At 40.0% G+C, this 106,520-nt stretch overlaps 3 protein-coding genes across 4 annotated transcripts; 2 read left to right on the forward strand and 1 right to left on the reverse strand.

Annotated features, from left to right (window-relative positions):
- Positions 1–366: 366 nt before the first annotated feature.
- On the reverse strand, positions 367–79,763 carry wizb (WIZ zinc finger b). 2 transcript variants are annotated; one of them, XM_057861540.1, is made up of 17 exons: positions 79,507–79,763; positions 78,823–78,995; positions 76,327–76,528; positions 66,817–66,892; positions 62,261–62,403; positions 60,712–62,178; positions 60,196–60,636; positions 54,836–55,231; positions 40,878–41,012; positions 36,566–37,099; positions 36,055–36,480; positions 35,481–35,963; positions 30,619–31,167; positions 30,312–30,523; positions 18,992–19,301; positions 12,850–13,015; positions 367–5,002 (listed from the first exon to the last, which is right to left on the reverse strand). In XM_057861540.1, the coding sequence occupies exons 2-17, from the start codon at positions 78,919–78,921 to the stop codon at positions 4,663–4,665; spliced, it is 5,979 nt and encodes a 1,992-aa protein (XP_057717523.1). In that variant the 5' UTR covers positions 78,922–78,995; positions 79,507–79,763; the 3' UTR covers positions 367–4,662. The 2 variants fall into 2 exon arrangements, with proteins under 2 accessions (XP_057717523.1, XP_057717524.1); XM_057861541.1 differs by lacking the exons at positions 66,817–66,892; positions 78,823–78,995; positions 79,507–79,763 and having other exon boundaries at positions 76,327–76,449.
- A 4,043-nt stretch (positions 79,764–83,806) lies between these two features.
- trappc5 (trafficking protein particle complex subunit 5) lies at positions 83,807–86,763 on the forward strand. The gene is made up of 3 exons (XM_057817170.1): positions 83,807–83,930; positions 85,341–85,642; positions 85,733–86,763. The coding sequence occupies exons 2-3, from the start codon at positions 85,373–85,375 to the stop codon at positions 86,027–86,029; spliced, it is 567 nt and encodes a 188-aa protein (XP_057673153.1). The 5' UTR covers positions 83,807–83,930; positions 85,341–85,372; the 3' UTR covers positions 86,030–86,763.
- A 367-nt stretch (positions 86,764–87,130) lies between these two features.
- Positions 87,131–106,115, forward strand: LOC130904566 (mucolipin-1-like). Its single transcript, XM_057817424.1, has 13 exons — positions 87,131–87,367; positions 90,471–90,703; positions 92,706–92,867; positions 92,941–93,097; positions 96,025–96,106; positions 96,206–96,302; positions 96,398–96,497; positions 96,600–96,706; positions 98,574–98,723; positions 98,814–98,915; positions 99,010–99,132; positions 105,686–105,892; positions 105,981–106,115. The coding sequence occupies exons 1-13, from the start codon at positions 87,331–87,333 to the stop codon at positions 106,113–106,115; spliced, it is 1,692 nt and encodes a 563-aa protein (XP_057673407.1). The 5' UTR covers positions 87,131–87,330.
- The last annotated feature ends 405 nt before the right edge of the window (positions 106,116–106,520 follow it).

The following is a 106,520-nucleotide window of genomic DNA, read 5'->3' on the forward strand; positions in this document are numbered from 1 at the left end:
TACTTATTTACCCCACTGTATGTGTGTGTGTGTATATATATATACACACACACACACATATACAGGTAGTCCCCGGGTTAAGACGTACCCGACTTGCGGGATTTCGACTTCATGACGCCGGACTGTTGTCCGCCATTTTGTCTCCAGCCATTTTTTTTTCTTTTAATTGTGTTGACTTTTGCTTTACTGTTATTTTGATGCAGGAACCATAGAGCAGGTAGTATAGGGTGGGGCAGAGCAACTTGGTTATTTAAATTAGGCACCATGAAGGGATGGTTGCTCTTAGGATGGTAGGGATGGATTTATTTGAGAGGGTAGGGCTTAAAGTTTGGTTCTTAACGTGCGTTATTTATTTTGTGTTTATTTTTCAGCAACCCCAGTCAGCATCATGGATTGGACGAAGTTGGAAAGTGCTTTCGCTATTGAGTCATTTTTTTTTCAAGCGAGCAATAACATCGCATGGATTAAATTCCTGCACCATAGCTAATTTGTAGGGATGAAATTTCAATTCTTCATGGAGGATTGGTCTCACAGAACAACGGACAACCCAAAAGCAGATGCGTGTTTGTGGGCAGACCGTCGGGGAGATCTCAAAACTGATTCTTACTGCGTCAATGTTTTGGGTTGACCTTGCTGTTCATGGGAGGCAGGTTTCTTTTTCTTTACATCACCCGTTTCCCTGAAGTTGTTTACCCATGAAACAATCAACTGCCGGCCAGGAACACGACCACGGGGAGCAATATTGAAATGTCAATGGAATACACATTGCGACGATTGAGCGACCGATTGGGGGGAAAAAAATGCCTCAACGGCAAAAGCACGTTACGACTTCGTCCACTCAATGATGCTCACTCGGGTTTCTAAAAATAAACACAAAATAAATAACGCACGTTAAGAACCAAACTTTAAGCCCCACCCTCTCAAATAAGTCCATCCCTACCATCCTCAGAGCAACCATTGCTTCAGAGCGGCAAATTTAAATAAGCAAGTTGCTCTGCCCCACCGTGTACTTCCACATGCGAGTCAAAACGCATTACATATGAAGAACGTATTTGCGCACACACGAGGAAGAGTGCATTTGCTCCCACGAAGAAGTCGCGCAGCCGAGTGTGAGAGAGAGGGGATAGATTACAGCTGCAACCTCGTGCGCACATTTGTTGCTTTTGAAACATCCACACAGGCAACACCTGTGTCTATCACCTTGTGTACTGTTTATTGTGGATTTTTAATTGTGATCAAATACTTGGGGCGAGTTTATGTGATTTTATTTTGATGATGTGCGGATGCTGACTGATACATGCTAATCGTTTGTGTGGATTGTTATAGCTTTATTAGCAGCGAGTTATAAATGCAAATTTGAATTGCTGTTATACAAGATGAAACATTTAATTCCATTTTTATTTTAGATTTATTCTGCATGTGTTGATGTTATGAGCAGCTGAATAACGTCAGCAAATCACACGGACCTGACAGTCATTTCGGAGCTTAACTCGCTGTCTCGCTCGGACTTAGTTCCAACGTCTTGGCGAGGACAGTACAATGACGTATAATACATGTTTTTGGATAGTTATTTTGAGATTCAGGGGGTATTTAGGGGTACTTAAAGTAAAAGAAGTTCATTCCAATTTACGCCGAAATTCGGGTTACATTGCCTGCGTAGGAACGGAACCCGTTCGTATCCCGGGGACTATCTATATATACTACCTATAAATAAATAAATATGTACGTATGTATGTATGTATACACACACAGTATATATTAGTATCAAATATTTTGTGATTAACATACTGTTTGAACGATACGATATTTGCCGATATCACAAAGACCACCACGATTCGATTAGATTCAAGAGCCTAATGAAGTAATTTCTGTTTTTGACAATGTTGTTGCTGAAACATGTTAGAAGGAAATCCATGCTTTTTAACAAAACGGCATCTTAAAAAAAGACCATGTTGATCAGTTTTTTTTGTCCGTTTTGATCGATTTCAATTAGATTGTGCTTGACCAGGTGAAGGGTTAAGTTCTTTATGTTTACAATCAATTTTTTTTTAAGTTGACTACAGCAATTATTTTGAGGTGAAGAAATGGTTGTGTTCGAGATTATTCAACCACAATTGCTGTAGTTTTGTAGCAAATATGATTTAAAAAAAAAAAAAAAAAATCCCATTCAGAAGCTGATCAAATAAGGAATTAAGGGTAATCTAGAAAAATACAACTGACTATTTTAATCTTAATTTAATCGAATTTTGAATCAAATTTAAACAAATGTTACTACAGCACTATACAGCAGTGGGGGATGAATAATAAGAAAATAGAAAATATCCAATTTGATTGTCGATATAAGGGTGGTGGTCAACAATAATATTGCAGTTCTAGTTTGCATTTAGTAAAAGTACTGAATCGTACGGAGAGTACTTTTATTTAAGGGTATTATTATTGTAATTGTCAATGCAGAATTTTTGTCTTAGATCTCAGTAGATTGTGCAGGTGTACTGTACCTAATGCTGTGGCTGGCCAGTGTATGCACACTTATACATAACGCACTAGTGTAAAAGTGCACAGTTTACAAAACAATCCAAAATTCTACTGTAGCTTTTATAATAAGATCGCTTACCACATTCAGGCGCATAATAAATAAATAATTATTTGGATTATATTTAAAATTAAAAAAAAAAAAGGAAGAAGGTAACACTGTTTAAAAACATATAACCATGAATTTTTTTAGGACCCCTAAATCTAAAAGGGATAGTTAAAAAAATCTGCACAGCAGCAGCGGGAACATCAGTGGTATCACATGGGGCATTCTTTTGATTAATAAATGTGTGCATATAAAATAAAGGTATGAACAAGTGCTTAATGCTACATTCAAGCAAATTCTATATTTTGGGGTTTGTATTAAATTATTTTCCCTTTTTGGGTGTGCTTCCACTTCTTGCTCCTTTAAACAAAGGTATATTAGTCACAATTTCATCCGATCAAATTCTTTTCACAAGTGCTCAGTGTCAATGTCAAAAGTGCCATGTATGTTTTAACACTACGTGTTAAAGTGTGTTTAAAGTCTCAATCGCGAGACTGGCTGGATTAAGAAATCTCTTTCTAGTTTCAGTCAGGAACTTTGGGTGAGACCAGTGCTGCCAGCACGCTATTACACCATGAGAGTGCTGGTAGAAATGGTTCTGACCACCCAAGTGGCACAAAGTTTGTGAGATAAGAGGGGAATTAAACCCTTACACCACCCGATAAATGGGGGCTGGGGTACAGCAATGGTCCACGTCAACACCTGGACATTCAATAAAAACAAGGCATAACAATAGTTCATCTCTCCGTCTAACCTTGGATGGAATCACCCTTAAGCCAGGAGAGTTTCGTTCCCATGGTAACAAGACTTTGTAACAGTCTAAAAAGCTGCTTCAAAAGGTGCTTGGGGCTCAGAGGGCTCTTTGGCCTTCACCAAATGTTGGCGGGAGTAGGTCTGGGCGATAAGGCCTAAAAATAAAAATCTCCAAATTTTTCATCCAAAATTTGTTTTACTGTTTTTTAAAAAGAGAGTAAAAGCAAACGACAGAAAACACAAACAATTTTAACTCTTTATAGGGCACTAATTTAACTCAGTTGGCTCCTATTGATGTTACTAGATGTCCTGTCCATTCTGATTGAGAGGGGCTAATGATAAATCACCCCTCCCTGTCAAAATAGAATCGACGTCTCACGATGTCAGTGGCATTGAAACATGAGCATTTTCAAAGGCAGACAATGAGTTAAATACTATGACGTTAAAAAGTAATAATAAATAGACTTTAGAGTGTTATTAATAAAAATAATATTAAAATATATAAAAATAATGGTTATTAATTAAAATAAAAAACATGATTAAAATTAAGATCTGGTATCCACATATGAGCACATCACTTTTTGGATTATGTAAACCATACCAAATGTTAATATTGTGGCCTACATGACCCAAAATGCAGCAGGGCTGAAAACCAAAAGTGGCTTTTGCCATGTGGCTTTTTTTTTTTGTCATGTGGCAAAAAATTTTGCCTTCTGGCATCTTTTTTTTTGCCATGTGGCGTTTTTTTTGCCATGTGGCAAAAATTTGTTTTGCCATGTAGGATTTTTTTTTTTGCCATTTGGCTTTTTTTTTTTTTGCCATGTGGCAATTTTTTATTTATTTGGGGTGATGTCCACGTAACGTATGTGAATGCCAGATCTTTATCGGGTTGTTTTTTTTTTTAATGGTAACAAATAATAGTTACGCACTGGCCCTATAAATAGTTAAAAATGTTTAATGTTGAATTAACATAAAGTGCAAAACCTCCTGTCTTTAATATCTTTTTCTCTCCTCCTATTTGTGCCGTCACTCCCCAAATACAAAGTAATAACTTCTAACTAATTAAAAAAAAAAAAAAAAAAAAAAAACTTTCTTTTGTAATAAGATATCTAATAACTGGTTGCTAAATTTGCTTTTTGGCAAAAAACAACATAAAAAAACTCGGAATTAATCCGCAGTACAAAAAAACCCTCGAATTAATTCTTAATATCAATTTATCGCCCAGGCCTAGCAGGGAGTGTTCCCCCTCCAAAGGAAACAGACAGAGGGACTGAAGGAAAGCGATTTAAAAAAAAAAAAAAAGGAGAATAGCAAGGTAGAGAGAAGTGCGCTTACACCACCTGGGTTGGGAGGGCAATGGGAGCTGGAGTGAGGGATTCCTCTGACATTTTGACTATCTCTGTGACATTCGGAGTAAGATCTGCTGGAGGGTCAGGCAAGTGGCCATTGGCAGCGATGGAGCAGGTCATGGTGGGGGTGAGGGAGGTCGTTGAGGAGGTGCTGCCAATGGAGGCCAGGCGGACCGGGGCATGCTTGTCGACCGCAAATTCAGCAGAGTCCACTTTGGATTCCACAGGCTTGCTGTAGTTCATCTTGAGGATGTGTTGCTGGAGGTGCCTGATCCAGTCCTCCTGCACCGAGAGGGGACCGTGGAACTCCACCTCGCAGAATCTGAAAGAGCACAAGAACATTACCTTTCTTCCCGAAAAATTGCAGCAGAGTGACAATGCTCAAACTGTGGCTGTTAAAAATGTATGAAACCACAGTCACTACCTATATTATTATAATGTTGGCCAGGACAGTGGTAGTCGAAGTGCCAAATACTTCTTGAGGTGGTACTTGCTGTCAAATTTAAAGGCTCTAGTAAGCCACAATTGTTCTATTTTAGTAAAATATGTCACTAGAAACACATATATTATTGCCATTGATTTAAAAATCTAATATTCAGTACAGTGGTAACTCGACATACGATTGCTTTGACACACGATCTATTCGACAGCCGACGTAAAATTCAATTTGTTTATACATCTGACAACATCCTCACGGGGGATTTTATTGTGAGAGCAATCAACATGGGTTCCAAAAATGTTAGTGTAGGTCAGGGGTCGCGTTAACCGAATATTTTCCGTCATTGACCGGTTTTTTAAAACGGTGACGGAAAAAACTGAAGTCCATCTGTCGTTTTGACAGGTTGCAATTCACACCCCAGACCACGGGGTGGCGAGTGAGCGTATTAATTAGCTATTGTCTCTCTTGATGCATGACGTCGTTGGCCTTACTCGGAAAAATGTCAAGGCAACTGAGTGTTTGCCTGGCACGGCCAGACTGTTCTCCCTGTATTTTTCAAACACTGAGAGAAAAGTCTGGGACACAGCCTCTCGAGTAGGTACAAAATCAATCGACAAATCAGATTTGTTTATTTGCGTGACGTGTTCTTCACGATCAACGTCACTCTTGCGCGCCGAAAGTCGTCTCTACAACAACACGGATGGCGAACGGTAGAGCTGAAAATATGTTCCAATCCACGATAAATTCAGTTTTAAATGAGCTAAAACACATCGACACGAGTCATTGACAACAGTCTGTCTCGCGCTAGCCATGTTAAATAAACTCTGTTCTCCTCGTATGTTTACTTCCGCGCGCAAGTCCCTCGTCCTGCCCTCGTCGCTTTGCTAACGGCACGTCTGCCCGTCGCTGATTGATGCACTCCGCTGTCTGTTTGCCTCTTGTTAAGCTTGTTCGACAGAATATTAATTAAAAATGAATGAAAACTAAATACTATTGAATGTGTCATTATTATCATTTTAAAAATGTAAGTGACGGGTAAAAATAGATTATAACCGGATTTTTATGACACTGTCAGTCAAAATTACAGACAACGAAAACGTCTAGCGCAACCTCTGGTGTAGGTGGTGGAAAAACATGAGGGTTACCACTGAAATGAAGATAGAAATTATGGAAAAATATGAGCGTGGTGTGCCCGTCCGTGAACTGGCGCGTCAATACGGATCTTCGACAGTCCTCTTCCGACCTCCGTTCGTCAGTCTTTATAAGTTAAGGTGACAATCATTATGATTGTAAGATCGCCAAAAAAATCGCCAGCTTTGTCAGATTTTTAATCATTTATTTCAGAACTTGTGCAACACAACATGCCTACACCACAGCTGAACATTAAAAGTGAAAGTGTAAAGTCCGCTCACTCTGGCACATCAGCCACGTGGTGCGTTCAGGTACATCACGCAAAATATGACCATTTCTACTTACATACAAGATCCTGGAACGAATTAACTTTGTATGCAGAGGTACCACTGTACGTTTTGACCTACGGAGGGCGCCATGTTTTATGTGCGCAATGCACGCTGGAGGTGATGACACAAGTCTGGACTGGGAGAATAGCTGTGCTAGCTAGCAAGCAAAGCTGGTATGATGACTAGCATGATTTTGTCACATTCTGCTGCTGGTCATATTGTTTTGTTACAGAGCTGTGGGATGAGTTCCCAACGTCATACCTGCATCCAATTCCAGCTCAACAGCAGCGTCTTTCAACCGATCCGAGGCAGCTTGCCAAAATATTGACTTGCTACCATTTGACAGTTTGTATATCTCTTCGTTGCTAGTTGCATCATTCCCTTGTTGTTTTTTTCCCGTTTGTCTGCCTCTCACCGCGGTTTTTCCCCTCGTTTTTTTTTTTTTTTTTAAATTGATCCCGACCTGCTGTCACAGACCCTTTTTGTGTCTCCCTTTTTGCGATTGCGTGTTTTTTTTGTGTGTTCAATAGAGTGATCCCTCGCTACTTCGTGCTTCAAACTTCATGCCATCAGTCCATCGTGGAGTTTTTTTTTTCCTATTAAAAATAATAAATAATATAATAAATAAATTCTGATGAGCTGTCCCGATCTGATTGCGTAGTCTCCCTCTCCCTGCTTTTTGTTCGTCAGACAGTGCACTGGAGTTGCTTATTAAAGTTAACGATGATTGACAGACGTTTAATGTTTGATCTTGCCACAGATGACTGGAAGCTAAAGCTTCAAAGTACTGAATGTGTCAATCATTGTTTAACTTGTTAAACATTTGCTGTGGCAACTCTGTGTCAGTGAGCAGCTTGAGCCGATTTGAGTGGACTTACTCAATGAAGCATTTAATAAAGACAAGCATTTTTATACTTTATTCTTATTTAAAAATAATTCAGTGGGACAGTAACATGTTTAAAACCTCTATTACATTTGAAGTGCTTAAAAAACATTTATTAAAATATATATATATCTACCGTAATTTTCGCACTATAAGGCGCACCTGACTATGAGCCGCCACCCACCAAATTTGGCACGAAAACTGCATTTGTTCATAGATAAGCCGCACCAGACTATAAGCCGCAGCTGTCCTCACTGTATTATTGGATATTCACACCAAAAGATATTAACTGGTAACATAAGCGGCAATGAAAGAATGATACTATTTGACAGCGGCATCACATGACTGTCATAAGACCTAATAAACCACCATGAAGCTTTGAATCAATTGGCTGCAAAGCTTTACTGCTTCAAGAAGCTTCATTTGGCTATCACTGCTCCCTTGTGAGAGACAGTCAACCTCTGCTGCCACCTGCTGTCAACACTGTTATTGTCCAACATGCCTCCTAGCATGCATTGCAGCGCTGCAGATGTAAATAACAAAATTTATTCTTATTTATTCTCTGGTAATTATTTCTTCAGTTACTGTTCCGCTTGTTTCATCAATTTTTAGTTATGGTATTTGGTAACACTTTTTTTGACAGTGGAGTCATAAGACTATCATTAGACAGTCATAATTATGACATAACACTATCATGAGTAGGAGTGGGAACCTCCTAGTACATCACGATACGATACGATTTGCGATACAAAGCTCATGATAACGATGATCTGACGATATGACGATACAAAAATTATCGATACATTGGTCAGGAAATCATTCTAGGATATTCTACAAACAATTAACAGAAAAACAAGCTTCTAGTTTGAATTGGAATCAGTTTATCACTAGTAGACCTCCAATCCATTTGAAGTGGGAGGGTGGCAGCGAATGATTGAACGTCTATGGCTGTCAGTGGCAGTCAATGCCACGCAATTAGGTCATTTTGGGCCATTTAAGGTCTCACTGTAACAGCACCAAACAAAAGTTCCAGCATCATCACCCAGTCCAATGCAGATTCTTGACTCTTGACACCTTGTCCAATGTAGATTCTTGACTCTTGACAAGGTGATGATGCTGAAACTTTTGTTTGGTACCGTTCCAGGGAGATTTACAAAGATGACTGCCTGAAGAAAAATAATTCCCTCAGTCCTTGATGATATGGGCCTGCATGTCAGGCAAAGGTACTGGGGAGACGGCTGTGGTTAAATCTTCAATAGATGCACAAGTTTACATTGAAATTTTAGACAGCTTTCTTATTCCTTCAATTGAAAATATGTCATTTTCCAAGATGACAATGCATCATGACCCAGAGCTAAAACTGTTCAAGCATTCCTTGGAGAAAGACTCATCCAGTCAATGTCATGGCCTGAAAATAGCCCAGATCGCAACCCTTTTTAAAACGATATCTCGATTCTTGGCAGGAGCATATCGATAACCTTTTGGGATACATAGTATCACGATACATCACCATTTCGATATTTTGTCACACCCCTACTCATGATCATTAATGAATGCTTATAACAGATGTCATTTAGTGTTATCTGGCAAATTATCTCACTTTTGAATGGATGTTAAAGATCCAAGCTGGAAATAATGGAGTTAGTGACAAAATTTGCCGGATGACACCTACTGACATAAGCATTCAGTAAAGCCCACGGCAGTGTCATGTCATATTTATGACGGTCTTATGACAGTCTTATGACAAATGAAGTGTTACTTATTAACCCAAATAAATCAACAAATAAGCCGCACTGGACTATAAGCCGCAGGATTCAAAGTGAAGGAAAAAAGTAGCGGCTTATAGTCCGAAAATTACGGTATGTATATACTGTACATTAATTTTTTTTTTTTAGAAATTATACTATGGGAAAAAAGCGAAAAAACATGGCTCACATGTATCTTTTTGCAATGCTAAATCTGAATAAATACAGTACATTGAACAAACAAAAAAGTTTTTGGGGCGGGGTCGCTAATTCGCGTTTTTTCACTTATTGCAGCGGGTTCTGGTCCCCATTTATTGTGACAAACGAGGGATAACTGTAAACAATTTTACGCAATGCCATTGTTATCTGCTTGCTGTCTAAAGTGAGCCTCACTTTCTTTTCAGTTGCGTTTCCATTTCAGGTTTTACCACACAGACAGACAACGCATGAGGGTTGCGATTGCTTTAAGAGGAAAATAATGACAAATGTCACACGGGAGTATAGTCCTGTGATCTACATGCTCGTCTGTCGCACGGGAAATTGTTTAAATCCCGCTGGAGACCTTCATTTAATTGCTTTTGCTGCTCGTTTTGTGAAATATTAACATTGCTGTCCTACTCATCCCTTTTCCGCTCAGGTTCAAATTGGAAGGGCAGAACCGACGTCATGTTTATGAAGCTACCGAGTGACACTGTGGAAGTATGGTAGCGCAGTCCAGTGATGTCACCGCATTGCGTCGTCAACAACAATGGCGACCTAATAGTTGAACTAATTTTTCAAATTTTATAAAAACAAAAACATTAAGGGGGGTTTAAATATAAAATTATTTTAACTCATGCTAACATTTGTCTTTTAACAACTACAAGTCTTTCTGTCCATGGTTCCCTTTAAGAACCACTGGCTTGTGAATATATTATAGTTCTAAAAATCAGCAAAAAAACCCCAACTTTTTTGCCTTTGCTGTTCTTGGTGATAAGCAAGGTGGGCATCGTTTGAAACTGAACGATTCCGATTCCACTTTCAATTCCCGTTCTGAACGATTCTCGATTCCGATTCTTTTAAGAGGCAGGGTAAAAAAAAATGCTTGATTTATATCAATGTCTTCTCGATTTATTAAATTATAGGAACTTCTCAGGAGTGCACTTTCACAATGATGTTTATTTTTTGAACGCTCACAGAGAAAATATTTACACATACTCTTTTGACATACATGTACCTTACCTGAGAGCTACGACGAAGCGTTTGTATAAATACTTCTATTGATTATAATTTGATGATCTTTTAATACTGTTGATTTTAACGGCGGCGGGAACGCACTACCCAAAGTACGTAGCTGCTTATATAGGCTATATATACTGAGAAGTCTACTGCTTTAAGATAGCGGCTGTTTACATACGCCGGCGAGTCTGTCATTTGCATCTAGTTGTATATACATGTGATATCTGCCGTAGCCCGACGTAATACAACCCCTAGCAAAAAGTATGGAATCACCTGTTTCGGGCGAGCACTCACTCAGACATTTTATTATGTAGAATAAACTCAGATAAAAAGCTTGGGGAAAAAAATGAATTAGTTCAAAAGTGCAACTCTTTAGCACTCAGAAACACTAAAGGAAATGAATTAAAAAAATAGTGGTTTTCAGTAATGGAATCATGAGAAACAAAGAAATAACAATCAAAACACATCTTTAGAATTTAGTTGCACCACCTCTGGCTTTTATGACAGCTTGCAGTCTCTAAGGCATGGACTTGATGAATGACAAACAGTATTCTTCATCAATTTGGTGCCAACTCTCTTTGATTGCAGTTGCCAGATCATCCTTGCAGGTCGGAGCCTTGCTGTGGACCATTTTTTTCCATTTCCACCACAGGTTTTCAATAGGGTTGAGATCTGGGCTATTTGCAGGCCATGACATTGACTGGATGAGTCTTTACCCAAAGAATCTTTAAAAGTTTTAGCTCTGTGGCATGATGCATTGTCATCTTGGAAAATGATTTCATTATCCCCAAACATATTTTTATTTGAAGGGATAAGAAAGCTGTCAAAATTTCAATGTAAACTTGTGCATTTATTTAAGATTTAACCAAAGCCATCTCCCCAGTGCCTTTGCCTGACATGCAGCCCTATATCATCAAGGACTGAGGGAATTTTGATGTTTTCTTCAGGCAGTCATCTTTGTAAATCTCACTGGCAGCCAGCATCATCACCTTGTCCAATGCAGATTCTTGACTCATCACTGAAAATAACCTTCATCCATTCATTCACAGTCCATGACTGCCTCTCCTTAGCCCATTGCAGTCTTGTTCTTTTCTGTTTAAGTGTCAATGATGGTTTCCTTTTCGTTTTCCTGTATGAAAATCCCATTTCCTTTTGCACAGTTCTATCACACACCTTGACTCTAGCTTCCTCCCAATTCTTCTTCATTTGTCTTGTTGTACATATTCTGTTTTCAAGACATATGGCCTTTAGTTGTTTGTCATGACGTTTGGATGTCTTCCTCGGTCTACCAGTATGCTTAGCTTTAACAACCTTGCCATGCTGTTTGTACTTGGTCCAGATTTTTGATGCAGCTGACTGTGAACAGCCCACATCTTCCGCAACCATAAGTGTAGCGTTACCTTCTTCAAGAAGTTTGATAATCCTCTCCTTGGTCTCAAGAGACATCTCTCTTGTTGGAGCCATGGTTCTTGTGAATCCACTTGGTCCAGCAGCCCTCCAAGGTTTGATAACTGCAATTTTTAACTGCTGCCTAGCGAGCAGATCTAATCTGAGGCAGGGGCCCAGTTAAGGAAAGGACATTGACAGGGTGTGTCTGTATTTTCTCCTCAAAATGGAGTGATTCCATATTTTTTTTTCTTCAGAATGGAGTGATTCTATATTTCTTTCCTTGCACTTGCTCTATAAAAGTAACATTTACTGACCACCACAATGTATTTCATTCATTTCTTTTAGTGTTTCTGAATGGCAAGGAGTTGCACTTTTGAACTAATTCATTATATTTTTTCAAGCTTTTTATCTGACTTTGTTCTACATAATAAAATGTCTGAGTGAGTGCTCGTCCAAGACTGGTGATTCCATAATTTTTGCTAGGGGGGTTGTAATACGATGTATTCTCCTACTATTCCATCCATCATCTACTGCTTAATCCGGGGTCGGGTCGCGGGGACAGCAGAAGACAGACGTAACTTATTGTTTTACTTACCTGGTTCTGACGGCGCAGCGTGTCAAATACGCGGCACTCAGCTATGCACTTGGCACTCAGCATTTGTATTCCATGAAGCCTGAGGTGTATAATCATATTGGTTGTGCAGCCATCTTTGCATGATATAGTTGTGTTGCAAATGTTGCGCTGAGCTGACTGGTCATTTTTTTTTGTAAAGTTGAGCTGAATTTTTGAGCACCGCTGCACAGTGTCCATGGTTGTAATCAAGTTGCAATGCACAAACACACGCTTCTTGTGGCTTCTTTTTTGTGGTTTTCGGCAGCAATTTTTTCCGCTTAGGTGTCAGAGCATCGAAACATGGAATCGAAATTTAAACATTTGAACGGTTCCGGGATCTTTGGAATGTTAGAACCGGATCCCATCGATGCTCGATGCCCAACCCTGGTGATAAGATTTTCCAACTTTAACAAGTCACTCACCGGCACTTGAGGGTGTAGAACTTGCCCACCAACTTGACCAAGGGGTAGGCAGGCGGCTTTGGCACTAAAGCAGGGACTGTGCTTGTACGTGGAGGCTTTGGGGGGCCGCTGTCCCTCTCAGTTCCCTCGACGCTAGATGGGTGCTTCAGTGGTCGGCGCTCAAAACCTTTAGGGGGAGGGGGCGCTTATGAATAACGTCTTTCAACATTTCTGTTATTATGACTAATTAAAGTTCATTTTAAGAGTTATTTCTTAACATGATCATACCTGCTTTAGTTCTATTGTAAAAACCCCAATGGAATATGACTAAAGGCTCACAAGATGGCAGCAAATCAGTGTGACTTAGTTAAGGTAGTAGGTAACAATGTAAGGTAACAATGGAGGTCCAACCTGCTTTTCAGCAGTTATCATTTCGGTTGCGGTTTTTCAAGAAGACAATATCTATTTTAGAAAAATAAAACATCGTATGTTCTCTTCCTATATTGACACAGATGTGTTGACCAATCAGTGGCCAGAAATCTAAGTCGATTCCCTTTTTCAAAAAACCCCCCAAAAAACAGTGTGTCACAGAAGTGAGTACACCCCTCGCATTTCTGCAGATATTTAAGTACGGTGTTTTTGACGGTGTTCTCAAGAAAACATTGAAAGTGAAAGTGAAACTTTCAAGCTCACCGCTCTCTGTCTCTGGCACGTCAGCCCCGCGGTGCGTTCAGGTACAGCAAAAAAAATGTCCGCCACATTAGAACCCGATCATTACATTAATACAGGAATTATTGTTACAGTGGTACTTCTACATACGAAGTTAATCCGTTCCAGGACCTTGTTTGTAAATCAACATGGTCGTATGTCGAGCAGGATTTTCCCATAGGAATACATTATAATTCCATTAATTCGTTCCACAGCCCAAAAACATACACTAAATCCTTAATAAATACTGCTGGTACTATTACAAATGGCAATTACACATAGCAAAACAAATAAATTATCAATAAAAATCGGAATCATATAATTAAGAAAATAATAATAATTCCTGTTTCACTTTCACTTTCAATGTTTTCTTGAGAACACCGTCAATTGTGGCAGACAGTAGGCGTTTTGTGTTGAATAAGTTGGGAAATAAATGATAAAAACGTGGCGAAGCTGGCAATTTCTTTAGAGATGTTACCACAATAAGAATTGTCATTTTAACTTATAAAGACTGGCGAACGATGGTCGGAGGAGGACCGTGTAGATGTATTGTTGAGCCATTCCACGGATACCCACCACACGCTCATATTTTTCTATAATTTGCATCTTCATTCAGGAGGTAAGCATCAACTTTTTTCTTTGTTTTACCACCTGTACCAACTTTTTCTGAAACCTGTGTTGATTTGTCACACAAGAAAATCCGCCGTGCATTCGTCTGCGGTGCTGCCATGTCGTCGTATTTTGAGCATGTCGTTGGATGTAGAAACAAATGGCGAGTCAAATTTTACATCGGATGTCGAAAAGATCGTGTGTCGAAGCGATAGTATGTTGAGATACCACTGTATTATTTTTATTATATTATTCCGATTTTTATTTATAATTTATTTGTTTTGCTATGTGTAATTGCCATTTGTAATAGTACCAGCAGTATTTATTAAGGCTTTAGTGTAGGTTTTTGGGCTGTGGAACAAATTAATAGAATTATAATGTATTCCTATGGGAAAATCCTGCTCGACATACGACCATTTTGACTTACAAACAAGGTCCTGGAACGGATTAACTTTGTATGTAGAGGTACCACTGTATATCTTTTCATGGGACAACACTGACAAAATGACACTTTGAAACAGTGTGTGCAGCTTATATAATAGTGTTAATTTATTTTCCCCTCAAAATAACTCAAAATATAGCCATTAATATCTAAACCCCTGGCAACAAAAGTGAGTAAACCCCTTAGAAACTACGTACATCCCAAATGCCCAAATTGAGTACTGCTTGTCATTTTCCTTCCAAAATGTCATGTGTCTTGTTACACGAGTGCTGTCAGCATTGCTGCAGAGATTGAAAAGGTGTGTGTGTGTGTGTGTGTGGGGGGGGGGGGGGTCAGCCTGTTAGTGCTCAGACCATACGCCACACTCGACATCAAATTGGTGTGCATGGCTGTCACCGCAGATGGAATCCTCTTCTGAAGACGGTACACATGAAAGCCCGCCCATCTCATCTCACCACAGGACATGGTTCCAGTAATCCATGTGCTTTGCTGACATGTCTTCAGCAAATTGTTTGTAGGCGTTCTTGTGTTTTCAGAAGAGGGCTCCTCCTGGAGTGACAGCCATGCACACCAATTTGATGTAGAGTGCGGCTTATGGTCTGAGCACCAACAGGCTGACCCCCCACCTCTTCAATCTCTGCAGCAATGCTGACAGCACTCCTGTAATGAGTCACATGACATTTTGGAGGGCAAATGACAAGCAGTACTCAATTTAGGGATGTACGTAGTTTCTAAGGGGTGTACTCACTTTTGTTGCCAGGGGTTTAGATATAAATGGTTATATTTTGAGTTATTTTGAAGGGAAAATAAATTAACTCAATTATATAAGCTGCGCACAGACTACTTTTCATTGTGTCAAAGTGTCATTTTCTCAGTGTTGTCCCATGAAAAGATATACTTAAATATCTGCAGAAATGCGAGGGGTGTACTCACTTTTGTGATACACTGCAGAATGGGGTTGAAAAAACACATTATTTTGCATTGAGTAGGCAATAGTAGGCCTGATTTCCAGTGAAGATTTAGTTTCAGAATTGTGAAGTATCAACTGGGCACTTGTGTGGGAATAAATAATGAATGGCATGATTTTATTTGGGGGGGGGGGGGGGGTATCATATAACATATAAATAATGACCATTGCAATTTAGCAACTATGCAAACTACATTTTCTTCAATGCCTTCAATTTATGTTTTAAAATCTCATCCCTTGCCAACAGCCACACAAAAGCCACAAAATCCCAGCAAACCGGCTGAATCACATTAACCACGCGCTAATGTTGAGTCAACATAGATAGCTGTTGGCAATGAGCTGTCATCCAAATATGGACAGCAGGTTCAACACGCTATGAAATAACATGACATCTAGTAATTTTACTCCCTGCAGCCTTAGTAAGCGTAAAAGGATAGCGTATATTTATATAGTGTGTAGGTGCATTCATATTCTTTTCCCCAACACTACAAATTGTTTACCATATAAAAACACCTTACCTCAAGGTACCTATTAATGAAAATATTGGTACTGCATTGTTGATCTTATCTACAATGTAACAATGTGCTTTGTCAATGAACAATGACTCATGACACTAATAAGATTCCAAACAACAATCTGTCATTCACGCCTCAATCAGAAGGAAACAAAAAGAGACATTGTCGAAGATTGTTTTATCATAATATAAATATGATTCTTGTGTGAGTCAAATTAATGATATCATTGTTTATTTTGTGGTGGTTTGTTTTCACAAACTTGAATGAGCTAAAATGTAGAAAACACCCGCAACTTCTTGAGATAAGAATATAGGTGTATGTAACAAACAAACACCTGAGAATCACTGTACTGTATGTGACCACTAGGGTTAGCAATACGGTGTGAATATTAGAACACAATTAGCATCACATTCTGTCTGAGCTTTGTTCTGTTTTTGATTGCCAGTTGGTGTTTCTGTGTGTTGTCTTGTTTCCTGTAGGTGGCGCTGTGATTAAGCCAGTCACATTTTGTATCTATAGACCCTACCCACCGACGTCACAAAATCACGTGATCGCTGTATTGTTCCGCCCCCTTGTCCGTCATTTTGTGTCTGTATTATCAATGGTCTCAATTGATCGAGCAATTTATAATGCATTTCACGGAAGACCCGGTGCTTTCGGATGCCGTAAACTCACTGTATGCGTTGCATAAAAGGCGTTATGTGGAAAAGCTTCAGTTTATCCATTCACCAGATCCATATTTGATGCCTAAATCGATGTTTTTCGACCCGCTGTCTTCGCCGTATGCGTTGCATAAAAGGCGTTATGTGGAAAAGCTTCAGTTTATCCATTCACCAGATCCATATTTGATGCCTAAATCGATGTTTTTCGACCCGCTGTCTTCGCCGTATTTGCCTGACATCTGCTAGCTACCCTGATATTTACAACTATCTTGTCCACACAAAATCAGACTATTCTCACGAAAGTTTGAAAAACTTTAAGAGCTTGGAGGCTTATAAATACTTCGTTGCTGGTTGGGTGAAACAGGTCCTCGTCCACGAAAATTCGGCAGGAATCTATCTTGTGCTTGGAAAGGTGAGTTACGAAATTTTCAATTCAAAATCTTTTGTTCTTGCTAACATCCACTGTGAAGTCTAATGTATTTCATGTCATTTGTCAAAGGAGCTAGGGCTTTTAATGTTTATATGGTTTAGCGATAGCACTCTCACTACATACATACGTGTATGTTGTCCGCGATTAGCCTAGCAATGATCTTAATTGTGGTTGTCAGCCCAAAACCCTCTAAATATATATTAAATGCATTTTACCAGATATAAAATGACTACTACATAATCTGTGGTAATCGTTTGGAGCCCAGTTTTCTCGTCGAATTGCAGCAGCCCATCTCGCTCTCTCCTCTCCGGGTCTCTCGGAATCCGGTAGAACTTCAAGTCTCTCCGTCTATCTTCTCTGTTATTGCAACCGACCGCCACACACGCCTTCACCATTTTGATTATTAATGTTAACGAGCAGAAAAACACGCCGTAAATAGGAGGAATGTACATAGCCGTAACAGGTAAACACGATGTGTTGACGGACAATTGGGCGGCACCAGTCAGGAGGCCGGAGTTGTGACGTCACGTGGGTAGGGTCTATAAGGGTATATAAAGCAGTTCAAAAAATGTTTGCAACACCAATAAATTACAGACAATAAGTATCAGTAATTAGTACGAACAAACAGAGGTGTAGAACATTTTACAGCGATTGCAGCTTACAACATTTATGAATGCAGTCAGTGGTCATTTGTAAGAATACTGTAATTTTTGGACTATAAGCCGTTACCTTTTTGCCTCATTTTGAATCCTGTGGCTTATTTGTTGATTTACTTGGGTTAATAGGCAACACTTTATTTGACAGCGACGTCATAAGGCTGTCATAAGACCATCATAATTATGACATGACACTATTATACTGAATGCTTATGACAGATGTCATTAAGTTTGATCCGGCATATTATGTCACTAACTCCATTTATGTCCAGCTCGGATCTTTTACATCTATTCAAAAGTGAGATGATCTCACGGATGACACTGAATGACATCTGTTATAAGCATTCATTATTGCTTATGACAGTGTCATGTCATAATTATGATTGTCTTATGACAGTCTTACGGCACTACTGTCAAATAAAGTGTTACCAAATACCATAACTAACACTTAATGAAACAAGTGGAACAGTAACTGAAGACATCATAAATAAAAAAACATAATTTTGATTGTTATTTACATCTGTAGCGCTGCCATGCAAGCTAGGAGGCATGTTGGACGACAACAGTGTTGACAGCAGGTGGCAGCAGTGGTTGGCTATCTCCCCCAAGGGAGCAGTGATGGCCAAATGAAGCTTCTTGAAGCAATGAAGCATTGCAGCCAATTGGTTCAAAGCTTCATCTTGGTTCATTTGGTCTTATGACAGTCTTATGATGCCGCTGTCAAATAAAGTGTTACCGGTTGATATCTTTTGGTGTAAATATTGCATAATACAGTGAGGACAGCTAAAGTTTATAATCCAATGTGGCTTATCAATGAACAAATGCCATTTTCAGGTCAAATTTGGTGGGTGGCGGCTTATGGTCAGGTGCGCCTTATAGTCCAAAAATTACCGTATTTAAGTCTTAAAGTTCAATCCAATTTACTGTGTAAAGATTGATAATCAACCATTACTGTATTTAATGTTGTTTTCTGACAAGTATTTTATCTAACAGCAAACTCTGGGTCTAATATAAATCACAGATCAAATTACTGAAAGTGAGTACAGAGTGCTGTGTTGCAGAACTGTAGCAATATATATACTATCTTCGAGGGAAGTTATAGAAAAGGTTATGGTGACTATTTTATAAGATTTGTGTAAAACACGCAATCGAAATGAAACAAAACTTGCTGTACCTCTGGGCAGACGAACATTTAGTTCACTGCGAGCCACTTGTGCTTGAAGTGGGAGGCTACTGACAAGCCGAGTGGGGCTGGGACTAGTGCTGGAGGGCCTGATGTGAGAGGCCCGAAGGTTGGGACCTGCTTCATCCTCTACGTTCTTGAGGGAGCCCTGATCTGTGTCACGGCTCAGTGGGCGCACCAGGTTCACCACCAAAGCAGACGACCATTGGGATGAGGACGAAGAAGATGAAGAGGAGGCTTTCTGTGAGAACGGGAAGCTATGATCTGATTCCGTCGATGCAGGGAGAGGTGAGCTGCTCTTCTGGTAAATAAAAGGGAGAAAGTCACCCAATCAGCTGTTAATGGAGACTATATGTGAATTCATTGGTATTGGTATTGAATGCAATAGAAGTCCAATCTATTGGAACTTCGAGGGCTGGCAGCGAATTAACCAGTGTTTCAGATTCAGAATATTTATTGTCATTGTTACAAAAAGCACAACGAAACTTTGTTTAGCTAAGTTGGTAAAGTGCGAAACCCATATAATAAATACCCTTAAGTACCAAGTGTAAACATTGACACAATATTAGACATAAGTACAAAAAAAGACTCAACAGCAGCATAAAGTCATGTCAGTGTAGGGCAAAAATATACCTGATAAGAATAGTTATAAATCAGTGCAAAACCAGATGAGTTATTCAAGTATAATCAAGTGTACTGGTTGTCAACCAACAGGCAAGAGTAAGGGCGGAGGAAGTAGTGGGTAGTGACATACAGTACTGCAACAATGCAAACCAGTTCAGAGTTATTGTTGTTGGTGGATGTGGAATATTGTCTGTAAGAGAGGGGAGAGGGGCAGAGTTCGGTAGCCTCACAGCCTGTGGATATAGACTGTTGGCCAGTCTTGATATTCTGGCCTGTATGGACCTGTACCTTCTCCCTGAGGGCAGCAGGTGGTAAAGGTGGTGAGCAGGATGGTGCTGGTCCCGCAGTATGTTGTCCACTCTTCTTAAACAGCAAGTGGAGTAGATGGTGCTGATCTCAGGGAGAGTCATTCCAATGATTCTCCCGGCAGCTTTCACCATGTGCTGGAGCGCCTGCTGGTAAGCCTTGGTGGAGCTTGAAAACCACACTAAATGTCCATATGGCAGAACACTGCTGATGGCACAGTTGTAAAAGTTCTCCATCAGATGTCTGGGGATGTGAGTGCTCCTCAGCTTCCTCAAGTAGTAGAGGCGTTGTTGGCCTTGCCCACCGCTGTGGAAATGTGATCCCCCCAGGACAGGTCCTCAGTCACTGTTACCCCCAAGAATTTAAAACTTCTCACCCTCTCCATCACATCTTTGCCGATAGAGAGAGGCTGATGGCTGATGTACTGTAACTCCCCTTACGGAAACCCACCACGATCTCCTTGGTCTTTTTGGTATTTAGAGCCAAGTTGTTGTAGGGACACCATGACTCCAGATGTTGTACCTCTCTTTTGTACAGTAATCTGTTTCATCGTCGTTGGAGATGAGTCCGAGCACTGTGGTGTCGTCTGCAAACTTGACGATGAGGTTGGATGCAAAGGAGGCGGAGCAGTCATGAGTGTACAGGGTGTAAAGTAGAGGGTTTAGAACACACCCTTGAGGGGCCCCAGTGTTGATGGTGAGAGTGGAGGAGGTGTTTTTGCCCACTCTGAAACTCTGTGTGCAATTGGTTAAAAAGTCTACAGTCCAATTGCACAGGGCGGTGTTGAGGCCCAGTTGGTGGAGTTTGGACTGGAGTTTGAACGGCTGGATGGTGTTAAATGCCAAACTGTAGTCCACAAAGAGGAGCCAGGCATAGGTGTTTTTATGCTCCAGGTGCACTAAAAGTGTGTGCAGCGCCATGGCGATGGCGTCCTCAGTTGAACGGTTCTCTTTGTATGCAAATTGGTGTGGGTCCAGTGAAGGCGGTAAGGCAGCTTTGATGTGTTTAATGACCAGTCTCTCCAGACATTTGGCGGGGATGGATGTGAGAGCCACAGGTCTGTAATAATTGAGACATGTGACGTTGGAGTTTTTGGGAGAGGGAAGATTGTGGCTGCTTTAAAGCAGGCAGGGACCAGTGAGCAGGACAGTGAGGTGTTGAAAATGTAGGTTTCAGTACCTTTGACGGTGATAGACATCCAATAGCGTACCCCACGAATGTTATTTTTAGACTGTACGTCGCAATCTTAACCCGGAAGTGGGTCAACATAGACACGCCTTCGCATACAACTCATGTTATTACTGCTTGTTTTCTTCCGGTAATCTTTCAAAAAAGAACATGCCAATTATACACTGCCACTATGGAACTTGTAGAAACGATTCTAGACAATACGACATATGAAGGATGTTTTCTTCAGACGTTTGCCGAAACCAAAAACTGGGAGGAAAAAATGTGAAGAATGGATCAACTTGTGCGGACGTCAAAAGACCGGTTTAACGCAAGTTAGGTGAAGCCATTCACCTTCATATGCAGTAAACATTTTGTTGGGGGCCATGGTCCTACAGAGGAGGAAGAGGTAAGCCATTTTGATATTTTTACTTATTTTTTAGCGTGGCGTTTTGCCATGCTGCTTCTGTCTTGACAATGAATGACCTGAAAAAAATTAAAATGTTATCCGACTGCCACTGTTACTTTTTCTGTTGTAAAAAAAAAAAAAAAAAAAACTTTAGTAAGGCGGAAGTGTAAATAAAAAATATAAAATTAAGATTTGTTATTAATGAAAAAAAGTTAAAAGTGTTTGTTGGCTGTCACTGAGTAGCATTTGTGATCGCTACACAAAAATAGCAATGTTTAAATTACCCCCAAGAACGGTCAGAGACGTAAGACAACCAGATGATATAATATATAAGAAAGACAGGGCATATGGTGGTAAAGAATAAATTGTTGAAACATGACAATGTCATTGTCAGTGGCGTAAGGCAATGCACACAAGAAAAAGGTGTCCATAAAAAAGCTAACTCTGGATGAGGTCGGCCTTTTTTTCGCTCAAGCCATCCCTTTAACTGAACATTTGTATGTTCATCCACATCTTTACCAGTGAATTTGGCACCAGGGACATCATTTTCGGACAGAATTGGTAGGTTTAGCTCAGTAAACAGCTCGTTTGTACACAATTTCCATGCATTTACTATTAGGGACAAACGGGAGTTTGACCCACCTAGCCACAATTGCTAACGTCATGAATATTAATAAGCAAAAGTGACATGTTGCTTGCGGTACACCATTCATTTTGACTGAGAGGGGCGAATGAACATTTATTCCACCCATAGCAAAGCAAAATTGAAGATGAGATCTTGTTCATGTCTCATTTACATCTCTGAGAAATGAATCAGCAATAATCGAGATCAGAGTGGTTTTCTCAGTTTTCTCAAATTTGTCTCATGAGAAGTAAGTCTCATAGTGAGCATTACATGAGAAGGTCTTGAGAATAGTTCTACTGGCACGATTTTTCAATAAAGTCTCACAGTTGTCTCCTTTCAAGATCTCACCAAGAGACAACTATGAGTACTTGTGTCGATCTCAAATGCATCTAATTTTTTTTCCTTACTTGGAGTCACGATGTCAGTAATGTCTCAGTAAAAGATATGGATGAGTAAAGTATTTCATTTCTTCAACTTGCCTCAAAGCTGCCTTACTGATCTCGCGGAGCAACCTAATATTGTGCCAGTCACAAATATTTCTCAATTTCATATCCTTCCAGTCTGCAATTGCTCATTTTGGGTTTTCAAGATTCTTTCATTGTAAGACTGAGTAGTGTCTGCTCTGACATGTCCAATCACATCTTAATTCATCTCATACCAAAATCCGAGAAAATATTATAACTGTTCAAATAATTAAATAACATCTGGTTCATCTTGTTCAATGTAAAAATTAGCGATGTGACCGAAAATTCGGCGTCGAAAACTATCGGCCGCTACAAATGCATTATCGGTTTTTGGTTTCGAAGAGTAAAAGTTTACCACAAAATAGTGTGAAGAACCATAGTCCTCTTGTTTGATGACGTGATCAAAACAGACAACACGCTGGCTGACGATGTCTCGCTAAAACTACTGGCTCACAGGCAACATGTCTGCGATTTGGAAGTTTTTTATATATATATATATATATATATATATATATAAAAGAAATATATAAATATAGAAATAATATAGAAATATAGAAATTATTAAATTACCAAAATATACATTTTCTTCAACGCTGCTACACGCTTTCTGAAGTTGCTTTCCATTGATGTGCCGCGTCACATTGAGCACAGTGTATCTGAACCTCCAAGTTGGTCCCCAACCTGGAGGTTGTGAGTTCAACTCCCTGTCCTGATGAATTCATCTATGTATCCTTGAGCAAGACACTGAGCCCCATGTTGTTGCGTCGCCAGCAGGTAGATGAGGATATAGTGTCAAAGTGCTTTGAGTGCCTTAAAGGTGCTGTACAAGTATAACTCCATTTTTAATTAAGAGAATTTCTCTTCTCAAATCAATCTCCTTTGTCTCCTTGATGTCTTTGCTCATTTTGACTCATCACTTGCTCCGAAGGGTACCCTTAGGAGTAGAGATGTCCCGATCAATCTGATCGGGTCCGATCCCGTCATTTTCAAAGTATCGGAATCGGCAAAAAAATATCCGCCATGCCTTTTTTTTAATATATATATATTTTAATTAAATCGTTTTCTTATTGAATTTAATGTTAGACATAATATTTTACACTCCTCCAGTGTCATTAGTTTGGGCTTAACGTAGAGTAATCAAATATATCCCAATTACAGCAGCAGTTAATTTATTATATAATGCGTCACGTTATAGTATTTAACGTTATAGATATATACGCTGCACGTTCCTCTCACTCATTGTCGCGCTCAATATGTAATGACACCGATTTGTCTTTACAGAGAGATAAATCGCTGTGCAAACTAGAGATGTCCCGATCCGATATTTGGATCGGATCGGACGCCGATATGGGCAAAAAAATGCGCATCGGTATCGGATCGGCCGACACGGAAAAATTCCGATCCTGACTTCCGATCCAGTTTTTTTTTTATCCGGTCCGGGTTTTCCAGCGCACTGATATACATAATCCATTCCAGTTTTTGCTTCGGTTTCCCTAAAATCCGGTCCGCATTTTACGGCACATCTTCAACACACTACATTTACATTACCGTCTCCCAATTTACCGAGAGACTTTATCGGTAAAAATGTCAGCTGTGTGGGATCATTTCACCTTAAAGGACGACAAAGACGAAGAGGCAGAGTGCAACATATGCCACAATAAAGTCAAGCGTGGTGGTAAAGCTGTAAGAAGTTTTAATACAACCAACCTAATCAAGCATTTAGCGAAATACCACCACAAACAATATGAGGAGTATGTTAAGAAAACCAAAGACAAAAAGAAAGGTCCTACGCAACTAACACTGGCAGAAACTTTTGCTATGCATGACAAACTGGCACTCGACAGTCCCAAAGCCCAGGGAATAACAAGAGTCATTGCCGAAGAATTCATTCTGGATGACGAGCCATTATCTCTCGTGAGTAAAGACGCACCATCTAACACTTTTATGCTGCATTCCAGAGAAGTGGGAAGTCGGATTTATCCCACTCGGAGGTCGGATACCAGTTCCGACCTCAAAGCGTTCCAAGCAAATGTAAACAACAAAGATGGCTGATCGCGACGAGGTGTTTTTTATTTTGGCCATCCAAAGACATTTTGACCTCCAGCGAACCTGCCTTCCTCTAAGCGATCAAATAGTAGAGGAAAAACGACGGCTGCGTTATTGCCCACACTGTAAACTGCCTTTTTTTTAGTTACATCCTTTGATGATCGTCAATATAAAAACATAGCACAACAAAGATAATTCACTGTATGAGAAAAAAATACATGGCGTCTCAAATAAACTTGATTTACTTCATTATTGTGCTATCATTCAATACGTTTTCTTGAACGCCATTTTGTCCAGTGACGTTAGATTGAAACAACTTGGAAGTCGGGGTAGTTATTTTTTTCTCCGACTTCGCGACTTGGACCTCCCAGTTCGAGTGGCGTTCCAATGATATTTTCCAAGTTGGAGGCCGGAAAAGTCCGACATCATCTTTGTTGTGCTATGATTTTATATTGACGATCAGCAAAGGGTGTAACTAAAAAAAGGCAGTTTACAGTGTGGGCTATAACGCAGCCGTCGTTTTTCCTCTACTATTTGATCGCTTATAGGAAGGCAGATTCGCTGGAGGTCAAAATGTCTTTGGATGGCCAAAATAAAAAAACACCTCGTCGCGATCAGCCATCATTGTTGTTTACATTTGCTTGGAACGCTTTGAGGTCGGAACTGGTACCATCCGAGTGGGATAATTCCGACTTCCCACTTCTCTGGAATGCAGCATAAACGTCATGCTTGTCTAATAGATATGATATGTATATAGAACTAGATGCAAAATGACAGACTTGACGCCGTTGGCAACACTTGCATTGAAAACTACGTGCGTTAGTAAACAGCCGCCATCTTGAAGCAGAAAACTTCCCTTGTAGGCTGTTGTATTGAACTTTCCAAGCGAACCTAATTAACTTTTTATCTAAAATACTCCTGAATCGGCAAAATCTTGACTTGAATCTATCTTCAAAACAGTTTTAAAACTTTCACATGTCAAAAGTAGACAGAAGGGAAATTATGGAATAACGGGAGAAATTTTAACAACTTTAACAGTCGGGTCGGGTCGGGTCGGGTTCGGGTTCGGGCACAAAATCTAACCTCTACAACAAATACACTAGATGGCAATATTTAGTTACAATACACAAAGTCACAAGTCTTTCTATCTGTGGATCCCTCTCACAGAAAGAATGTTGATAATGTAAATGCCATCTTGAGGATTTATTGTCCTAATAAACAAATACAGTACTTATGTACTGTATGTTGAATGTATATATTCGTCCGAGTTTTATTCATTTTTTTCTTAATGCATTGCCAAAATGTATATGATCGGGAAAAATTATCGGGAATGATTGGAATTGAATCAGGAGCAAAAAAAAAAGCAATCGGTTCGGGAAATATCGGGATCGGCAGATACTCAAACTAAAACAATCGGGATCGGATCGGGAGAAAAAAAACATGATCGGAACAACCCTACCTAGTGCTACTCTTGATTACAGGGTCCTATGTTTTTTTCAAATCTTGAAATCTTTGTCATAAGTGACATTCCCAGAAAGAAATGATTCAAGTACTCAACTACTTTGAGATTTAAAGGTACATCAACAGTAGGATACCTGTGAGAAGTCGAATCCAACAAACATGCAAACAGAAGTCCAAACCATTCTTAGAAAGATTAAATAAGCCCAATTCTTTACTGTCAATGAATACAGTCGCAACAGTCTGACTTATCTGAAATAGTGTGAGATTCTGGCTCAGTCTATTTGAAATACAATGACATCTTAACAGCAATCTATTCTGTATGTGTGTCACATCACAGCTCTGGCAAAAGGTGTGGCGGTGACGCAAATGCAGCAGAAACTAATTCAGGGGGGAAGAAAAACATTTTCTTCAATCAGCAGCACACAGTAATTTATGTGAAGATGAAACATAAGCTCTAAAGCACCTAGGTTACTATGGCAACTATCAAGTCGATTGAGCTGGCATTTGTCTCCACAGTGATGTTTGTGGGATATAAAGACAAAGACACTGATTCTACATTCACACTCCAAGATGTTGGATACACACAAGACATACAATTCCTGTCAAACCACCAGCTGAAGCATGCTAGATCTTCAAGTATGTGACACCTATTTAGAGATACAGCGAGCCAATTCAGTGCGTCAGATGAGCTCTTCAGTGGGTTATGATCTGAGCGGCTCAGTTTTGTAGTTTGTCGATTTTATTTATTTTTTTACTTTTTCTCTCAGAACCTGAAATAGACTGACGTGGTAAAGGTAAAAGATACATCAATATAGCCTACACATAAAAAAATACAATTTCCCCAGAAGTTGTGCTAAATTAAGATTTTAAATGAGCACAACTGAAACTTTCAAGTTTTTAATTTTGTGTAATTGTAAGTCATCAAGTTAAAACAGTTAACTTCATTTACCAGGTTTTGGTGCAAAATCCTCATTTCTGAATAAGCAGAGCTTAAAATGTTAAATTGAGCTGACGTGAAATGCGAAGTGCTGCTTAATTGAAGTCTTAAATGATGTTCACTTTAAATTTCAAATTGTATTAATTTAGGTGAACCTCACTCCTGATGCTTTTAAAAGAGTTCAAAACAACAACAATGCAAATGCAAATGAAATAAGTACAGTACTATTCAGAAAATTGGAATTCTCTGAAAATGTTGTCTTAATAAACTGAAAATCTTAATCAGCAAAGTAACAACAAGCAACTGCCTGAGATATGTCAATTTGTAAGATTTGGGTGGCAGGAGTGGACCCAAAAGAAGGGTAACAACAAAAGGAGGCTACACAGGGCAGCGGTGAACTCAAAAACGATTTAATGTCAGTTGACAAAAACTAAAGTACAAAAAAAAAAAGCAGTGGAGATCTAACAAAAGACCAGGAATTGTAACTTAATTGGGAAATCGGAAATATCAACACAAGGGCTTTGACAGAATATCGAAAACACTGGGATAGACAATGACCGAACAAGAACAGACAGCACATGGAGAACTTAAATACAGACATGGGGTAATGAGTCAAGAAGGTACACGTGGGTGACACAAGAGCGGATTGGTCCACACACAAGGAGCAGGCCACAACAGGTGAAATCAATGGATAATCACATGACAAGACACACTAGGGCTACATCTACACTAGGACGGATAATGGCCTTAAAAATGTAATTAGTTGGACTGTACGGCATGTCGTCTAAACTAGTATGCCTATTATTCGGATTAGTTGTTAGATGGATAATGAAGACGGAAATATTACCCGTCGCTTAATATGGACTGTTGTCTCCGTACAACAATCGGATACTAAGGAAGTGACATCATGCCGTCGCCATTTTTAGTGCGGCATGACGGCATCGTAAACAATGGAGGCTGACGATCACGACGTAGCATTCCTGCTCCTCTTTTCTTTTCCACACATTTTTCTTGAACGTTCAAACAACGTCGCAATAATATGCTTCACTTCAGTGCTCATTTGTGGTCCTCCCATAGGGGATGACGCGGAGATGAGCATTTTTTACAGAGCTCATCTCCCACGTTGTCTCCGATCAGCCAGCTGCGGAGCTGGCCCCTCCCAACTCAGTACCGACCAAACATGAGTGTATAAAAATGCGTAGAGGAAAATTCAACCCCGAAAAGTGACCTGCGTGGTAACCCCAGTCAAAGAGGCACGTGATCAGTTTTTTCCAATGACATTTCTGCCTGTCAAAACTGTTGCCACTTCCGGGATCGCTCACTGTCATGCACAAGCACTCCTGGTTGCGGCTTCCAGGAAATATACGCAACACCACACCATATGCTTCTATTTGTTATTTTCTAAGTGGTGAGAGCGCAACTGAGCATCAATTGTACGATCCCAACTAACGATGTCAGGGTTTCGTTGTTTTCTAAAGATTTATTTCAATCAAACTCGTAATAGCCGAGAGTGCTCTCCCTTCACTCTCGCTCCTGCGTGATGCGTTCAATCGCGATCACGAAAAAAAATATATATATATATATGTTTTATTTAAATCGTTTTCTAATTGTATTTAACGTTACAGACAAAATATCTTACACTCATCCAGAGTAGTTTTGGCTTAAAGTAGGGCTATCAAATTTATTGCGTTAAATAATTAACGAATACGCTGCACGACCCACTCACGCATTGTCGCATTCAATCTTTAAATACGCCATTTTACCTATAGATAGCGCTAAAAGGCAGCGTATAATGATTAGAGAGAATTTTGACAGCCTTTGGAGCCATTTTTTTATGTGGCTAAAGCCTTACTATACCTCTGTCAACAATTAAAAATAACGTGAGAGGCAATGTGGGGTAGTAGTCGATCATTTTCTTAACACCCTGTGTTCTTTCCCAACGCAGAGAAGATATATCAATTGGTGGCCCTACGCACAGTCATGGTTGCACTTCCCATCATGCATTTGGGCAGAAGTTAAATGGCTGCAGTATCATTTACTGAAAGCTCGACAAATACACTAGATGGCAATATTTAGTCACAATATACAAAGTCACATTTATCCTTTAAGAATTACAAGTCTTTCTATCCGTGGAACCCTCTCACAGAAAGAATGTAAATAATGTAAATGCCTTCTTGAGGATTTATTGTCTTAATAAACAAATACAGTACTTATGTACTGTATGTTGAATGTACATATTCGTCCGAGTTTTATTCATGTTTTTCTTAATGCATTGCCAAAATGTATATGATCGGGAAAAATTAGCGGGAATGATTGGAATTGAATCGGGAGCAAAAAAAAAAGCAATCGGATCGGGAAATATCGGGATCGGCATATACTCAAACTAAAACGATCGGGATCGGATCGGGAGCAAAAAAACATGATCGGAACAACCCTAGTTCCCACTCCTAGTGGACAGGTATAAAAATAGAAAAATACCCTGGAGAAAATTATCTGTCCTAGTGTAGACTTGCCTGGCTCTGCCAGACTATTCTCCACTGAGAGAAATAGTCTGGGAACCATCCCATTAACGGCCTTTTCGAGCAGATACAAAATCAATCGACAAATCAGATTCGTTTATTTGCGTGACGTGTTCTTCACGAGCAACGTCACTCTTGCGCGTCGAAAGTCGTCTCTTCAACAACACAGATGGTGAACGGCAGAGCCGAGAAGATGTACCAGTCCACGGTAAAATCAGTTTTAAATGACCAAAAACACATCGACACGAGTCATTGACAACAGTCTGTCTCGTGCTAGCCATGTTGAATAAACTCAGCTCTCTTCGTATGTTTACTTCCGCGCGCAAGTCCCTCGTCCTGCCGTCGCCATTTTACTAACGTCACGTCTGCCCGTCGCTGATTGGTCCACTCCACTGTCTGTTTGCTGTGGCTTGCTCCGCCCTGGAAATTGTATCCGAGTGAATGGTGGCCAGACTCAACTGCTGGAACAGCGGTGAGTCTGGTGTACCAGGCAAAGTGTAGGCGCTAGGGCACAAACCTAACTTAACACAGGCATGACACAATTTGCGTGTAATGGCTCAGTAAAATGTGTAGGTTTCATCTTTTATGTTAAATTGCCAAAATAAAGCAACTTTTAATCGACATTTTAATTTTTCGTGTAGTACGTAGGTTGACTTGAAAGTTCTGCTAACTCATTTTTTCGCTTGTTGGATAGACTGAGCTATTTGACTGACAAAAAAGATTGAAAGAAAAGAAAAGATTGCTTCGACTCACCCTCTTGGAGGTGGGGCGGTTACTCTGCATGTAGCTACGGTGCATTTCCAACACCTTCTGTGGCCTGCTGTGAATCCAAGCGCTTAATGTCTCAATGGGGGACCCATTTACACACCATTCAGTCACCCCAAACTGCCTGAGGTGGGCACGTGCATGGCTTGCGAGGGCCTTGCGATTCTCAAAGCAGAAACCACACAGCTCACAACTTGGATCTGAAAATACAGGAAATGTGACGGGAAGTAATTCGAGAACAAGGACCATCGAAACATTTCGGCTTTAAAAAGTAGAAGAGAATTTGATCACTTACCCTTACGGATGTGCTTGTCAGGGGTAGGGTTTTTTTTCAAAGGGAAGTCATGTGGCAGTGGGGAAAAAGTCTTACGTTGATGCAATAATGTGTTGGAGGTCTCAACTGACCCGGCTTCTTCTGATTGTTTTCCTAGTGGGGAAATCCTGACAATCTTCGGTGAGGTTGGAATAGCTAAAGGGCCCGCGGTGCTTAGGCCCAGTTTAGAGAGCTTGGACCCCGATGACAGCATAAGAGGGGACTTATAGAGCTTGGACGATGGGTAATCAGAGGTACACAAAGCACCCGAACTTTTGGTTGTATTTGCCCATGAGTGACTTTTGCCACCCTCCTTTTTCACCTCCTCACACTTAGAGGACACATTCAAGCCTTTCTTGTGGATAATCACCCTCAGGGTGTCAATAGGTGAACCATTGACAGTCCACTCCGTGATGCCCATTTGGCGCAGGTGGGATCGAGCGTGGCTGGAGAGGCCTTTGCGGTTCTCAAAATACTCCCCACAGAACTCACAGCGAATATCTCTTGTAGGCTCCGCCTCCCGAGACATTGCTGTGGTGAAACCAGAGAGAGATAGTTAGAAAAGGTTGTCTTATAGCTGGAACACGATGAAGTAGGGCTTAGTGATATGGCCTAAAAATAACATCTCTGACATTTTCACCCAAACTTTGATTGATGATTTTTTTTCTATTTTTCCTCCTTTCCCTTACTTATGGAGTTGATAAGAAGAAAAGACAGATAAAGCACAAAACAAGTTTTCAACAACTTTTATGGGGCACTCGTTGGTTGTGATTGACAGCGCTAGACGTCCAACTAGGCATGTGCCGGTATGATAATCTGACGGTGCAATAACCTTAAGCCAAAATATCACGGTTTCACAATATTGCAATTACAGCTCAAATGACTTAAAAAACAAATCTTTTTCCCATTTAACAGGATCTTTATTTTTCAAAACATACTAGCAAACTGGAACATCATTACAATGTTAAGTTAAAATGAATTTGAAAAAAATAACAAAGTATTCAAAATACAGGGCGTTCCAAAATGTTTGACCCCATTTCATAGGCCAATAATTTTGACAATTTTCGTTCGAATTACCTCAAATTTTCACAGCTTGTGTAGAAACATTTCAAGCTTTTGTGTGTAACGTTTGGCATTTCTATCTTTTCAGGTTAAGAAATGCCGTTCACTTCAAAAGAAAAGGCATTTTGCGTGTTAGAGTATGCTCGGACTCAGTCACCGAAGACAGTGCAGCGTGCCTTCTTCACAAATTTTGCAAAGAAGGCACCAACTACAAAACAAATTAGGACTTGGCACCAAAAATTTCAAGAAATTTCAGCAAGTTTGGCACGAGCTCGAATACCGACTCGACGTGTGCAGTCACAGGCGGCGCTCATATTGAACATTTATGAAAATCTGTCATAGAACCAACAAATATTTGTACTTTTCTTTGTCAATTTAACCAATAAAACTTATGACCTTCAACATAAAGTTTATTTAGTTTCATTAAGATCCATCAAGTAGGTTCCGAGATATGGGCATTTAGAATGGGGTCAACAATTTTGGAACACCCTGTAATATTAAAATAAATGCAGTCCCTTATGTGAGACTAAACCCACAACCACAGCTTAACATTATTACCATCAGAACAAATATAATTGAATTATTTTCCATAAAAAGCACATGTGTATGACTAGTATTATGTTTACATTATACAAACACTCTCTTTCCAAACACAGACAGTTGCCAGAGAGAAAAAAACATGTTTTACCACCGCTAGACACACTAAACACACTGGAGTTAACTCTCGTAGCTGGTGGGAAATGTTCATGACAGTGTTTACCGACCTTTAATTTTGTATAAATACGAAATCATATTGGAGGTATTGCCTCCTCGGCAGCCACCCTCTGCAAACATGTTTTACATGGCCCTTCTCTAAACTGCGGCCGTCTGTAACTTTTCTGTAGCTGTAGTATTCCCATACCAGCAATTTGGTTTTCTTCGATGGGGGGAAAAGTTTAGGAGTTTCACCTCCTCCAGTCATTGTGTAGCACAGCTGACTCACTGACACTGAGCAACAACCGGTGGGGGAGGGGTTGAGCCTTATAGCTGCAAGCGAAGGATTTCTCCATGCACTTTTGCGACATAAGAAATAGCTAATACCGTAGGGACGGTATGACGGAAAATTTTTGCGGTTTTTTAAACCTTGACGTTTTCATACCACGTTACACCTTGAAACCGGTAATCGCCACATATCTACGTCCAACCCATTTTGACCGGGAAGAGAGAATGAATTTATTCATTCACTCCTCCCATTCAAAATGGATTGGACCTCCATCGCCCTCAATGACACTAAAACATGAGCCAGTCCTCCCAGTTTAAATGAATTGGATGTTTATTCTTGTCAATGGCAGTCAATGAGTTAAATGCTATAATATTAAAAATAATCATAATTATAAAAAGAAAAAAAACAACTTCTGAGTGTTATAGGGGCCACAACCAGAAAATATTTCTGCTTTTATTCATTTTTAGTCTTATTATTTATATTTTTTATTTTTAATGATATTAACTATGATTGCATTTTGCCAAAAAATATATCAAATAAAGACCTGGCGTCCACATATGTGGAAATCATATTTTGGGTCATTTAGGCCATACTTGTGTAACAAATATTGTGATGGTGATCCCTGTTTTTTATAGGGATTTTTTTTTTAATAGGGATTTTTTTTTCTTCGAATTAACGAAAATAGTCACTTGTCTTATAAAGGCTTAAAAATATTAACTGTTGAACGCAAGTAACATAAATAAATGCAAGACCCCTGTTTTAAATACCTTTTATCTCCCTCTATTTGTGCTGTCAGCCCCCAAATACAGAGTAATAACTTCACAAAGAAAGAATCTCTTTTTCATAGAATAATCTATTTAACTATTGGTTAAGAGAATTCCTTTTGTTTGTTTTTTTACAAAAAACAAAATAAATATACTCTAAATATGGCGGAAAACACAGACAAGGCTGAAAAAGCAGTTTCTGCTCTTGCACCCCTCTTTAATATAACGTGCTGTATTTCAAGCTAAAAGAACTGATGTGTTTGATAGAAAAAATATGTCTATATGCTGCCATAGCAGATTCATGGCGCATTAAACCCCCAAACAATTCTTATTTTGTCCGTTTTACCGTGGAGACCTCCGTTAACAGACATCGCGCAACCACTTTTTAAATTATATTTATTTATTTATTTATTTATTTATTTATTTATTTATTTATTTATTTATTTGCCCTTCAGGCATGGATTGTTCATTTTCCCAACCCGAAAAGAAAAGGGCTGACGGGAGAAGCCGAAGCTTATTGAAACCCGTCCCCAGTATACCATAAAGGACACAGAATGCATCCTTCGCCTTCGAGTATCTGTGAGATTTTGTTTCAACCCAGCCATTAAAAGAAGGTTAGTGATTATATTAATTATTCAAAATGTCTGTCATTTTTTGCTTAGAATCATTAATTGATGTCTAATATTTAGTTAAAAAAAAAAAAAAAAGACTTTAAAAAATTATTCACTCCCATATTTTAAACTTTTAAACCTTACGTCACAATGAAAAAAATTGTGTCTGTAAATAAGTCACGGATATCTACCTCATAACTATTGCTGCAATGATTAAACGATAAACTCGAGTATTCGATTAGAAAAAAAATATTCAAATTGAATTTTGCTGCTTCGAGTATTCGTTTAATTAAGGTGGCGTTGGTTTTGAAAGTGTTTGCCTTTAGTTTTATTGATTTGTGTGGATACACTGCCCTGTAGTCTGCCTCATTCACATGGCTGAATCCATTTGCTCCCTGTTAAGACCAACATAAGCTGAGTTTTTGTTTGAGGTAATGTTTTTGTTCATACTATCGTAATTTATTTTAAAGGTATATTGAGCCAATTTTTGTAGGAATATGTGTCTAAACCATTTCTTTAGAGCATTGTATGAATAAAAAAGTAACGTTAGTATTTTATAGCATTCAAGCTAGCGGACTTTTACTATGCAAGTTAGCCAATTGTTATTTTGTTGTACCTAGATTCTTATTTGTTTATTTACTACACTGTATGGGGCTCAGCTAAGGTATTTTAATTTTTTATGTTCCTTATCCGATTACTCGAACTAACTAGTTCATTGATTAATCGACTACTAAAATAATCCATAGTTGCAGGCCTATTCATAACCATCACTTAATTGTACTGTTTTTTTTTTTTTTGTTACAGTGTCGCCATTTCCCCAATATTTTAAATGATAAATATTCGATCCAAAAAAAAAACAAAAACAAAAACAAAAAAAACGTTTAAAAGGGCAAATATATGAAAAAGAAAATCTCGACCATTCCCTGATGTCTGCGATTTCTGCATCGTTACCCTTGTTATATTACCATGTTTCACCCATAAAATTCCAAAATAAATCCGACTGTGGCCATTCACAGCTGTGTCTTGTCACTTGGTAATACATGCTACATGGAATTTTTGGATCGAAAAGAGGTAAGTACGCGATAATATCTCGTTAAATCATGGCGTCTTTAATTATGCTCTCTCATGTTCTCACCTCCTGTTAGGGTTTTGCTGTTTATTTTTTTTTTTTTTACATGCCTTCCTGTTCAAAATGTTCCTTCCCCCCAGAAAGTTGAGATTTTAAGCTTTCCAATGATGTATCGCACATGCATATAGGTTAGTTTTGAAATTTGGCCAAATTGGGGGTCTCATAGCGGAACTTCAAGTCACCTGAGTGTTTTCCGCCATACTGGAAATATTTTTTTGAACATCCACAATAAAAAAAACTAAAATGAATTCATAAAATGGATTTATCCTCACTATGAAGCATTCATACAAGCTTACCCAAGTTGAGAGGGAAAGCATTGTCAGAAACACGCCAGCTGGATCTGAGAGGATCAGTTGAGAAACAGCCAGAGCTGCCCACCGTTTCAGGAGTCGTGACCTCCAGCTGCACTGGTTCAGGCTTCAGTTTAAGAATTAGTGGTGGAGTCGAATTCGACTTAGAACCTGGGGCCTGAAGAGGACTGGAGGAGCAGGCGAATGGTATGCGGCTCACCACGGCTGATGGTGAGGAGCAGGACGAGAGAGGTGAACGAGGAGGTCCCGGAGAGGATGGAGGGGGAGTTTTGTGAAGTTTTAGAGGACGGGCACAAGGCAAGCCTCGTCTTGAGATGATTTCCCTTAAGGTGTCGATTGGGGAACCATTTACCGACCACTCAGTAATACCCAGTTGTCGCAAGTGGGAGCGAGCATGGCTGGACAATCCCTTACGGTTCTCAAAATATTCCCCACAAAATTCACAGCCTATTTCCTTCGTAGGTTCACCTGAGCAATTAGAAACGTGAACAGAATAGTGCATTATTTTGTATTTTGCTGGTATGTCACATTAAGATAACAATCTAATGACAATACTCACTGTGTGGGAGGGCCATGAGCTCACCACTGCTGAGGCGGAAGACCTGCATGGAAGATGATTTGAGACGCTTGGCAGGCGGGCCAAAGGATGAGGGAGAGGTAGCTTTGGAGGTCGACCCGCCTCCTGCTGTTGTCACCTTATACAGTAGAGATGGAGACGAGGAAGGGAGCATTGCCTTCTTTGGAGAGGACAGCCCGATAGGAACACGGGATTCAGTGTCATGCTGGATTTCATTAGCTTTGCGCTTGAAGTCGTCGGAGTCCATGAGCTGATTCAGGAGGGCGATAGGAGAACCTTTAGCTTCAGAATACTCCACCCCAAAGTGCCGCAAGTGAGCCCGCGCATGGCTGGACAAGCCTTTGCGAGTCTCAAACCAGGCACCACACAGCTGACAAACTATGTCCTTGCTGGGCTCCACTTCAAGGGCTGCATATTTAGAAAGATGTTTAAAAATTTAAGTCAATTTAGAAAGAACCAGTTCTGATAAGAAAAAAAAAAAAAAAATACTTACTCAGGTTGAGAGGAGCATCGTTTTCGTGTGGGGCCCAGATTGGTTTGGATGGTGAGATGGTGGCAGAGTTTAAGAGGTTAGATGTCAAGCTTTTGATCCCCCCGGGTTTGTGCTCTGTGGAGCGCAAGGGGGAAGACACCGGCAGTAAAGAGGAAATAGGGGCTTTCCTTACTACTGAAGACGGAGAGCTTGCGTGATTCAGAATCGGGGAATCACCAGGAGAAGGAGTTGGTGTAGAACAGGAAGGGGATGACATTACTTTAACTGCTTTGGTCAAAAAAGACACGGGTATCGCTTTCTCATCCATGTCTTCTCCTTCCTCATGTCCTTTGGCTTTGTGGTTTTCAGAGTCAAACAGAGTCGAATGGGGCTCCAGGTGAGGTGAGTTTATTTGGCCGTCTACGCTGCGGCCCTCGGCAGTTTTGCCTACGTCACTGGACGCATCCACTTGCCGCAAGTGGGAGCGGGCATGGCGAGACATCTCAGGCCTTGTCTCAAACTGAGCTCCACATATTTCACATTTCAAGTCATGAACTATAAAAGAACAAAGGAAGGCTCATTGAAAATTTCAATTAATTGTGGAGATGCTTTGCAAATCAAAGCCCTCCCAGTTCAAATGGATCGGACGTCTACTATACAGTAGACAAAGTCATTTAAATTCACAGCAGACGGATGAAAAGAGCCACATGTTTGAATGTCTATCATCATCAAAAGAGTTAAGAACATCTTCATTTATATCTGTGACACCTCTTGTTTAAAACTCAAGAAAGAAATGTCCATTTGAACTGAAAAACAACAGACTGAGAGTCTCAAGATAACTGAGATGTGATACTTTAGTACAGATTGTTCCGTGAGGACAGCAACCGAATACTGCGTGGCAAATGGTAGAGTACGATCAGAGGTGAGTTGTAACTAGATATCGACCAATATGGGTTCTTCAGGACCGATACCAATTATTCGTAGTTGGAGGGGCTAATAACTGGTTTTTGGACCCTATATGTATTTGCAGAATGTCTCAAAATTGGCGTGAAAAATTTGAATCATGCAAACACTGAACTTCATTGAAATGCCCAAAGCATGTTTATTCAATCACACAATTAGAAACTATAGTGATCCCTCGTTTTTTTGCGGTTAATGGGGACCAGAACCCGCTGCGATAAGTGAAAGACCTCAAAGTAGCCCACCCACCACCCCAAGAAAAAATACATTTTTTTTTGCGTGTTCAATGTATCTATTCAGATTTAGCATTGGAAACAGATACATTTAATAAATGTTTCCCCTTTTTTCGCAAAGTACAATTAAAAAAAATGTACATATTAATAAATGGTTTTTAATCACTTTTTAAACATGTTACTGTTCCACTGAATTATTTTCAAACAACAATAAAGTAGTAGAAAAATGTTTGGCTTTATTAAATGCTTCATTGAGTGAGTGCACTCACTCCACTCCAATGCTCACTTACACTCAATGAGTTGCCACAGCAACTGTTTAACAAGTTAAATGATGATTGACGCATGCGGCGCTTTAGCTCACAAGAATCTGTGGCAAGATCAAACTCAAACATTTTTCAACATTGTTAACTTTAAAAAGCAACTCCTGTGCACGGCCTTACGAACACAGAGCAGGGAGAGGGAGGGAGGGAGCGAGAGTGAGAGTACGCGATCGGCTTGGGACAGCTCCTCTGTGTTTTTTCTTTTTCTTTTTAATTGAAAAAAAAAATGGCGCGAGGTTTGAAGCGCGAAGTAGCGAGAGATCACTGTAATAGCTCCAGAAATGCTTGACTCGGAAACATCTCTTATTAAGTTGATTAAAAAAATAGCTCTCTGAATTTTTTCCCCAAGAAATATATAATCATGAATATAAAACAGGTCTAGACTAATGGACAAACTAATCATAGAAATAACAAATATATAACCTAGTTTTAATTAGGGTTGGGAATCTCTGGTATGAAGCCGATTCGATATGTATCTAAATACACAGGTTACGATTCGATTAAAAGACAATACATCTTTAAGGCAGAGCGATTCGATACGATTCGATACAGTTTAAAGAACGATATGGTTCGATACAGTGTGAAAATGATACGATCGTAAACATTTGTTGTTTGTTCTTACGGTATTTAAAACGGATAAAAAAAGACCAAATTTCTAACAGCAAAATTAAACAACAAAAGTTCATACGAATGTATGTTTATTTTTGAGACATGAAAAAAAAACATAAGGCCGAGACATGGGAAAAAAAATAAGGCCAACTAGATGACCATCATTTTGTTGGATGGGATTGATTATAAAATAAAACTCCAGTGACAGACAACAATAAAGTGCAGTAATTCAATCTCTGTATTTCCTGGTGTTTTTAACACAAGAGGTAGGTAATTTAAGTGCAACCTTTCAACGTAAACATCTTACAAACTAAAATTATATGCAGGAGCTATAAAAGAAAAGAATTAAACCTGCTCGTGTTATCATAATAAATAAATAATAAATAAATCATAATGCTATTATTCTTTACCTCTGGTATAATTGGGGGAATAAAAACATGGCATTTTAGCCAGATAGGTCAATAATCCTTATTTTAACCCTATACACAGCAAAGTCATTCACTTATGCCTGTGCTTCCACATTTTTATTCCTCATCACTGTCCATATCTTTTTTGAAGGGCAGATTTTTCTTGAGGAAGATCAACTGATCCACATGTTCATGTTTAAGTAGACTGCGTTTTGCGGAAACAATATCTCCAGCAGGTTGTGCCATTGTAGTGGGTTATTTTTCAGGGTTAAAAACTCACGATCTCTGTCCCATGCAAATCTGGCTGCCGTCTTCACTTCAAAGTCCGACGTGCGTTGAAAATCAATCGCTGTCATTCGTAACTTCCGCCTGGCAAGCTGGCGTCAGCGCTCGTGTTGTTTGTCCATTGTTTTAGCATGCGCGACTGTGGTTTCGTTTGCTCTGGCGTAGTTATGACACGTCCGTCACGATCAAAATGCATGATGGGAAGTTGAGGCAACCACGACTCTGAGTAGTGGCTGTTCATGTTATGTGATGTGTGCTGTCTTACTAGAAGTGTGGCGATCCTTGGAGTCGAACAGTATGGAAGGCATGGCGCAGCATGAATTATGTGCAAGCTAATTATGTGTCATTCATTTACACATAACTTGGTAATTAAAACTAGCAAAGCAATGGTATGAAAGCTGATGTCCGGTTTTTGTGCTCGCGATAGCCGAGTCCTTGTTGTACTGTTGTACTATCAATACATCTATGATTTACTGGCTATTTACTGTCGAATATATCCGGTCGTATCGGCTTATCGTACTCAAGCTTAGTTTTAATATACGTTAAATTTTCCAAATATCGGCGCCGATAATCGGCCCAGCCAATAATCAGTCTATCTCTAGTAGTAACAGGCTACATTTACTACTTGAGTTACTTTTTGAGAAAAATGTGCTTCTAAGAGTAGTTTTACTAAGATACTTTTTACTTTTACTTGAGTAGATTGGTTAAAAGGAAACGCTACTCTTACTCTGCTACTTTAGGCTATACTAGTCGTTACATTTTTCGTCTTTAATCTACATATTAGATTTGACTTATTTTCTTCCCAGAGACGCCAAAAGTGGCTCTACCAGTTTCACCAATGAGATGTCGCAAGACTCGCAACAATAATTATATGACTCATTGTACCAATCAAACTCAAGCTTGCCTTTCTATGATCACGCAGCCCTGTTCAATCACAGGGCTTCTTGAAAGCGCTGTAAAAAATTAGAACGCTGGTGTCAACATGACTCGAGAGCACAAATTTTAATCTCTCTCCCAGTGTTTATTTGGCACCGATTGACCACGGACAACTGGAGATATGATCCTTTTAGTTTTATAATAGAAAATATTTTTCTCCACTAGAGGGCACTCATGTTCTAAGGACAAATAATGCTTTATTTCTGTAGATTTTTTTGTTTCTCGCCAGAATTCAATGATTTTTTTGTATTTCTTTGTCATAAAGTGGTTATAGTTCGATAAGTTTGTACTGAGAAAAAAAAATACCATTGTTAAAAAAAAAAAATCAGAGTAAGCAATTACTCACAATGTTACTCATTACTTGAGTATTCTTCTGACCAAATACTATTCTTTACTTGTATTTGAGTACATTTTGGGGATGACTACTTTTACTTGAGTAATATTATTTTGAAGTAATGCTACTCAAGTAAAATTTTCGGCTACTCTACCCAGCTCTAAGTATGATTAAAGAACTACCATAAAGCTTGTCAGTAGCAAATGCAACATTGCTTTCAGCATTTCTCACAACAAATGTAGCTGTCACCTTTGGTGTCTTCATCTTCCCTTGGAGAAAGGCAACGATGGTCTACGCTCTGCAGCAGTGATTTCTTCGGGCTCGAGCCGAGGCCATCGACATCCGGGTGCACGGGCCCGATCTCTTCTTCAGCCTCTCGGTCACCTACAATATAGCACAGCTCTGTATATTGAAATCCAATGTTGAACAAGAAAAAGAACAGTGAACTGATTGGCTGCGATTGACAGCAATAGACGTCCAGTCCAAATGTGTCAAATGGGACTGAAATATGATCACTGGCAATGAATGAGGAAAAGAAAGATTAATCTGTAAAATAATTTTATGATTACTAACTAAATTTGACAGATTAATCTGTTGACAAATTCTGCGATTAGTTTATTTTGCAATTCTAGCGATACCAGTACACATGAAATGGGTGTCTATCGGCGTCATTGGCACAAACACATGATAGTTGGCAGTGAATTTGAAAATTAAAGTTACCCGTTACATCATTTATCTTTCATGCATCTGGAAACTGTGAAATAAATTATCAGATATTCCATTTTTTTAAAGGACTTCAACTAAGTTAAATGCAGAATCATTGTGTGAGAATACTAGCATTAAGGGGATCCTCGGACATAAAGAAAATCAAAGCACAGTAATAATGCTCAAACTTTGGCTTATGAAAATATATAAAACCACCGCCTTTTTACCAGAACACAACACTACTATATTTTAATGTTGACCAGGATAGTGGTAGTCAAATTGCCCAAAACGTCTTGAGGTGATTATTGCTGTCAAATTTAAAGGGAACCTCGGACTTAAAGACTTGTAGGCTCTAATAAGCCACAATTGTTCTGTTTTACTAAAATATGTTATTAGAAACACATATCTTATTGTCACCGATTTAAAAATGTATAATATTTAGTACATGTTTTGATCTACGGGGGGCGCTATGTTTTACGTGCGCAATGCACGCTGGGGGTGATGACACACTTGGTCTGGACTGGGAGAATAGCTATGCTAGCTAGCAAGCGAAGCTAGTATGACGACTGGCATGATTTTGTCACTTTCTGCTGCTGGTTAGATGTTTTGTCACAGAAATGTGAGATGAGTTCCCAATGTCGTACCTGCATCCAATTCCAGCTCATCAGCAGTGTCTTTAAACCGATCCTAGGCGGCTTGTATTGAGTTGCTGCCATTCGAAAGTTTGTATAGCCTGTCGTTGTTAGTTGCATCATTGCCTTGGTTTTTTCTGTTTGTCTGCCTCTCACTGCGGTTTTCCCTCATTTTTTTTTTTTTTTGTTGATCCCAACCTACTGTCACCAACCCTTTTTTTGTCTCCCTTTTTGCGATCTCGTGTTTTTTTGTGCGTTCAATCAACCCTTTTACGCAATTCCTATGTTATTGTTTGCTGTCTGAAGTGAGCCACATTTTTTAATTCAGTGGTCAAGCCAGCTGCACTTTCTTTTCAGTTGTGTTTCCCTTTCAGGCTTTACCGCATGGACAGACAGCGCATGTGGGTTGCGATTGAAGGAAAATTATGACTCTAATGTCACGCGGAAGTATAGACCTTGTGGTCTACGAGCTCGTCTGTCGCACAGGAAACACGGGTTTGAATCCTGCTGGAGACTTTCATTTAATTGCTTTTGCTGCTCGTTTTGTGAAATATCGACAGTGCTGTCTGCTCATCACTTTTCTGCTCGGATTCAGATTGGAAGGGCAGAACTGACAACATGTTTATCTAGCTAACGAGTGACACCGTGGAACTACGGCAGCGCTGCCTAGTGACGTCACCACCTACAGTGCATTGCGCCGTCAACAACAATTGCGAACTACTAGTTAAACTGTTTTTTCAGATTAATTAGATATGAAAATTGAAAATATTAAGAGGGGGTTGAATATCAAATTATTATAACTCATACTACCATTTATCTTTTAAGGACTACAAGTCTTTCTGTCCGTGGGTCCCTTTAGGCTACAGTAAGTACTGCTAATCCAATCAACTCAATGTGTCATTAGCAAGAGACATCAATTCAATTTACTGCAGAAGGATAAAAAAGGCCCACATGATTGGATGCTTAAATTAATTTTATCACTAGTTAGACTGACTGGCTGACAGTGAATGAATGAATGTTCATACGCTTCCAGCCTCCCACTTCAAATGAACTGGACGTCTATAGCCGTCAACGCCGGCCAATGAGTTAAAATCAAAAAAACATTACCAGAATAGTTACTACTGCATTGCATTTTGATTTCCATTATTTCCTATACAGTGGAGCAAATAAGTATTTAGTCAACCACTAATTGTGCAAGTTCTCCCACTTGAAAATATTAGAGAGGCCTGTAGTTGTCAATGTGGGTAAACCTCAACCATGAGAGACAGAATGTGAGAAGAAAAAAAAAACAGAAAATCATATTGTTTGATTTTTCAAGAATTTATTTGCAAATCATGGTGGAAATTAAGTATTTGGTCAATACCAAAAGTTCATCTCAATACTTTGTTATGTACCCTTTGCTGACAATAACATAGGCCAAACGTTTTCTGTAACTCTTCACAAGCTTTTCACACACTGTTGCTGGTATTTTGACCCATTCCTCCATGCAGATCTCCTCTAGAGCAGTGATGTTTTGGGGCTGTCGTTGGGCAACACAGACTTTCAACTCCCTCCACAGATTTTCTACGGAGTTGAGATCTGGAGACTGGCTAGGCCACTCCAGGACCTTGAAATGCTTCTTAGGAAGCCACTCCTTTGCTGCCCCGGCTGTGTGTTTGGATCATTGTCATGCTGAAAGACCCAGCCACGTCTCATCTTCAATACCCTTGCTGATGGAAGATTTTCGCTCAAAATCTTTCGATACATGGCCCCATTCATTCTTTGCTTTACACAGATCAGTTTTCCTGGTCCCTGTGCAGAAAAACAGCCCCAAAGTATGATGTTTCCACCCCCTGGCTTCACAGTGGGTATGGTGCAATTCAGCATTCTTTTTCCTCCAAACACGAGAACCTGTGTTTCTACTCAAAAGTTCTATTTTGGTTTCATCTGACCATAACACATTCTCCCAGTCCTCTTCTGGATCATCCAAATGCTCTCTAGCGAACCGCAGATGGGCCTGGACGTGTACTTTCTTCAGCAGGGGGACATGTCTGGCAGTGCAGGATTTGAGTCCCTGGCGGCGCATTGTGTTACTGATACTAGCCTTTGTTACTGTGGTTCCAGCTCTCTGTAAGTCATACACTAGGTCCCTCCGTGTGGTTCTGGGATTTTTGCTCACCGTTCTTGTTATCATTTTGACGCCACGGGGTGAGGAGGGAGTTGAAAGTCCGTGTTGCCCAACGACAGCCCCAAGACATCACTCCTCTAGAGGAGCTCTGCATGGAGGAATGGGCCAAAATACCAGCAACAGTGTGTGAAAAGCTTGTGAAGAGCTACAGGAAAACGTTTGGCCTACGTTATTGCCAACAAAGGGTACATAACAAAGTATTGAGATGAACTTTTGGTATTGACCAAATTCTTATTTTCCACCATGATTTGCAAATAAATTCTTTAAAAATCAAACAATGTGATTTTCTGGGTGTTTTTTCCACATTCTGTCTCTCATGGTTGAGGTTTACCCATGTTGACAACTACAGGCCTCTCTAATATTTTCAAGTGGGAGAACATGCACAATTAGTGGCTTGACTAAATACTTATTTGCCCCATGCAGAATGGGGGGGGGGGGGGTACTTGAGCACCTGCCCCTTTGCCCCTTAATGCCCAAAGTGCCCTTTTTGGGGGGGGGGGGGGGGTTGTATGTGTGTGCTTGCCGACTGTGCAGGCAGATCACTTCACTTGAACACCCTAAAAGCTGAAACTTTTTTGTGAATATTTGAATGACAGCATTATTCTTTTTTTTCCTTTTGATATACAATGTTTTTAATATTTTTACACTTTTGCATATTTGTGTTTGTTTTATTTTATTTTTGGTATTTATCATTGATTGTTCACCTGTCTGTTTATCATGTTAATAAAAGCCGTCTGTGTGCCGATAAACTGCCGCACATAACCCCCCCCCCCCTCCATGCTATTCCACTTTGACCTGGGTGTGTGGTGAGGAGTTGGAGGACATCCGGTGGTTGGAAACAAACGGTGTTACCCTTATAAAACTTGTTCGAGCAAATAGTGGAAATTCTCCAAGTTTATAGTGGGGATTTTTAAAAATAATTAATATAGGTAATTTTCTCTTATATAGTGTTCTGCTTTAATAACTGTAATTACCAACCCATGACTATTTCGATCTGTGTGTCTCTATTCTCTCTATGCAACCATATTTTTCAATTCCCTTCACAACGTTATCTAGAAAGGTACACATCTTTAAGTTCTGTTTTAATCTAAATTTAACATTTGCAATCCGTCCCTTTATTTCAATTTCTGTGATTCTGGTGTTTGTATGAATCTTAATGTAATAATTAAATTTCTATGTATTTTTTGGTAATATTTTTGTATTGTTCCCGCTAGCCACCCTTGTTAAGTGTTCTGTCCTCTCTCTCTCATCACAACGTTACTGAGAGAGAAAGAAACTAAGAAAGCTTTAAAAACAAAAGCCACCGGGGAATCAGATTTTTTATGTACTAGTAGTCATGCCTCGTAAGGAAAGGAGGTTGAGGATTTTTTTTTTAAAGGAGCTGGATGAGGCTGCTAAAGGCAGTGGATCCCTCATCAGCTGGATGAAGAGCACAATAGGTAAGAATAATACAGTTTGCAAGGATATACAGGTATAAAATACAACAATCATAAACACAATTACAATGTTATTGTTCTACAACATTTTATGTCGTCACTGTATTGATTATTAGGTGCTAGAGTTGTCAAATATGGAAAATAAAGAGATAATAGTTTTGAAGAAAAAACTGCTGATGGTGGCTAAGTGAACATCTGATGTGGTTTGTTCTTAGATGAACAAAAAGTTGAGGAAGGAATTTTGATATAGAGGTTGAAGGAAGAAAAGAGGCAAAGACTGAGGCTTGATGACAAGTTTTGTTTTCTATTCACTATCCCCCCCCTCCCAATTAAGGTATGTCACAGTCACATTATACTGTAAAGCTGGTTAAACTGTAAGTTATATTGTAAGTAGGGCTGTCAAAATTATCGCGTTAACGCGCGGTAATTAATTTTTTAAATTAATCACGTTAAAATATTTGACGCAATTAACGCACATGTCCCGCTCAGACAGTATTCTGCCTTTTGGTAAGTTTTACAGCAAGGCTTTTTGTGCTGTTTAACAGCGAACTCTTGTGGTCGCTTTGCGACATGGTTTATTGTTTTCTTGACAGTTCAATATGCTTGCACGACGTCTCGGGCTCACGCCTACGTTGTAATGTTGTGCTTATATGATCCTTGGACAAGATTTGTCCGTAAGTATGGTTGTTGTAAAGAATGTACATATTAAGTTAATAAGCAAAATGTTATATTTCTTGTATGAGACGCTTTTTGTTTATGTTTAGTGAACCTGTATAGCGTGCTAAGCTAAGGTTGTTGCTAATGCAATGCTTGTGTACTTTTTTTTGTAGTTTTACGACGGTCTAAAGAGGACAATGGTTTGAGGCCATTTTATTAATAAATCAGATGAAAAAGCAAGAAGTCTGATTATTAAGGCGTCGTTCACTAGCTGTCTAGCTTTGGAAAAAGTAGACGCTTCGGAGTGAGGACAGCATAGATAGATTTAAATGACAGTAGAGTGAAATGCCCACTACAGTCCTTATGTACCGTATGTTGAATGTATATATCCATCTTGTGTCTTATCTTTCCATTCCAACAATTTATTTTACAGAATATATATATAATTCACAGAAAAATATGGCATATTTTATAGATGGTTTGAATTGCGATTAATTGCGATTAATTACGGTTCATTAATTTTTAAGCTGTAATTAACTCGATTAAAAATTTTAATCGTTTGACAGCCCTAGTTGTAAGGTGTGGTAAATTCATCTTCATGTGCCCCTTTTGATTTATCAGCACCTGCCCCTCCATCGGTCTCTGCATGGCCCTGATCAGGAGTACGTGATGAGTTAATTAATAAGGTTTTAATGTTCAGACCTGTCTAAGACCAAATGTGTAAAGATACTGTAAGATAAAAAGTCCTAGTTTGAAGGTGAAGACATCATATTAATTCAAGGTCTCGATGTGTGTCAAGTTCACTAAATGATACCACAGGAAGAAACCAAAGCACAACCTTGAATGCAAGAAAATATGAACTTTTTTTTTTTTTTAAAGAATATATAACAGGATACTGTGACATTTTCAATGCATAAAAACAAGCAATCTGCGAAACGTATCGTTGATAAATACCACAATTTAAAGGCAGTCTCCTGCAGTCACGCATTATGAGGGCAAACGTGCCATTTTCTGCGACAAATGGGTGAACCAAAAGACGTGGAGACAGACAAAGCTTTTTGTCTGGTGGGCGGGCCCCTCATCTCTTGACTGTAATGGAGCGGCGATGTGACACCTTAGGGTGCAGACAGCGCCGATGAACTCGTTACCTTCCAGTAAATCTCTCACTTCACTATAAACGCACTCAACTAAAGTCAAACTTCCATCGGGATAGCGGTCCGAGTTTTCTCCAAATGAATGATCGGTGTACTAAGTTAACATCATGTTTCGCATGCCAAACACTACAAGACACATACTTCCACGCAATGGAATCACAGCACATCCTCTCAAATCAAAACGAAGAAAAATGGCGAAGATTGGGCAACTAGAGGTAATTTTAGGGATGCCCGAAAAAGACTCATGAATACAACTGTAAACAACGTCCTATCGGCGATAATACCACGATCTAAAATCTAGACGCCCGCCTTAATGACCTGCTTAACGCGCTTTCACGTGCGCGTTACCTATAGGGAGACGCAAAATTTTTGACACTTTTAATGCCTCTTGTCTTCCCACAATGGGACTGAAGATGCGGCTGGAGTCGCGCGGCGCATCGCCGACGTGGGGACCGAGGGCACGCGGAGTCGACACCGGCCGGCCGCTACTCACCGGTCCGCGACTGCTGCGCATCCGGCTCCCGGCGGACGGAGCGAGACAGTTTTTCTGCTATTGTTTGGGTCTGCGGGGAGGTGGAAGCAGCCATTTTGCCCCCATATGCACCGCTGAGCTAAGGCGTGACCAATCGAGAGGAGGCGGAGGTTGGGATGAAGGCACCGAGTAGAGTGCCACATCCACGGGCATGAGGAGACTTTTTATTCCCTCACCACACACATCCAGTCTCTTTCTTTCTCTGACACGCGCACCGGAGCAGGGTGACACCCAGGTCAAACACCCCTGTTTTTATTCTGCATTCAAAGTGCTAGGTCAGGGGTCGCGAACAGTGGTGTTACCATGAGGATGACAGGTGTGGGTGGGCATTAGTATTACCTAGTGGGGGCAAAAAAAAAAAAAAAAAGCTACAATACTCAAGTAGGTCGAAATCCAGCGGAGGGTTACTGCACCTTAAAACATGTCTTGTTTTCTCCTTGAGATAACTGCTGTTGTTCATTTGGTCTAAACAAATAAAAGTTGATTTGATTTTATTTGACTTAGAACACATCCTTAACTGAACAGTATGGACATGCAGGTGAAGATATTTTTTTTTAGGTAACCTATTGTGGTTCGTCGGTTTTATTAGGGCGGCCGTGGCGCAGTTGGCAGCTTGATAGGTTCTGGGTCAGCGGTTCGATTCCAGGCTATGACTGCCCACTGTCGAAGTGCCCTTGGGCAAGGCACTGAACCCTAACTTGCTGCCAATAAGTTGGTTGGCAGCGCCTTGCATGGCAGCAGAACCATTGGTGTGTGTGAATGTGTGCGTGAAAGGGTAAATGTGTGCTAATGTAAAGCGCTTTGGGCATTGTAACAATGTAGATAAAGCGCTATATACCGTATTGGCCCGAATATAAGACAGGCCGGATTATTAGACTAACCCCTCTTTTTCAACACTCAAGTTTGAAAAAAGACTTTTTGAACACCAAATTATCTTTTATACAGAAAATGATTACAGTACATCTGAAACAAATGATTATAACAATATATTTGAGAGAAAAGGCATGTTAGTTTGCCTCATTCAAATCTTAATATCAGAACATTTGTTTTATTATTTTTTTTTATTATTATTTTTTTTTTAACCTGTCCTGTTCAGCTGTTTGACACAGAGAATGGAAGTCTAAGTGCCTGGGTTGTCTGAAGAGTTTTAATGTTTCACATTGAGAGTCTGATATACTCCCATTGTGATCATTCAAAATACCTATTTATCATGACAAAGCAGCGAACAGGAAGGGATTATGGGGGACAGAAGAAAAGCAACACAAGAGAAGAAAGAAAAGAAACACATACACAAACAACAACAAGAAATACATAGAACATCTAGACTAATTATTAATATGCTGGTGCCATCGTCAGTGAGATGTATTTCCGGTTTACACCATGTGGGGGCCTATTGGCCAGTGAAAGAGGGGGACGGGGGTGGGGGTGTCTATAAGCTAAGTGATTGAAAGAGGTAGAGTGTACACAAATCAGTTCTATGATCTAGAACCCAGTAGTCATGTGAATCTCTTATGAAAGTAAGCCTGTTGGCAACCAACCCTACACCGCCCCATCGCCAATCCCGGCACCAGGACCCCCAACACGAGCATGCCCTACCGCATCCAGCAGCACGCGAGCCACCACCCAGCCAGCTGGGGAGGGAGGGTGTTCGGGGGGGTGGGGTTTGGGGGTCAAGCGCAGCCCATCCCTCCTCCCGCAGCCCAGCAAAGGAGCCATCGTCCCCCCCCGGGATCCATCAACCGGCCTTAAGGGATGGCAGGAGGGGACGCACCACCAACCCCACGTCTACACCCACCCGGGCCACGAGCCACAGCCGCAGCCCCCCAACCAGCACGGCACGCCACGGGACCCCCAGCGGCCCACCAAGCCCAAGGCAGGGCAGGGCCCCTCGCCAGTGTAGGCAACACCCAGCTGATATATCAGAACATTTAAATATGTAAACTAATGTGCAATCACATTCATAAATGAATGGCTTCTGGTTTTTGAAATGTAAATAAACCAATCTATTGTAATAAAACAACAAAACTGCAATACTTGCATTAACCATTAAAGTGAAGTCTAACTAATTGTAGTCTTGAAACAAATCTGAATAAGGAAAAACATTGCAATAAAATAATGCAAACTGGCAAGTAGGTGAGATCTGTCATGACAGAACATAGCTTCAATGATATCTGGCGCAATCTAGCGTCGTGAATGGGGAGAGTAGATGAGATCGGTCATAACAGAATATTGCTTCAATGATATCTGGCGTCATCTAGCGTCATGAATGGGTATAATGTCTAGACCCCCTCTTTTTCAATCTTATTTTACTGCAAAAAACACTGTCTTATATTCGGGCCAATACGGTAAGTACACTCCATTTAGCATTATTGTTATAGTTATTCTTTGTTCCGCAGCCCCTTTGAGCTCAATTTGACCCCATTAGAGTGCTTCAAAATGCACCAAAATCGGCAAGCAGGTCAACACAGGTGCAATTTTTGATACCGTGTGTGTATGGACAAATTCCAAATACACTATGTAGCGCCCCTAGCAGTCATTATTTGTCCTGCCGATGCTTTGAGCCCTACTTTGACCCCCTCAGAATGCTTCAAAACTCACCAAACTCAACAGCCAGGGGAACACGGGTGAAAACTTTGATAAAATGTAAAAAAAAAAAAAAAAAAAAACAATCAAAATATGCGTAAATGTGTGTAGCGTCCCCTAGGAACAAAACCCTTTTTTTTTTTTTACTTAGAACACATCAGTACTATATGAATGGGATACCATACGTGGTGCCCAGACTGCCATTAGTACTACATCCAGTTTTCCTTTGGTGGGCAGAGCATATCCGTGGGTGGGCACCCCCCCACGGTAACACCCCTGGTTGGGAACCTTTTGGCTGAGAGAGCAATGAACACGACATTATTTAAAATGTAATTCCATACAATATGTTTAAAACTAAAAATACAAGTAACGTGTGCATTTTATGTAATTTCAACACTTTTAAAGTACAAGGTTTGGGTTAGTCTCTGAATTCTTTGTCATAACATTGTTATGCTGTTGCTAATCAATGATGAGTATTTCTTACCATTAACGTGCGTATGACACCAAAAAGCATGTTTATTTCATATTTCACGCTGTGTTTTATGCTCCTGAATGAAACGGACTGCTTGGATGTGTGTGGAAGCGATCGTTTTATATATTCAATTTTTGAATCCCGCGCCATGAAAATGAGTTACTTCCGACTCCAGTCTCGGGTTTAGGACGAATGCGAATGTGACGTCACCTGGGTCAGCATCTTACAATACAGCATCGCTTTATAGCATGTAGATGGACTGCGGATTCAGCTGATTTTGCGGATTAATTTATTTTTCGCATCACGCCAGCCAAACGGCTGCAGGCTTTTGTAGATGCACCAGGGAGAGGCGTGTGAGCCTTTTTGGGTTTCAGAAAATTCCCTTTCACCCCGAGATTGGCCAAAACATGTGTGCGACAACTGTGGGACCATTGAACTTACTAGGAAGTGAGTAAACATTGTGTTTTGTATTATGTCAAATACTGGGATCATGGCACACGTTTTAATACGGAGGTGGCTTGCATTTTGTGGCTGACATGCTCCTTGTCCACAGAGAATGCCACTCGGCCGACGACCAGTGGCTTGTCGCACATCCCCCCGCCGGGAGAGCACAATACTTGGCTTATTTCCCTCCTCGTATGCCCGTGTTCTGTCAAATTTTCAACCCGATCAGCTACTTTGTGTTAAAAATGGCTGTGAATACAGCGATTAAAAAGTAAACACTACAAACTTTCTTTGAATAAAGGACTATTTACTTACGTTTGATCATGGAAGGACATGTAGAAAAGTGTTCCTCAGACACATCCTGCCATGTTGGCTGCACAACAACTACACGCCGCTCACTGATTACGTCTTCGGCATGTAGTTAAGCGTTAATTTACGCCATATTCGTGTTGACCATGTGGCAGCTACGCGCTTCTCCGACGTCGGCCAGTTTGTCCGGCAGTAATTCTCCAGCTCCTTCCTTAGCAAACATGCTCTCCTGTCCGCAGCAGGGGACGAGCTGTAACTTGCTCGTCGCCGGGCGGGTTGCCGATCGGCGAAGAGAATCGACGAACCAACCGCCGTGTGATATGATCCCGGGTAGTTTTGAGTGATTTTTCGCTTCGAAAGCCGAGAATAGACTTTGAAACATCACTCGATTTGGGTTAGCATGTCAGCCAGCTGTCAAGCCTCCTGGTTTGTTTACGCTCTCTGAAGCCGAGGCAGGGAAATGACAAAAGCCGGACTAATTACGGTGCCATAAAATATTGTTCGGGGGGTGCGATAGTAAGAGTGAAGTCGTCAATTTTGACCATGATGTAGTGATTTCGCCATGTCGTACTGAATAAATGCATTTTTAATATTTCATATTCCATTTAGCACAAGACTGTTACCGTATTGGCCCGAATATAAGACGGCCCTGAAGATGAACCCCTCTTTTTCAAGACTGAAGTTTGAAAAAAGACTTTTGAGCACCAAATTAATTTTCACACAGAAAATAATTACAGTACATCCGAAACAAATGATTATAACAATATATTTGAGAGAAAAAGCATGTTATTTTGCCTCATTCAAATCTTAATATCTGAACATTAAAATATCATGTTAACTAAAGTGCAATCACATTCATAAATGAATGGCTTCTGATTTTTGAAATGTAAATAAACCAATCTATTGTGATAAAACAACAAAATTGCAATAACTGCATTAACCATCAAAGTGAAGTCTAAGTGTAACTGTAGACTTGAAATAAATCTGAATGAGGAAAAACATTGCAATAAAATAATGCAAACTGGTTAAACTTGAGAGTAGCTGAGATCTGTCATGGCAGAACATCGCTTCAATGATATCCGATTCCATCTAGTGTCGTCAATGGATATAACGTCTAGACCGCGAGTATAAGACGACCCCCTAATTTTCAGTCTAATTTCAATGCAAAAAACACCGTCTTATATTCGGGCCAATACGGGATTTGTCATGACCATACCATTTATTTAGCAACTGGGGAAAAATACTGTACTTCGATAAAAAAAAATATTTGAGTAGAGAGAATTTTGTCTAATGCTCAAATTGACCCCACCAACTTTTAAGCAACCTTATTTCCATTATATAATGAGTTAAGTTATAGGTAATTCAGATATAATTCCCATATGTTGTAAAGCTAGAATAGACCATACCATTATTAAGTGAATTACTTTCAGACTTGCATTTATCCTTTTTCACTTGCTGAATGAGTCGGTCCACCCCCGCCCCCAAACGTATGTTTCATTGCCTGATGACTTAACACCTGAACGCAAAACACACACACTCACCCAGCCCAGACAGATTCATGTCGGCAACATGTAGCTTTCTCCGCCCCATTCGAAGAGGAGAGAAATTTGAAGTTTTTTTTGGCCAGCAGCAGCCACTGTAAGTAATGTAAAAAGACTTCAATGTGGTGGAAGTGGGGGAAACTAATTTTGCTACTGCATCAGAGTTGGCATAACATCAAACTGTGTACATTTGCTATCCAGCAAAAGTAATGCGGTCAGGCCAGCCTCCACAAGGAACAACGAAGTCATGCTAGCCGGCCCTCGTTGCCCACAAAAGACTGGCTGTGAATGCTCTGGTTTCAGCGCCACTGACGGTGGAAGACGTCCGGTCCACTCAAAATCAATTGGATGTCTAACGCCGTCAATGGCAGCTAGCGAGCTAACGTACACTATTCTAAAGGCCTTTTCACGCTAGCGTCAGCCCAGTGTGAAGAACGGTCCACGGCAAGTGCAAACGGGGGGAGCCATGAAGCATGACATAGGCGCTGTCGAGAAGTGAAAAGCGGCAAGTATATTTACTGTAGTCCCAAGCACCAATGCACTTAATTTTCACTGTTGCACAATAAAACAGCGACTTTTCCTATTTCAAAAATAGGGGGCATTATAATAGCCGTGTAAAGGGTTTTACTAGTTTTGGTGAGAAGTTAAACTGTTCTGTTTTTGTTGTTTGTGAACTACATTCCACACTAACACACATCAAGGTACCATTTAGCTTAGCAATGAGAGGTATGAGAGTCATTTTTCGAGTGTCCTAGAGCTCGCCAAACTTTAACAAAGCGCATTTATCAAGATTTCATCGGCGATGGTTTGCGTATATTCGTCAGCCGAAACAGCCTGATAGCACAGATATAAGTACGCCTGCCCCCAAATATATATTTTTGGCAATGACTCTTGGCACAAATTCATTCAAACTTGCCGTCCTGCCCAAAACTGCCGTCCACCACTCACTTTCGCCGAGAAGTCCGCTTCCAAATACACAATGAGTGGGTCGGCGCTGAACCCTGCACGCTATGCTGCCGCTAGTTCGAAATGGCGTTACTGGAAGATTTTGGTAGCAACCTGATGGTTCCTTTTATTTTTCAAACAGTGACACCTTTTTAAAAAGGCATATCGATTCTTGGCGGGAGCATATCGATAGCCTTGTGGGCTACAAAGTATCGCAATATATCACCTTTTCAATACATTTTCACACCCATATAAGGGACCTCATTGTTTAATGTCACTCAGAAGGCGAGCACAAAGAGTATTAAAATATACAGTGAAACACACTGAGGATAGCTGATGTCAACAAGTGGAAATATATAACACAACAGCATCAAAACCAATAACTGGACATCCGTCCAAAATTGATGAAAAGACAAGAAGAAAACCAGTCAGCTAAGGCAAATAAGTAAACAATTTCCAATCTTTTGCATCTGTTTGTTGCATTTTAAATCTCCCCTATCCAACCTGAGCGAAAATGTTTGAAAGTGGCTTGCTGCAAAGGTAGCACATGCTCACTCAAACTATCATGACGTGAGGTTTGGTCGCACTTCTACACTTTAATCTACAACTAATTCAAACCGTAAAACTTACCTTCTTTTGCAGCATGCTCCTCATACAATGGTCCAGAAGATGCAGAAATTAGAGATACAGGAGAAGTAGCATCTATCCTCTTCTCACTTGTCTCCCGCTCCAGCTTGATTTCAACGACTTCATCCTCATCTACTTCTTCTTCCTCCTCCTCTTCATCCTCATCATCCTGACCAAAGATGGGGCTCCGTGGGGGAGCTGTGGGGATTACAAGGTCTGGTCTGCTGGAGAACAATTTTCTCAGGATGTGGATTGGTGAGATGGTAACATCCCAGTTAGTGATCCCGAAGTCGCGGAGGTGCGCTCTGGCATGGCTAGATAGGCCGGCGCGTGTGTCGAAGCCAGCACTACAGAACTCGCAGTGCATCACACTGAATGTGGATGGATCAAAGTTAGCCACTGTGGGAAAAAAAATAGGTCTAGAGTGAATATGCAAACGTGCCCATGCAACAATTTCTGTTACCTGTAGTATTGACTGAAATCACATTTCTGGGGGGAGAAATGTCAAAAATGTTATTCTATAATATTGTCCAACAAACTACAAGAAACATTCTAATTTATGTTTTCATACTAATCCTGCATAAACATTTATAGGGCATATATTGAACGTATTGGCTGCCAATGATGGCTCTACACGTCCAATCCATTTTGACTGGGAAGGGCAAATTATTCGCCCCTTTGAGTCAAAATGGTCACTGGCATTGAAGAATGAATATTTACAGCCGACCTCACTTGTTTAAATGAATTGGACTATCATTATCAAGGGAAGGCCATGAATTAATGCTAAATATTAACATACGTATATATATATATATATATATATATATATATATATATATATATATGTATATATATATATATATATATATATATATATATATATACACACACAGTGGTATGAAAAAGTATCTGAACCATTTCGGAATTTGTCACATTTCTTCATAAAATCACCATCAAATGTGATCTGATCTTTGTCAAAATCACACAGATGAAAAAACAGTGTCTGCTTTAACTAAAACCACCCAAACATTTACAGGTTTTCATATTTTAACCAGGACAGTATGCAAACAATGACAGAAGGGGGAAAATAAGTACTGCAAGTGAACCATCACATTAATATTATTTATACTGGTGGACGATAATTATTGGACCAATAATAGATAATAGGAATTATGACGTCATCCCAATAAATCCAATAACATAATTAATAGGACCGATAATACAGTATGAACTGTGCTCGCTGGCTGGGAAATCAGTTGACCATTTGCGGGGCATTGCTGCCACCTGCCGGTCAGAATAATTCGCTGCATCCATAATTTGGCCCACAAACTCATTCACTTTACACAGTGCTGTTTCTAGCGTTAGCATTGACAATCGTGAATGCTTTCTGTTACTTACGTTTCCGCCTTGGAAATATATGTCTGTAAGTATTTATGTTTACTATAACATATGGATGTGCAATATATGTTTACTTCGGTGGTTAAGGGTCATATGTACAGAACTTCATAAGTTGTTGTGTTATAGAAGCCAGCCAATGCCAATGATTATTATAAGGCAAGCCATTAATCCTTTTTGTTCTACCATATTTTTGTTATGAGGAATGAGTGATAAACCTTACTATATAATGTTTACAGTGTTAGTTATAAGTAAGTTATTGAGAGGCCTTTTGGTTATTGATAGGCTTGCTGTCATAACCTGTCTCCCAGGTTAAGAAAGTTGTTTCATGGACCAAGACCACAACAGTCTCCTGTAGCACCAAATATTTTTATCTGATGACAAAGCACAATACCTGTCGAGTTTATGTTTTAGTTCAGTGCTCATTGTTCAGGAAACACATCTTCAATTACATTGACTAAATGATTGTGATTGACTCAAATTATATTTATTTGAAAAAATAAATATTGGCATTTTATTTGAAGTCAAGACTGTTCTTGTCTTTGTTTTGTTCATTATAATAATGTTCATATCATTATGAAAATTCTGGTGAGATCAAAGACAAATCTGTTGAATCCACCATTATTATCTTTTTTAAACCGAGGTGTTCAAAAACTCGGGTGAATATACATTTCAAAAAATTATATATTTATTATCAGTTATCGATATCGGTATCGTTTTTTTAAAAAAATGGATATCGTGCACCCCTAATTATTTAATATTACTATTACTAACCCTACCCCTTTGGCAGCTTCCTGTAGCTGCAGATCAGTCTGGCACATCAACTAGGACTAATCTTGGCCCATTCTTCGCTACAAAACTGCTGTAGTTCAGTCAGATTCCTGGAATGTCTGGCATTAATCACTGTTTCTAGGTCATGCCATAGTATCTCAATGGGGTTCAAGTCTGGACTTTGATTTGGCCACTCCAGAACGTGTATTTTATTTTTCTGAAACCTTTCTGAAGTTGATTTACTTCTGTGTTTTTGGATCATTGTCTTGTCGCAGCATCCATCCTCTTTTTACCTTCAACTATCTGACAGACGGCCTCAGGTTTTCCTGCAAAAAATCCTGATACTTCTTCCATTAATGATTGGAAGTTGTCCAGGCCCTGAGGCAGCAAAACAGCCCCAAATCATGATGCTCCCTCCACCATGCTTCACAGTGGGGATGAAGTGTTGATGTTGGTGAGCTGTTCCATTTTTCTTCCACGCATGACGTTGTGTGTTGCTCCCAGCCAATTCAACTTAGGTTTCATCAGTCCACAAAATATTTTGACAAAACTTCTGTTGAGTGTCCGAGTGCCTTTTTGCGAACATTAAACGAGCAACAATGTTTTTTTAGACATCAGTGGTTTCCTCCGTGGAATCCTCCCATGAACACCATTCTTGGCCATAGTTTTACATATAGTTGATGTGTGCACAGATTGTGCCAGTGATTTCTGTAAGTCTTTCGCAGACACACTAGGGTTCTTTTTTTACCTCTCTGAGTATTCTGCGCTGAACTCTTGGCGTCATCTTTGGTGGACGGCCAATCCTGGGGAGAGAAACAACCGTGCCAAACTCTCTTCATTTGTAGACAACTTCTCTGACTGTCGACTGATGAACATCCAGACTTTTAGAGATGGTTTTGTTTAATTTCCCAGCATTATACAAGTCAACAATCCTTGATCGCAGGTCTTCAGATAGCTCTTTTGACCAAGCCATGATGCACATCAGACAATGTTTCTCATCAAGACAATTTTTACCATGCGTGTGTTTTATAGTGGGCAAGGCAACTTTAAACCACTTATCAGTGATTGGGCACACACCTGACTTAAATTGTTTGGTAAAAATTGGTTTCAATTGCTCTTTAAGTCTTCTAGGCAGAGGGTTCACTTACTTATTTTTCCTCCTTCTGTCATTGTTTGCATGCTATCCTTGTTAAAATATGAAACCTATAAATGTTTGGGTCGTTTTAGTCAAAGCAGACACTGTTTCTACATCTGTGTGATTTTGGCAAAGGTCAGATCACATTTGGTGGTGGTATTATGCAGAAATGTGAGAAATTACAATAGGTTCAGATACTTTTTTTTCATACCACTATATATACACATATATATATATATATATATACATATACATATATACACATACACACACACATATACACACAGTATATATGTATTAAAAAAAGGAACAAAAAAATTATTTTTTTTAATATTTAAAATTAAAATAAAAAATAAATTTTACAAAATATTTTCATTAATGCTATTTTCTTTATTATTTATCAACTTCAGAGTGTTACTGGGGCCCATAACCAGTGTGTATTTGTTTTGATTCCTTTAAAGAAAATAAAAAATCCTTAAAAGTCGTGGGACGCGGCCACGCGTCCTGCGCACATGTCATGTCATCTTTTAAGATTCGTCACGTTGTAATTACGTCACCCACATGCCAGTGGTTGGTCTTGTTTGAAACTGCGGAAGTTGAGGTTCACTCTCGTTTTTACTTGAAGTCAGTCAACCAAGTAAAACGGGAAATTATGTCATTTGAGTTTTATTGCCTTCATAAATAACCATTAAAACGCTGCATGGACAGCATGTTTTTGTCCATATTTCCATCATTTTTTGTCCTTTTTCAAAACCGAAAGCACCACGAAAAACTACATATCCGAGGAGCCATTGTGATGTCACGGAGGACGGACGTAATGTAACATTTACAATAAATTGCTATGCTAGGCGCCACCCAAGGACAGGGAGGTGAGGTATTGAGCGATGGCCAATTGGATGGAGCGAGCGACTTTGAAACATGCGGAATGAATCGAAAACTAAATTTGGCACAAGCTAATGCATTATTTCATCAACTCGAGGAAGAGGTTGGGCCAGATTTGTCGCTGTTTTCTTCGGATGAGTCGGTGAGTGAGAAGTGACAGCAGTGCACAAATGGCGGAAGAGTGGACTGTGTGACGTAGCCCTGTGTCCTGTTCAAGGGGAAACTGATTGGCATGCCTAAAAAAATTGAACTGAATTAGTTTATCGTCAATACTTTTGAAAAGACTTTTTTTCAATGTTTGATTTTTTTCACTATCAGTCTTTTTAATTTGTATATAGATGTGTGTGTTCGAGAAGCTTGATTGTATTTTGATAAGGTAATGTGTGCAATACCTGACCTCACAAAGAGATAAATCCTCCAAACCCTCTTTGTGTTAGATGATATATATGTATTTGTATATGTTTTTTCACTATTTTGCACTGTTGGTCTACTGTATTATAACCTGTTTTGCCCATAATATGTGTAAAGGCCAAAAACGCCTTTGACCATACCTGCTGTTTGTTTTGAGCTGTCAAATATAAAACTATTCAGTCTTATTTTTCTCTGTTGAATGTGTTATCTAACAAGTTGAATAAATATTATCAAGCTTCAAAACGGTTCTTCGAACATGTTTGGTTGTCAGTAAGATATAAATATTACCAATTTTGACAAACATTTTTGGGATTTTTTTTCTTTTTTTTTTTCTTTAAGGTTTCAAAGTATTGATTATAATTGGTCGGTGAGGACAACATCAGTTTGGACATCAAGGTTCTGGGGTCCTGAAAAGCGGACCCAATCAGACCATTGTGAACGATTGTTTCTTTAAAATATAAAGGTAACATCAAAGACATGCAAAATCAGACAAAATAGGCCTGGACCCTAACGGGTTAAAGACTATTAATTTGCCTTGAGTTAATAATAAATATTCTATTTCAAAATCAAAGAAAAAGGGGAAAATACATTTATTATTTCATTTATTTTTTGCATTTTGCATTTATACAGAACAGGAACAAATGGTGAAAAAATGTAAATTTGAATTTTTTGTTGAAAAATACATTTGATTTTTAGGCTACAGTATATCACCCAGCCCTGTTTTGTATGAAGGGTAATATTTTCTTCAACAAGTAAAAAAGAGGCTGACCTTTTTTCTTCTTTTTCTGATAGGAAAAGCGTTTTTCAATAGCATTGACCTCCTCTGGAGATATGAAATGGCGCACATTGTAGCTGACGCCCACCCGGTTCAGGTGGCCCCTCACATGGTTGGCGAGGCCAATGCCATTATGGAATCGATCAGGGCAGTAGGGACATTTCCTCTCCACACTCTTTAGAGCCTCCGACGCCTCATCAAACTCATCTTTGACTTCATCTAAGATGTCCTCAGACAGGAAATGTTGTACGCGCTCATCACTGATGTCGTCATCGTCACCATCATCACTCCTAATTTCTGCAAGAGCTGCAGCAATCTGGTTGCTTCGTAAAGCAACGGCCTTTTCCCTTATGTCTTCTTCTTGCTCGTCTTCCTCCTCTAAACTATTCCTTTTCTGCGGAGATAATGTAGTACTCGGCTGCTCTGAATGCTCAGCTGTGTAAAAAGGAGAAAAAAATATCCAGATTAGACTTTAAATATTGCATTGTTGTGTCTGCTTTTTTGTCTCACCTGGATCAGATCTAGCTCTGGGGCACCTTTTTACACCCACGTTTTCAGGGTCAATTTCTGTGCTTTCTTTCAGGTCCTCTTGCCTCCCTGGAAGCTCCTCTTCATTTGGTGTGGACCCACACTTCACTCTCCTACTGAATCTTCTGTTCTTATTACACCCTAATACTGCCTGGGTTGCCAAATCATTCTCAAAGGTGCCAATTACTTGACAGCCTTTGGTTTGACAAGAGTCGGGCAGCGATGCAGAATTTGAGACAAGGATGGACTTTGAAGCACGATCAGAAGTTGAAAAACTGGACTCAGAATCAACCTGTGCCCTGCAGATGGAATCAAGTGCAGAGTGAGCTTGTTTCCTCTGTTTTGTTTTTATGATTTGACATGAGCCAAGAGGAGATGAACGTGTTGGGGGATCAGCAGAGGAGGTGCTGGGCTTAAAGGCTGAGGTTGCTTTTTTTCTCATGTGTGTCTTGGTGTGATTAGCCAGCGCCTGGGAGGTTTTTGTGCTGAAGTTACATTGGGAGCAGATAAAACGGCGACGGTACAAAACAGCACGGGACTGGAATTTGGGTCCAAAAGAACCTGGAGGACTTTGAGATGCGTTTGATTCAAGAGACACCTGCTCTCCACTCAATATTGACATTGGAGCCTGGTATAAAGGTGAAAAAGTGTCTGACACCTTGCCTGGTGTAGGAACCGGACTCATATTTTGCGGGCTGTCGTGCTTTGCCGCCTTAGTGTCCGGTCTATCTTTAGCCCTCTCATTTTCATTCAGCTTCTCAATTTCTGCCAGGATCTTAATACGAGATTCCTGGTGCCTTTTTTGGTGGTCGGCTAGTACAACAGAATCAGGCAGATCCCATCCGCATTCAGTGCATTGAAAATGTTCTGAACCTTTTTCACCTGTTTGACAGTGCTCGATCATGTGCTCCTTTAAGTGCACCTGTTTTTTGAAGTATATGCTACATTCCACACATGTGAAAATATCTGTACCATGCTCCAAACCGCAATCTTTGTGCTCATGTACTTTTTCGTCTCCATCTCTGATTATGTTTGCAACGTCTACCAATTCTGTCCCAAAGTCATCAAAATGGTAAGTGCCTCTACTCTGACTTGGAGATGATAATTCAGCAGATATTGATCTTTGAGGACACCCACTTGATTGCGTACTGGCCTCAGGAGATGTGTGTATTAAGGCTCCAGAAAAAGGCCCGAGTAGGACTCTCTTTTTCCTGCATCGCTGGAAGAGTGCACAGTTAGTCCGCGGGGCAAGAAGAGGAGTCTCGGGGTCAGAGTCTCCTGGGAAGGCGTACACATCTCTATCACGCTCCTTGATATCATTTCCCTCTAGGCTTTTCTCTCCCTTTATTTTGTCTGCGTCCTCCTCCATCTGGCAAGCATCATTTGGTTTCAGTTTGAAGAGGACCACCTCGGCTCCCACAGATCTGTTACAGTCATGGCTAGTTTCTACTGCGAAGAAAACATTATGAATGAAAATGAGCATTGGAGAAAACCGGGAAAAAGCATACTGATCTGCAATGTGGGTTCTTACATTCTATTGGGCCAAGGTGAGATGTATTTGGTTCTTCTCTTTTTGTGCTTTCTTTACTCTCATTGCACATCTCCCCAGACTGATCAGCCTCATGCTCCAAGCGCGGCTTTGTTTCAGGTTCTTTGTCATCTTCACAATCAACTCTGGACAGCAACCAAAAGAAAGAAAACTAAAATACCAAATGTAATGCATATATATACAGTGGGGCAAATAAGTATTTAGTCAACCACTAATTGTGCAAGTTCTCCCACTTGAAAATATTAAAGAGGCCTGTAATGGCGTACCGCACGCACTCGCATAGACACAACGTAATTTGTGCTACTTTTCTCCATTAATCTTTCAAAAACAAACATGCCGATCACGCATTGCTTTTTTGGAACTTGTAGAAACGACTCTAGACATTACGACACATGAAGGATGTTTTCTTCATACATTTCCGGAAACCAAAAACTCAGGAGGAAAAAATGTGAAGACCGAATCAACTTGCGCGGACTTTAACACCAGCTCGGTGAATCCATTCACATTTCATATGCAGTAAACATTATGTTGGGTTGGCATGGTCTTTCAGAGGACAAAGAGGTAAGCCATTTTTATATTTTTAACTTATTTCTTTAGCGTAACGTTGTGCCGTACTAATTCTGTCTGACAATGAATGACCTGAAAAGAATTACAATGGTATCTGACTGCCACTGTTACCGTTTCTGTTATATATATATAAATATTTTTTTTTTTTTTTTTTTAAACTTTAGTAAGGGAGAAGTGTAAATAAATTATAGAATTAAGATGTGTTATCAATGAAAAAATTAAAAGTGTTCGTTGGCTGTCACTGAGTAGCATTTGCGATCGCTACACAAAGCTAACTAAATTACCCCCAAGAACGGTAAGAGACATAGGACAACCAGAGGATATATAAGAAAGACAGGGCTGATGGTAAAGGATAGCTTGTTGAAACAGGAGAATGTCATTGTCAGTCACGTCGATAAAAAAGCTAAAGCTATGCTTAGGTCGGCTCGTTTTTTTTCGTTTTTTCAGCCTTTTTATGTTCTTCCACATCTTTTGCCAGTGAATTTGGCACCAGGCACATCATTTTCGGAGAGAACTGGTAGGTTTAGCTCTGTAAACATCTCCTTCATACACGTTTTCCATTCATTTCCTATTAGGGACAAACGGTGGCTCGTCCCTACTTAGCAACAGTAGCTAATGTCAAGAATATTAATGAGCGGAAGTTACGTGTTGCTTGCGGTCCGCCATTGTCAACATGGGTAAACCTCAACCATGAGAGACAGAATGTGGAAAAAAAAAACAGAAAATCACATTGTTTTTTTTAAAGAATTTATTTGCAAATCATGGTGCAAAATAATTATTTGGTCATTACCAAAAGTTCATCTCAATACTTTGTTATGTACCCTTTGTTGGCAATAACGGAGGCCAAACGTTTTCTGTAACTCTTCACAAGCTTTTCACACACTGTTGCTGGTATTTTGGCCCATTCCTCCATGCAGATCTCCTCTAAAACAGTGATGTTTTGGGGCTGTTGTTGGGCAACACGGACTTTCAACTCCCTCCAAAGATTTTCTATGGGGTTAAGATCTGGAGACTGGCTCGGCCACTTCAGGACCTTGAAATGCTTCTTACGAAGCCACTCCTTTGTTGCCCTGGCTGTGTGTTTGGGATCATTGTCATGCTGAAAGACCCCGCCACGTCTCATCGTCAATGCCCTTGCTGATGGAAGGAGATTTTCACTCAAAATCTCTCGATACATGGCCCCATTCATTCTTTCCTTTACACAGATCAGGCATCCTGGTCCCTTTGCAGAAAAACAGCCCCAAAGCATGATGTTTCCACCCCCATGCTTTACAGTGGATATGGTGTTCTTCGGATGCAATTCAGTATTCTTTCTCCTCCAAACATGAGAACCTGTGTTTCTACCAAAAAGTTCTATTTTGGTTTCATCTGAACATAACACATTCTCCCACTCCTCTTCTGGATCATCCAAATGCTCTCTAGCGAACCGCAGACGGGCCTGGACATGTACTGGCTTCAGCAGGGGGACACGTCTGGTTGTGCAGGATTTGAGTCCCTGGCGGCGCATTGTGTTACTGATAGTAGTCTTTGTAGTTCTGGGATTTTTGCTCACCGTTTTTGTTTTCATTTTGACGCCATGGGGTGAGAGCTTGCATGGAGCCCCAGATCGAGGGAGATTATCAGTGGTCTTGTATGTCCTAATAATAATTTTCTAATAATTGCTCCCACAGTTTATTTCTTTACACCAAGCGTTTTACCTATTGCAGATTCAGTCTTCCCAGCCATGTGCAGGTCTACAATTTTGTCTCTGGTGTCCTTTGACAGCTCTTTGGTCTTGGCCATAGTGGAGTTTGGAGTGTGACTGACTGAGGTGGTCTTGGCCATAATGGAGTTTGGAAAGTGACTGACTGAAGTTGTGGACAGCTGTCTTTTATACCGATAATGAGTTAAAACAGGTGCCATTAATACAGGTAACGAGTGGAGCCTCGTTAGACCTCTTTAGAAGAAGTTAGACCTCTTTGACAGCCAGAAATCTTGCTTGTTTGTAGCTGGCCAAATACTTATTTTCCACTCTAATTTGGAAATAAATTCTTTAAAAATCAAACAATAAGATTTTCAGTTTTTTTTCCACATTCTGTCTCTCGTGGTTGAGATTTACCCATGTTGACAATTACAGGCCTCTCTAATCTTTTCAAGTAGGAGAACTTGCACAATTGGTGGTTGACTAAATACTTTTTTTTGCCCCACTGTATAGCGTGTCTAAATACCTACACCCATATATTTAATACGTTACATACAGTACATACATAAAATGTAACACTAATGCTTTCCATGCACATATACTACAAATTATAGGTTTGAATTAGGGCTGTCAAACGATTAAAATTTTTAATCGAGTTAATTACAGCTTAAAAATTAATTAATCGTAATTAATCGCAATTAATCGCAATTCAAACCATCTATAAAATATGCCATATTTTTCTGTGAATTATATATATATTCTGTAAAATAAATTGTTGGAATGGAAAGATAAGACACAAGATGGATATATACATTCAACATACGGTACATAAGGACTGTAGTGGGCATTTCACTTTACTGTCATTTAAATCTGTCTATGCTGTCCTCACTCCAAAGCGTCTACTTTTTCCAAAGCTAGACAGCTAGTGAACGACGCCTTAATAATCAGACTTCTTCCTTTTTCATCTGATTTATTAATAAAATGGCCTCAAACCATTGTCCTCTTTAGACCGTAGTGAAACTACAAAAAAAAGTACACAAGCATTGCATTAGCAACAACGTTAGCTTAGCACGCTATACAGGTTCACTAAACATAAACAAAAAGCGTCTCATACAAAAAATATAACAGTTCGCATACTAACATAATATGTACATTCTTTACAAGAACCATACTTACGGACAAATCTTGTCCAAGGATCATATAAGCACAACATTACAACGTAGGCGTCAGCCCAAGACGTTGTGCAGCCATATTGAACTGGCAAGAAAGCAATAAACCATGTCGCAAAGCGACCACAAGAGTTTGCTGTTAGACAGCACAAAAAAACCTTGCTGTAAAACTTACCAAAAAGCAGAATACTGTCTGAGCGGGACATGTGTGTTAATTGCGTCAAATATTTTAACGTGATTAATTAAAAAAATTAATTACCGCGCGTTAACGCGATAATTTTGACAGCCCTAGTTTGAATATAACGTTTGTGCACCCACCAAGTTCATAAAACGCAATCAAAAAATAGATAAGACACCTTCATTTGTCTACATGTTAATTGTCATTCTCATTCACATTCACTGCCATACACAGTGAGAGACATCAAATCAATTTAAAATGGAACGGGTGGCATTGAATGATCATGTTTCCGTGCCATTGACGTCAATAGGCGTCAAATCCATTTTGACTGGGAGGATGGCAGTAATCGAACGATCACCGCCAGCTGTGCCTTCAGAATGATGCATTCAAAGTGCAGTGGCAAGAGTTAAGTCACTGTAGCTAGGTTGTGTAGCTCACTTGACTATGCATTGAGTTGTCATTCGGAAGACCATCTGCAAGTTTTTCATCAAAACATTTGAATGCAAGTGAAATGGGTTGACTTGAAATTTCAAGTTCTGGTAACCCCACCCCCTTTTTTTTACAGTGATACGCAGGCATAGGGAGAACAAGCAAATTACAAAGAGAAAGGTCTGTTTGCAGTCTCGACCTCAAAATTGTGAGGTGGGCATGCTGACTAGTTGTTAACCGTGCCCCTGAACAATATTTCAAGAAGAAAATAGATCTAACCATCCATTTTCTTTGCTTAGCGTATGAGTGTGCCACGCCAAACACTAGTGCAGAGATATTTACACATCTAAATGATTTTTTAATGTCGGCTCACTGCATTAACATTCTACCTGTGCAGGTCTCTGTGTATAATAAAACTAAGTTATAGCACTTATGGGGCTATTTTTCAGTATGTTTGTGGGGAAAAGAAACCTTTAGATAAGGTTTTAGTGCTCCACAGTACCACCTTCCTCACCTGCGTCCACAGGAAGGAGATCCTGGGCTGTGAGCAGCCAGACCATGAGGGTTAGAAAAATTCTGCAGCTCCGCTTCTGACATAACAGTGCACACAAACCACAGAAACAATCACTTCACAGCTAAACAGTTAAAATCAAAGCGTAAGTTCAGAATTTTTGACATTAGGCTTAATCTTCGCATTAGCAGGAGTTTAATTAATTGGTGGAGTTGATTTCAACAAATTCTGTGCAGTTTGTAAGTTATTTGATAGTTTCAGGGCTCCAGAGTGGCATGCCAATAAAAAACGATACAGATCTACGAACAGATCCAACATAGTCAAATAAATTCAAAATGCAGATCATTGTTCCAAAACACCGATGCGGCCAAAACAATTTCACAAAAAAAATGCCATAATTCATTTCATCCTGCAGGACTATTTTTTTAGATGCGTAATACGACCACAATAAAGAGGAGTGCTACGGCCAGTCGTGCTCACGCTGCATTCGAGGAAGGTTGAAAGTCGGACATCCCCCACTCGGAGGGTAGCAGCTGCGACCTCAAAGCGTTCCAAGCGAATGTAAACAGCAAAGATGGCTGATTGCGGCAAGTTGTTTTTTATTTTGGCCATCAAAAGACATTTTGACCTCCAGCAAACCTGCCTTCTCGTAAGGGATCAAATAGTGGAGGCGTTCCAATGATATTTTTCCAGATTGGAGGTTGGGATCTCTGACTCCCCACCTTCCTCGAATGCTGCATCAGTCTGTTGAGTTAACTGACGGCCGGCAACATGGTGATATGTGCATTTAGAGGCTGTGGAAACACAGAAGTAATGGGCAAATGAAAGTTTCCACAAATTCACTACGAAGAACGAGGAACAATATAAACTGGTTACTTGCTGCTGGCTACAACATAAAAAAATCAGCGGTGAAAAAAACGATGTGATATCACTCTGGATTGCAAATGTTGCTGTTCATACAGCAACTATTGAAAGCTTGATAACTTTATCCTGAAAACATAGCAGACACTATTGATTGCGTGGGTCATCGATGATTTTCATGTGTGCATATGTTGTTTTTTTATTGGCATGCTAAGTCGGCCTAATTGACTCGCGCTAGCTTAGCCACTCTGGAGCCCTGAAACTAACAAATAACTAACAAACTACACGGAATTTGTTGGAATCAACTCCACCAACTAATTAAAACCTCGCTAACTCGACGCTTAAGCCTGATGTCAAAACTTCTGAACTTCCCCTTTAAAATCCACAATCAAACTACATTATCTTATATGCAGTGGTGGAAAGTAACAAACAACATTTACTCTCATTTCTGTTACTAAGTAGTTTTTTTTTTGTTTAACTTGTAATGTTTTTAGTGTTTTTTTAAAACAGTAATTTAGCTTTTAGCCTGTGACACGAAAAAGCATGTTTATGTAGTGGTCCTTGCCCACACTCCCCTCTGCTGGCTTTTATTGTTATAACACTTCCTGTTTTGATGTAAGATATCACTTCTAACTTGGCTCACCTGGGAGTGCACCTGCAGCTCATCATTGATCTACACTGCTTATAAGGAGCGGCCTGGGCAGCAAGCAGGTGCCAGATGATTCTGCCAGTTACCATTGGTACATCGGCCAACTAAGCCTTTAGTTTGTGACTCTTGTCTTTGAACGCTTAACTAATTCTGTTTTTTGCCGTCAGGACACCCACCTATCAAAGCCCTCACCGCCACAGCCACAGCCAGTGACCATCCAATCCACCAGCCGCTCAGCACCCTGTCCTTGAGCAATAAATATCACTTCACACTTCATCTGTTTCCGGCTCGCATTTTGGTCCACATTAACTTTGCCTACCCTGCCCTTAACATAATCATCTGGCCAATAGAAATGGACCAAGCGACCGCCGACACCCTCCTAGAGGCCCTCGGACACCAGAGAGTCGTGCTGGGCAAGCATGAGCACACGCTATGTAGCCTTGGAGAGACTCTCCGAAGAATATCTGCGGACTTGCAGCGGGTCAAGACACAGCTCTCGCAATCCACCACTTCCAGGGCCGGCCCTACTATTTCTGTGAGTAGTACTACTGGTGGCCTACCGCCCCCCCTACCACCGGACGTGTTCATTCCAACTCCTGAATGTTACTCCGGGGAGTTGGGCTCTTGCCGTCGTTTTTTTACTCAATTGTAATCTAGTGTTTAATTTGCAACCTTCTAGTTATTCCTCTGATGCCGCTAGAGTTGCTTTTTGTATTAACCTCTTGAGGGGAAAAGCTGGTCAGTGGGCGACAGCACTTTGGGAGAACAATTCACCAGTGCTAAATTCTTTCGAGGCTTTTTCTGGAGAACTACGCAGAGTGTTTGATCACCCTGTTCGTGGGCGAGAGGCCAGAAATCGCCTTTTTTCCCCTTCAGCAAGGTTCTAAATCAGTGGCAGAGTTTTCAATCTCTTTTCGTATTTTGGCTGCCGAAAGTGGCTGGGGTGAGCTGGCTTTAATTTCGGTCTTTTCGCGTAATTTGGCGTAGGACATAAAGGACGAACTAGCGACACGGGATGAGCCTTCCACCCTGGAGGAGCTAATTTCCCTAGCAATTAAGATTGATAATCGCATGAGAGAACGTAAAAGGGAGAAAGCAATTAGTCACGTCTGTTTCCGCCATTCATGTCATCCTCTGCCGCTACCGTCAAACCATCCCCCAGCAACACTCCGCGACCGACATCCCCTCTTCCGTTGGAAGAAGCCATGGAACGTGGCCAAACCGGACACTTGGCAATCACCTGCCCTGCTCAGCCAAGAGTCCGGGCTAACCAGATAAAAGGGAGCACCCTGGTGAGCCAAACCTCCTCAGATTCCGGCTCTCACTCACGACTCGTACTCCCTGCTAGCATCTCCCATGGCTTGGACGCTATGCCACTTCAGGTATTTATCGATTCTGGTGCTGACGACAGTTTTATGGACGAAGGTTTTGCAAATCAAGCCAGAATCCCTCTCGAACCCCTCAAGGCCCCCAAAGTGGTGGAAGCAGTGGATGGAAGAAAACTCTTTTCAGTAACTCATCGCACGGTCCCTCTCATGCTTAAGGTCTCTGGAAATCATCATGAATTAATACAATTGTTTATCATCTCCTCACCAGTAGCGCATGTCATCCTTGGTCTCCCCTGGCTTAAACACCACAACCCAAACATCAACTGGACGGAGGGAAAGATCGTGGGATGGAGCAATCGCTGCCACTTGGAATGTCTTGGCTCAGCGCACCCACTTGGTAGACCAATAAGAAAGCCAACAGGTCCACCAGTGCCTCCTGACCTCACCAATGTGCCCCCTGAATACCATGACTTGGCTACGGTGTTCAGCAAAGACCTCGCCCACACTCTGCCTCCCCATCGCCCCTATGACTGCGCAATTAATCTCCTTCCAGGGGCTCCCCTTCCCACGAGCAGACTCTACAACATATCCGGTCCTGAAAGAGCAGCCATGGAAGACTACATCAGAGACTCCTTGGCTTCTGGTATCATACGCCCCTCTTCCTCTCCAGTCGGTGCTGGGTTCTTCTTTGTGGAGAAAAAAGATTCCACTCTTCGCCCCTGCATTGATTACCACAGCCTAAACCAAATACCAATAAAGGATAAGTACCCATTGCCCCTAATTGACCCTTCTTTTGAGCCCTTCAGTCATGCCAGGTTGTTCACCAAGTTGAATCTCCGAACTGCATATCATCTCGTCCGAATCCGTGAGGGGGATGAGTGGAAGACGGCGTTCAACACTCCCCTTGGTCATTTTGAATACCTAGTAATGCCATTTGGTCTAACAAATGCCCCCGCTGTCTTTCAAAGACTCATGAACGACCTGTTCAGAGACATTCTGAATCGTTTTGTGTTCATCTTCCTTGACGATATACTTGTGTTTTCCCGTTCCCCAGAGGAGCACCGCCTTCACGTCAGGATGGTCTTGCAGCGCCTTCTGGAGAACAGGCTTTTTGTTAAACCAGAGAAGTGCGAGTTCAATGTGTCCTCAGTGAGCTTTTTGGGTTACATAATCACCCAGGGGCACCTCAAACCTGACCCAGTAAAGATCAAAGCAGTTGTTGATTGGCCAACTCCCAGTACCCGGAAGGAGCTTCAGAGATTCCTAGGCTTTGCCAATTTCTACCGTCGCTTTATCCGGGACTACAGCAAGGTGGCCCACTCAACTCACTTCCACGAAACACCCATTTGCCTGGTCCGAAGCTGCTGGTAAGGCATTTTCACAGTTAAAAGTCACTCTTCACCTCTGCCCCGATTCTCAAACACCCTGACACCTCGCAACAATTTGTTGTGGAAGTGGATGCGTCCGACACCGGAGTTGGGGCCATCTTGTCCCAGCGAGACCCCACTACCCACAAGCTCCACCCGTGTGCCTTTTTCTCCCGACGGCTCAGCCCTGCTGAAAGGAACTATGATGTTGGAAACCGGGAATTGCTGGCAGTTGTTTTGGCCCTGCAGGAATGGCGTCACTGGCCTGCGTGGTTGGTGCAGCTAGATGGGAGATTACGTCGCTGGTCAGGGAAGCTCAGAAGGCTGATCCAGATCCAGGAAACGGTCCCCCAAACCGCTTATTTGTCCCATCTGGTGTGAGATCTCAAGTCCTGGAATGGAGCCATTCTTCCAAACTAACCTGTCACCCTGGTATCCATAGGACCCTCTGTTTCCTCCGACAATCGTTCTGGTGGCCTGGAATGGCCAAAGATGCCCGTGAATTTGTCAAGGCCTGCACAGTCTGTGCTCGGGGAAAGGCCTCCCATCAGCCACCTGCTGGTCTACTATGTCCCCTCCCTGTTCCCGGTCGGCCTTGGTCTCATATTGCAGTGGATTTTGTCACCAGACCGCCCCCCTCTGAAGGTAATACAGTTATCCTTACTGTCATCGATCGTTTTTCAAAGTCTGTTCACTATGTTCCCCTTCCCAAACTACCTTCCGCTCTTGAGACTGCCAATCTTTTGGTTAAGCATGTCTTCAGGCTTCATGGCCTCCCTCTAGACATTGTTTCAGATCGTGGTCCTCAGTTTTCCTCGTTGGTATGGAAAGAGTTCTGCAAGGCTGTGGGTGCGGCAGTGAGTCTTTCTTCAGGATACCATCCCCAGACCAATGGCCAGGCGGAAAGGGCCAACCAGGACCTCGAGGCTGCTCTGCGGTGTGTTGCCGCCCATCACCCGGTCTCCTGGAGCACTTTCCTTCCATGGGTAGAGTACGCACATAATTCGCTCGTCTGCTCGGCCACTGGTATGTCTCCTTTCATGGCTTGCAATGGATTTCAGCCCCCTTTGTTCCCGGAGCAGGAAAGGGAAATAGCAGTCCCTGCTGTGAAGGACCACATCAGCAGGATTAGGGGCATCTGGGGTACTGTAAGGGCAGCCCTCACTTGCACCGCTGAGAAAAACAAGAGACTGGCCGATATCCATCGTTCACCTGTGCCAGAGTACAAGGTGGGTCAGGAGGTCTGGTTGTCTGCCCGGGACCTTCCCCTGCAGGTGGAGTCACGTAAATTGGCCCCCCGGTTCGTGGGCCCTTACAAAATAATAAAGATCATTAACCCATCTGCTGTTCGTTTGGACCTCCCGGCATCCATGAATGTCCACCCCACCTTTCATGTTTCCTTGATCAAGCCGGTTTCCTCCAGTGACCTCTGCCCTCCGGCTGTTACACCTCCCCCACCCCTTCTCATTGATGGCCACCCAGCATTTGCTGTCTCGAAGATTCTGGATGTCAGGCCTCGCGGCCGTGGTTTCCAGTTTCTGGTAGATTGGGTGGGCTATGGCCCTGAGGAGAGGTCATGGATCTCCCGGAGTTTAATTCTGGACCTGTCCCTCTTGCGGGATTTCTACGCTGCCAACCCTGGGAAGCCGGGCAGGCCGCCCGGTGGCGTCCGTTGAGGGGGGGGTACTGTAGTGGTCCTTGCCCACACTCCCCTCTGCTGGCTTTTATTGTTATAACACTTCCTGTTTTGATGTAAGATATCACTTCTAACTTGGCTCACCTGGGAGTGCACCTGCAGCTCATCATTGATCTACACTGCTTATAAGGAGCGGCCTGGGCAGCAAGCAGGTGCCAGATGATTCTGCCAGTTACCATTGGTACATCGGCCAACTAAGCCTTTAGTTTGGGACTCTTGTCTTTGAACGCTTAACTAATTGTTTTTTGCCGTCAGGACACCCACCTATCAAAGCCCTCACCGCCAGTGACCATCCAATCCACCAGCCGCTCAGCACCCTGTCCTTGAGCAATAAATATCACTTCACACTTCATCTGTTTCCGGCTCACATTTTGGTCCACATTAACTTTGCCTACCCTACCCTTAACAGTTTATTTCATAATACAAACGGTATTTTATACTCCTGAATGAAATGGACCACTTGGATGTGTGACATAGCGATCGATATATTTATTCAATTTTTTGAATCCCGCATTACGAAAATGACAGACTTCTGGCTTCGGTCTTGCATTGAGGAAGAGGGCGCTGTGACGTCTACGGGTGAAGGAGTCCTCTTCACTATACAGCCGTACTGTTGTATGAGAAGGACTAAGGATTCAGCTAATTTTGCGGATTAATTCGTTTATTTTTCGCATCACGCCAGCCAAACGGCTGCAGAAAAATCTTGCTGTACGACGGAGAGGCTTGTGAACCTTTTTGGGGTTTCAAAAGGTTCCCATTCACCGGTGGATATTGGCTAAAACAAGCCCTACTACTGTGGGACCATGGGACTTACGATGAAGTGAGTAAACATCATGTTTTGTATTATGTCAAATACTGGATCATTTTAATATGTAGGTGGCTTGCATTTTGTGGCTGACATGCTCCTTGTCCCCTCGGCCGACGACCGGCGGCTTGTCGCACATCCCCCCGCCAGGAGAGCACTATACTCGGCTTATTGCCCTCTTCATGTGCCCGGTGTTCTGTCAAATTTTTCAACCGACCAGAAATTGCAACTTTGTGTTAAAAATAGCCACGAAAACAGCGATTACAAAGTAAACACTACAAACTCTCTTTAAATAAAGGACTACTTACGTTTGATCATGGATGGGCTTGTGAAAAGCTCTCCTCATACACATATTGTCATGTTAGCTGCATAACAACTGCAGCCGCCCTCCTATGAGTCTCTTGCTGTTTACGACTTCGCCGTGTATTAAAGCATTATTTTGCCATATTCGTCTTAACCATTTGGCAGCTACGCGCTCCTCCGACGTCGGCCGGTTTGTCCGCCGGTCATTGTCCAGCTGCTTCCCCGCGAACGAGCCCTCTGCCCACAGCAGGGGAACGACGAGCTCTAACTTGTTTGCCACCAGGCGGGTTGCCGATCGGCGAAGACAATCGACAACCCAGTCGTCATGTGAAATGATCCGGACTAGTTATGTGTGATTTTCCGCTTCGAAGACTTCAAAACATCACTGGGTTCGGGTTAGCATATCGGCTTAGCTGTCACGCCTCTTGGTTTGTTTACATTCTCCGAAGCCGGGGAAGGGAAATGACATAAGCCTGACTTAGGTGGCATAAAATATCGTTCGGGAGGTGCGACAGTAAAGGTGAAGTCAACAGTTTTGACCATAATAGAGTAATTTTGCCATGTCGTCCTGAATAAATGCATTTTTATTATTACATATTCCATTTAGCACAAGACTGTTATTTGTCATGACCATGCTATTTATTTAGCTATTGGGGAAACATACTTGGATAAAAAGAATATCCTTTAAAAATATTGGAGTAGAGAGACTGAAACAATGAAATTTTGCGGCTGTCTTCGTCGCGTTTTCCTAGTTCTGAAGAATTCCCCCCCAATGGGCTGCATACTAAATCAGATCAAATCGTTACTCTGCTGACGTCATCCGCCTGTTGGGGACGCTAGAGCTCTATAATGGTAGGCGTGGGTAACCGGCAGACTAAAAGACTAATTTCCCGTCATCTGCGCTTTGCTAAATTGTTGTAAATAGTCGAATCGTCTTAAAATATGGCTAGGTTCATACTACAGGTCTTAATGCACGAATCAGATTTTTTCATGTTTTTCCGACTCAAGTCGGGCATTAACTTGACAATCTGAACGGGACAAGTCACATAGAAGTGGACCATTTCAAATCCGATCTGTGTCACTTTCGTATGTGGTTCAAATCCGATCTGGGCCAAATTTTTTCAGAACGTGACTGGCGGTCTGAACTGGCAAGACTCCCAAATTGGAATTCATGCAACACGTCAGCAAAGAGCAAGAGGCACGGAGGACGGCAGCCATGTAGGCATTAGCGCCTAGCTTGCACTCTGCTTTTAAGCACGAAGCGGGCTTGACCACAGTCATTAAAAAAATAAGATGAAGAAAAGAATAAGCCTTACAGTTTTCGATTTTCATTCTGTGCGCTGAATGAGCAATATTTCATTATTGCACATATGGCCGAGTCGGGGCAAACTGACACACCCACGTCATTTCACGCACACACGTCAAGGCTCAAGTGTGCGCGTGTATGCGTTCTATCAGTCCATACAAACTTTGAATATAAGACTAAACGGGGATTATTAATGTCTGTTATTTATGTCCTCTTTTTGGAAATCAAAATATGATCGCTCTGGAATGACATATAGCTAGCATGTGTAATTTGTTTTGATGCTTCTGCGCATGCGGGTCTCTTTGCTGAGCGCATCTCGGACTGCGAATTCGTGCGAATGCGTGATACTTGAACGGTCTCAATGGACAAAGGCAGTCTGAACGGGCACGCCAAAAAAACAGATATGGCAAAAAATCGGATTTGTGCATTAAGACCTGTAGTATAAACCTAGCCTATGATTCTAATTCACATAATAATGCTATTTAAGACTTTTTTTTTCTCCTGTCGTACGCACTTAAAATATATTATGTTGGAATTTATATACTCAATTACGTTATGAAACACAAATGTTACAAAGTGAAAATGAGAGAGAGAGAGGGAGGGGGAAATGGATAATTTTGTATCTGAGTGCCAGTACAAAGCACCCATTTGATTGGCTCTGATAAGTGCAGTGCCAGACAACAACACATAGTAGAAACCCTATTATTATTATTCATTTATTTTTTTGCCAAAAATGGGTGCCGTCACTATTGTGCTTGTAAGTAGTTACTATCACATCTATTATTTTGTTTTTCTTCCCCATTTTGCACAGCTAAAAGTAAAATTTGTGTACAAAAAAAGTGTTGTTGCAACCCCAACACACACACGCACAGAGTAACGTGGTAAGTTTACTTTTCAGTACAATTTAAATAAGCTACTTTTACCTTTTTAGTAGATTTTTACACAAGTAATTTTACTTTCACTTCAGTAAAATTTAATCATTGTCACAGTACTTTTACTTGAGTTGATTTTTGGTACTTTTTCCACCCCTGCTTACATGCTGCTAACACAGAGAGAGGGAACTGAAAGACTGGACTAAAAGCACACTGAATCACATTTAAAATGATAAAATGACAATGATAATGACTATATACTCTGCTTGACTATTTTACTTTTAAAGTTGCAAAAGGTTTACATGATGTGTGAAGTCGCCGGTTACCTTCGAGTGTTTCTTTCTCCGAGTCAGAGTCCCAGCTTAGGGAGGAAGGAAAGGCTGAGGACCTAAATCTCCTCTGTGCGCTCCTTGCTGGGTCCGCACTGTGCTCACAAATCTCGGTCTGATCTGGACCCTCATCTTCATCATGACCTTGTGAGTCTTTAGCAGACGTCAGGGCATCGCTCAAATCGGAAGAACATGAGGACTAGTGACAAGAATGACAATACATGCAACATATTAGGAGTGGTAATCTCTTGGTACCTCACGATACGATACGATTTGCGATACAAAGCTCACGATAACGGTGATCTGACGATACGGCGATACAACGATGATCGATACATTGGTCAGGAAATCATTCTACGATATTCTACAAACAACTAACAAACAGAAAAATAAGCTTCTGCTGTGAATTAGAAAGAGTTTATCAATAGTAGACGTCTAATCCATTTGAACTGGGAGGGTGGCAGCGAATGCACATTCGTTCATTCGCTGCCATCCCTCCCACTTCAAACAGATTGCACGTCTATGGCCGTCAGTGGTAGCCAGTGCTAGGCAATGAGGTCATTTTGGGCCATTTAAGGTCATTGACCTGTTGATTTTCAGATACATCCTGTTGATTTGGGGGTATCCAATGGGTCACTTCCTGTTTATTTTGAGTTACAGAACAGGAGGTGACCTGGGAATCACCCAAATGAATATGCAGTGACTCAAACTCAACAGAAAATGACCTGTAAATGCCCTAAAATGAACAGTAACTGACCTGTAAATGCCCTGAAAATCGGACCGAATGACCGTGAATGCTCTGGTTTTGAGTGAACGAACCTTCCCCGTCTAAATGGATTGGGTCTCGAACACCGTTAATGCGGTTAATAGAGTTAACAGACACGATTATGGTAGAAGATTTTGGTAGCAACTAGGGCTGTCAAACGATTAAAAATTTTAATCGAGTTAATCACAGCTTAAAAATTAATTAATCGTAATTAATCGCAATTCAAACCATCTATAAAATATGCCATATTTTTCTGTAAATTATTGCTAGAATGGAAAGATAAGACACAAGACGGATATATACATTCAACATACTGCACATAAGTACTGTATTTGTTTATTATAACAATAAATCAACAAGATGGCATTAACATTATTAACATTCTGTTAAAGCAATCCATGGATAGAAAGACTTGTAGTTCTTAAAAGATAACTGTTCGGACAAGTTATAGGAATTTTATATTAAAAACCCCTCTTAATGTTTTCGTTTTAATAAAGTTTGTAAAATTTTCAATCAAAAAATAAACTAGTAGCTCGCCATTGTTGATGTCAATAATAATTATGGTGCTGAAGCCTGAAACCCATAAAATCAGTCGCACCCAAGCGCCAGCAGAGGGCGGAAAAACACCCAAAAACACAAGTAACAAGTGGAAATGACACTTTACTGTCATTTTAATCTGTTTGAGCGGGGCATGTGCGTTAAATGCGTCAAATATTTTAACGTGATTAATTTAAAATTTTGACAGTCCTAGTAGCAACTTGTTGGTTCCTTATTATTTTTATTTATTTATTTTTTTAGACATTGACACCTTTATAATGATATCGCGATTCTTGGCAGGAGCATATCGATAACCTTTAGGGTGCAAAGTATCACGATATATCACCATTTCGATATTTTTCACACCCCTACAACATACAGTATATATCATGGTTACTGTAATATAAGGTATGAATAGAAATGTTTTCGTTTTTTATGAAAAAAAGTGATATACTGTATCTTAAAAATGCAATGATTTAAACCTTTATAGAGCACTCGTTGGATTCATGGGCTGTCATTGACATCTGATCCATTTTAACTGATTCTGTGGGGTGGCAAAATCAGCCCTGAGTATTCTATTAAAAGTGCCTGGTGGGTGTCACGGGCATGTGTCATTTCGTCTACTGGGCTATGGCTGAGCAGAGGGTTGTGCTTTACATGTTCAACCTGGCAACCAGCAAACATGCGACTGAGAAGGGAAAATAACTCACGTAACTTGTGTTGATCTACAGCACCATGCAAAAGTCTCAACCAACCCTAACTTTGTTGTGTTAGTGATCTTTCACTGCACTCATCAAACTGTAATTGTATGAATTCTGAATACAAAACTTCTGGTCACAGTTTCCCAAAAATCAGTGCATACTGTATGTCTTTTGGAAATACTTATAAAAACGTATGAGCACCACATGAGGAAATAATGGTTATTGTGTGGAAAGATACAACCAAAAATGTTTGTCACACTCATGCAACTAATGGATACGTTCATGTTTACATTTGTCCAATTATATGGCGCTTTATATCCCTCTGCTGTGAATTTTTAAATCAACAGTAGTTTGTCACTAGTAGACTACAGGTAGACACCCAATCCGTTTGAACTGGAAGGTCTTCCATCCCAGATCAAATGGATTGGAAGTATATCGCCGTCAATGGCATTCAATTAAATAATAATAGTAGTGATATGAAGGTTTTACCTGCTGGACGGTGCAGTTAAGGACATGGTTTTGTGCAGAGTTTAAAGATGGGGGCGCATAGCTGATCCCTGGGGTCAAGGGTTGCCCTTCTGGCTCCATTATAACTCCCCCAGAAAACAGTATGGACTCCCACAGGTGACCAGCCCGCCTACATCTTGTGCACGGCTTGTCTTCTGCAAACAAGGAAGAAAAAGGGGGTAAGTGATATTTTGTGCCTGCAACTTTCAACCATTGCTTAACAATACTGATTGCATTCAACTGCATGACAAAACTGCAATTGGCGTGCTAAAAGCAGGTATGTCTGACAATGCAAAAGATTGCAGAGTTGCAGAATGTCCATGTTTTAGCTGTCCTCAGTATATCCCTATCACCAGCAGCAGCTGTAGGCCTGTCTGACCCATTTTCACAATACGTCTGCTCTTTTAAATGAGACAGGGCTCCCAAATGGTTACATAAAGATGTGGCGTTTATTTCCAGGCCCACGTCCTTTCTGTCCCTCTTCTAGACAGGAAGAAAATAGCCGAGACAGAAAAGGTGCAGCGGCTTGGCTTGTTAGCCACAGCAAGTACGTGGCCAGTGTTGTTGATCGGTCGTTGTCATGTCAGGTCTTAGAACCACGATGCAATGTGGCTTTTACAAGCACGAACACACACATCAGCTGCATTTCACCCGAAAAATACTCACGGATATCGGCCTGGTTTGCGGATCCAGGGGAAGAAGTCGCAGTCTAAGCGGTGCTCGTCATAGTTGAAGACCGAGCAAGAAGCTTGACGCCCCTGAGACGATGCTCGCTACAAGCCCCCGGCTGCTTTCTCGCACCGATCTGTTCTTTTACTGTCACTCGAGGCAGCTTGGGAGATGTTTTGCATTGCTCCCTTGCAAGTGCCAGGCGCAGGACTCCATGTTAATAAATTTGCAGGCACGCCACGGCAGCGGCGGCGTACGTAACGTCGACTATGGGAGGTGACCAGAAGTTGGAGTCGCCCTCCAGCAGCAAGTTCATTAAGTTAAAATTTTCTTTTTTTTTTTTTTTAACTCATACCCCCAACATTCAAAAAATACTATCGTTCGTCTATTTTGCACATTCATTCATACCTTAAAATATGTAATAACAATGTTACAGTCTATTATATGGAACTTCATACACTGACATGGATTACTTTTAGAAACCCCATTTATATTGATAGTTAGAATCTATTCTGATAGTGTAATTGTAGACGGCATGATTCTTCACTCAGCAATGTGTCTTACTTATACAGTAGGTTTACAGAATTATTTGAAGTATTACACAGTAGTATGCTTCATTTTTTTTTTTTTGCTCGAATTTGTTCTATAGGCAAGTGTGTCTAGTTTTGCCAATTTTACTTTCTCATAAAATCTGTTCATGACTCTAATGTGCTGCTCCATCAAGAAAAAAAAAAAAAAAAAGCTCTTTAGCGGACTCTAGTGGCCAATAACGGAAGTCTGGTCTTTCATCGGGTAAACCAGGGGTCCCCAAACTACGGCCCGCGGGCCGGATACGGCCCGCCTCCACATTTGGTCCGGCCCCCTCAACAATATTTATTTATTTATTATTATTTTATTTTTTTTCAATAGTGTTATTTATTTCCTGGATTTTTTTCTGTGAAGAACGCAGAGATGGTTATTTGGTTATTATCTATTTATTTGATAGTGTTATTATTATTTATTATTTATTATGATATGATATGATATGATAAAATAATATAATATAATATAATATAATATAATATAATATATATATATATATATATATATATATATATATATATATATATATATATATATATATATATATATATATATATAAATTTTATTTACTTTTGTTCCGTGAATAATCCAGAATGGGTTATTTGATTGTGGTTTTCTGAAAAACAATAAATTTTTACCTTTAGGCACTCCTGCAATCGTCACACTTTTTCTGTTACAAACTGACCCGGCCCCTCATCAGAGAAGGGAAAAGTTATGTGGCCCTCACAGGAAAAAGTTTGGGGACCCCTGGGGTAAACCATTTAATTAAAGTGAAGTCTTCGTAACATCAAATATAGCCCAGGATTTTCCTATGCTGGAACAACCGGTATCAAGGGCGTTGGTTTGGTCTTGATAATGGTAGGGACGATATAATAGCATAACCTGCATGTACACTTTTTGCTGGGGATGGGACATTAATAAGACCAAACAGATTGGGTGAACGGGGGTCAGGGCTACATTTCTCACGAATATGAAAAAATAAAAATGGAGCCTTCCTTCAGGTAAAACACTACTGCTCAAGTACAGCCGAACTTAACAAAAAATGAAAGCTTCTTTGGGCTGCTTTAAGACAACATACTGTAAATAAAATAAAAATTGGGAAGGAGGCAGTAAACCTCGGTTCACTACATTTCTGACAGTTTAATTAACGCTAACAGTAGAAAAACATACATGAGGCTATTTCTCTCAAGGCAGCTTCCTACTCAAGTTCAGGAAATTCACACAGATTAACGTTATTCTTACTCTGATGCAGGTCGGATTTTCAGTAGCAAAATTAGTGGTTACTCACAGTTGCTGCTGCTAGTGGGAAAAAAAAAATCCAATATTCCTTGTCTTCGAAGGCGGCGGACGTCGGATGTTGTATCTGTGTTGGGACTCGGGCTGTGATTGCGTATGTGTGTGTGTGTGTGTGGGGGGGTTAAGTCATCAGCCAATCAAACGTGCGTTTGAGGGGAAAAAATGGACTGGCACATTCAGCAAGTGAAAAGGGGTCAATGTAAGTCTGAACATAATGAAAGTAATTTACTTAATAATGGTAGGGTCAATTCTATCCTTACAACATATGGGAAGACAATCTAAATTACCTATATAACTGAAGTCATTATATAATGCAAATTAGGTTCCTTAAAAGTTGGTGGGGACAATTTGAGTATCCTGAAAAGTTGGTAGTGTTATGTCCCTACCGTCCTTGTGCAAACCTATGCCCTTGACCAGTATACAAATAATTCTTCATCATCCTCAATTAAAGCCATTTAATGTCAACTATTAGCCTAATATACACTCACCGGCAACTTTATTAGGTACACCATGCTAGTAACGGGTTGGACCCCCTTTTGCCTTCAGAACTGCCTCAATTCTTCGTGGCATAGATTCAACAAGGTGCTGGAAGCATTCCTCGGAGAGTTTGATCCATATTGACATGATGGCATCACACAGTTGGTCCAGATTTGTCGGCTGCACATCCATGATGCGAATCTCCCGTTCCACCACATCCCAAAGATGCTCTATTGGATTGAGATCTGGTGACGGTGGAGGCCATTTGAGTACAGTGAACTCATTGTCATGTTCAAGAAACCAGTCTGAGATGATTTCAGCTTTATGACATGGCGCATTATCCTGCTGAAAGTAGCCATCAGAAGTTGGGTACATTGTGGTCATAAAGGGATGGTCAGCAACAATACTCAAGTAGGCTGTGGCGTTCCAACGATGCTCAATTGGTACCAAGGGGCCCAAAGTGTGCCAAAAAATATTCCCCACACCATTACACCACCACCACCAGCCTGAACCATTGATACAAGGCAGGATGGATCCATGGTTTCATGTTGTTGACGCCAAATTCTGACCCTACCATCCGAATGTCACAGCAGAAATCGGACTCATCAGACCAGGCAACGTTTTTCCAATCTTCTATTGGCAAATTTCGATGAACTTGTGCAAATTGTAGCCTCAGTTTCCTGTTCTTAGCTGAGAGGAGTGGCACCCGGTATGGTCTTCTGCTGCTGTAGCCCTCAAAGCCTCAAAGTTCGACATATTGTGCGTTCAGAGATGCTCTTCTGCCTACCTTGGTTGTAACGGGTGGTTATGTGAGTGACTGTTGCCTTTCTATCAGCTCGAACCAGTCTGGCCATTCTCCTCTGACCTCTGGCATCAACAAGGCATTTCCGCCCACAGAACTGCCGCTCACTGGATATTTTTTCTTTTTCGGACCATTCTCTGTAAACCCTAGAGATTAGGGTTGCCACCTGTCCCTTAAAATAAGGAACGATCCGAAATTGGGAATTAAATGCTGCGTTCCGTATTGAACTAATACGGAATGTAATTGAATAGATACATTTCTATGCATTTGAGGAGTTTGGGGGATGTCACTTTTTTTCTCTGCCTGTACAGCTTTGGGCGCGAGGGGGGCGTCCCATATTTCTTATTTCTGAAAGGTGGCAACCCTACTAGATATGGTTGTGCGTGAAAATCCCAGTAGATCAGCAGTTTCTGAAATACTCAGACCAGCCCTTCTGGCACCAACAACCGTGCCACGTTCAAGGTCACTCAAATCACCTTTCTTTCCCATACTGATGCTCGGTTTGAACTGCAGGAGATTGTCTTAAACCATGTCTACATGCCTAAATGCACTGAGTTGCCGGCATGTGATAGGCTGATTAGAAATTAAGTGTTAACGAGCAGTTGGACAGGTGTACCTAATAAAGTGGCCGGTGAGTGTAGAATTCATCCATGAAAGTGTTGGTGGAGAAAAGTAGTTTATATCCAGGTCTCTAGTCTCTATATCTAGGTCCATAAATAACACACCAGCAAACAAAAATGTCACAAAAAGTGAATACACGTTCATTTTATTATGCTTGTTCTTTTTGGGGGGTGAGGGGTACTTTCAGCCCTCAATTGGAAGAGAGAGAGAGAGAGCATTATTTTCTTTTACTCATCCATCCTGTACCGGGTATACCCTATAAATTGCTGACATCATAGGTAATTAAACATAGATAGCTTATTTGTGATGTAAAAAAAAAATATCACATTAGATAACAATCTGTGGCACAATCATGATCGATCTTTGATGGTGCACTAAATTAATGGAATTCAAGGCTTCATTCAAATCTTGATCGCTCATTTCGGGCAAGACTACGGAGTAGGATTTTTTTCAAAAAGATTTGTACTCGTATTTACACATTCGTATTCGTATAATTCTTACTCCATACACGACCGCCTTTTCAATGATGGAGCTTCAAGCTGGATCTGTAGGTGGCGGTATAGAGTTTACCGACGTCTGAGTGAGGAAATGTTATAAGACACGAGTGACAAAGAAGACAGCTAGCACGGCCAGCAACAATACGGTCAGTTATGGTTATAAAATACTCCTTAATTTTACTAACATATTCATTTTTACCAGCATTATAGACTGAAGACCCCTAAGCAAATAATAGGCATTTTTGGTTCCACTCCTGAGGATAAAATAGTTTTGTCTATTTTTCCGTAGGAAATGACAGCGAGCTTGATCTCTACATCCTGCTCGTAACATTCGGCTGAAAATGCAACAAAACAACCGATGTAATATTCAGTAAATTTGCTCTTATGTGAAGTCTAAGTAATGCTGAATTGTCACGGATATTATTGCAATGTCAAAGAATCCTCTTATTATGTACTCGACCTCACAGCTTTTTAATTTGCCAATATACTAATTCTTTTTTTTTTTTAAAGTCAAAATTGGCTATCACCAGCTCTATTTATGAAGTTGCTATTTATGTGGAATTGAAAAAAATAAATAAATACATTTGAAAAATGTGTAATTGGAAACTTAAAACATATGGCAATGAATGATGCACCTGAAATAAATCTTTAAAGCATTGACAGGGGTAAACAAAATAACGATGTGGTTTCCCATATTCCAATTTGCATAGGATAATAAAATTAATAGTTAAGAATGAACGCCTTAAATTGTTCAAATACAGAGTAAGGAATAGAGTAAGGAATAAATATAACCTATTTAACCGGCATTTCTCATTGATAAAATTCACGAAATTAATACTATTTGGTCTGCGATTGGCTGGCAACCAGTCCAGGGTGTCCCCTGCCTACTGCCCATAGATAGCTGGGATAGGCTCCAGCACCTCCGCGACCCTCATGAGGAAAAGCGGCATGGAAAATGAATGAATGAATGAATACTATTTGGTGCGATTAATTAAGCACCATAATGGTTAGTCGGAGTAACATACAAGAGATCAAGAAGCAAAGATATTGCTTTTACATTCTCTAAAATAGGAAGCAACAATTGATCACCAATACCTCTCTATTGCGGGGTTTAGACCAGGATAATCTACTGTATATTGCAGAGTGAAGCCACAGAGAGTCATCAGCAGGTTGCAACAAAGAAAAATACAGACATGAAGTTTCCCTTAAAATTGAAGATGTGCTTGGGAATTAATTCCATATGTATGATTTTTTTTTTTTTTTCATTTTTCCACATCAAGTTTTGTTAATGTACTGAAATATTGAAAAGCTATGAATGTGTATTCCAAAGTTTAGAGGTAAATGAAGTCAACATGTAAATGTTATAGTGCATTTCATATTCATCAAGAAGTTTCATCTTAAAGCCTGACATACCTGACTTTTTCTGAGACGTGTTAGAAATTGTGTTTTCCATTATGATGTTGCAGATTCTTATGTCATAATAAAAAGTATAATAATGGCGTTTATTATAACGGTGTTGTTGCTGTCCTCATTTTTTTGTCTTCTCTCTTTCCCAGATACTCACCTTGCTTGGCTTTCATCCTAGAAAATGGACACCCGGTTCACTCGAGGGAAATCCACCATATTGGAGCGCCCCTTGACGAGACCCAAGACTGAAGTCAGCTTGAGTGCGTTTGCATTGCTGTTCTCAGAGATGGTCCAGTACTGTCAGAGCCGGGTGTACTCTGTTTCGGAGCTGCAGACGCGCCTGGCTGACATGGGCCAGAGTGTGGGTGCCGGCTTGCTGGATGTGCTCGTGCTTAGGGAGAAGAATGGCAAGAGGGAAACAAAAGTGCTTAACATGTTGCTCTTTATTAAGGTTTGTACTGTCAAGCAGACAAAAAATGTAGAGACTTGCTGACAGTGATGGCAAGTAAAGTATTTAAATTTGTAACTCTTTCCATTGTAGGTAAATGTATGGAAGTCTTTATTTGGGAAGGAGGCCGACAAACTGGAGCAGGCCAATGACGACGACAAGACTTACTACATCATAGAAAAGGAGCCCCTCATCAATGCTTACATCTCTGTGCCCAAAGAGAATAGCAGCTTAAACTGCGCTGCCTTTACTGCAGGCATCGTGGAGGCTATCCTCACACACAGCGGTTTCCCTGCTAAGGTTACAGCCCATTGGCACAAAGGCACCACACTCATGATCAAGTTTAATGAGTCTGTCATTGCCCGGGACAAGGCTTTAGATGGCAGATAAGGACAGCAGGAAAAATCCAGGAATTTTTGGTGTTGTTCATTGAAGGACAAATATAAAGAACTATTTAACTCTACACAACCTTGGAGTTACTCTTCCATTTCGGAGTCATTTAAAGATTAAGTTCTTATTTACTTTCATATAATATACTGTAGTGTCTACTCTTGCACACTGGCCATCTATGTTGCCCCTCCCCCCCTCCCAGTTCGCTCTCCAGTGAGCAAAGTACCAACGCATGCAGGACTAGACTTCATATTTTGAACCTAGAGTAGGGTTTCTAACCTGTTGCCAGGAGCCAGATTGGCCCCGTCACATCATTTTGTGCAAATTACATCGACATCATGTCTTCTTGTTTTTTTTTTTTTTTGCTAAAATAAACTTTATGGGAAATTTCTGCAGTTCAGAAATCTGAGAATGATTACATAATCCCCTAACCCCTTAATTTACCAAAATAAATTATAATTGTTAAATAATAGATTATTTGCTTGTTCTGTGTTTTTTAATTCAATCAAAAAATGAAAAATATAAAATGTTTAGTGAGTTACCTACCCCCTTTTGTTTAATAAATACAAAATATAAATGTTTTTTAATTGAAAAAACCTTTTTAATTTTTTTTTTTTTAAATAGATATTAAAGAAACCATAACTACAATGTGGCTCACAACAAAGATGAGTTTGACACCCCTGACCTACAGTTTAGTAATGTATGTATGTAATGTAAATTTATAAAAAATAAAAAACAAAATATCACAGATTACCTTTTCTTTATAAGTCTGGAATGTATCCCCAAGGATAAAAGTCCAATCCATTTGGACTGGGAGGGTTGGCAACGAATGAAAAATCGTTGTCAGCTCCTGCCAGTCCAAACAGATCGGACGTCTACCGCTGTCAATGGCAGCCAACGAGTTAAAACTATGTTAGCTGTTACAGTCTTATACTGTATTTTTAAAGTATCAACTAATTTATGCGACATTGCGTATGGCTATTGTTTGGAAATATTTATAACATGATCATAAAATATGTTGAAATTATTTTCCATTGTGCATGCAGAAATGAATGTTTACGTCATGTAACATCCCGGTGTTTTTGACAGCAGTCACATGACCAAGTCACGTGGCATCCAGGAAGCTAGGTTATTTTTCCAGCTCGACGTCTTACTGCGACGCGAAGCTGCAGATTTTTTTTATGTAATATTTTTTAATTGACACCTGAAAACTGAAAATAATGGACATGTTCGCTGGACTAGCGAAGATGTTGAGGTAATATCCAGCCTTTCGTCTCTCGTGTGACCGTCCGAACATCCCTATGGCATCACCAAGATGCGTTCAGGAGGTTTCCACAGGTTTGCTGAAAACAACCTTTTGTTTTGTTGTCTTGTCATGTGTTGTTTTTGATTTGAGATTACATTTAACTATGTGTGTTGCTAGCCCGAAATAATTTGCACGAATTAACCCGGTTATGTCTTGCAATTTATTGCGTAATATTAGATTTGAGAATCAAGAAATTTCCTGGGCAAACGATGTTCAAACAACATTTCGTGAGTCTGAAAGTAGAAATGTGTTTTGAGACGATATAGGTTATTTGATGACGACAACAAATATGAAACGCAAAAGGCAGGTACTCAGTGAAAACAAACTTGTGCTGACTGTTCCTGTCTCTATAATGTGCGAATTATACACTCAACAGAAGGAAACAACATTCACAGAAACTAAACTGTCAACTTTCAAGAGGCATGACAGAACTAGCTAATGAGTCATGACCTATAATAAAAAACAAAACAGGTATAGCATCAGTATAGTAAGGCACAGTAAACAAAGTACAAACAATATTCCTTCATAATTTGATAGCCTGTTGTCTATCAAGAACTTTATAATTGGTCAGTACATTGTACTCGGATGTATAGCATGGCATGTGAGCATATGTTGTAAACTAAACCGTGAATGGTCTGGTCTCATTGAATGGTGCATATTAATCACTAAAGTATTGTGTATTCTCACTGTGTGAATTAGTGTTGTCCTCCAGAACTACAAATAAAATAGGATGTAGATTATGCAACCAATTATTAGTCTTGTCGATTCCACCTTTTGAGCCAAGGTCATTTTACAGTGGTGTGAAAAAGTATCTGAACCTTTTGGAATTTGTCATATGTCAGCATAAAATCCCCATCAGATGTCATCGGATCTTTGTCCAAATCACACAGATGAAAAAACGGTGTCTGCTTTACCTAAAACCATCCAAACATTTATAGGTTTTTATATTTTAATGAGGATAGTATGCAAACAATGACAGAAGTGGGGAAAATAATTAAGTGAACCATCACATGTAATATTTTGTGGCCCACACTTTGACAGCAATAACTTCAACCAGGCGCATCCTGTAGCTGCAGATCAGTCTGGCACATCGATCTGGACTAATCCTGGCCCATTCTTCTCTACAAAAATGCTCTAATTCAGTCAGATTCCCGGGATGTCTGGCATGAATCGCTGTCTTTAGGTCATGCCACAGCATTTCAATGAGGTTCAATTCTGGACATTGACTTGGCCACTCCAGAACATGGATTTTGTTTCATCTGAAACCATGCTGAAGTTGAATAAATGAATGAATGAATGAATGAATTTATTGTCATTGTCATCATCATCAGAATCATTGACAGTTACAGAGTGTGGGATAGTTTGGCCAGAAAGGAGAAACATTGACACAGACTATGGAATAATTTGCCTGAAAAAGACGATGACAGACAAAGGAAGACTGGAAAAAAGCAATGCTTATCGATACCCATCCCCCAACAGCCCGGGATGCACAGTCTAGCATGTTTGTGTTAAATAGTCCTTTTTTTTTTTTACTCATATATCTTTCAAAAAGTCATTGATTGCCATGGAATTTCGCAATATTGTCAATTTGAGTAGGTTCATTGGATGGGTTGATTTCTAAGTTGGTGTAGGGAGGGATGGCCGGGGGTATCAATGAGGCCCACGTCTGCTGTATCCGCTCCGGAAGATTAGTCATCATCCTCCCTTGCCCAGTTCCCGCGAGCGAGCCTTTCATGATCCCGGATCTCCGTGATGATTTTCGTGACCATTTGAGAGTTGATTTACTTTTGCGTTTTGGATTATTGTCTTGTTGCAGCATCCATCCTCTTTTTAGCTTCAACTGTCAGACTGACAGACGGCCTCAGGTTTTCGTGCAAAACATCCTGATAAACTTCTAAATTCATTCTTCCATTAATGATTGCAAGTTGTCCAGGCCCTGAGGTAGCAAAACAGCCCAAGTTATGATGCTCCCTCCACCATGCTTCACGGTGGGGATGAGGTGTTGATGTTGGTGAGCTGTTTCATTTTTCCTCTACACGACGCTGTGTGTTACTCCCAAACAATTCAACTGTGGTTTCATCAGTCCACAAAATATTTTGCCAAAAGTTCTGTGGAGTGTCCAAGTGCCTTTTTGCAAACATTAAACGAGCAACAATGGGTTTTTTTTTAGACAGCAGTGGCTTCCTCTGTGGAGTCCTGCCATGAACACCATTCTTGGCCATAGTTTTACATATTCATAGTTGCTGTGTGCACATAGATATTGCACTGTTCCAGTGATGGCTTTAATAGTCTTTAGCAGACACGCTAGGGTTCTTTTTTACCTCTCCGAATATTCTGTGCTGAACTCTTGGCGTCGTCTTTGGTGGATGGCCACTACTTGGAGAGAAGCAACAGTGCCAAACTCTCTCCATTCGTGGACAACTTCTCTGACTGTTGACTGATGAACATCCAGACTTTTAGAGATGGCTTTGTATCCTTTTCCAGCTTTATACAAATCAACAATCCTTGATCGCAGGTATGCAGACAGCTCTTTTGACCGAGCCATGATGCACATCAGACAATGGTTGTCATCAAGAGATTTCCTACCAGGTGTGTGTTTTATCGTAGGCAGGGCACCTTTAAACCACTCATGAGTGATTGGGCACACACATGACTTAAAATGTTTGGTAAAATTGGTTTCAATTGCTCTTTAAGTCTACTTAGGCAGAGGGTTGACTTAAATATTTTTCCCCATTCTGTCATTGTTTTCATGCTTTCCTTATTAAAATATGAAAACCTATAAATGTTTGGGTGGTTTTAGTTTAAGCAGACACTGTATTTTCCTCTGTGTGGTTTTGACAAAGATCAGATCACATTTGATGATGATTTTATGCAAAAACGTAAGAAATTCCAAAAGGTTCAGATACTTTTCATATCACTGTACATCAGAGAAATCTTATGGCACACCTAACAAAAATGGCAAAAAGAGTATTAATACTCTAATACTGATGGTCTCATATATCCATTGTTTAACGTATTTTGGTTTTTTTGCTGATAAAAATTCTATTTTATAAATCTTATTTCATTTTGCTTGCCCAATGACAATAAAAGAAAATCTGAGAATCTGAAAAAGGATGTTCTTCTCTTCTGCCTCAGAGAAAGACAGACTACTCTCCTCCATGGGTGTCAGCTATGGGTCTCGAGACCATCTTGGAGATGGATCTATTAGCTCTGAAATCCACCGACACCATGAGGAAGAGGAGGAAGAGGCCCTGAGAAGGAAGCTTAAATATTTCTTCATGAGCCCATGTGACAAATATCACGCAAAGGGACGCAAACCATTCAAATTAGGCCTGCAGCTGCTCAAAATTGTCATTGTTACAGTACAGGTAAAGCAAGACTTTAGCTAGCCTTTTTTTCTTTGTTAAATCTTTTACTGTTGCTCAAAGTCTAAAAGCTTGGAGGTGACCACCTAATGATTTCTTGTATGTTCGATTTGAAGTTTTAAAGTACAAGCCCCAGTGCTGTTATGTCTACTTGTCGACATGATTGAAGTAATGGGAATGTTCATATAACAGTGGGGCAAATAAGTATTAAGTCAACCACCAATTGTGTAAGTTCTCCTACTTGAAAAGATTAGACTGGCCTGTAATTGTCAACACGGGTAAACCTCAACCATGAGAGCCAGAATGTGGAAAAAAAACAGAAAATCACATTGTTTGATTTTTAAAGAATTTATTTCCAAATTAGAGTGGAAAATAAGTATTTGGTCACCTTCAAACAAGCAAGATTTCTGGCTGTCAAAGAGGTCTAACTTATTCTAATGAGGTCTAACGAGGCTCCACTCCTTCCCTGAATTCATGGCACCTGTTTTAACTCATTATCGGTATAAAAAACACCTGTCCACAATCTCAGTCAGTCACACTCCAAACTCCACTATGGCCAAGACCAAAGAGTTGTCAAAGGACACAAAAGGAGACAAAATTGTAGACCTGCACCAGGCTGGGAAGACTGAATCTGCAATAGGTAAAACGCTTGGTGTAAAGAAATCAACTGTGGGAGCAATTATTAGGAAATGGAAGACATACAAGATCACTGATAATCTCCCTCGATCTGGGGCTCCATGCAGGAACTCACCCCGTGGCGTCAAAATGATAACAAGAACGGTGAGCAAAAATCCCAGAACCACACGGGGGGACCTAGTGATTGACCTACAGAGAGCTGGGACCACAGTAATAAAGGCTACTATCAGTAACACAGTGCGCTGCCACGGACTCAAATCCTGCACTGCCAGACGTGTCCCCCTGCTGAAGAAAGTACACGTCCAGGCCCGTCTGCGGTTCGCTAGAGAGCATTTGGATGATCCAGAAGAGGACTGGGAGAATGTGTTATGGTCAAATGAAACCAAAATAGAACTTTTTGGTAGAAACCCAGGTTCTCGTGTTTGGAGGAGAAAGAATACTGAATTGCATCCGAAGAATACCATACCCACTGTGAAGCATGGGGGTGGAAACATCATGCTTTGGGGCTGTTTTTCTGCAAAGAGACCAGGACGACTGATCAGTGTAAAGGAAAGAATGAATGGGGCCATGTATCGAGAGATTTGGTGTGAAAATCTCCTTCCATCAGCAAGGGCATTGAAGATGAGACGTGGCTGGGTCTTTCAGCATGACAATGATCCCAAACGCACAGCCAGGGCATCAAAGGAGTGGCTTCGTAAGAAGCATTTCAAGGTCCTGGAGTGGCCTAGCCAGTCTCCAGATCTCAACCCCATAGAAAATCTGTGGAGGGACTTGAAAGTCCATGTTGCCCAATGACAGCCCCAAAACATCACTGCTCTAGAGGAGATCTGCATGGAGGAATGGGCCAAAATACCAGCAACAGAGTGTGAAAAGCTTGTGAAGAGTTACAGAAAACATTTGGCCTCCGTAATTGCCAACAAAAGGTACATAACAAAGTATTGAGATGAACTTTTGGTATTGACCAAATGCTTATTTTCCACCATGATTTGCAAATAAATTCTTTAAAAATCAAACAATGTGATTTTCTGGGGGTTTTTTTTTTTTTTTTCTCTCTTTACATTCTGTCTCTCATGGTTGAGGTTTACCCATGTGGACAATTACAAGCCTCTCTAATATTTTCAAGTGGGAGAACTTGCACAATTAGTGGTTGACTAAATACTTATTTGCCCCACTGTAGAAATGGTAGTATCAAATCAAATCTATTATTTTAACCTATAAATTCAGTTCTTACAATAGCTATTGTGCAAAAATACAGCCAGCCATACTTTTTAATGGTTAAAATATCTGAACATATGTATTATTGTACTCATTAATTTTCCTACTTAGTTCACTACAGTATTTTAATTTAATAGTTTTTCTTACCTCTCAGTTGGTGCTGTTTGGGCTGAGCAATCAAATGGTAGTGACATTTAAAGAAGAAAACACAGCGGCTTTCAAGCATCTCTTCCTGATGGACTACCAAGACGACACTCCTCAGGCTGTTCACACACAGAAAGAACTGCGTAGCCACATCAACTTCGCTATTGAGCAGGTAGCGTAGAGTGCTTAGTATTTGCATGAAATTGTTGAAATAGTAATCATGCCGTTTTTCATTTACTTGTCAGTACCTAGCTCTGCCTCAGATCTCACTTGGACAGTATGCCTACGTGCAAGGTGTTGGAGTGAATGGAAGTGCTCTATCACTCTGTCAGCGGTACTATAGAAGGGGCACCATTGTCCCCGTCAATGACACTTTTGACATCGATCCTCATGTTGTCACTGGTAGGATCACCTTGATCTATATTATTTTATGTATGTATTTTGTAATGATACACTTATGCTTTGTATACCAAGTGGTTCTATTGCAGGGGTCAGCGGTTGCGCTAGACTTTTTCGTTTTCTGTCAGTTTGACTGACAGGGTCATAAAAATCCGGTCATAATCTATTTTTACCAGTCACTTAAATTTTTAAAATGACTTTATCTTGATGCATATTAATAAAGTAACTAACATTAGTGCAGTCATGGATTACAGTAAGCAGGCCAGTGCTGTGTTTCCATATATATTTTCATTATGTTATGTATTTACAGGATATATATTTTTTTTCCCCCCAAGTGGGACCTTCCATGATCCTAATACATTTAATAATAATAAAATATTACATGATTCCATTAAATATATATATATATATTAATGTATTATGATTACTAAATAAAAATGCACGTTGATACGACGCACATAAAGGCAACTTCAGTTTTTTTAAAAAATCGTTAGAAAGTTGTATGGACTTACAATCCGCTAGCTTGTTGTTTCCCGTTGTCTTCCGAAATACACCTGGGTGACGGCGCGTCAAGTGTTCGTTCATAGCCGACGTGCTACCGTGGTATGCGAGCTCAGCTTAGCAAAAAGAGTACACACAGTGGTGGCACCCTCCATATTTTCCTTGAAATAATTTCAGGGTCTGGCTAGTCTGGTCCGCTTTTTTCGCTTTATGCCGCTTTCACCGTGTTACCAATTCTGCCCTTCTTAGTAATTGGCGGTGTTTTCAACTGCTCGCCGCAGTGAGGAGTGAACCGGCGATTCACTTGATTCGTTGTCATCCTTCATCCTCCACTGCACCAGTCCCTCTTTGTTCACCTCTTTTATCAACACCATCGTCGTTTTGGGGCTTTTTGAAGAAACTTCGGACACTCAGTTGCCTTGACATTTTTCCGAGTAAGGCCAACGACGTCATGCATCAAGAGACACAATAGCTAATTAATATGCTCACTCGCCACACTGTGGTCTGGGGTATGAATTGCAACCTGTCAAAATGACAGATGGACTTCAGTTTTTTCCGTCACCGTTTTAAAAAACCGGTCAACGACGGAAAATATTCAGTTGACGCGACCCCTGGCAGGGGTGTCAAAAGCATTTCTGTCATGTGCCACTTTTTGTTTCTTCTTTTAAAAAAATATAAATGTATAATTCCCTTTAAAAACGGCATGAGAAAGAGAAAAATATTCTAATTTTTAAAAATTATTTTAACATTTTTGTTTTTCATTAAAAAGGAACAAGTGTCTTTATGTATTTATTTTTAAATTTACTTTTTATTTGAATACACAATGAGGGGAAATCAGTAAGCATTCTCTTTTTTTGATTTTTGGATTTGATTTCATTATTATATTGCGGAAATTTTACATGCATTTAATTTTAGCGAAAAATACATGTGATATACAGTACTATCGCAGGCCACCCAAAATAACTGCATCAGGGCCACAAGTTTAACACCTCTGCTGTGGATAGATTTCTTGAACAAATCAGAATCAATAGTGCACAGTCCTCTGACAAGGTAGAAAAATTGTAATCTGCAATTCATACCAGCAAAAAAACTGTAAAACGAATCATTTTATTCATATGGTACCTGTATGAAAGTAATTTCATTAAGAAAATGAATTTAAAGATACTCTACTTTGTCTAAAATAGGCTTTTGTTAATAAATTATAAAAGACTATTGTGTTTGTGCCCATTTTCATCACAAAGTCAAGTGAAATACAATTCACAATTGTCATATTAAGCATCCAAATAAAATCCACCAATGAGGTCTATTTTTAAAAGCTAAATCCCTAAAAATGCAACAACAACAAAAACTTTCATTCTAAATGTTACTAATATGAGTCGGTCTGAGTCACGAGCTGTCACCCTATCTATTTGCTTTGTTTTGGAGCGGAAATTGGAATATATTTTACACTCCTAAATCTTTCTGATGATCTGGCAAACAAAGTGTTTATTATCGCATGGAAAATCCTATGAATAGGGCTCAAAATGCTTATTCTGCATTCTTGTTTTGAAAGAAGAGGATATGTGTGGAGTGTGCAGCCTGTGCTTCATGTGACGTGTAATAAGAGTTTTTTTCCCCTCTTTATACCACTATATTTGGTTCCTCTAAAGCAGATGTGTCAAACTGGTGGCCTGCAGGCCAGATCTGGTCTGATGCATAATTTGGTGTGGCCCGCGAAAGTAATTCTCGTGCATTGACTTAATGTTTTTCGCGAAAATAAAATTCATGTAAAAGTACTTATTTCAAAAGTCTGAGAATATTTGTATTTTTTCCTTTTTTTTATTGTGATAAATTGAATAAATAAGCTATCTACTTTCTTACATTTGTTTTTTAATTAAATGCAAAAAATAAAAAAATAGATTGTTTACTGATTATTTTTCTCTTTTTTTGTTTATTAAAAATTGGAAATAAATGAAAATGAAAACTTAATAAGTGTAGAAAGATAACATTTGTTTTTCCTTTTTTTTCTTTATTAAAAAAATCAAAATAATTAAATATTTATAAAGGCAAACACTGTTTCTTAACCCCCCCTTTTTACAATTAGAATTAAAAAAAAAAAAAAAAAAACATTTTTAACAGCCTCAAAATTTTTTTGAGGGAAGTCATAAATCTCTCTAAACGGTTTATTGACTGTCAAAAATCGATGACGATTCATTTACTAATCGATTAGTCAATTCATCGTGGCGAATAAAGATGAACGAACGTTCATTAGTCCCTCCCAGTCAAAATGGATTGGATGTGTAGTGCCGTCAATGGCAGCCAAATGAGATAAATATTAATACGGGTTTGCAAACATAATGGCCCCCTGAAAGAAATCATAATAACTACAATGTGGCCCACGACAAGGTTGAATTTGACACCTGTTCTGGAATTCCATTTTTTGTGTGCAGAATGCATCGGACTCGATCCTCCATACTACGGCTCTACTCCTAGAAACAGTGACTACAAGAACTTCACTCTCAATTTTTACAAGTTAGATCTTGACTTGTATCACTGATTTTATTCATCAAAGATAAAGACTGTTTCTAATTAACTCATTTACATATCTACGGTGCATTTCATTATTTGCAGGCTGATCAATGTAACAGTTGACTTTCAACTTAAAGCTATAAACATTCAGACCATCATAAACAATGAGATACCAAACTGCTACACCTTTGCTATCACGGTGAGCTTTTACTCTTTAAAGTGAAGTAAAGAAAGTGCTAAAATGTGCTGCGAGTTTCTATATTTGATGAGGGTTTTTCTGTGTATGACTACTAGATCCTTATGGATAACAGAGCTCACAGTGGGAAAATAAAGATCAGTTTACAAAACCAGGCTTTCATAAAGGAATGTAAGGACCCTAACGTGTCTGGACATGGTAAGTACCCGCAAGTAGATTGCCGCAAAGAAATTCTATCTTAATTCATATTTATTCACCTCAAATCTCCTGTAACCACTTTTATTTCTCTAATCACAACAGCGGACAACTACGCCCGAGAGTTCTTTGACGTGTTGGTTGCACTCGTTTGTCTGCTTTCTCTGTTGCTGTGTGGACGCTCCATCCTCAGAGGTGTCTTTCTGCAACACGTAAGCAACCAAAACACATCATCATATTCAGGGGACATATTGTAGAAAAATATATATTTTAAATAGCTGATGTACAAATACGGTAGTTGATTCTCTGGAAAGCCTGCGTGGAAAATTAAACAAGCATGTACTTTATTGTCAGTGTTTTGTATGCTGTCCGTTTCAGAAAATAAGTGTAAAGGTGAACTGTTCTAAATTTTACTCAGATTGTAAGCAGTGTTAGCAATGAGTGGAATCGGCATTTGCTTCTGAGATTTGGTATACAGTACCTGACAAAAGTCTTGTCGCTTGCATACACATGGACCTGAAGTGTCCCTCTAATATATTTGTAATCAATATTTTCTTACAAGAAATGGATCATTTTAATCCCAACAGGTTTTGGAATAACATTTCGGTGCCAAACAAAACTGTTGAAAAGTGTTCTGATGTTTACAGCTTGGTAAAGCCCGTTGAGTCAATTTTTGCAAAGACATACGTCTTGTCGCCTTGCCAAATGATGCACACAATCCCAGATTAGAGCTTCACCTGTTACCAACAATGGCTCAATTAACTCTCAGGTGTGTATAAAAAGAATCCCAGTGCACTAGACTGCCACATCAACTGCAACCTGACCTCTGACAAGATGCCTAAGATTCCTCCTGAGACCAAAGTGTTAATTATCAAGAGCCTGAAGACCAGATCCAGGTGTGGCAGACACCTGGATCTGGTAAAATCATTTTATTAGCAATTGTTTCTACAAAATGGATAAGCGACAAGACTTTTGTCTGGGACTGTATACTAGTACTTTAATGTTCGTCTAAATTGGCAGTGTGGAGGGGGGGTATTTGTGTTTGGAGACATTCCCACCACCCGCGCCACATGCGTGGATCGGCTTAATGGGAAGTTTGGTGATTGAACGCTGCCTGCACGAGTAGGAATACAAATTAAGTTCTTACTACTTTGGGTATTTTGAAGTTTTTTTCCCCCAGAATATCATCTTAAAATATGATGCATCTCAGTTATAAAATAAAAAAATAATAGGGATTAAAACAATCTACTGGAAACGTTGTGATAAATACATATAAAAAGATTGTGTTAATAAGGCAAAAAAAAGAAAAGAATAATAGTGAAATTATTTGTATTGACATCTTAATTAATAAATAATAATGTGGTCTACTATTTTTGCTTATTTGTAAAACATGCAGTGTAATACAAGGATAGCACCGTTAGTTGTTTTGGATGTTCACCGAAATAACTTGCACACAAGTCTCAAAATGCTGTTTTGGTTCTGACCAATTGATGGCGATATTGCATAGTGTAGTAGGCATGGAAAAAATGCCTTTACACGAGAATTTTGTCTTAATAATAAGTCTTTAGAATAGGGCCAAAGAGGCTGTAATGAAATTCATTGGAAAACTAATGAATCCTTAGAGAATATTTTACTTGTAGTATTCTTTAAAAAAAAAAAAAAAAAAAAAAAGCATTGATGATACCCCAAACAACAGACGGCGTGTAAGACAACACCAGTGGTGTTTGTTTCCTTTGTGAAGAAACACCTTCTCAAAACATCCATGTAGGCCAAGGACACTGTTGAGGTCAAAGGCATATCATTTTCAGAGTCTTCAGTCAAGAGTCAACATCTTAATGGATATAAATGAAGCATTCCAGACTTCTCAATTTTCTGAACTGTGCATTTTGTGCAGCTGTTTTAGCTGACAAATCATTTTCAAAACCAATACATTTGGCTTCAAGGTGTATGGTGTTTGCTCAATAATTAAGATAGTGTTTGTATCGCATGAAAACCTTTGAGATTGTAACATACCAGATGTTGACAATGCAAATTACCGACAGCGTACGTTGGTTTAAAACAAATAAAATATTTTTTCAGGAATACGCACAGTTTTTCCAGAGCAGACTTGGCCGTGGTGTGAGCTGGGGTGACAGAATGGAATTTATCAATGGCTGGTATATTCTGCTCATCGTCAGCGACATGTTTACTATCATTGGCAGCTTCATCAAGATTGGAATTGAATCCAAGGTAATGCAAGAGCTCTATAAAAGAAGGCAATCTGCTTTTAGTTGTCTTGATTAATAGTCATTAATTAATTGTATATTAATTTTGTTACAGAATCTGTCGTCATATGACGCGTGTGCAATCCTGCTGGGAACGTCCACTCTCTTGGTGTGGGTGGGAGTCATTCGCTATTTCAGCTTCTTTCAGAAATACAATGTAAAGCATATTCACACTCCGTACAAAGAAATTCTCGCTTCACTTTTGTTGTATCCCTCAAAAGGAAATGACTTCTTTTCTGTTTCTCACTCAGATCTTGATTGTGACCCTCAGAGCTGCCTTTCCTAATGTTATTCGCTTCTGTTGCTGTGCAGCAGCCATATATTTGGGATACTGCTTCTGTGGATGGATTGTCCTGGGGCCATATCATTCAAAGGTAGTGTACACATGACCAGTTATGACACATTCTCACACAAAGCATGTCACAATATAGTATTATACGTTCAGTAATATATCAGCATTGTCACAATACTAACATTTTCAACACAATTATGACACTCAATAAAATACTTACCATTTTCAATATTACATAGATAAAAACCTCAAGATTATTCTTATTGTTTTAAGGAAAATGTAAAAATATTCTCCATTACTATTAAGAGTAGTGCAAAACTAAATTTCCCTAATGACAACACATTTTTGATGACCTGTGGTAGTGCAAAAAAACAAAAAACAAAAACAAATAAATGATTAAAACGTATGTCACCAATTACATTATTTTTAAAGCCCTTGATTAATTATCTTAATTATTAATCATGGAAAAGTTTGCTTGTATTATTTCCTTTCTCCTGCTAGAAGGCCTAAAATTACAAAATAAAAATAGAATATATAGTGCTGTCAAGCGATTAAAATATTTGATCACGATTAATCGCACAAATGTCATAGTTAACTCACGATTAATCGCACATTGATCACAACTTTTTATCTATTATAAATGTCCCTTGAATTATTTTAATACTCTTATCAACATGGAAAAGTGGATAGGCTTCGCTTGTGCACTGCTCCAACGCAGCTTTGAGCTTCCTCATTTTCTCCAGCTCGGTAGCTGTTGGCATGGCGACATTGCTTGGGTGTAGGACCAGCGCGTCTCTCAGATGTCCCGTATTCCGCTGGATGTGCTTGATCATTTCAAGGGTACTATTCCATCTAGTTGACACTTCCTGTGTGAGCGACTCTTTCTTCTGATGGTGTGCGATCTGTTGCTGCTCTAGTAGCTCCACGGCATTTGCTGGTCTGTGTTTGAAATGTCCAACTTTTCGGCATTTTGTCAATGCGCTGTCAAACAGGCTGTTGTGTAAAGAAACCGTGACTGCTCGGTGCACACTGTGTGCGATGCACGGCAAGTGTTCAAAAGGAAGCTGTCTGGCCGCAGCAATCAAGTTGCCTGCACTGTCCGTGGTCAGTGAGACTAGTTTGTGTTCAGTGTTCCAGTCTTTGGCTTACTTGCATGAAATGCGCTGCAACAACGTCGCTGAAGTGCCTCTCTTCGGTCTTCATGACAGTCAAAGCATGCGACTGAAGTTCCCACAGTGGGTCGAAATAATCTGCTGTGACCCCGAGTTGTCATCATTACTGAGGGACGTCCAGTAATCTACAGTGAGCGCGACTATGTTTGTCTGCTCCAACGCGTGCTGTACCTTGGACTTCTCCGTGAACTTTCCGTTCAGAATTGTTTCGTTTCCATTTCGTTTCACTCAAACAGCCTACTCTTTCACAGCGAGTGAGCAGGCGAGATCAAGCACATGCGTGGGGCGTGCCTATTGTTTTGTTTCCGGGTTACAACTTTTTTTCTCACGTTGCAACCAGTGGCCACAGTTTATAAAAACTACAAGTCCAGTTGGTCACAATGAACGTTAATCTCGCGATAAAAAAAATGACTCCGTTAAAATTGATTTTCGTTAACGCATTAATAACGCGCTATTTTTGACTGCAATAATATTTATATATACACTGTATATACTCTAATAATGCAATTACTCACCCTTATTTCCAGCAAAAACGAATGATAAACTTTATTTCGTTTCTTTCAAAATATTGTGTGCAATTACTGCAAAACCTCAAATATTAAAAAACAAAACAACACAAAATGTATTAATTTTGTTGCAGCCACATTGTTGATATGTTTTCCCTTGGAGAGCTTTTAAGACTTTGAAACCATATACTGTACGTATGTTTGTTTTATTGCGTCATACTTAGACTTCATAATGGTACTGACGGGGCACTGGTCGCTAGGCCGGTTAATAGGGGGCCTATCTCCAACACAGCTGACCGAGTGAAAACACAGACAAAGAGCTTTTTACGTTGAAAATTCATGTGAATAAATTAGGGCCGTCAAACGATTAAAATTTTTAATCGAGTTAATTACATCTTAAAAATTAATTAATCGTAATTAATCGCAATTCAAACCATCTATAAAATGTGCCATGTTTATCTGTAAATTATTGTTGGAATGGAAAGATAAGACACAAGACGGATATACAGTATACATTCAACATACGGTACATAAGTACTGTATTTGTTTATTATAACAATAAATCAACAAGATGGCATTAACATTATTAACATTCTCTTAAAGCGATCCATGGATAAAAAGACTTGTAGTTCTTAAAAGATAAATGTTAGTATAAGTTATAGAAATTTTATATTAAAACCCCTCTTAATGTTTTCGTTTTATTAAAATTTGTAAAATTTTCTATCAAAAAATAAACTAGTAGCTCGCCATTGTTGAGGTCAATAATTACACCATTCTCACTCATGGTGTAACACATAAAATCAGTTGGACCCTAGCGCCAGCATAGGGCGCCAAACACCAAAAAACAAGTAACAAGTGAACATTAAACTGTACTGTCATTTTAATCTGTTTGAGCGGGGCATGTGCGTTAATTGCGTCAAATATTTTAACGTGATTAATTTAAAAAAATAATGACCGCCCGTTAACGCAATAATTTTGACAGCCCTAGAATAAATGCGTAAATCCCTCAATTCTTTATAGATATGGACATAAAACAGTCTCGATTCTTTGTTTGAAAGCAAAAAAAAAAAAAAAAAAAAAAAAGTGCAGGTAGCATTTCATTTAAGTAAACATGTTGAATGTGCTGCTCGTCTTCAAGTCACACTGTGGTGCCGTCTTACCACAACAAAGAGCTTTTTACTTTTAAATTCTTGTGAATAAATGCTTAAATCCCTCAATTCTTTATAGATTTGGACATAAAACAGTCTCGATTCTTGGTTACAAGCAAAAAAAAACGTGTAGGTAGGATTTATTTTAAGTAAATATGTCGAATATGCTGCTCATCTTCAAGTCACACTGTGGCGCAGCCTTACCACATCAAAGAGCTTTTTACGTTAAAAATTCTTGCGAATAAATGTGTAAATCTCCGAATTCTATGTAGATATGGACGTAAAACAGTCTCGATTATTGGTTAAAAGCAAAAAAAAAATGTGCAGGTATTATTTATTTTACGTAAATAGTAAATATGTCGAAGGGCGATGCTAGTCCGTAGCACTTACTTTCTCCCTTTGATTTTTTTCACGTTTCAAAATGCATGCATGGTACGAAAAATATAATAATTACCTTGAATCCTCGAACAAATCACTCCTGAGACAATCATTCCTGTTGGTATGCGGTACAGCTTTCTCACTTTTTCAACTAAATCCGGCGTTACATATGCTGTATGCATGTTTATGAATAACTCCTCTTGATGTGGGCGGCCCTCTGCTTGAAGGGGATGCGAAGTATGTGCCCGATGTGACCTGTCAAATACCATTATGAAGTCTATGGCGTCATACTAATATTACATATCTTCAAAAAATTGATGGATAACTATTTGGGAAATTAGATCTCAAGGATGATGGTTTGTTCAACTGTTGTTCAAGTAATTTTCAAGCATTGTATCAAACACGGTAACGTGTTACAATGGTTGCAAGATCACAACATTAATATCTATCACATACTGTAATACAATTTGAATTTTTTTTTACAGATTTTAGGAAGAATCATAGGCGTTAATGAAAATGATTTGCTATTTGCCGGCCACATACAATATTGTGTCAGGCCTGATTTGCCACGCACGTGTAATTGGTCATCTCGTTATTTTTTGGCACATATACAGGTCCTTCTAACAAATTAGCATATTGTGATAAAGTTCATTATTTTCTGTAATGTACTGATAAAAGTCAAGAAAAAACAAAAATCCCTATCTCAAAAAATTTGCATATCATAAAAAGGTACTCTTAAGAAGCTACTAACCTAATCATCTGAATCGACAAATTAACTCAAAACACCTGCGAAAGATTCCTGAGGCTTTTAAAAACTCCAAGCCTGGTTCATTACTCAAAACCGCAATAATGGGCAAGACTGCCGACCTGACTGCTGTCCAGAAGGCCATTGTTGACACCCTCAAGCTAGAGGCTAAGACACAGAAAGAAATTTCTGAGCGAATTGGCTGTTCACAGAGTGCTGTATCAAGGCACCTCAGTGGGAAGTCTGTGGGAAGGAAAAAGTGTGGCAGGAAACGCTGCACAACCAGAAGAGGTGACCGCACCCTGAGAAAGATTGTGGAGAAGGGCCGATTCCAGACCTTGGGAGACCTGCAGAAACAGTGGACTGAGTCTGGAGTAGGAACATCCAGAGCTACCGTGCAGAGGCGTGTGCTGGAAATGGGCTACAGATGTCGCATTCCCCAGGTCAGGCCACTTTTGAAACAAAACTAAAACAGCGGCAGAAGTGAAGCGCCTGACCTGGGCTACAGAGAAGCAGCACTGGACTGTTGCTCAATGGTTCAAAGTACTTTTTTCCAGATGAAAGCAAATTTTGCACATCATTCGGAAATCAAGGTACCAGAGTTTGGAGCAAGACTGGGGAGAAGGAAATGCCAAAATGCCTGAAGTCCGGTGTCAAGTACCCACAGTCAGTGATGGTCTGGGCTGCCATGCCAGCTGCTGGTGTTGGTCTACTGTGTTTCATCAAGGGCAGGGTCAATGCAGCTAGCTATCAGGAGATTTTGGAACACTTCATGCTTCCATCTGCTGAAAAGCTTTATGGAGATGAAGATTTCATTTTTCAGCACGACCTGACACCTGCTCACAGTGCCAAAACCACTGGTAAATGGTTCACTGACCATGGCATTACTGTGCTCAATTGGCCTGCCAACTCTTCTGACCTGAACCCCATAGAGAATCTGTGGGATATTGTGAAGAGGAAGTTGAGAGACACCAGACCCAACACTGTGGATGAGCTTAAGGCCGCTATCGAAGCATCCTGGGCCTCCATAACACCTCAGCAGTGCCACCGGCTGATTGCCTCTATGCCACGCCGCATTGAAGCAGTCATTTCCGCAAAAGGATTCCTGACCAAGTATTGAGTATTGATCTAACTAATTGAAGGTTGATTTTTTTTTGTATTAAAAAACACTTTTTTGTATTGGTCGGATGAAATGTGCTAATTTTCTGAGATAGGGATTTTTGGTTTTTCTTGACTTTTTTGCCAAAATCATCAATATTAAAACAATAAAAGGCTTGAACTACTTCAGTTGTGTGTAATGAATCTAAAATATATGAAAGTCTAATGTTTATCAGTACATTGCAGAAAAATAATTAACTTTATCACAATATGCTATTTTTTTAGAAGGACCTGTAAATGTGGAGCTTGCATGTTCACCCAGTGCTTGCATTGTTTTTCACATTAAAAAAAAAAAAAAACAATGACTCAAGACTTTCAATAGTAATGAAGTTGAACAAACAGCGAATGATTGTCTGGTGACCAATCTAAGGTTTGATTGTTTTATTGTGTGGCTTAAAGTCAGTCGGGAATATAGGCTCCAGTTACCAGTGAGCCTAATGAGGACAAGTTCAATAGGCAGTTGATGCATTGGTGGATATTATGTTACCAACGTTTAAGCTTCAGCTTGCAGGTGTTAAGGTGAAAGACAACACCTTTATCGTGTGCTTCTCAGCGAAAAGAATCTTATTTAATGAATAGGAAAAAAAAAAACGGGAATTAAAATTTTTCGATGTCTAATAATGGAGAAAGACGTAAATAAAAGTCTTGCCATAGTGGCAGCCGGTTTATCAAAAACAAGAATAGTTCAGCCACTTCACTGCAGGTATCCCAGATTGGCCGCCCTATCTTCTGATGTCATTAATACCCATTATCCCTTGCTTCTGTGCTCGAGTCACAGTATGTTGTATGTGCCGTGGGTAAAACTGATGTCACAAATGGCTGTGCTTGTAAGCAGTGTCTTTTTTTGGGTGGGGGGTTAACTCAATGGCTGCCACTGACAGCGATAGACGTCCAATCCATTTGAAGTGGGAGGGTTGACAGCTAATGTACAATTGTTTGACGGACAGCCCTTCCACAATCATCAATGGCACTGTAAGAGTTAATAACATTTTTTTTTTAATTTCCTTTAAGAAAAAAAGGGATGGAAAACAGTAAATATTCTTTTTTTTAAATCAACTTCTAAATTGTTTTTTTAATAAAAAGAACTTTTTAAATTCTTTTTGTATATTTATTTATTCATTCATTTTTCATCTTTTACCATTTTTAATTTAAAAAAAGGGAATACTGGGTATAAGCAAATATATATATTTTTTTATTTAATTAAAAAACAAAGGAAAAAACAATAAATATTCTTCCTATTTTGTAATATTTTATTAATTTTGTTTAAAAAGGGAAAACAGTAAATATTCTCGGAAGGAAGGAGGTCATATTTGATTATGCAAAAGTGAGAAAAAAATCTAAGTCTATTTGGTTATAGTGTTTGTATTAAGTCACACACTCTACTTTGCTGACATCAACCAATCCTGGCTGTCTAACCAATTCATTTCCTAATCTCTTGGTTTTTATACCGTCTGCAGTATGCAGAAGTCCTTTAAATAATACGAGTGCGTATGTTTCTTCCTTTTCATAAACTTCCCTTCATAACCAGTTTCACTCCCTGCCCATGGTGTCAGAGTGCCTCTTTTCTCTGATCAATGGCGATGACATGTTTGTGACGTTTGCTGAGATGGAGCAGACCGGCACGCTGGTGTGGATCTTCAGCCAGGTCTACCTTTACACCTTCATCTCTCTCTTCATCTATATGGTACTATCTCTCTTCATCGCACTCATCACGGGAGCCTACGACACCATTATGGTACAGCCAGTCAATTCCCGAAACATGAACAGTAGAATGTGACCTTATAGATTAGAGATGACACCCACTGTTTTTCTATCTTCACCAGGCTCAAACACAGGAGCAGGTACGCGTCACAGATCTTCACGCATTCATTGCTGAGTGCACGGACACACCGAGCTCTGGGAAGTTCCGTAGTCCAGAGGGGTCTTCGTGCTCGTTCTTCTGCTGCTGTGATTGGTAAAGAGAAGGAGGCGTAGTCTCTATATATTCGTGCATGTCAAAATATCTTATTTCAATATGACACTTTCCATTTAATGTAGACATTTATTTCAAATGATGTTCTTTTAAGGTAAAAATTGTCCGTGAACTCAAATGCGCCAGGTTTTTTACCACTGACTGCAGCTGCTCTCCTTTTTGCAGAGTCCCAGCAGGGAGGAGGATGGTGCCTGTGCAGAGAGCGGCCTGACCTTGAACCACTCAGTCCTCTGTCTCCCTGTGTTTGAATATTTGCATTCCTAATCACACTGTTACAGTAGCACTTTCCGCACAGACTCAAGCCGAATTACCTGCTTTGGCTTTTGTTTTGTGTGAATAATTTATTGTTTTTATATGAAATTGCTTATGCCTGTAAAAACAGCTAATACTT

Source organism: Corythoichthys intestinalis, chromosome 16 (genome assembly GCF_030265065.1).
Source record: "Corythoichthys intestinalis isolate RoL2023-P3 chromosome 16, ASM3026506v1, whole genome shotgun sequence".
Taxonomy (NCBI): Eukaryota; Metazoa; Chordata; class Actinopteri; order Syngnathiformes; family Syngnathidae; genus Corythoichthys; species Corythoichthys intestinalis.

Excerpts from the sequence above, each read along its gene's own strand:
- LOC130904566 (XM_057817424.1), top strand. The coding sequence starts at position 87,331 with ATGGCATCACCAAGATGCGTTCAGGAGGTTTCCACAG. Across the intron at positions 98,724-98,813 it reads AGATTGGAATTGAATCCAAG|AATCTGTCGTCATATGACGC; the intron begins GTAATGCAAGAG and ends ATTTTGTTACAG. Across the intron at positions 99,133-105,685 it reads TGGGGCCATATCATTCAAAG|TTTCACTCCCTGCCCATGGT; the intron begins GTAGTGTACACA and ends CTTCATAACCAG.
- trappc5 (XM_057817170.1), top strand. The coding sequence starts at position 85,373 with ATGGACACCCGGTTCACTCGAGGGAAATCCACCATATTGGAGCGCCCC. Across the intron at positions 85,643-85,732 it reads ACATGTTGCTCTTTATTAAG|GTAAATGTATGGAAGTCTTT; the intron begins GTTTGTACTGTC and ends TTTCCATTGTAG.
- wizb (XM_057861540.1), bottom strand. The coding sequence starts at position 78,921 with ATGGAGCCAGAAGGGCAACCCTTGACCCCAGGGATCAGCTATGCGCCC. Across the intron at positions 62,179-62,260 it reads TCACCTTGGCCCAATAGAAT|TAGAAACTAGCCATGACTGT; the intron begins GTAAGAACCCAC and ends TTTTCTTCGCAG. Across the intron at positions 13,016-18,991 it reads AAATGTTCGTCTGCCCAGAG|GTTTTGAGCGCCGACCACTG; the intron begins GTACAGCAAGTT and ends CTCCCCCTAAAG.